At 41.9% G+C, this 144,179-nt stretch overlaps 4 protein-coding genes across 5 annotated transcripts; 2 read left to right on the top strand and 2 right to left on the bottom strand.

The window, feature by feature from the left end:
* Positions 1-28,125: 28,125 nt before the first annotated feature.
* On the bottom strand, positions 28,126-42,155 carry rgra (retinal G protein coupled receptor a). 2 transcript variants are annotated; one of them, XM_041176481.1, is made up of 7 exons: positions 41,971-42,155; positions 41,200-41,356; positions 40,709-40,830; positions 39,382-39,532; positions 32,206-32,323; positions 28,888-29,001; positions 28,126-28,499 (listed from the first exon to the last, which is right to left on the bottom strand). In XM_041176481.1, exons 1-7 carry the CDS (start codon positions 42,047-42,049, stop codon positions 28,356-28,358), a joined length of 885 nt encoding a protein of 294 aa, XP_041032415.1. In that variant the 5' UTR covers positions 42,050-42,155; the 3' UTR covers positions 28,126-28,355. The 2 variants fall into 2 exon arrangements, with proteins under 2 accessions (XP_041032415.1, XP_041032417.1); XM_041176483.1 differs by lacking the exon at positions 41,971-42,155 and adding an exon at positions 41,803-41,896.
* A 4,097-nt stretch (positions 42,156-46,252) lies between these two features.
* On the top strand, positions 46,253-55,179 carry lrit1a (leucine-rich repeat, immunoglobulin-like and transmembrane domains 1a). Its single transcript, XM_041176227.1, has 4 exons — positions 46,253-46,374; positions 47,854-48,326; positions 51,569-51,874; positions 54,095-55,179. The coding sequence occupies exons 1-4, from the start codon at positions 46,253-46,255 to the stop codon at positions 55,177-55,179; spliced, it is 1,986 nt and encodes a 661-aa protein (XP_041032161.1).
* A 6,322-nt stretch (positions 55,180-61,501) lies between these two features.
* lrit2 (leucine-rich repeat, immunoglobulin-like and transmembrane domains 2) lies at positions 61,502-65,854 on the top strand. The gene is made up of 3 exons (XM_041176632.1): positions 61,502-61,545; positions 61,635-62,416; positions 65,064-65,854. The coding sequence occupies exons 2-3, from the start codon at positions 61,648-61,650 to the stop codon at positions 65,852-65,854; spliced, it is 1,560 nt and encodes a 519-aa protein (XP_041032566.1). The 5' UTR covers positions 61,502-61,545; positions 61,635-61,647.
* An 8,066-nt stretch (positions 65,855-73,920) lies between these two features.
* Positions 73,921-127,855, bottom strand: cdhr1a (cadherin-related family member 1a). Its single transcript, XM_041176441.1, has 17 exons — positions 127,781-127,855; positions 126,095-126,190; positions 114,514-114,659; positions 112,366-112,416; positions 110,622-110,711; positions 110,422-110,508; positions 108,620-108,736; positions 108,367-108,510; positions 105,142-105,220; positions 101,007-101,107; positions 97,235-97,438; positions 93,550-93,702; positions 93,291-93,455; positions 89,036-89,103; positions 81,576-81,804; positions 78,041-78,295; positions 73,921-75,608 (listed from the first exon to the last, which is right to left on the bottom strand). The coding sequence occupies exons 1-17, from the start codon at positions 127,839-127,841 to the stop codon at positions 75,048-75,050; spliced, it is 2,607 nt and encodes an 868-aa protein (XP_041032375.1). The 5' UTR covers positions 127,842-127,855; the 3' UTR covers positions 73,921-75,047.
* Between the last annotated feature and the right edge of the window lie 16,324 nt (positions 127,856-144,179).

Raw genomic sequence — 144,179 nt, 5'->3', positions numbered from 1 at the left:
AGGTAGATTGAAACATACAAAACTCCTTCACGCTCCGACTGAAATGGGCTGTCGCTTAATGTGTTGTATCAGTTGGAAGATCCAGGACTAGAAAGTGATCAAAACAACTTCAATCTGACTGATACAACAAAAATCTATACATTTGGGAAATGCACGAGTTTATTTCTAATGATTCGAGCAACAACCACACGGATTAACTTAATAGTCACTCCGGCTATACTACGCGATAGATTTCTGACCCATTACTTTGACATCCGAAATCAGGAGGTTGTGGGTTTAAGTCCCAATGGAAAGACCTGAGCGTAAAATCCAGTGCAGTACTGGCGGGAACGCTGCCTCTTCGGAGGTGCTGCCTCCCCAACCAAAGATGAAGCTGAGTCTTCCCGCTGGGTTGGAGGTAAAAAGATCCCGTGGCACTATTTCAAAAGGAGGGGAGGGAGGGGACACTCTTCCCGGCGTCCTGGTCAATGTTCATCTCTCCACCAACATCACTCATTATCTGGTCGCTGTAGCATTGTGGGATCTTGCAGTCCGAAAATTGGCCGCTGAATTTCAGCGCAGTGACCACACTTCAAAAAGCACTTCACTGGCCGTAGAGGGTTTAGGAACTCCCGAGGTGGTGAAAGTCGCTATATAAATGCACGTTAACCCTTGTACTTTTTGCGGCAGTGCCTGGAAAAATCAGTTTGGCAGAGAGAAAGGATCTGAAACTAACAGGGTAGCTGGCGACGGGATTGAATCAACGGGACACTTTGTATAATGTCAACAGGTTTAGTAATTCCAGCAGCTGGAAGTACCTCTGATCAGCGACTGAAACACACGCAGCTTTGATACACGGGAAAAGCAGGGGCATATTTATATATTGTATAGGTACATGTCTTTGTATTTTTATGTAATTAATTCCCACATGTACAGAGACACAAACATACGCCATCATAAACACAGCAACACGCAGATATGAATCGATACACCCTTTTGGAACCGCTAATACCCGACTAGCAGGCGTGTATACACATGCAGACAGATGCAGACAAATTGCTAATACCACACAAGGGCTGAAGCGCCCGTCCAGTTGCAATCAGCTGAACACTGCCTTTCCAAGTCTAGAAACAGTAATGACCACGGCTGCGTTTTGTTTTCGGGCGTAATTTGCACTCGGCGGTTTGGTGTGCTCAACGTGACTTCAGTTTGTTTTGATTTTCGGATTGACTCAATGTAAAGGACAATCTACTTCAGTTACGCATCAGTTTTAATCAACTATTCTGGCCAATTTACTTTGCAAAATGGACTTCATTGGCACCGCAGCTTGCCAAAAGTGAAGTAGCTTCAGCTTTTGCATTTCTCTGGTCCAGCAAATGACTTCTGGCGTGCGACTCAGATAGGTCAAATAAATGTGCATAAGTAGTATAAATGTTTCTGGCGGTCATTAAATTTGAGCCCTTTTCATTTTCAAAATCGAACATTTAAAAGACTTGGCATTGTGTAAGGCAGGAGATGACTCATAATAAATTAATTTCCTTTTTTTATGTCCAGCCATTGATAACAGGCGATTGAATTATGACAAGGGGTCTATTCGCAAGTGCATTTTAATATCTGTATGTCCTTCTGTGGTAGGAATTGACTCAAGTCTGAGGCAAACAATTGGCAGAAGATCTCATTGTGCAATAAGGTTTAACGTTTCACCTTGGATATGAGGTCTGAGCAGGATTACTTGTCCGTCAATTAAAACAAGTTGGCATTCCTTACACCAAGGACTTGTTATGAAACAACTGAAATTTTTAAAAAAAGTTTTGCTATCACTTTTAAATGGAATTTCAGATACACGTTTGGCAAATTAGTTCAGAGCCTTTCTTTGCATTTTTCCTCCACCTTATTCTGTACTAATACTAAATAAATTTTAGTAATTACTCCACTTTTATAAAGACGTTCATCAGGCAACAGAAATTACCTAATTTACCCAATAAGTAATGGATATTGCCTGTCCTTCGCTAGCGAGGACGATTGTCTTCCATGGGTCTGAGTGGCTGGTGTGGCCTATTCAGGATCTGTAGACTTTATGACATGTAGAGTATTTGTTTTCCTGTGGGATATCTGGTTGTTTGTTATCAGTTTGAGTCATGGCATTTTTTTTACGCTTTTGCTTTTTCTCTTCATGTTATTGTCGTTGGGTCGCAAAATGCTGGAATCCTTCCCATAGGCCCTGCCACCATCTGGTTCAGTCCAAGGAGATGGTCTCCCAGGAGTTGATGTCAATGTTGCATTTCTTCATGTCGCTTTCAGCATATCCTTGAAGAGCTTCTTCTGTCCACCTCTGATGCATCCACCCTGACTAAGCTGGGAGAACAGGACCTGCTTTGGGAGCCTGGTATCTGACATCCAAACTATATGACCAACCCAATGAAGCTGATGGCAGATGATCACAGTGATGCTTGTGGAACCTGCGTGTGAGAGGACACTGATGTTGGTGCATCTGTCCTCCACCTAATATGTAAGATCTTCCACAGGCAGCATTAATGGTATGTCTCCAGCCCCTTGAGTTGCCTCCTGTACATTGTCCATGTTTCAGCTCCACACAGTAAGGTAGGGATCACAACCACATGGTAGACCATGAGCTTGGTTTCAGTTTTGATGTTGCGATCTTCAACATTCACTTCCTCAGGTGGCCAAAGGCTGCAGATTTTGGGCAATGCCAGATTTCTTCATCAATATCACTGTGATAAATCTCTCTCTTATCATAACCCAAGTTAAAAATTATGCTTTGATAAGGCAATTCCTCCTTCATTTCAAGCTTCCTGCAATTCCTACAGTAACATATGTTTTCCCTATTTTATGAACTTATTATACATAGTTTTTTATATTATTTTTCCTCTTTTATTGCATCCAGGATGCAAACAAACACACTACTAAAGGCCCTTCCTCCTTGATTCAGTTTCCTGTGTTGAAATCACATGGTATAGTTTCTACTTAATTTATTTTCCCTGAGATTTCAAAACTATGTAATTCATCTTCACCTTCAATCTTCTCTCCCTCTTAAAATCTTCAGAGGTTTACACTCCAAAGTTCAATTCTTCTATTCATTATTTCCTGATTTGTTGCCAGTGGTGTCCTATAGTTGTTTTATTTAAAGAAATACTATCAGCTCAAGTTCTGAAGGGATACATTTCTGCTTGAGAAAAACAGGCAAGGTACCCATCTTAATCTACATTTCTAACATGCTGGTGGAGTTATGGGAATATATGATTTAGTAATGTGTCACACCTGAAAATGCAATTTTGTTAGTACGAATAAAGAAAGGCAACCACTTGCAATCAACCTCTAATAAACATTTATAATGAGCCATTCAGCTGGAATAAATGCCAAAAAGTTAATTAATGGAACATGGAAAGTGCATTTTTGTGCGCATTGAATCAATATTTTATTTTAAAAGCCCAAGTTAATTGCCCTGTATGCAACAGTGGCTGTTGTAATGGAACCAGGTGAGCAGATTTTAGGTGCAAAGCACTGAGCTAGATATACAAGGTAAAAAGAAAACCAAGAAAAGGGGATAAGATGGGCAAAAAGAGAGTATGAGAATAAATTGGTGGCTAACATAAAAGAGAACCCAAAAGTATTTGGTGATCATATACATCGTGAAATGATCAAAAGAGAATTGGACAAATATTTGAAGGGTAGAGAAGAGGATGCAGCTGGTAAGGAAGTAAAGGAGGAGGCAGTAGCAATCTTGCAGAGGATAAAAATAAAGAAGATGTAGCTATGTAGAGGATGTAGGTCTCAAAGTAGAAAAGTCACCCCCTCTAAATGGGATGTATCCTGGGTTACTATGGAAGTAAGAGTGGGAAAAGCATGGAGCCCATGGCCACAATCATCCAGGCTTTCTTTGGATATGGGGGTGGTTCCAAATGACTGGAGGATTGGAAATGTTATATTTGTTTTTTAAAAAAGGAGATATGGATAAAGCTGGCAACTACAAGCTAGTCAGCCCAATGTCGGTGCTGAGGAAACTTTTAGAGACAATAGTCCAGGACAAAATGAACTGGCATTTGGAAAAGCATGGCTTATAAATGATGGTAGCATAGACTTGTCAAAAGTAAATCATGTTTGACTAACTTGATCATGTTCTTTGATGTAGTAATGAAAATGTAGTTGATGACGATAGCGCAGTTGATGGTATGGATATGGAATTTCACAAGATGTTTAACAAAGTTAAATATTAATATTCAATAGGCTTGTTAGCAAAATTGAAGCCCATGGGGTTTAAAAAAGACACCAGCATAAGACCATAAGACCATAAGACATAGCAGCAGAAATTAGGCCATTCGGCCCATCGAGTCTGCTCCACCATTCAATCATGGCTGATAAGTTTCTCAACCCCATTCTCCTGCCTTCTCCCCATAACCTTTGATCCCCTTACCAATCAAGAACCTATCTATCTCGGTCTTAAATACACTCAATGACCTGGCCTCCACAGCCTTCTGTGGCAATGAATTCCATAGATTCATCACTCTCTGGCTAAAGAAGTTTCTCCTCATCTCTGTTCTAAATGGTCTTCCCCTTACTCTGAGGCTGTGCCCTCGGGTCCTAGTCTCTCCTACTAATGGAAACATCTTCCCCACGTCCACTCTATCCAGGCCTTTCAGTATTCTGCAAGTTTCATTCAGATCCCCCCTCATCCTTCGAAACTCCATCGAGAATAGACCCAGAGTCCTCAAACATTCCTCATATGTTAAGCCTTTCATTCCTGGGATCATTCTCGTGAACCTCCTCTGGACCCTCTCCAGGGCCAGCACATCCTTCCTGAGATACGGGGCCCAAAATTGCTCACAATATTCTAAATGTGGTCTGACCAGAGCCTTATAAAGCCTCAGCAGCACATCCTTGCTTTTATATTCTAGTCCTCTTGAAATAAATGCCAACATTGCATTTGCCTTCCTAACTACCGACTCAACCTGCAAGTTAACCTTAAGAGAATCCTGGACTAGGATTCCCAAGTCCCTTTGCACTCCAGATTTCTGAATTCTCTCCCTATTTAGAAAATAGTCTATGCCTCTATTCTTCCTACCAAAGTGCATGACCTCACACTTCCCCACATTGTATTCCATCTGCCAGTTCTTTGCCTATTCTCTTAACCTGCCTAAATACTCCTGCAGCCTCCCCACCTCCTCAATACTACCTGTCCCTCCACCTATCTTTGCATCATCTGCAAACTTAGCCAAAATGCCCTCAGTTCCTTCATCTAGATCATTAATGTATAAATTGAAAAGTTGTGGTCCCAACACTGACCCCTGTGGAACTCCACTAGTCACCGGCTGCCATCCTGAGAAAGACCCCCTTATCCCCACTTTCTGTCTCCTGCCAGACAGCCAATCTTCTATCCATGCTAGTACCTTGCATCTAACACCATGGGCTCTTATCTTACTGAGCAGCCTCCTGTGCGGCACCTTGTCAAAGGCCTTCTGGAAGTCCAAGTAGATAACATCCATTGGCTCTCCTTTGTCTAACCTTCTCGTTATCTCCTCAAAGAATTCTAACAGATTTGTCAGGCATGACCTCCCCTTGAAACCATGCTGATTTTGCCCTATTTTACCATGCACTTCCAAGTGTTCTGAAATCTTATCCTTAATAATGGACCCTAAAATCTTACCAATGACCGAGGGCAGGCTAATCGGCCTGTAATTTCCCGTCTTTTGCCTCACTCCCTTCTTAAACAGGGTGGTTACATTAGCAATTTTCCAGTGCTCTGGGACCGTCCTTGACTCCAGTGATTCCTGAAAGATCACCACTAATGCCTCCACTATCTCTTCAGCTATCTCCTTCAGAACTCTGGGGTATAATCCATCTGGTCCAGGTGATTTATCCACCTTCAGACCTTTCAGTTTTCCTAGCACCTTCTCCTTGGTAATGGCCACCATACTCACCTCTGCAGAATGGATACAACATTGGCTAAGGGACAGAAAGCGGGGAGCAAGACTAAATTCGTTTTTTTCAAAGTGGAGGAAAGCAAAGAATGATGTTTCTCAAACATTGATATCAGGACCATAGCACTTTTTCATGTATGTTAATGACCAGGACTTGGCATACAGGGCATTATATCAATGTTTGTGGATGATACAAAACTCAGAAATGCGGTAAACAATGAGGAGACTAGTAAAACAGACTTTAGAAGGACATAAACTAGTGAATTGGACAGACACTTAGCAGTTAAACTTTAATGCACAGAAGCATGAAGTGATGTAGGAAGGATGAGGAGGGGCAATGGGACAATTTCAAAGCTGATGCAGAAACAGAGAGACACGTGGGTCTATGTTCACATGTCCTTGAAGGTAGTAGGAAAATTGAGAAAGCAGTTGCAAAAGCATATGGGATCTTTGGCTTTATTAGTGGAGGAATGAAATAAAAAAGCAAAGAAGATTTGTTAAACATTTATAAAATAATGATCAGACTTCAGTTGAAGTATTGTGTTCAATTCTAGACTACGTCACTCTCTCCCCCTATTATTCAATAGTAGCAATATTTGAAGGGAAAAAAAAGTCACAGGGCTATGGGATAAGAGCTGCGGAGTGGGATTAATTGGATTGGTCTATCAAAGAGCCAACAGAGGCACATTGGACAAAATGGTCTTCTTCGGTGCTACGTTACTCTTTGATTCTAAGGCCATTATCTTGGGGATCTTGCAAGAAATCTGGAAGATGTTATGAGACTTATAAACATAACAAGTAAAAGCACAAAGTTAAACCATTGATATGCTTGTAAAAGCAACACAGTAGATTTTTAAAATTAATGCACGGGATGTGGGCTTCGCTGGCTGGGCCAGCATTTATTGCCCATCCCTAAGTGCCCTTGAGAAGGTGGTGGTGAGCTTCCTTCTTGAACCTCTGCAGCCCATGTGGTGTAGGTACGTCCACAGTGCTGTTGGGAAGGGAGTTCCAGGGTTTTGACCCAGCGACAGTGAAGGAACAACGATTTATTTCCAAGTCAGGATGGTGTGATACACAGTAGATGTGTATAAAGATGAAATCTCTTGCTGTCACTTTAATGGGAATGACTGATAGCTGCTTGAAAAGACTGCAGAGAGTACATATGATGGTCTGGAAGGCTGTAGGTTCTGACAAAAGATCATAGACCTGAAACGTTAACACTGTTTTTTCTCTCTCAACATTTGCTGTTGAGTATTTCCAGCATTTACTGCCTTTGGATTTCCAGCATTTCCATATTTTGCTTTTATATTGAGTTTAAACCATCCTTCTTACAGTAAACAGCAACAATATAGTTGTGATAACATTCTCCCATCATTCATGCTGGAACAGAGTTGCCCCCATTGCTAACCATTTAAAATATTAAAGCATCTGTTGCTTGGTATTCTCTCCCCAGTCAGTGCTATATTTAATGGGCCAGTCACGCTACATTAAAGGTGATGTGTAAATGCACATTGTTTTAATTATCTTGAATATTTTGGGTGATTTCTGTGCAAAGCACTTACAGGTGCGTGATATATTAACTGAGTGGAACTAGGTGGTCGTCGCTCCTTTGCCTGAAATGAAATATACGAGCACTTTGGTACAGAGCACAGAAGGAGAAATCAGGAATCAAGCCTTTGTACTTGGTAGATAATTTCCACAGCCTTCTGACCATGACCAAAGGCTTCCAAAACAAGCAACACACTTTTCAAATGGTACAGCAATGAAAATAAATGGCCTGCACAGCTAGCAGCTGTGATGATGGTGTTCACCACTGACCTCGAAGAAAACTGTCCACTAACCTTGGGTAATCATTTGGTGAAAACCTCATGGAAAAATACAGAGATATTTAAGCAATGTAGCTCTCTCTGATCTGAACTGTGTTGGTTTGCATTGTAACAAGTTATAGAATCATAGAAGCTTAGAATGGTTACAGGACAGAAGGAGGCCATTTGACCTTTCATATCCATGTTAGCTCACTGCAAGGGCAACTCACCTAGCCCCACTCTGCCGCCCTTTCCCCGTAGCCCTGTAAATTTTTTCTCTCCTGATAACTATTCAATTATTTTTTGAAGGCTTTGATTGAATCTACCTCCACTGCACTCTAACTCTAGATCCTAATCACTCACTGTGTAAAAAACGTTTTTCCTCATGTTGCCATTGCATCTTTTGCCAAGCATCTTAAATTGATGTCTTCTGGTACATGATCCTTTCCCCAAAGGGAACAGTTTTTCCCTATCCAATCTGTTCAGACCCTTCAAGACCTTGAAAACCCTTATCAAATCTCCTCTTAATCTTCTCTTCTCCAAGGAGAACAGCCCCAGCTTCTCCAATTTATCCATGTAACTATAGTTTCTCATTTCTGGAGCCATTCTCAAGAACCTTTTTTGCACCCATCTCAAATGCCTTCATATCCTTCGTAAGGTGTGGTGCCCAGAACTGGACGCAGTACACCAGTTGAAGCCAAACTAGTGTTTTACACAAGTTTATCATAACTTCCTTTCTTTTTATACTCTATACCCCTATTTATAAAGCCCTGATATCATACGCTTTACCAACCATTTTCTCAACCTGCGATGCCACCTTCAATGATTTCTCCAGGCCCCTTTGCTCCTGCACCTGCTTTAGAATTGTACCCTCTTTTATATTACCTTTCCTTATTCTTCCTACCAAGATTAATAACTTCATCCTTCTCTACATTAAATTTCATCTGCCATTTATCTGCTCACTCCACCAGTCTGTGTCCAAGTCTAACTATTCTCCTAGTCCACAATACTTCAAATTTTTGTGTCTTCTCCTTAAGGTTTTGAAATTTTACCCTGTGCATCTACGTCTAAGTCATTAACGTATAGCTATCAAGAAAAACAGGGGTCCAAACACCAATCCTGGAGAACCCCACTATATAACTTCCTCCAATTCCAAAACAGCTGTTCACCATTACTCTCTGTTTTCTGTCACCCAGCCAATTTCAGCTCCATGCTGCTGTTGTCTGTCTAACTTTGCTGATAAGCCTGTCCTGTGGCACTGTATCGAATCTTTTGAAAGTCCATGTGCACCACATCAACCATATTACCCTCATCAACACACTCTGTTACTGCATCAAAAAAACTCAAGCAAGATAGTTAAACTAGAGTTGCCTTTAAGAAATCCATGCTGGGCTTTCCTTTATTAATCCACATTTGTCCAAGTGACTATTCATTTTGTCCCAAATTTACATTTCTAAAAGCTTTCTCACCACTGAGGTTAAACTGACTGGTCTATACTGTAGTTGCTGGGCTTATGCTTACTCCCTTTTCTGAACAATGGTGTAACCTTTGCAATTCTCCAGTCGTCTGGCACCACCCCAATATTTAAGGAGGATTGGAAAATTATGGCTACTACCTCTACAGTTTCTACCCTTGCTTCTCTCAGTATCCTTGAATGCACCTCATTCTGCCTTGTATTAAATGTCAGAGCACAAGGGTGAGTCAGAAGGAGACACGTCCACAATATCTGACCAAACGGGCAGGAGGGTAAGCCATGTCCTGAAATTCAGCCCGGACATTAAAGAAGGGTTGGTAGTGTTTAAATGACTTCTAAATTTTGAAATAATTTAAAAAAAAAACTTATTTGAACTTTCAAAAACTTTTAAGAACCTGTAACAATTTTTGAAAGTGATAAAAAAAACTAAAGCCAAGATTTTGCCAACAGCGTGTTGTTCCCTAAGCTGTAACTGGAAGAGCCCCTGTTCCACTTTCTTTCTTTTTGCTTTTTCCCACGCAATTAGAATTAAGATTCTAAGTGCCAGTGACACGCATGGAAAACGTGGGGGGAGTCTTTTCATTGGTGAAACCCACTATCAATTGACAATGCTGCAACCATGGGCTGTTAATGAAAGAGCCTCCTGGTAAAACAGGGAGGCTCCATATCACAGCCACAACTTTCTGGCCCAACTACAATACCATTAACGCTTGGCCTAAATAGCCAAGTGGTTATGGTACTGGGTTTGTAACCCTAAGATCAAGAGTTCAAATCTCACAATGGCAAACTATGAAACAATGTAACTGAATAAGAACAGATGGAAATGTGTTTGTACTTGAAAGAGTTACAATACCATTAACATAAGATGTGAGAGCACAAAAGTGGCACAGGTGTTTTTCAAAATTAAATTTCACTTGAAAATGTTTCACTTAATTAATGTGTTCATATTCGTTATTTAGAACCCTAGAACCACAGAAAAATTACATCGCAGAAAGGGACCATTCATTCAGTCAATCACGTCTGTGCCGGCCAGAAAAAGATGAAAAAGAAACTAGCCCCTCATTTTAATCCCACTTTCCAGCACCTGGTCCTTAGCCTTGCAGGTTACAGCACTTCAGATGCAGATCCAGGTACCTTTTAAATGAGTTGAGCATTTCAACCTCAACCATCGATTTAGGCAGTGAATTCCAGACGCCCACTACCCTCTGGGTGAAAAAATTTTTCCTCATGTCCCCTCCAATCCTTCTCCCAATCACCTTAAATCAATGCCCCCTGGTAATTGACCCCTCAGCTAGGGGAAACACGTCTTTAGTGTCTACCCTATCCAGGCCCCTCATAATTTTGTACACCTCAATTAGGCCACTCCTTAGTCTCCTCTGTTCTAAGGCAAACAGCCCCAGCCTATCCAATCTTTCCTCATAGCTGCAATTTTCAAACCCTGGCAACATTCTTGTAAATCTCCTCTGTACTCTCTCCAGAGCAATAATGTCCTTCCTATAATGTGGTGACCAGAACTGTACACAACATTCCAGCTGTGGCCTAACCAGTGTTTTATACCATTCCATCATTACATCCCTGCTTTTGTATTTAATACCTCATCCAATAAAGGAGAGCGTTCCATATGCTTTCTTGACCACCTGATCCACCTGTCTTGCCACCTTCAGGGACCTGTGGACATGCACTCCAAGGCCTCTCACTTCCTCAACCCTTTTCAATATCCTCCTGTTTATTGAATATTCCCTTGCTTTGTTTGCCCTCCCCAATGCATTACCTCACACTTTTCTGGATTGAATTCCATTTTACACTTTTCTTCCTACTCATTGTTGTCAAACCATTGTCATCATTCTGGAGACAACAGCTATCTTCTTCACTATCAACTACATGGCCAATTTTTGTGTCATCTGCAAATTTCCCAGTCATACCTCGCACATTTAAGTCTAAATCATTAATATATACAACAAACAGCAAGGGCCCCAACACTGAGCCCTGTGGAACACCGCTGGAAGCAATTTTCCATTCGCAAAAACATCGATCAACCGTTACCCTTTGTTTCCTGTCACTGAGCCAATTTTGGATCCAACTCACCACCTTCCCATGTATCCCATGGGATCTCACTTTTCTGACCAGTCTGTCATGTGGGACCTTGTCAAATGCCTTACTGAAATCCATGTAGACAACATGAACTGTGCTACCCTCATCAATCCTCCTTGTTACTTCCTCAAAAAATTCTATTAAGTTAGTAAGACATGATCTTCCCCCAACAAAACCATGCACACGATCCCTGATCAACCCATGTGCCTTTCTAAGTGACAGTTTATCCTGTCTCTTAGAATTGATTCCAATAATTTGTTCACCACTTAAGTCAGACTGAGAGGTCTATATGTTTCGGGCCTATCCATGGCACCCTTGTTGAGACCAGCTTAGTCAAAGAGCTAAATGTACGGGCATGCCTCATGGTTGGCATGCATTGATAGTTATAGGGCAGTTAGGGACATTTCTTTTATTGTGGAGGAAACAATTAACGTTGTGTTTTTGCATTCACTCCTTATTGAATGTTCATGAACTGGATTTTACCGAACTCCCCGGCTGCGATTTTGGCAAGGTGGTGGAGGTGCAATATGTCGCCTGCCCAGCTCACCTGGAGTGCCCTGCACTCAGCCAATGCCCTGAGATGGAAACACATTTGGGCCACACTAACACTGCCCTTTAGGCCCCATATTTTCTTAGTTGACTGACTGTCCCCAAGACCATCCCCTTGAGGCTGATCCCACTTCCCTGTTCCAGGCCCCTTACCCCACTCCATAAACCCCCTCACCACTGACTCACCCTTGCCAGACCTGAGCCTCTGTGCAGGAGTCCATTCTCCTAACCCCCCTCTCTTGTGACGGGGAATTGGGCAGCTGCTGACCTTCCACACAACCGCACAAAGCCGACAGACACGTGCCACCTTTAACTGATCGTGAACTGGGTGTCATGAGATTCTCACATGCTGCTGACTTTACCTTGAAGGAAGGATGTAATTGACAAAAGTTTTACGCTAATGAGTATTCATGTCATGCAAATGCATTGCAAGTAGGAACCTGTCAGAGGCTGACGCAATTCTTGAGAAGCCGCAAACACACCATCAAATTTATCTCAGCATCTCAACCCGCCATCAGGAAATTGAAACTTCCCATCCTGCCTAAATAAGTCACCTGACACGCCACTCTCCCACCTTTATAGCCTCCATAAAGTACCACTCCCAACACAATCACAGTAAAATGAATAGTTTCTAAAAAGCCGAGCACTTACTGAGGCAAAAGGTGTCAACACAAAAGAAAGATGAGGAGAGGTGTCACAATTATAGTGATGGGAGGCCTTAAGGCACTGCTCAATGAGATGGGGGTGAGGCTTCGAGGCTTTTCAGGAGTGAGAAGTAAAGGGTACCAAGAATGGTTAGTTAACATTAACACGGTGGTCTGGAAAGAGATGGTAAACACTCTTGAGTGCTAATAGCACCATGGAGCACAGAGGTACTGTCAGGAGAAATGGAATGATTTAACACAATCTGCTACAGCTTGTAGTTATTTAGAGTTTTGTAATGTAAGATTTCTTAAAATATTACTGAGGCAACGAATAATGAAAAGCTTCCTTATGGTTGGTCAGGATTCGATGTAAAGTCAATTGGTCATAAAATTCAATTGCCATCGGAGACAGGGCTCACTAAGTGATTGTAAAGATCTTTTATCTGTGCTTCACAGAGTTGATATGTGTAATTACAGCTAGTGAATCATACATTGTCTTCAAAACACCCAACTAGTCTCTCTCACACCAGCAATGAACCATAAACTTATATTTATTTTCAATGTTCTGGATTCAATCTCACTCTTACAGACCTCAGTGATCAAACTCATGGGGCAGAATTTTACAGCCCTGTTGCAATGGGTGTGGAGCGGTAAAATGTGGTGAGCTGTTCAAAAGTCCACTGATGTTGGCGGGAGTAGAAAATCCCACCAGCGAAAAATTCCACTCATGGTGGGTAATTGAGTTATCCACCATCTACCCTCAGTTCTCGCTCCAGTGGTCTCAGTTACCCCGAGTCCCATCCCGCGGCCTCTGCTTCTGCAGCACCTTGTTCCCTCAGTGCCACTTAGATTCACTGCCACATCTCTCTCACAACACCTCAGCCCACATCACGAGACTATCAGCTGGAGGGGGGGGCAGGGAAGGGAAATCGATTGGTTGGTCAGCAATCACGTTACACACAGAGGGAAATGGTTGGGAGGCCGAGAGATTGCGCTTGCGGGGAAAGAGCGGTTTGAAGTTGTTGCCTGCTGGAAAATTCCAGAGGGATAGGGAGGGAGGGAGGAGGGACTGAAGAAGGAAATTACACAGTGATCCACCCCAGGGCACAGTTAAGTTGCTCATGCTCATTATAAAGTCATATCAGACTTCCATTTTTTGTTGCAATGCCAATGGATATGCCTTGGCTGCAGACCCCAACTCTTGCTGCCCTAGGTGACTGCCTTGTTCCACGGGCCTTGTGTTAACCTCCTCTACAATCTCTGTCCAGGCCAGCTTGGTCAGGCTGTAATCACTCAGGAAGAGCACCTCCTGCCATTCTCTGACAGCCTGGAGGAGAATCTGCAGGGAGGTGTCGCCGATCCCTAGGGCCAGTCCCTGCCTTAACCCTGACTTCTCCAAAGTGACGTGGAAGGAGTTTGAACATGTTTGGGGGGAGGTCTCAGGGGGGAGGGTGGTAGGGCTGTCCCAAGATAACAAAAGTTAATGGGGGGGGGGGGGGGGGGGGAGGAGTGACGGGGGCACTGATGGGGTGCACAGAACAAATGGCTCAGGCTTCTGACAGAAAAGGGGTGGATAAGAAAGTTGGAGCCTTGATGCAGAGCTTCCCGTTTGCCCAGGTAGTTCATTGAGAACCTGCCCAGAATCTCTGAACTGTCACCTGATGGGGGGAGTCTCCAATGGAAACCCACCCCCACCACTTAATAGCACGTGTCTCATGTGCCAACCACTGGCTCTTTCATTTTTTATGTGAAGCACATGTGGGCACCACAGCCTGACACGAAAGTGGAGGTGGCACTGGTGAACCATGGATTAGATTCCGCCCTATGGGAGATTTTAAAGACATTGGACACATTCCTCTCAGGAAGTAGCATTCAGGGCTATTAGACTCTGGACTAACTGTGTTTACCATCAAGTGTGTAGACCATATCTTGCAATGACACAATCTCATCTAAAACTGTTACTGCACAGACGTCGAGGATCACAACGCATTACAATTTACTCTGAAATACATGTCACAAGTAATAATGTAGTTCAATCCTAACTGGCGGCGCATGGTGGTCACTGCCGTAGTTTAGTTGTGACTTCATTGTCTGCCCCACCGTCCACGGGCAGCTCTAAGTGCAAATGCTCAAAGCTCAAAATTAACATTTTTTTCCTCTCCGGATTTAGCAAGGGGTTTAAAAAGTCAACGCGTTTTCCCCGCACGAACGTAAATACATCTCATACAGAGTTCATTAATTGGATAGCAGCAGGCTGGTGAATGTCATAAATCAATTGGTGTCCACTTAAACAAAAAGCTGCCTCAGCCGAATGGAAATAAGGAAGCACAATTAAAAGAATTAACCCTGGTCGATCAGAATGATGCAATGTTACTTAGCCGATGGTTTGTTATTATATTACACGATCAATCTTATTAGTGGAGATTTCTGGAAAACAGAATTAGTCTGTACAGGAGCCTAGTTTACTCATTTCAATGTTACGACCTCACTCTCCTCACTCATCCACCCAACCCCCTAAATTCTTACAGATAAAACATTTCCCTTAATTTCGTTTGCAGTACAGACTCCAGGAAGACGCGATGAGTCGTGACCTTATGTTGCATCAACAAAAATTAACGAGATCTTGAAACAAAGCAACACTGAGAGTCTTGGGTAGATCCAATTAAAACCCCTCGGTTCATAATAATTAAACAACGCACTCGGCCCAGAGATTTCTGTTTGTCTTTAGCTTTGTTCACAGCATGGAAAATCCGGCCCAATTATAAACACATTTCAGTGAAAAAAAGATTCCAACCAGATACATTTCCCACGTGTTGAGATTAGAGATTTAGGTTTTGTTAACTCCACCGGTTTCACCAGAAACAGAGGCAATGCAAAGAGCGAGTCCTATCTTTTGTGATATTTTTGTGAAAAAAGTCGATTTGAATTAAAATCTGCGATACACTGAGGAATATTTCAAGGTTGCCACTTGTTAGGTTCGTTTAGTCATTAGATTGTTAGAAAGTAAATTTAATTTTTTGTATTTTCAGATTACATAAATCACATAGAATTTACAGCACAGAAACAGGCCATTCGATCCAACTGGTTGATACTGGTGTTCATTTTCCATACGAACCTCTTCCCGCTACTTCACCGCTACTTCACCGCAACCTGTCAGCATAGCCCATCTACTCCTTTCTCCCTCATGTGCTTGTCTCGATTTCCCTCAATGAATGAAATGTATTGAATAAAATTAAATATTGGGTATACAATATTAGATGCTGCCCCTCTGGTAACCAATTTTGCTGTGAGACATGCCGCTACAATGTTTTAATAGCATAAACAATTTGCCAAGATATTGAGGGTTTAAGTGAATCCTATTGGTGAAATACTATTGTAGGCAAATAGGTTTCAACTTAAAAAATAATGAACTGCACAATGTGTTTGACATTCGATTGACTGAGTAAAATAAATGATTTATTTACAAAAGTTATTTTAAATAACAATATATTCATGGGCATTAAACTGCGTTATTAGCTTCCGATACAGATTACCCTTTGGTGAATTATGGAAAGATAGGGTTGCAGCTGCATAGACAAGGTTGCAGATTAATTTGGTACCTGGGCGGGTTCAGAACCATGGAGAACGCCAGCCGCTGGACAGCTCCATGAGGTTTGAGCTCCACCAGGTGGTGAATAGAGAGAACTGAAATCTTATTTAGTGACCGCAACGCATCAAGAAATATATTTACATTTCAGTTTGTTATTCTTTGAAATAGTGGTTGGTAACTTAAATGGGAAGAATACTTTGTTTTTTCAGGCCTATTATTTCAATTTCGGACAATAACAAAATTGAACAAAAGTAAAAATAAAATACTGCAGATGTTGAGAATCTGAAATAAAAAATGGAAAATGCTGGAAAAATTCAGCAGGTCTGACAGCATCTGTGGAGAGAGGAATACAGACTCGAAACATTAACTCTGTTTCTCTCTCCACAGATGCTGTCAGACCTGCTGAATTTTTCCAGCACTCTCTGTTTAAATTTAATATTTTTCCAAGTGTCCCAAATTTTGAATAGATTTGGATTTTTCTCAGATTAATTCAAACCTGTAAAATAAGCAAAAATACTACTGAGTCTGGATTAGGCAGATTTAAGAGTGTACCAAGAGTGGATTTACGTGTGCACCATTTACAAGATACACTGCAGAAATTCACCAAAGCCCCTTCGACAATACCTTCCAAACCCATGATTACTACCATCTAGAAGGACAAGGACAGCAGATAGATGGAAATACCACTACCTGGAAGTTCCCCTCCAAGTCACTCATGATCCTGACTTGGAAATATATCGGCTGTTCCTTCACTGCCCCTGGGTCAAAATCCTGGAACTCTCTTCCTAACAGCACTGTGGATGTACCTACACCACATGGACTGCAGCGGCTCAAGAAGGCAGCTCACCACCACCTTCTCAAGGGCACCTAGGCTTGAGCAATAAGTGCTGGCCCAGCCAGCGAAGCCCACATCCCGTGAATGAATTTTAAAAATGTGGACACAATAAGATGTCAATTTTTAACTTTCAAAATCACAAAACCTTATTTTTCTTCATTTTCTCATGGGATGTGAACTTCACTGGTACGGCCAACATCTATTCCCCATTCCTAATTGCCCTTGAGAAGGTGGCAGTGAGCTGCCTTCTTGAACCGCGGCAGTCTATGTGTTGTAGGTACACCCACAGTCCTGTTTGGGAGGGAGTTCCAGGATTTTGACCCAATGACAGTGAAGGAACGGCAGTTATGGTTCCAAGTCAGGATGGTGAGTGGCTTGGAGGGGCACTTGCAGCTGATGCTGTTCCCATTCATCTGCTGCCCTTGTCCTTCTGGGTGGTAGAGGTCACAGGTTTAGATAGCACTATTAAAGGTGCCTTGGTGAGTTGCTGCAGTGAATCTTGTAGATGATGTACACTGCTGCCACTGTGTGTCAATGGTCGAGGGAGTGGATGTTGAAGTTGGCGGATGGGGTGCCAATCAAGCAGGCTGCTTTGTCCTGGGTGGTATCAAGCTTCTTGAGTGTTGTTAGAGCTGCACTCATCCAAGCAAGTGGGGAGTATTCCATCACACTCCAGACTTGTGCTTGTAGAATGTGGGCAGGCTTTGGGGAGTCAGGAGGTGAGTTACTCACCTCAGAATTTCCAACCTCTAAGCTGCTCTTATGGCCACTGTATTTATGTAGGCTGGTCCAGTTCAGTTTCTGGTTTATAGTATCCCCCAGGATGTTGAAAGTGGGGGATTTAGTGCTGGCAATGCCATTGAACATCAAGGGGAGATAGTTAAATCCTCTCTTGTTGGAGATGGTCATTGCCTGGCACTTATGTGGCATGAATGTTACTTGCAACTTATCAGCCCAAACTTGAATGTTGTCCAGGTCTTGCTGCATAAGGACATGGGCTGCTTCAGTATCTAAGGAGTTGTGAATGGTGCTGAACATTGTGTAATCATCAGCAAACATCCCCACTTCTGACCTTATGATGGTGGAAGGTCATTGGTGGAACAGCTGAAGATGGTTGGACCTAGGACACTATCCTGAGGAACAAAATTGTGTATATTATGAATATAACTTTTCTGTGATACATTGTGAATACTTCCCTAGAAATACAACTATAATGATGGCATCATGGAGATGAATAGTCTTATGAGTGTCATCACTAATGACTGTTAGATGTTGGAACTCTTTTAATAGCAAAAATCCTCTTTGCACTTTCTAACCTTTAAAAATTATGACCGTATACTTTATATAAAATAATATCCAGAGAGCTGACCTGAGATTGCTGCCTTATTGAGTAAACTAATAGCCAAGTCTAACCTGTAAAGCCCCTTCTATTCTTTTCAGTCTCATGTCCTCATCTAGCTTCTCCTCAAATATGTCTATACTATTCACCTCAACTGCTCTCTGTAGTAGCAAGATTCTATTTTTATATATAATTTATTATGAAACACAATCCTCTGTGTTAAAATACACAGTAATGGAAGAAAGATCAATAATTCATTGCAATAAATAACAAATTTGTTGGAAGTATGACTTACATTTTCCCCTGGCACAGAGGTGATTTGAGGAAACTATTTTTTAAACACTGTGGCTTGTTGTGGTTTGGAATGCACTGTCTGGAAATAGATTCAATAGGGAATTGGATAAAACCTTTAAGGAAATACATACACAGGGTATTACAGCAAGAGGAGGGGAGTGGGGTTCATTGAATAGTTCTATCAAAGAGCCAGCACGAATATGATGGGCTGATTGTGTGTGTCGTTCTTTGATTCACAGTTCTAGGCAGGAAATTTTATAGTAGCAGAGGAGGCTGGAAGTACAATGCAGTTTATAGATTTTGGCAGTAATGGGAAAGTCAGATTTAAATAATCTAGAGGTGCATGGTGTTGGGTTTGGTAGAACTGAAAAAGCATTGAGGGATTATATAACCCCCACATTGTAAGATGGTAAGAGATAAACATTGAATACACAAACTAAAGACAAAATAATTGATGGTTATTGTGGAAAAGTAGTCCAAGTTGTCTTAATTTGATTTTGAAAATACTGCTGTGATTCCTAAAAAAAAGAAAATAGACTTCCACACATCTTGTTATGACTAATCAGTGACCTACTAAATTGTTTGTTGCAAAGCGTCATATTTCCAATGTGCTGTCAGTGATGATGTAATAAATCTGGCAATAAGTCTTGCATATAGTGGCTACTTTCTTAAAGCATTATACATACACCCTGTCACACTTCAAATGTCACAATTTGGTATAACTGTGAGTGATGCCTCAGACCCACTAGTCTGTACGAAACATTACAAACTAAAGTTAAAAAGGGGAGCTTTATAAGTATAATTAAACCTGGCTATTAAAGACTTGTGAGCACTTAAAGTAATTCATGAAACTGCCATTTATAAAACAGGAGAAAGGTATGAACTAACAAAGGCATTTATGCCTTTCACACAGTAGAGGGCGGGGTTGGTAATTTTTTTGTTATGTGATTCTGTTACAAACCATCCTGTTTCCAGGATGGAATAATTTCTTTGCACAATGTGTTCCATTATTCCTAATGCTCATTTTCTACCCTTCACTGAAAACGGATTATTTTCAATCACTTTATTTCCCCACAGAGTGTGGCTGAGGCAAATAGCATAGATGTATTTAAAGAAGAAGCCAGATAAAGACATGGGGCAAAAACCTTCACTTGGCGGGCGGGCGCACACCCAACCCTCTCGAGCGTGATAGGATGCGCGTTGATATCGGCCGAGCGCGCTGACATCAACGTGCACTCACCTGATAGTTTGGTCAGCAGGCATGTGCCGGGGGGGGTGGGGGGGAGATGAGGTTTCCAAAAGCAAAGAATAATTAAATGATAACTTTAATTTTTCATTAATAACATGTCCCTGCTCATGGGACAGAGTTGCGTGAGGGGATGTTCCATTACTTTAAAAAAAAATTCTTTTATACATCTTCATCTCCCTGAGGCACGGAACTCGTACTCCTACCCCCTCCTGCACGGACAGCGCTCAGCCTCAATTGGCTGGCCAGCGTGGAACCGCGGTGTGGTGCCAATCGTGGGCTTTCTGGCTGCCCCCGCCTGCCAAAGGCAAAAATTCTGCCCGTGAGGGAGAAAGGAATAGGTGGATATGTTGATGGGTGAGAGGAAGATGGATACGATGAGGCTTGTGTGTGGCATAAAAGCTGCTTTAGACCAGTTGGGCAGAAAGTCCTGTTTCTGTGCTGTAGGCTCTGTGTAATTAATTGCTGTCCTTTGGGAACCATGGGTCACAGCTACACAAAATGAAATAAATAAGTGTACAGTAAATTATTTATATGTTACATTATTTAATAGCTTGCTTCCTCTAGCAAGATATTTTGTTCATTTTTGGTTAAAAAGTTGTGAACACAGCATTTAAAAAAAAACTCAACAATCTGAAAAGGGCAATTTAACCTAGAAATACAGGCACTAGCCCAGCTGCAGAAATGACTGCAAGAGGACCATGCGAGATTAATACTCACATCATCAGGACGCGATGGGTGGCGCCAGAGGCTCTAGTTGCGTCCCAAGTGGCTGTGAAAAGGAGAAAGGGAGTGCAGCACAGATGCTGGCATTGGGCTGACAGCATGTTAGGGAGAGAGGAGAGAGAGAGAGACACCCCTCAGTGTCTCCATATAGGTGCTCAAGTAAAACCCGAATTAATGCCCTCCACCTGCATATAAAACCATAGAAAAGTTATGGGGCAGAAAGAGACCACTCAGCCCATCATGTCTATGCCAGCCAGAAAAAGATGAAAAAGAAACTCGCCACTCATTTTCATCCCACTTTCCAGCATCTGGTCCATAGCCTTGCAGGTTACAGTGCTTCAGAAGCAGAGCCAGGTACCTTTTAAATGAGTTGAGCGTTTCAGCCTTAACCACCGATTTAGGCAGTGAATTAAATGATTAAATTAATTTAATATCATTAAACACAATTGATAAATAATTAACACACAAAGGGGCCTGAAGTGGTTGTTTGGTCTTTCGTTTGCACAGGGAATGGGGCTAAAGCCATTTTCAGGCAGGCAACCTGAATGACCTAACCAATTTGGCAGCTCTGCTGGTACAGAGCCTTCAACATCTACCTTTCATTCAGAAAACAGTCTCCATTCAATCCACTTTCTCGGCTTTTGTGTTGATTTAATGGATTTTATTTTCTCAATATATAGTTTTGGTTTTAAAAGTTCCTAATTGCTCAGGGTCTTTAGGGTTGTGTGGATCAATTATCACTATCACGCACTATTCTTTCCAGTCTGTTGCTTGAAGTTGAATCCAGCTCATCTAGATGGAATATAGGTGCCTTTATACTGATCGTTGTTGGGGCCATAAAATGAAATGATTTTAGGGTGGTCTCCATCCAGTTCCTAGTTGATATGATTCCACTGCACACATCATTGTTTATTTGACAATAATTAACATTACAAATAGCAATCTTAGAAAGACTCAAAAGTGGTGGAGAGGGAAATAGAAATTCATTCCGTGCTGCAAGGTTTCTGAGGTTGGGACTGAAGACAGAAGGACTTTTATTCTGCAACCAATCTGTCTCATCGTCCTAACCTGAGGGTTCTTCATAGATGTCTAATATCTCTCTAGCTGGCATTAACTGAGCTTATGCAATTAGACTGCAAAGTAGTAACTGAATTATTCCCTCTGCTCAGGAGGGCTCGGTACCAGAACTGCTTCAAACCTACATCAAAGTGTCTTTGATTAGGTTTTCTAAGCCAGTCAATTTGTAGCTTCACAGGCCCATTTTCATGTTTTAGGTTAACATTGAGGTTTGCAGTTTTGATAATTCACATGCAAAACTAACCTCGAAAGGATTGGAATGGTGCTAATCTTTGCAACTCGGCAGAGAACCACTCACGGCTCCCTCAAACACATTCAACTTACAAAGCTCACCAGTAATGCCAGTGGACATTGCCTCGGAGCGCATTCATACACCACCAATGGAATTATGGAACAGATCCCAAGATTTGATGGCCGTGTTCACACCGGCACCTCCAAAGGCCGATCTCTTCTTGTTGGTGTTCCTATAATGGTGATATTGAGCTGAATGGTGGGCTAATGGTGAATGATGGTGATAGGGCTTTTTAGCTCACCCCTGACCTCTCACTATATTGGTGCCTCTAATTGCTGCAACATTGGTCTAATAACAGCGCAGCAATGTCAATGTGCCAGCTGGGGTCTCATGAATGCCGCACCCAATCACCCACCTCCTTAACCTATGTAAGAAGAGGATAGAGAAAGTAGCTGGAAAGGAAATCGGAAGGAATTAGAGTCAAATTAGAGACCGAAAAAGAAATAAGGCAGCGGGTGGATTAACAGAGAAAAGCAAGACAGAAAAGGAAAGTAAGAATTCTTTTAAAAAGAAGAGGGCATTATCTTTGGGGATTGACAAGTCCCTGAAGGAATAGCAAGGCAAGTTGTGCCAAATCTACCGTAACTCATGGGACAGAATTTTACGCCTCGCGGGCGTATATGCACCTGACCCAAACGAACGTGGAATAGCGTGAGATGACTTCGGGCGAGTGTCCCGACATTATCTCGCACACGAGCAACCTTCAGGTCGGCGGCCGAATGCAGGTGTCGGAGCCGTGCCCACCAACAATTAAAAGGCCATTAAAAAGGCAATTGTTCGCCATTTCACACGTTGCAAAACGGGCAGCCCGCTTTTAACGAAACCTCACCCAAGGGCAGGATAAAAAGGGTCAGCAGCGTTGCCAGTGTGAGTAGTGAGAAGTTTAGGAGATAGTTTGCAGCTGGTTGCTTATTTGAACTTGGCAGCTTCATCTCTGTTCTGAACTTCATTCTTAGCATTTCCAGGCTTCATTTCAGGAATCATTGGTGTCTCCAAGGCACCCGGAGGATTTTGACTGTGTGGACCTTTCCAGGTATCAGGCAGCCTTCCATTACCCTGGTAATGGGGATTGTGGTCTCCGCTGGTGGTATCTCCTCTGAGGAGAAAGAGGGGGGCAGAAGGAGAGGTGTCCCAATGCAGCTTCCAGGGAAGGGCCCTGTGGGAGGAGACGTGCAGGCAGAAGGGGGGCAGGGCCAGCAGGATGTCCAAGGCAGATGGGGCCACAGAAGACACCACTATTCTGCTGCCAGGGTTTACAGACAACGATGCAGCTACCTCAATATGTGCAATGCTGAAGGAGGCTCTGCCTTTCCAGGGAGACAGTGACCTCCATTTGTCAGATGATTGGGCCTGAGATCAGCTCCGACTGTATGGGTGGACACCCCATGTCAGTGGCTCTGACGGTCACAGTGACCCTCAACTTCAATGCCCCCGGCTCTTTCCAGGGGTCAGTGGGGGATCTGTGTGGAGTGTCCCAATCAGCTGTGCACAGTTGCATCAAAGTGGTGACTGATGCTCCGTTCAGGTGGGTAATGACACTTATTCATTTCTGGATGGATGAGGCCAGTCAGGCTGAGCGATCCAGGGGCTTTGCAGCAATTGCTGGGTTCCCCCACATCCAGGGTCAATCGACTGCACACATGTGGCCATCAAGGCACCAGCGGGTCAGCCGGGTGCTTTTGTCAACAGGAAGGGCTTCCACTCCATGGACATGCAGATAGTGTGTGATCACAAGACACAGATTCTGCAAGTCTGTGCAAGGTACCCTGGCAGCTCCCACAACACTTACATCCTCAGACACTCCCAGGTGCCGAGGCTCTTCAGTGCTCCAGCCCGGCTGGATGGATGGCTGCTGAGCGTCCATTAAAAAGGTGGCTTATGACGATTCCCCGCCACCCGAGAACAAAGGCAGAGCAGCGTTACGACACGAGTCAGGTCTCCACAAGGGCGGTGGTAGAGATGACCACAGGTCTTCTCAAGATGTGCTTCTGATGCCTGAACCGTTCAGGGGGAGCACTGCAATACCACCACCCCCACCGCGCACCCCCCCCCCCACCCCCCCAGCCCCCCCCCCCCCCCCCCCACCTCCCCCCCCACCACCCCCCCCAACCTCCCTGGAATGGGTGTCACTGATAGTGGCTGTATGCTGCACTCTTCATAATCTGGCAAAGATATAAATTTTGCTTTTGTCTTAATGGCCTGAGTATGCTTCACTAGTTTGCAGCTGCAGGGTATGCTTGAGGCAGCTCCACAGGCCACAGAGGATGAATCCAGTGGTGAGGAGAACACTGAGGGTGTGGAGGCCTCTGGACTCTTCAGGGAACCAGAGACACCTGGGACATTTTGATCCAACGCTCCTTCAGCTAGGCTGCCAAAGATCAGCTTCAACCGCATACCAGGGCTGCTGCCTCCATCCTGGATGCCTGAAATAACCCTTTCATTTGAACCCAAAGAACACTCAGTGCCTGTGCAATAAAATGTAGAGCCACTCACGTCCAGCATGTGATACTGGCGTACCCTCTAGCTACAAAACAAGTGAAGCATACTCAGGCCATTAAAACAAAAGCAAAATTTATATCATGTTGACGCACACGTCAAATGAACATAACTATATATCATTGTTAATGGGCACACCATAGTAACAAAACATAGCAGAACCGAAGATCACCCGTGAACAGTCCCTCTTGTGCTCACGGTGCCTTAAACTTACATTTGCGAGTGCTAAGCTTGTTGCCCCCCCACACCTTCTCTCGCTGGCAGGGGCATTGGAGACAGCCTGCTGACTCTGCTGTCCTGTTGGCCTTGATGACTTAGCAGTCATCCTCTGGCCAGTGGAGCCTGTGCTGGCCCCGTCAGGAGAGAGCGGCCAGTTCCACTGCTGGCATCTCCCCAGTCACCGCAGCCTCATCGGACGCCATGGTCACAGGCAGAGGGGCGGAAGAGCTGCTGCCGTGATCCAGAGCATCCAGAGAGGAGCCCGCAGAGACAACAAGCAGGTCATGCACCAACGTGAGGTCGCTTTGGACCTCCTGTTCACCATTGAAGGATGGGCAGCTAGCTGGGATACTGGGTGCCTCGCCATCTCTCACACCAGCACTGACCACCTGAGGTCATTACCTGTGTGAGGGCTTGCAAGTCCGAACGCCACCCCAGGAAGCTCTGTTTCTGTCCCTGGACTTTCCTCTCCATGAGAGTTGTCACTCTCTCCATGGCAGAGGCAGTGCACTCGGTCATGAGGGTCAACGCAGTGCTCATGCTCCGTGTGGACTCCTCCACAATGGAGACCATGGCACACATACTGTCATGGATCTCTGCCAGATCCTCCCTTGCATCTTGTTGGACATCCAGCATCTGCTGCCTAATGGACGACTCCAGAGGCTCATCATCTCCCTGTGACTCAGTTTCATCCTGGTCTCCAACAGTCCTCTGACTGCTGGTGCCCTGGGCACTCTCTGCCTCCGTCTGCTCCTCAAGCGAGTATGAAGTACCCTCACCAATGTGCACTGACATTCTTGCTGATGATCTAACGCCCACCGAGGTGCTGGTATCTGCGTTAGTGCTTGGTTCAGAGAGTGGGTATGACGCAGGTGCATTTAAAGCTCTGTGGTCCTCTGGCATCCAGGGTGGCTCTTCGGGGTCCTGCGTTTGAGTCCGAGCTGGAGAATCTTATGGAGAAGAAGGACATGTCATTAGTTTAAGTCATCGCACTGTCATTGTGCATGCCAGGCACCCTGGTGAAACAATGAAGATCTGCATCATGGTGCCATCATCTTTCAATGATCAATGGAGACTCCAGGTTTGAGGTTACCATCAATGATGAGACTACAGAAGAGTGTTTGTACAATCCGACACTCTCACCTCTGTGCAATGCACTCTTAACTTCATCAGAGACACCTGCCTCTTCACGACCGGCTGACCCAGGTGGGTGGCGGCACTCCAGCTCCAAGGTGTCCATTTCATACCTCATGAAAATGAGCAGGTTTGCGGGGCCTCCACCTGTCCATGACCTCTCGATGTTGTTATGGTTTCTCTTCTCCTGAAAGGACAGAGGAGCATTGATTAATCCACTCTCTACCTGCAGCACCATTGCAGCCTGGCCAACCCCACCTGAGGAACACTTTGCAGGGCACATCCTAGTCATGGCCTTTGACCCACAAGGCACTCAGCCCAAGCAGCCAGGGCTCACTCCCTTGGCCAGCTCTGGTGTCAGTGACAGTTGGCGCTCAGACTCTAACACCTCTGAGCTCCACTGGGGGAACGGCCAGACCTTAGCACTTCTCCACACTGATTCATGCCAACTCGGTGCTCACCCTTGCCAAGTGCAGCAGGTCATTAAACTTTTTGCGGCACTCGACCCATGTGCGCCACACATTGTGGCCGCTGACCTTGGCTGCCACCTCCTCCCAGGCTTTTTTGGGCAGGTGGGGTGGCCTCCTCCTGCCATCTCCGGGTATATGAGAGTGTCCCGCCTGACACTGACATCCTCCACGAGGACCGCAAAGCACTCGTCTGAGAAACAGTGGGGAGGGGGGCAGCCAAGTGCCCACCTGACTTGCCCACCCACCTAATGTTTCCAGCTGCTGGTCAGGCCATTGTTCCAGTCTCCTGGACAGACTCCAGAGATTCTCCCCTGGCAGCCTTCAGGAAGCTGCCTTTGCTGGTTTTAAAGCTCCCGCTGGATCGCTTGACAGTCTCCTGCCCCGACCCAGCCCGACTATTCAGAAGACATGTTTCATGCTGGACGGACTTTCATTGACCACCCAGTGTGAAATCGCATTGCGGCCAGGCGTGGATTCCACATCTGCTTCCGCTCCTGCCAACTTGGCATGTCAAGCATAAAACTCAGGCCATGAAGTATAGAACCAGTGGTCCCATCCATTATGATCAGGAACAGTAACAACATAATTCTGAGCCTCAATTCATATTTTCTTATGAAATATTTCAAAGCCCCTTTCATCTGACAAATAGTTCTTATTAAATGTAGTGATGGAAGTGCTAAAGTATTCTGTAGTGCCTGTTATTCCCACAGTTGTAATTTCCACAAATTGCACTGTCAAATTTTAATGCTGTTATGAATTAATATTTTGTTGTTATTAATGTCATGCATGTCTTGAGTTTTCTGATAAAAATGCAATCCTCCTTATCCCTGACATTAATTGTATAATAAGACATTAATAGCATAATTTTTCAACCAAGGTGGGCTAATGAAATTGTGCCAAAAAATCTGTTTTTGAGAAATAAATCCCTATGCTTTGCCCTGCTCCCTTGCACTGACTAACTTAGGGCTGACATTGTGCCAAGGATAAAGAATTACAATGGCTTACCACTACAGTGGGTCATCAAATATCCATTTTACAATCTCAGCAATCAGAATATATTGACGTTAATCCTAGAATATGGAAACAGAATGCCTTTGGCATTCTCTATAACAATGTATAAATCATGTGCATTGTTAAATATTGAGCTCAGAGGTAGACATATATTGGGAGGGTCAGTATGTGTAAGTATATCATCTTAAAAAGAGTCGGGCATTAATATTTATAGTTAAACTTCTAATTGCTCGGAGGTTTATGTAAGTGTTTGAATAATCTTTTCTGAATTCCACCAAAATATCTGACCACTTAGGAATGGGATTTCTGTGAGCTTATAAATGTCTGAAATTAAATCAAATATTAAAGTCTCTTGAGTTGAAATGTTTAAAATGGAAAAGATAAACACTCTGCCAAAACACATGGCATTCAGTTAATGCTATGCCACAAAGGTTACTTAACATTGTGCATTCTGCAGCTTGTCAGAAAAATATACCAAATTAATTGAAAAGGAACTAAGAGCATTCCAAAATAATGTTTACTTTGGTGCAATGCCTCATCCTCATATATCCATAATGTTAAATTTTATTTTTAACAATTTCTCCAACAACAGCTCCATCTTCAGACTGATTTACAATCCTTTTCTAATTTGCACAACTCAGCAGGCTCCATTTTATTCCTGAGCTTGAGTTTTTGAAAATAGTGCTGATATTGTAGTCATGTTCCACATAAACACACTTTCTTAGATGAAAGATCAAATCTACACATGTTGCAAGCTTTACCTTCTTTTTAAACTAAGTTGTGCATTGCTAATTATACATTGCTCCTCTTAAACAAAGAACAAAAGTTCCACAATCTTTTATAAAACAGGTGAAATGCAATACATCAAAGGGACTGAAACAGAAAATAGAATATAGATCATCATCATTTATTTGCAACATACAGAACAGTCATTGTAAATGTTTTAGTAACTTAAGGCTGGGAGTCAAAAGCAGTACGTGCATATTCAAGTGTTACTATAAACTACCAGTACATTCATTCTAACCTCTTGTTTGTACATGGCACAATGTTTCTAGAGTGGAAATAATTTGATATACAAATTGGATCGACAGCTTCTCTTTGCCTTCAGTTCATGTTCCAACAATTGTTCTATAAACAGTTGTATTTTATTTATTTAAATTTTCCATCCATTTCAATGGGTTCCATTTTCTGTCCTGTCAGGAAGGACCAGATCCCTCCTCTGTAGTTTGGGTTCCCTAGAGCATAGACGAAGGCATTGGCTACAGGGGATGTCTTTGCAAGGATTGCAGGAAGCTGCCGAAACAAGGGTAAATGGAAAGTGTATTATAGTGACGTTAGTTTTATAAGTTCATCAAACTGAGTAATTGAAACAGCAAATATCTAGTGATCCCCACGTGAATCAATAATCGCATTTCCACACCTCACCCAAACACAAAACTAATGTATTTTCCAGATTTCTTGTCAATTTTACTGCATCTCTAAACAAATGGCCAACATATAATTCTTTCTGTCTGTCTGTCTGTCTGTCTGTCCGTAATCAGCATAATTGAGAAATAAACTGAAAATCAAAGAAATTGCCCTGGTTTACTCTGAAATAAGTTAGTACGATTTGCATAATGTTAGCCCACCCCCTCCTTGTACAGCCGCCCTTCTCAATATAACACCAGCTATTGTCACTTACCATTCTCAGTTGTGGAGATAAGGCAGTAGCATTTTCAACAACAGCATACAGGCACAACAGGCTATAAGGTCCCCAGCAAATTAGTAGGGTTTTACAAGGCAATCCAGTATTAAACTGAGTGGAAACAAAACAAATGGAGTTACAATGATTCATGTCATGCAATAATTATATCACCACAATGCTAAACCACCAGGTCCCACTGGATTTTTTGTCTATTCTGTGTCTATGATATTCCCCAACCTTCTGATACCTTCTGCCTCTTTATTTATCAGAGATATGCCAATCCAAGCTTACAAAATCCCTACCCTAATCCATTATGCTTGGCTGGCCCTACAGCACTTTTCACTGCTTTAGTTTGCTGGCATTTTATCCTTTACCTACCCTTTAATAGTATTGATTCCTTGCTGGACTATGGTTCCATGAGTGTTAGTTCCTCTCTAGATCAATTTACTGAGCTTCCTAACACCCATCTATGGATTCCCCTAATGGTTCAGCTCGTCTACCTTGTGAGCAGCTAGGCTATACAGACAAGTAGCTCCCAAGTCAGATCTGCATTCAGATGGTTGATCTCAGAACAGTTATCACCAGAGATCTAACAGTTGGTCATGCTGGGCTATGTAGGGCAAAGTTGGCCAGCTCCCCACCTCTGATCATTATCCAATGGGCCCTGCTGGAACTGACCATTCATGCATATTGAGTGATGACAATATGATGACTGGACACATCTGAGATCACCTGCCAAAACTGGGCTATTAAATAGTAATCAGAAGTGAGATGATTTGGCTGATTTATTGTTTCCTTCTTTAGCTTGAGGCCAAAGAAGCGAATTGTAGTGTTCCTACCCTATCGGGTAACTAAACACAGACCAGGTATCAAATTACAGGTTTTCCCAGTCTGTATAGTTTACTTACCTTCTGGTTCAGAGATTTACCTATTCAGCCATGAGATCTATCACACCCTTGATGTTGTTTAAAATCACAATGAGTTTAAATGAGCAAATAAAGAGAAACTGTTTCCAGTGGCTGAAGGGTCACTAACCAGAGGCCATAGATTTAAGGAGATTGGCAAAAGAACCATAGACAACATGAGGAAAAACTGTTTTACAGAACGAATGGTTAGGATTCAGCATGCACTGCCTGATAGGGCGTTGGAAACAAATTCAATAGAAGTTCTCAAAAGGGAATTGGACAAGTATTTGAAAGAGAAAAATTGCATGGATGTGGGGAAGGGATAAGGGAGTGGGCTTTCTAGGTTGCTCTTGGATTAAGCCAATGCAGACTCAATGGGCCTTTTTATGTGCTGTACTTTTTTTTGATTCTATGATATTAGGCAGCTTCCATTTTGCTTTTGAGTGATGAAGGAAGGGTTATTCCAGCATTCTCAGGATCAGTGAAAGAAAGTTCTTCATAAGTAATAGAAATTACAAAACATGTGGTAGCTATTCCTCCTTCTTTCTGTGTTCCTTTTAATTCTTCCTTTGCAAATACTAATCCAACTGGCTTTGACAATGTTCCACATAGCCTTGATAGGCACTTGAAATCAGGCATTTTTTGTTCTAGTAACATCATGAAACAAATTTCTACTAAATTATTTCTCCCTTCTTAATGAGTTTTGCCCTCTTGTTACCTTTTCTCTAACAAGTTGAAGCCAATTTTCACTAGTTAGCACTTTTTGAATACCTCTATTGTATCTCCACTGTTCCAGTAGAAAATGCCCTAATTTTAAGCTTTTCTTCATAACTATTTTCTCATTTTGTGCTATCATTCTATTGAAGATCCACTATACCCATTTCTAAGGAAAATACTGTCAATGGCTTGAGATGTGCACAAAATAGAGTTTCAAATTGAAAGCTGCCCAGTCAAGATGGAGTCAGCAGTTGAACTGAATGCTGGGAAGTAGATAGCAAACAGAAACCATCAAGCCATAGTGTTTTTAGCCAATATTAAGCCATAAATATTCTAGATTAATAGCAACATGAATACTGTGTATGCAAATAGCCATTCCTTAGTGGCATCATTGTGAACATTATGTGGTGCAATGGGTAACGTTCCTGCCTCTGAGCCCAGGGTTTGAGTTCCACCCCAGGACTTGGTGGCAAGGAAGATGTGTTCATAGTGCAAACAACGAGGTTGAATATCAATCTGTAAATCCTTCCAATATACGCCAATGGCAGGCGGTATGAGCAGTAGAGATTCCTGGTCAGCTATGTGATGGGAAGAACATTGGAGCCTGACCATCATTATCCATAGCTCCAGACTACAACATGCATGTAAAAGTACTTGTTGCCACAGCAACTCGGATTCCCTGGGTGATCTGGAGCACACCGCCAGACCACTGGCATCATTAGCCACTTCAAAAATCAGACCCAAGGGAAGTACTTAGGGAGACATCGAATTGTCAAAATCATGTGGATATGCCGGGAGCAAAAACAATACACTAAGTTTCAAAATCCTCAAGAATCCATGTTCCATCAATTTAAAGACAGCCCTAGGGCTCTGGAGTGTTCTGACATCTATTGGAACCCTACCAAATGTTTCAGTCAGACTGTTTAATGAGATGTAGGAGCTTCTTTTTGAAACTAACGTATAAAAATAAAACATGGAATCTCTCCGGGAAATAGTATTAGACATTGTCAGACTGGCATCTATTCTAACCAGTCTCACTTTGCCAATGTAAAAATAGTAACAGAAGCAGTATTTATTTTTGTCTTTCTTAATTCTCTTATCTTCTCTTTGTTTGAAGGATACTCTTTTTGTTTTCTCCAGTCTCTTTCAAGACAGATACTCAAGACAAAGGCCTATCAAGACAGAGAGTAAGATTGTATCAGCATGCCAAAGGCAGAAATTACAGTTGTTTAACTGTACAATTATCTGAGACTAGGAAAGGTGGGAGGCGAGCCGGCTTGATCAGATAGAGCTCTTTTGGAAGGTGGTTAGCCTGATGAAAGATAACCCTCCTCAGAAGGGCTCATCAACATGAGACTCATGAAACTAACATATGTGTTCCAGGGAAGAAAGCAGATTGACTCAGTCACACTGCTCCTGAAGAGTGAACTTATTTTGCTAAGTAACTTTCTCCATTAATAACTGGCTATTCAAATTCAATACATTCCTGTTGCCTCTCTGAGTGAAGCTCACCATGTATTACCACCCCAATTAATTAATTAGAGGCAGTTTTGTGCAGTGAGTTTTAGAACAAAAGTATGGTACAGTAAAATCATGGAGCAGACAAGAAAATCAATATTGATCTGGAAGCGCATTGTTAGGACAATGAAAAGATCAAAGGATTTTCTGTTGCGTTCTTAATAAGATTATTTACCTTGACTTGACCAGTTTTCTTGAATTTATTTGCACACGATTGGTAAGAAGTTACCAAGATGAGAAGTGGGAGGACAAATTCGAATAATGCCATTGGAATGGAGAATAAGACAAAATTTCTGGAACAAAAAAAAATCAAGGTACAGACAATATTATATGTTGGACTCTGATTCATGCTTCATCTAGTAGAATGGACAGTTTTGCAGCACCTGCAGTTTATATTATTTGGTCAGTTTTCTTGTTTGTGAATATCTGCTGAGGGCAATGTGACTTCAAGAACTGTTCTCAAGACCAAATTGAAGACATCTACTCAGGAGTTAATGCTCAAAAAGAACAGGAGACTCTCCTCATTTAAACTAAATGTGCCTTATACTGTTAGTTTAGCATTAGTGTGAAGCAGTTTCTACTTCACATGGCACTACTAAATTGATAATGCAAATCTGGAATCAGGCCTGACCTGGAGTGGTTGTTTCACAGTGGTTCATGGACTCTAAATCCATCACGGTGTCAAACCCGGTTTGTAAGGTTGTCCTGGAGACTGTTGGACCCCCCACCATGACACTTTGTCAACCTACCTGCCCTTTGAAAGCAATGATTTCCCCTTGCTGTTCTAAGGATTTAAATTTGCACCTGTTCCAAGAGAACTTTTCCACCGTACTACAACTTACCTTTATAAAGTGCCTCTAATGTAGAAAGAGATTTTAAGGAGCTTCACGGGTGGAAAATGGAAGTTGAGCCAGAGAAGGAAAGATTAGGTGAGGTGAGCAAAAGCTTGGCTGAATAGATGGTTTGTATGGAGGATCTTATAGGAGGAAGGGGAGATTGAGAAACAGAGAGAGATATCAACATTGTAAGCTTGAGTTTCTGAAGGCACAGCTGCCAATTATGCAGCAAAGTGAGGAAAGAGTAACACACAAGAGGCCAGTGTCAGAGAGATGGAGAGTATGGGGAGTGGTAGAGCTAGAGGAGGCTGCAGCAACAGGATGAGGTGAGGCCTTGGATGAAGTCAAGGATTTTAGATTTAAGATATTGGGAGACAATGTAGATGAGTGAGACAGGCTTGATGGGTCTTAGTCTGGGACATGATACCTGCATCACAGTTTTAAATGGAATAGACAAGGTAACTGCAGATTAATACTTCAAATGGCACCAAGAAACTATGACAAAGGCACATGAAGAGAAATGAGTGAAAAATATATTTCTTTATTCTTTCATGAGATGTGGGTGTCGCTGGCTGGGCTAGTATTTATTGCCCATCGATAATTGCCCTTGAGAAGGTAGCGGTGAGCTGCCTTCTTGAACCACTGCAGTCCATGTGGTATAGGTACACCCACAGAACTGTTAGGAAGGGGATTCCAGGATTTTGACCAGTGACAGTGAAGGAACAGCAATATATTTCCAAGTTGGGATGGTGTGCAGCTTGGAGGGGAACTTTCAGGTAGTGGTGTTCCCATGTATCTGCTGCCCTTGTCCTTCTAGATGGTAGGGGTCGTGGGTTTGGAAGGTGCCGTTGAAGGAGCCTTGGTGAGTTGCTCCAGTGTACCTTGTAGATGGTACACACTGCTGACACTGTGCGTTGGTGATGGAGGGAGTGGATGTTTAAGGTGGTGGATGGGGTGCCAATCAAGCAGGCTACTTCCTCCTGGATAGTGTTGAGTTTCTCGATTGCTGTTGGAGTTGCACTCCTCCAGGCAAGTGGAGAATATTCCATCACACTCCTGACTTGTACCTTGGAGATGGTGGACAGGCTTTGGGGATTCAGGAGGTGAGTTACTCACCACAGAATTCCCAGCCTCTGACCTGCTCTTGTAGCCACATTTAGAATAGATGTTAAGATAACCTACTTTAGTCAGAGAACAATTGGATGCCAGGATGGGAGAATTAGTGTACTGAACAAATACGCTTTGAAGGGCTGAATTACCTTGATTCACTATTGGTTTTTATGTTTTAGTGACAGCGGGATGATCAGACACTGAAAAACTCTAAACACTCATAATATCCAAACACACCCATGGATTAACAGAGCCTGCATTCAGATAAACTTCACTGAATTACACATCACAATGACTCAACATTATAATAAAAAGTTAGTGCACTGAAGAGCAGAAAAGTACAGCAATGAGGACATTTATATATTTAGGCAGTGCTCTCAGCCTAAAGCATGTGACATATTGAGGTTATGGAAGCAGGTTAGCATGCACCAGCAGCCTTTGGCTGAGTTTCAGGTCATACCTCCTTTTATTTTTCTCAAGTCTTTTGTGAAAAAGAAAGCTTAATTTAGTGCAGGCATTAGAGACCATGGTGCAGGATGGCCCACAATGATAAGTGGGGATTACTGACTGTTTTAAGAAAAAGGCCTCCACAAACCAAACTTGATAAACCTCGAGATAAAAATGAAAAACTGCGGATGCTGGAAATCCAAAGCAAAAACAGAATTACCTGGAAAAACTCAGCAGGTCTGGCAGCATCGGCGGAGAAGAAAAGAGTTGACGTTTCGAGTCCTCATGACCCTTCAACAGAACTAGGATGCTGCCAGACCTGCTGAGTTTTTCCAGGTAATTTTGATAAACCTCGTCTGCCTTTAAGGAACATTTCAAATTTCAGAGCATCTGGAAGCCTATGGGATTTTCATGAAATTTGAAACCTTGTACTTCCTGACTAGTATTGCTAAGTACACATCAGGCAAAGTGTAAGCCTCAGCCAGTAACATCTGGTGTTTGAAGTGCTATGGTACTTCAGGCATTAATTGCATTAATGGTCCAATAGGTTGTGCTCATGAGAAGCTAAAACTGCTTCTCTTTGACAATAATTACCTAGTACAATGGGCGGGCGACTATAGTGGTATTAATGGTTTCAGTTTCAGGGTACCACATTTCAAGGGTACATTACTCAGTTGTTACATTGTTATACTAGTAACCCAGAGCAAAATATTGTGTGTAGATGCCCAAAATCTGAAAACAAAATAGAAAATGACCTAAAACGCCATCTCCAGTTTTTCTGTTTTCATTTTAGTAAAATCCAGAGGCCAAGATCATCACCCCAAGAAAATGAGTTAAATTTCACCACCTCAGGCTTTGATCTCAGTTCAAAAAAATCTAAAGATAAAAAGATGATGCCAGCAAAATGACTTCGAAACTGTTAAGATTGTCATTATCAAACTAGTTTTTTTTTAAAATGTCTTTTAAGGATGAAAACCCAGGGGAAGATTTACCCCTCTGGTTTTGAGAGCCCGAATGGGTCAAATGGGGGGGTCAGAAGTCTGCAGTGTTGGGGGAATAGTCACTCATCTGTGATTTTTCCCCAGTTGGCCAATTAATTACTAGGGGGTGGGCTCTTGAAGGCGGAGGGCCAATAGGAGGCTCTCCAGCACTGAATAAGCAACAGGCTTCCTTTTCAGGTAAGGAGAAGAGAGGGCACCTCAAGATGGACTTTTTTTAACTTCAAAACGAAAAATCCCTTTAGCAGCCAGGCCACTGTTGTGTAGCGGGAGCCCTTTGACATGTCAGTCAGCAGCTGTAGCTGAAGTCAGGCAGGCAGGGAGGGCCTCAAACCCGTAAGAAGTGCTGGCCCTTGGGCTGCCGCTGGGTGGATGCCTCTAGGCAGCTGGCCCATTCCCCGACATCTCAGGTGGACCTGGAGACTGACTGGAAAATCCCAGTCTGTAATAGGCCTGTAAAGCAGGGTGTGGTGCTGCCGGAGTGCTGCTCCGATACCTCCAGCTGTTGCAAACGGTTCCAAACACTGGAGCCTGGGGGCTAGGGGAACCTGGGCTCAGGGTTTTAAACTGAGTTTTCTTCATCCACGCTGAACAGCCAGAGCTTGGAGCCTGGCAAACCAACTGAGAAAGAAACCGGAATGTACGGTTCCAGTTTTTTGAAGCTGGTCTTTCAGGTCAATTTCCACTTGTTGCTGGGCTACTACTGAGGAGGTTGGGGGGGTTGGGGGGGTGGTGGTGGTGGGGGGTTGGTGGTGATGGGGGTGGTGGTTGGTGAGTGCGGAAGGACGGGGTTGGAGGGGTGGGTGGTGGTGGAGGGGGGAGTAGGAATTATTATTTGGTTCCATAAATGTCAACTCTACAATGAACTAAATCACAGATGAATTAAATGTTTTCTATAATTATCTCTAAAGTATTGACAGAATTTATGTTTAAAACTTTTTGTTCTGGAAAAGTGCACAGTAAAGACTTGAAATGGAAGACTTTTAGAATGTTTGTCCTTTTAAACACATTTTAAACTACAGATGAGCTATTCCCAGTAGTTAACTATTTTTGAGACAACTGGGCCATTTATTTATTGAGTCATTCTTTTGAATTTGCTCAGACTATTAAACCAAGGAGTAGGAATCTGCAAACATTGCCAGCACTGTCCTCTTCTCAATTTCAATTTGCAATTGGGTGGCACTAGAAAAGAACAGTTACAAAGGGTCCCAAACCGGATAAACTACATGAACAAAAGTCATAACGAAGGACACAAAAAATCGTAGTTCTGAAGTCACTGTCGTTATTAATACAAAGTTTATTAATATAAATCAAACATTATATCAACACTGAAAACAATTCCTGCACCCACTGCCAGGTCTTATCTCATGCTGTGTCATGCTAGGAGGAAATCCCTTTTGCACTTGTTCTGATGTCTTGGCGTTTTGTTGTGCAGCAGTAATGTGTTAATTGAGCAATATCCAAATGGGGGGAGAGCTACAACAATTAGAATGTATAATTGTCCAAAATAAGCATCAAGAGTACAAGTGTCAGCAACCGGGGACCTGAATGCAATTTTCGTTTTTCAAGCAATTAGGGAATATTGATTACCAAAAATATATAGACTACGGTGCCAAGTAACAAACAACTTGTATATGTCCTGAAGGTGGTGGGAGGAAGATGCAGCTACTTAACCTCATGTTTAAACCAGTGTCCTTACACTTCTTGCGCACACTTTTCCCAGGCAATTTTCCACTCTGGTCCAAAAGTTACATGCGCTCTGGGGTTGACCAGAAAAAGTTTTTGTGAGCGTCCTAATTGGTGATGAAGTTTCACAGGGGTGGGGGCGGTTCAGCAGGGCAGAGAAAATGAACCTCACTCCCTACTTTTCAGTATTCCAAATTCTAGAATTTTCCGGGCAACTCTAATCGGATGCATTTTGTTTTTTTATTTAAAAAAATAATTTACTGGACTGAGTATTTAATGACAGAAAGAATAATAACAGTTCAATGGAACTGTTTCACTTTCCCTCCTAATACCACCGTCAAAGCAATGAGTGATAAACATGAAAAGCTTGTTCAGGTAAGGCCTTGTAACAAGAACAAGGATTTACCACTTATGTTTCATGGGTGCTGAGTCCTGTATTAAGGCGGGGAAACTGCACTCACTGTGTAGGGAGGACTGGTTATCATCTTTCATTACTATGGCTCTCTTTGCATTGAAAGTAATCTTTGAGTGCCATATACTGCATTTGTCTGATCACTGAGTGAGTGTTACGTGACTGACTGACTACATGGCCAAAATCAGGCAGTTCTGGAGATCCGTTCAGGCACTTAAGTCCATTCCTGGAACTTGTTTTGGTCAGTCTGATACTGAGATGTTTCCTTTAAGCATGTTATTAAAAGCTTAGCTTAGCCTGGCACTGATTTGCTGTTAACTGTTGCATCTCTCAAACATTTTCCAGTACTGTACTTAGGAAGGTCATGGACCTGAAGCCATTCTGTTTCTCCCTGCACAGATGCTTCCAAACCTGCTGAGGATTTGCAGCATTTTCTGTTTTCTAACATATTCAGAATTGCGGCATCTATTTTGCACTTGTGTTTTTCTTTGTTGTTGGCTCTGGTGTTATTAAGGGTGAAAGTTAGCTCAAAGGGGAACAACACTTTGCACTGATCTTCTTGTACTTTGTTTATTCAGTGAATGATGAATCCTATTATCTGAGGATTCACCATGGGGCTCTTGCTTAGTGACAGTTTCTCAGCCCTAACTCCTGACTGTAAGAGTCATGCCCTATTTTTAAATGCACCCTCCCAGAGGCTGCTCCACAGCCCCAGACCAGTAACCTGGGGAAACTGGTCAAAATCTACCCCCTTCCTCCCTCACCCTGACCATTTCTGCCCCCCTCCACTCCCACCCTTCCTCCACTCTCCTCCCCGCACAAATCCTCCATATACTTCTTCACCTCCCTCCAAATCCTTCCCCTACCCTATTCCTCCCCCTGACTCATTCCTCTCCTGCCCTGCATTCTTTATTTCCCCCCTTCCATGCCCCATTCTCCTTCCTCTATCCCCTCCCCTATTCCCTCCCTCATACCCCCACATTAATTTCCATCTGCCATGTGTCGCCATTCCACCACCCTGTACATATCCTCTTGAAGTTTATCACTATTCTCCTCACAGTTCACAATATTTCTAAATCTTGCATCATCTTCAAATTTTGAAATTGTGGCCAGTAGATCCTGGTTTAGGTTATTAATGTAAATCAAGAAAAGCAGTGGCCCCTCTGTATACTATCCCCCAGTCAGAAGTAAGTAAAGTTTTCTGTAATTCATGTTTTTAATAGGCTTGACTTAAATAATTAAATTGTTTCATAATGAAATTCTAGTATGCTAAAGACTAATGATTCAAAATACCACATGATCCGAAATAAAATGCCGATCGGCTCTCATATTTTTCACTTAAAAAGCATATGTTTTCTTATGTTTGGGGACTCAAATGATTAATATATAAGAAAACAGTGTAATAGTAGATTTAGAAATGATATGGCCAACACATTTTCTTAGAGCTTCTGCACCTCAAAATTTGGCACAACACTCCTGCTTTAAATAGCCTTAATTGGCTAATGTGTGGTTAGCCCTGCCATTCCTCATTCTGTATCTTGGGCAGGATTGGTGCCGGCCGGCAGCATGAAAATCTGTACCTTCCCATTTCCATGCTTCCTCCCCATCAGGGCCTGAAAGTCTAGCCCCTGGTCTCCTTATCTGATCTGGCCTAAACGTGGCCTAAATGCCATATGGCTGACTCTTACCTGCTCTCCAAAGTGGCCTAGCAAACCACTCAGCTCTAGCAAATCATTACAAAGAAGGCATCCCACCACCACTTTCTCAGGGCAGTTAGGGATTGCCAATATAAACGCTGGCCTTGCCAGCGAGAGCCAGATCCTGAGGATGAATTACATATTGTAAAAAAATCACATACACACCTGTCACCAGAGTAGTCCAAAGTGCAGCAAGTTCTCAATGGTTCGTAGTTATATTTACCCCACCCCAACAATGGCATAGTAGCCCAGAATCCAGCAAATCCCCAGACAATCGATAGAACAGTTACTGTACTCCTCCATTGTAGTCTTGACCCTAAAATATAAGTTTAATGCATGGACGTCAATTCATAGATCAATGGTTCTTTGTCTCCAATGTGTGAACATTTAAAATAAACCAACTCACACCATTGAGATTATCAATTAGAATTTTTGTAGTTAATTTACAAAAATATGTTAACTTTAATATCATAGTTTGCTCAATTTTCAAGCCACGGGCCAGCTATTGTCATAATTCAGATACATCAAGGTAAAGTATCAGAGCCCAATGGCTCAGTGACTTTAATCACCCATCAGCTGAGTAACACACCAAAATGGCCCCAGGTTTGATCCCTGATGGGTTAGGTACAGGGAGGTTAGCTAGGATTCTTCTTTTTCTAGCAAAAGTCCATAAGTGAACAGTTTCGGGTTGACCATGATACCTTCCCTGTAATTAAGCGGCTTGCAATGGCTTTACCACCAGGGTTCGCTGGGGAATGTGAACATTGGTAGCTGTGGAGTTAAGAGTCCAGCGATCAATCATCATCCTCGGGCTAAAGGAGGAGAATAGTAGCAATGTAAAAATGAAATCAGCTTTAGTGCTCAGCGGAGTTCAAGAAGGGGATTATTTTCTGCAGCTCCTTACATAACTGAACAGCATTCAGACTGTTAGAAATCCCATTGCTTGTAATATTTTGTTAAGGGAGAAACTAAGTGGAACTTATATTTTCTTGGCTAAAATAAATAAACAGATTATTCAAACAACGATCAGCTTCACAGTGTACTATTGACAGTCTTTCTCTACTCCTTAATTCGCTCACAAAGACTGAATTCTAATGAGGCTCTCGGTGACTGCTGCTTTAAAGGGAAACTGGCCACAACATCAACAGGCTTCAAGTGGATTAGGCATTCTTTGTTCTGCTTCACATTTTCCAGCTTGTTCACATCCCTGACATTCAGATAAATAAACTTGCTTGTTTTCCTGTGATTTCAGTGAGGCACATGAGATGGTTAAGCAAGTCGTCACCTGCAAATGTTTTCTTTACAGTTTGAGGTTTCCCATGCTTTCCTTAATCTAAATTTTTTGGTCAAATGTAATGCCTATTTTTTTAAGTTTCAAAATTTCCAGAGCTTTCCCCCCACAAATTTATTTGGGAAAATGCAAACTGAAAATAATTTAAAGTCAAACATACCCCCATGCTTTGTGTTGAATAGTTAGCTTGAAGTTACTTACTGCTGCAGCTCAGGTGGTATCTGTCCCAGGCAATGGCTGCACATGCATTAATGCTGGCCAGGGATGCTAGAAATCCGTGGAAACCATGAATCTGGCAACCTTCAGATCCATAAGGCCAGTGCCTATGAGAGAAGCAGGCAAGATAAGTATGAATGTCTAGGGAAGATCAAAATTAGATACCCTAAATATATGATAGTCACTAATAAATCCCATTGCAAATTCAGAAGAAATGTACTTGTCCAGGAAGTGGTTAGAATGTGGAACATGCTACCAGTAGCCAGTAATGTGGATGCATTTAAGGGAAAGTTAGATAAACACGAGGAGAAGAAAGGAATAGAAAGTTATGTGAATTGGCTGAGATGAAGTAGGGTGGGAAAAGGCCAGTGTGGAATAACACTGGTATAAACCAGTTGAGCCCAATGACCTTTTTCTGTGTTATATACTATATGTAATTCTTGAAACCAAATTGAAAGATTGATTACCACGTTTACCTTAGAAAGGTTGAGAAAGCAGCTACGAATGCATTCAAGCAAATTCCAGAGTCGGATACAGCCAAGCTGGCTATTAGAAGATTACTTGGTGTCCGGACTTCTTTTATCTTGTAAAAGGACAAAATTGTTATCGCATTCAGGAGTAGTCCAAGGAGAGCTGTGGGGCAGATCAGAGAAATCTGAGAATGGATTCAAATAGCAAAACACAAGATCCTGTTATTCATTCAGACTGGATCACGCAGATGTAGTCACTTTTTTCTTGCGAAGCAGGACCTAATTCAGACTACTGCAGGACATATGCATCTTTAAACCTAACTGAAATCTGAAGAACTGATCCAAACCTTATATCATTCACCAAATGCGGGTTGTTTGCAGCTAAAATATACGTGTCAAGTAGACCCAAACATACACTTCCGAAAATCCCATTGGAGACTTGGGAGTGTCCTCGGCCGCACTCCGTGCTGACACAAAAGTTGTGGAAGGTAAACACCCTTTCTCTCCCGAAACACACAATCACACAGTCATACACACATTACATTGACTTATATAACCCTAAAGTATTCCCACTTGTTTATACGCTCACATGCATATAAATATGCTTACACACATAAATGCTCTGGCGCCTTGCACTGTCTTTGTGAATGAATGGAATATTCATAAATAATAGCGGGAACCGAAGGCAAAAGCAATCGATCGAGTGTACATTTACGTACATCACTTATACTGGCTTCCATGAAACTAAACAATCAGAAATGAACCTACACAACTTACCTTCCAGTAATAGAACGGCCCCCAATGCAAACACTTCCAGGTCACTGAATCCCTCAATTAATGGTTTGGTAGTTGTCATCTTTACACTCTGCTGCGGCAAGAAGCTGATTGTTCTCTTTAACACTGCTTACGAAGAATACAGTCGCTTCTTAAAGGATTATTCAAGCACGGATAGGTGCCAGTCGTTTACGTAACCCTGGGAGAGAGGGGAGGGTTAGCAATCTTGAAGAGTGTCCCATGACTGCAGAGTATACAAGCCCACTAAGTCGTATCTGCATAATTTTAAACACATTCATTAAACTACAACAAGCTCTTTGTGAAGAAGCATAAATTAAAGTTGTTTTGGTGAGGTTTGGAGTTAGCAGCCTATATTCCTATTCAGACTCAGTATTGCTTTTATACACAGGCGTTCTTTGGTAACAACTCAAATTTGCAAATAGTCTTGCCCCATAATGACAAATATCTATAAGCAAGTCTATCTAAAGGATACGCTTAAATGATTAATATTGCTTCACTTGATTAAGATATTCTGTTAGATACAATTGGTTTCGTTCCTGTTATATTATCAATGTTGACAGTTGGTGGAGTTAGTTGGGCTTCCTGCTTCCACTTGCTGAGTGATTTTCCCAAAATGCAAGGTCACACGACACTTTCAATAATGCTACTATTTTACTGTATGACCCCTCTGTCAGGTTTTGCACTAATTTAGCATTTTGTTTGAGGTGTGACACGCCATGGATGAGGAGGCCCCAGATTATCACTGCTACACATTAATTGTAGTATAACTTGGAGCTAAGGCCATGCTATTGTAATATAACTCAGAGCCAAGGCCATGCTAATTGTAGTATTACTCGAAGCTAAGGCCACACTATCATGTTTGTGGATAAAGTTTCAGTACCATTGCACACTGTCCTTGAGCGACTGCAGTGAAGAAGAGACCTTCACCCAACTTCTGGAATGTCAGCCATGACTTAGTTGCTAACACTCCTGCCACTGAGCCAGAAGGTTGTCAGGTGAAGTCCCACTCTAGGCACAATGCAATATTCCCTCCATACTGTCAGGAAGTGCCAGATTAAGTGTTCAGGTCTTTGGGGTAGGACTTGAAACCACATCCTTCTGCCTTAGAAGCAGCCACAGAGCCAGGGCTGACATCTCAGCCTCAGGAGGATACCTCCATCAAAAATTAATGTAAAGCAAGAAAAGGTCAGAGCTAAAATTACAGGTGCTACAATTTAAGGGGCATGATTTGAAAGTTTCACATCACCATTGGAAGTGTTTGGTTCCTTGAGGTGATATTGTTAAATACATACAACAGATTAGTTTGCCAATCTATTCTTCCATGTGTAATAGGACATTACAACTCATTATGCAATCATACTTAACTCTATTATCAGAGGAAATGTAGAGCAATCCAGGCACTTTTGACAAAAGAGGATGAAGAAATTGGATATTGAAGGAAATATAGCATAGACTCCAGTCACAAATTTCATGTCAAGTTAGGATTTCCTTATTAGTGTGTTTAGGTAAAAAAGGATACGCATTTATACATTTAAATAATCTGACCTAATGCTTGTGACTTATCCAATGTTATTGGGAGTTTCCTGTGTATGGTTTGTGATGAATTAATTGTTCTCAGTAATGGCACTAGAACTGGCTGCAACATCCTTGGTTTAGAATATGGATGAATAGCCAGGGTTAATGCTTTTACCCCTTCTGCAACAACGGGTGTGTGGACTTCATGTGAGGACTGGATCAGTCTGTGTTGAGATACTCCCCATTGTCAATATTTACTGTCTGGAATCATATATGAAGAATAGCCATTTATCCAGTTAAGTCTGGAGGGCAACCAGCCAGGAGGAGTCAGTGGCTTAAAGAAAAATGGTGAATGATGAAAAAAATGCTAGAAAAAAATTGACACCTAACTTAATTTTAAAAGCTTAACTATGCTATCATCAGCCCAAACAATGGTTTGATTATTAAAGTGTCACTGCTGTGAGCTCACATAAAAATTATTTGCGTTAAACAAATAATCAGAATGATCATTCTGGGAATATTCATATATTCGTAGCATGTGAATGAGATAATCCATCTACACTATATCTCAGTGAGATCAGATTTTATTAAAATAAGTATGCTTTCCATAAATTGCAAAATAACAGATGGTGAAGGATGTGAACCCATCATTTGGTTGGGATTTTCAGATATGGCTGCGCAATGTGTTAGATTAAGGAAATCATAACTTGAGATGTAATTTGTGACTAGAGTCTGTGCCATACTTATAAAACTGATGCATTCCTTTAACACACTTTATACCAGCTACACTCACAATTAAGTAATGGAAAATGCAGGCTGTTGCTGATCAAAAAAATTCACTAATCATTTTGCAAAGGATGAGATCCAGAGTAAAATCAATAGGCACATGACATAAAGTCAGAAAGGACAAACTAGATTGGAACAAGACTTGTTTTGGAACTAATTGAAGGAGCAAAGAAATTTTAGTGAACAATATGTAGTTATTTTACTGTATTTAGTAGATGTGGTAAGTTGGTGAAAGTAGTTACTTTGGAAGTTAACTAAAGCAAAAAGTAAAATGTGGTTCATAGGAGACAAAACTAAGCTGTTCAAAACAGATGATGATTTGTACTTGGGCATTAGGAACACGCTATTAACATTTGTTGCTTGACACAAAAGTCTAGTTTGTTAAAAAACGATGAGCTTAGTAAAGGATTTCAAGAGGACAAGGGTAGGCTCATAGAATGACCTGATGTGGAAGGTGAAACTTAATGTAAAGAAGTGATGCATATCACTGAAGGAAGACTAAGGAAATAAAGTATACACTCAATGGGAAGATGCTACCATATGTGGAGGATTAGAAAGATCTAGGGATGTAAACAAATAGATGCTGAGACAGCAAGTTACCATAGTTAGAGTTTGGCAGGGCCCACAGAGATGCTTTGTAGCACTTTGATAGGTGTGGGCAAATAGGCAACACTGGTTTCTAATCATGTGGCATGCCCTCTTTCATGCAATTCTATAATGTGGAGGGCTGCTGAAGAACCTTCTAGCAAAGTGGTCACACCTCATTGTGCTGCCACTGTGATTTCCACTGGTGCAGACATCACTGGAAAGAGGAACCTCTTACAAATGTCTGCCTGGTGAGGTTTTCTACTTCTTTGCAATTGTTGAGGTGTAGGTGGGGACAGGAGAGCACAGAGCACCCATCAGAAAGACTGATCTTCTTGGCCTCTTGCTACTTGCCCATTTTTCCTTCAAACAAGTCACCTTGAAGGCTTCCTAGTGGAAAACATTCTTGCCAGTTAAGGCCATTTTTATCTCTCTTATTCATTTTTAGGATGATGTTGTCTCTGGCCAGCATATATTGTCCAGCCCTTGTTGATTTTGAGGCATGTGGCAAAATAAAGGACTTAACTAAGGCTCATGAAAGCCTAATTGCCAGATAGGAACAAAATAGCACTGCAAGAAGGACTTTTAAAAGGCTTTTTAAAATGCACTTACTTTGTGGTGAATTTGCCTTTTAAATGGTCCCCCATTTACACGTACCCCCCGGAGGTCTTTTCCTCCATTAGGTTTTACCTCAAGTATATTACCCAAGCACAGCTTGAGCATTGTGTCACTCTTGGATTGGACTTGTCTGTTGCTGCAGTGAAGGGTATAACAGACTTAAATATGACTAAATGTCAACCATACTGCACACAGCATTTACCTTTGGTTTCATGGAAGTTTAATTGCCTTTGCCTTTTAACAGGTAATGAACAGTGCTCAAAATTAAATATTTGACATTTAATTATTTAATGTATTGCTTTTGTTTCAGTCATAAAATGATATAACACAGAAACAGACCATAGGCTCATCAACTCTACGCTAGCGTTCTGTTCCAACTGGACCACCTAGTCCCATTCTCCTACACAAACACCATAAAATGTTACCCTGCATTAAATCTCATCTATGCATATAAATACTTATGCATTTGAAGAGAAGAAAATAAAGCTGGGACAATTCACACCCTTGCATGTTAGTTCTCTCAGTATATTTCCCTATTGTGCCCAGACTATATGTCATTCTCACGATTGCAGAATGCATAAGCACCTAAGTGAAAATAACTAAAAAGCCCTCCTTAATCCTTTTCTATCCTTTTTATCTCTGGATTCACTGTAGCAGCTGAGGACTTTGGGATTGTGAGCCACAAAGACGAGAGATGCTGCTGAAGTCGAGTTAAGCAGAACAGACCTTCCGATCTCGAGTACTGTGAGGAGCAGAGAAAATGTCACCCAACACCTGGTTGCTTTGCTTTATGTGTTTTGGATGTCTGGCTCTAACATTCTGCTTGTGTCCTTCCCAATGCACCTGCACCTTCCAGAGTCACAGTGATGAACTCAAGGCAAGGTATCTCAGCATTTCAAGTTTGGTCTTAGTTTAGGAGGAACATATCATCTTTTGAAAACTCAGACTGGATATTTATACAGTGGAAATTCTCTTTTCCGATGTTCCACGCATCCATTTATCATCTCCAATGTTCAACTTATTTACTTGCAGTGATTCATTTTGGTTGTGTTCTTTTAATCAATTTTAAGTGACTATCTCTGATGATTTGGTATCTGGGGTAATATCAATGTATATGCATTTTGTACTGTTGTAAATTGTAGAATATCATTGCGTATTTTCGTAAATATTTTACAATGCTGAAAAAGCATTGAAGACAACTTTGCTGTGTTTCAGTTTCCTAAATCCAATGCAGAATATTTAATATTTACCATTGCATTTTGCTTTCTCAATACAATTTTCTTTGCACCTCATCTATATAGCTTTTAGTAAAATAAAACAACATGATAAATATTGAAATAACATTCAGTTCAGGAAATTATTATGCAGTGCTTCTGTTATGATGGAAGGTCAGAAGCCACTCATCCCTAGCTGTTGGCCTCATCCATTAGCTCGTAATGATTAGTTGAGACTTTTCCATCTTATCTGATTAAAAGTAAGGCTCCTTATCCCTTCATTGAGGCACTTGGATTTAGATTGCACGGCCATAGTGCATGTTACTGACAAATGCAGGAGTATGCTTGATGGTAAATGAGAAAATCAAAGAGAAAATAAATAAAATTAAGCTATATTTTTCACTCAGGTGCAGAGATGCAGTAACTCCAATGGAATGTGGTGAAAACTTCATTGGGAGTCGCTCCACTGGCTCCCCATTTGGCTCTGCTGCTTCTGGCATTTTCCACCTGCAGTGACATCAGGTTTATTATAATTACTCCTAAATGACGCAAATAAATGATTCTGCATTACGTTTCCTTTCATTTGTGCCTCAGTAATGCTCGGTGTAAGGGACACCTCTCTACCCCTGGTATTATGTGTTGCTTTGAGCAGTACAGAAGCCACCTGAAAGACAATGAGGCTTTTTGGGCCAAATGTTCTCCAGTTGGTAGTGAAGCCGGAGGCCAAGCAAGACAAAGGCCAGATTTCAGCTAAGGCAGGAGTCAGGGCATTACAATCGGCATCCTGGGTTAGGGAGGGTTAAATCAGCCAGGGGTCTTCTTGTCCACTTCAGCAATGCAAAAATATTGATATGGTGATCAGATGAAGCTTGGATCTGACTTTGCTCTCATGATCCCTGCCCTTCAGAGTAGCATAACATGCTGCCAAGCACTGCCTAGGTCAAAATTTGAGGATAACTATAAGGACATAATACAGAAGAATTGGTAGCATTTACAGACCCTGTTTTCAAGAGAAGAGGGGAGAAAACTCGAGCAACAAACAAGTAGACAAGTGGCCATGTTGCCTTCTCTTATCTTAACAGCATGTTATATTATTTTGCAGCCTGTAGAGAATAATTAAACCAACAAATATGTTCTTCACTTTCAGGACTGTGCTTTGTAATAACCCAGAAATGACCCTGATTCCAAGCCACATTCCGGCTCAAACTTTAAAGCTGGTGATTGAGAAAACATTAATCAGACAAGTTTCCATGCAAGCCTTTTCTTCTGTCTCCAGTCTGGAATGCCTTTGGCTGTCCTGTAACTCCATCAGCAGCTTCAATGGGGAGAGTTTGCAAGGCCTAATTGCACTGAGGGAACTTCGATTGGATGGCAATGCTCTTTCAACTTTTCCATGGGAAGCCCTTTCCTATTTGCCACAACTCTGGCTCCTTGATTTACATGGTAACATCCTTCGATCATTCCCCAACAAAGCAGCCACTTATTTCAGAAACATCACCTACCTGGATTTATCAGATAACAGGCTGACTACGCTGTCATCCAAAGTGATCTCAACATGGCTGACTGTTCCAAAGGCAGCCAATACAACTTCATCAACCTACAGTCCAAAACGTATCATAGGTAGGCATAAAGAAAGCTCACTTCTATTGTCTGGTAGAATAATTTGTACACAAACCCATCAATGTCTTTCTATTCTAATGAGAAGTAGATCTTTAGCTGAATAATTGATGATTAGTTTCTTGTTAAGTTAACAGTTTTGGAGAAAGTGTCATATATAACAGAAATTTGCTATTCTCCTGCTACACACTTTGTTCACATTTTTCAGCATAGCAAGTGTCTGTCTGACATATGGCCACCTCAACTTAGTTACTTTGAATCACTTGACTTTAGCCTGTCACGGTTAAAGTCACAGAAACTCAAAAATGTTACAGTGCAGAAGGAGGCCATTCAGCCCATTGTTTCTGCACCAAATGATTCGCTTATTGTCATTTGCCTGCCTTCTGCCATAACCCTATGCATTCTTCCATTTTAGATAACAGTCTAATTCCCTTTTGAATGCTTCAATAGAACATTTTCCACCACATTCTTAGGCAGTGCATTCAAGACCCTAACCACTCACTGCCTGATGAAGTTTTTCCTCATGATGCTTTTGCTTCTTTTACCAATTATTTTAAATCTGCGCCCTATCTATTATGTCCAGACCCCTCATGATTTTGTAAACCTCTATCAAATCTCCTCTCAGCTTTCTTTTCTCCAAAGAAAACAGTCCTAACTTCTCAAATCTATCTTCATAACAGAAGTTCCTCACCCTTGGAGCCATTCTTGTGAATCTTTTCTGCACTCTCTCCAATACCTTCGCACGCTTCATAATGTGCAGCACCCAGAACTGGACACAATATGGCAGCTGAGGCCAAATTAGTGTCCTATACAAATTCAACATAGCCTCTTGTTCCACGCCCCTATTAATAAAGCCTAGGCTACGGTATGCTTTATTAACCCATCTCTCAACATGTCCTACCACCTTCAATGATTTATACACATATACAACCAGGTCCCTCTGCTCCTGCAACCCCCATCTCCCCTGCCCACCACCACCCTTGTGTCTTTTATTGTATATTGTCTCTCCATGTTCTTCCTACCAAAATGAATCTCTTCACGTTCCTCTGCATTGAAATTCATCTGCCACCTGTCTTCCCATTCCACCAACTAGTTCTTGTCCTTGTGAAGTTCTACACTATCATCCTCACAGTTCACAATGCTACCAAGTTTCATATCATCCACAAGTCTTGAAATTGTGGCCTGTACATCAAGGTCCAGTTCATTAATATATATCAGAAAAAGCAAAGGTCCCAACACTGACCCCTGGGAAACTCCACTGTAAACCCTCCTCAAGCCCAAAAATCATCCATTACCCATTACTCTCTGTTTCCTGTCACTCAGCCAACTTCATTTCCATTTTACTACTGTCCTTTTTATTCCATGAATTATAAATTTGCTCACAAATCTGTTGTGTGGCACTGTCTCAAAAGCCTTTTGTAAGTCCATGTACACCACATCACCTGCATTCCCCTCATCATACGTCTCTGTTATCTCTTCAAAAACTTCAGTTTGGTTAATCACCATTTTCCCTTAATAAATCCATGCTGGTTTTCCTAATTAACCCAAATTTATCCATATGACCATTCATTTTGTCCTGAATTATTATTTCCCCACTACTGACTGGCCTGTAGTTGCTGGGCTTATCTTTACACCTTTTTTTGAATAAGGGTGTAACATTTGCAATTCTCCAGTCCTCTGGAACCATCCCTGCCTTTAAGGACGACTGAAAAATTATGGCCAATGCCTCCGCAATTTCCACTCTCATCTCTGTCAGTAAACTTGGATGCATTTCATCTGATCCTGGTGCCTTGTCCTCTTTAAGTGTAGGCAGCCTGTCCAATACCTTCTCCTTATCAAGTCATATTGTAATGTCAACAACTAAACACAAATGGGCAGAGTTTTGCCATTGGCGAGCAGGGGGCGAGGCCCGCTTGCCGACGCATAAAATGATGCGGGATGACGTTGGGTGGAACCCCTGACTTCATCCCACCCCATTTAAATTTTCAGGAAGGCCGGGGGCGCAGCAAAATCAGTTGCGTACCTGCCAACCTGTCAATGGCCAATTGAGGCCATTGACAGGATCACTTAAACAATTAAAGGGCCTGCCCGTCCAACCTTAAGGCTGGCAGGCAGGCCAGGAGCCCCGGTGGGCAATAGAAGAAACATGAAACCTCAACCAGCGGTGGGATGAGGTTTCATGCAGGGTTTTAAAAAGTTTAATAAAGTTATCGCGTAAATTATGAACATGTCCCAACTCATGTCACATGAGGGGGCCATGTTAGGGAATTTATTTTTCTCTATTTTTAATCTTTTTCAAAGTGGAAGCGATCTCCCTGAGGCTGCGCTTATCCTCAGGGAGATGTGCTTTCTTTTGTGCGCAAGCGAGAAAGAGCGCACTCTCGTATTTGGGGATTTCCCCCCCCCCCACCACCCCCGAGGGCCTTAATTGGCCCGCCCATGTAAAATGGTGGCGGGGCCCACTTCTCTAGCGGGTATTGGCTGCCCGCCCGTCAGAGGTTGGGTCAGGCCCACCAGGCAGAAAATTCTGCCCAATGTGTTTTCAAACATCGGGTTGTATTTTCGTGCAGCATTTTGGTTTCATCACTTATATAGTTCTGCTGTATTTAAGAATAGATGCTGCTAAATGCATATAGAGGTCACTTTTACTTTTTTCTTAATCATCTTAGAATTCAGGGTTGTGCAACTTCCTTCTCAGGAATATCCTTCTATTGTGTTATACAGGGTGTAGAATATTTTATCCAACAGACCAGAAAAGCCATAGGTTTAATATATCGCATGTGCTCATTTCGCCATTTTCAGGTGGTGTGGCAATGGGGACACTACAACTGGGCTTGGCATTCCTGGTGTGGCAAATATCAGGCAGGGTTACTGTTTAAGACTTGTCCCTGCTCCTAATCACTGTCCAGTGCTGGAAAATACATATCTGCATGTCAGATGAGGATATGATGGTAGTTGGCTGTGATGTGCTCCAGAGTATGGCTCACTGCCTGGTGACTGGTTGGTCTCTTGGACTACCAAGATCTATGGAACCATACCCTAAGCCAATAGCTCACATCAAAACTTCAGAAAAGACCTGGAAACTGGGGTCTGGGGGCTGAATCCAGAATTAAAGGGTGTGTATGGAGTATATCTTAAATACATATGTTCTAAAATGGAAGAAATTATATCCAACAGTTCAGATCTATGACATTTTTGTAATTCTTTCATCTCAACAAAATATGCAAACATGTTCCCTTCAACAGGACTACACAACAATCCTTGGAAATGCGACTGCAGATTGTCAGAACTAGTTCATTTTGTTAAGATGCACAATCCAACTACAACATTGATGGACCCTGGATTAATGTGCTCTGGGCCAGAAAATCTCTCGGGATCTCTATTCAGCAGCATAGAGCTAAAAAAGTGCCAGAGTCCAACTATTCATGCTGCAGAAGCTAAAGTGACCAGAGTCACGGGGAGCTCTGTCTCACTGCATTGTGTGGCTACAGGAGTTCCCATCCCTGACATCAGCTGGAGTAGACTGGATAATATCCTGCTGAATGGAACAGGTAGGTGTCTGGGCACTGAAGACAAATTAAGTCATTTTCTAACTGGTTACAGCATACTTAAGAAACATTAGGCTCCAATATGCAGTAGTTGTTATTTACATACACTGAGGAGGTCAACATATCTACTGAGTAAATACAGATCAAGAACAGATCTTATGAACTATATGGGCAATGTGACTGTGACTACAAGGGAATAATCTAATTGTAGGTTGTGATTTAAAACATTCAAGTTTGCTCATGTAGTTCAACAATTTATGATCACCTGAATAAAACACTGTCTTATCACCACACCCAGTTATCCATCAAGTGTTGCATAATCCATGTGTTTTACATGTCCATAAATATTGCTTTACTTCAAACATTTATGTCTAAGTACTGCTGAGACACATGCGTTTACTTCTAGCATTCCTAATAGGCTTTTCCTTTCCATAAAACTTTGATTTTTCTTGGATTAACCCAATTAAACAGGATTAAGGTTTGTAATTTAGCGTAGGAAGAGGAGTAAGGCATTCAACCCCTCGAGCATGTTCTGCCATTTAATTAGGTCATGACTGAATTGCAGCTCAAATCGATTACCCTCTTGGTTCAGTAACTCGTATTTTCCTTGCCTAAAAATCTTATCGGTAGATTGCCCGCTATAATTTACCCATAATAGTTTATGAAACACACGCGCAGAGTTTTGCCCTTAGTGTGCGGGATTGGGCGGAGCCAGTCCGAAGGCAATTTTACGTTGGCAGGCCAATTAAGGCCCACTCAGCGTGAAAGATGAGTGGGAGTGCGAGCAGGGCGAACGCGAACTTCCCGCATGCGCACAAGTGCGCACTACACAATCTCCCTGAGGCAGAGAGCTGTCTCAGGGAGATGAACTGATTTTTAAAAAAAGAAATGAAAGATTTTATAAATGTTTGAAACATGTCCCCTCACGCGACTCTGTCACATGAACAGGGACATGTTATTAATGAAAAAATAAAGTTTTCATTTGATTTTTATTTGCTTTTGGAAACATCATCCCTCCCGCCCGTGGATGAGGTTTCCAAAAAAGTGCAACGGCCGCTCGGCCTTTTCGTCTGCCTGCCAACCGTAAGGTTGGATGGGCAGCGAAAAATTTCTTTTAATTAATTTTTTTAATGGCCTTAATAGGCCTTTTAATTGTCGGTGGGCGCGCTGTCAACTGTGGTGTGCCCCCGCCAAATGAAATATCACGCAAGTGAACGATAGCGTCGGGACACAAGCTCAACGTCATTGCGTGTCATTTCTCATTCGGTTGGGTCGGGAACACATCTGCCCGCCCGCCCACTGAGCTAAAAATTTTACCTGCAAGTTGTGACAAAAGATCAAGGCCTTGAAATCCTGTTGTGCAATACAATGTACAGTGAAGTGAAATACATCTGTCTGTTATTTTTAGCTGCCTGCTTGACCTGCCTTTTTAAGACCACTGTTCAAGAACTCCTTATCGGAACGTGGTCTTAGGAGGTAAATCTAAATAATTGTACCTTCTTGAAAATTTCCGAGGTCAATTAAAGAACCATTGTCCTTTGTATTTTTAGGCATCAAATCGGAAGAACTGTCATGAAATGTGTGTCTTTTTCTCTCTTTCTTTAAGATTGTTTTGTATCTGTAAGGGAGAGTCACAAGGTTTGTTGACAGTTTCGACATACAGAACTGATAGATGAGGAAGAACAGTAGGCACATTTGAATGGCTTTAACTTTAACTAAAAAAAAACCTCACTGTTCTAGTAACTCCTATACTTTTATTTATTTGTTCATCGGATGTGGGCTTTGTTGGCTAGGCCAACATTTATTGCCCATCCCTAAATGCCCTTGAGAAGGTGTAGGTGTTCTGCCTTCTTGAACTACTGTAGACCATGCGGTGAAGGTACACTCACAGTGCTGTTAGACCCTCAACAGTGAAAGAAAGGTGTTATATTTTCAAGCCAGGGTGATGTGTGGTTTGGACGGGAACTTGCATGTGGTGATACTCCCCTTCATCTGCTGCCCTTGTCCTTCTAGGTGGTAGAGGTTGCGAGTTTGGAATGTGCAGTCAAAGGAGCCTTGGTGAGTTGCTGTAGTGCATCTTGTAGTTGGTACACACTGCTCTCACTGTGTGTCAATGGTGGAGGGAGTGAATGTTTAAGGTGGTGGATAGGGGTGGTAATCAAGCAGGCTGCTTTGTCCTATCGCAAATATTATCTGGTATGTTGCATTCATTGTGTTTTACAGTGATTCTGGACAATTCTGACGAGAGATTGAAGTGGTCTACATTCAGTCTATCAGCTGCATCCTATCAGGATTCTGGTAAATATTTGTGCAGAGCCAATAATTTGGTGGGTACAACAGATGCTTCGATATCCCTTCTTGTGGTGAACTCTGCCATTGCTTTGGTACCAATCAAAAGCACATTCAAAAGAATGTGCATCAGAAAAATGAGGAATCAAAATACTGCAGCATACAATCAGAAGCTGATGGCCAGGTATGCAAGTACCACAGTATCACCAAAAGAGTCACCAAAGAGATCCTATGCTGTAGGTAGGACAGATTACTCTCTCGTGCGTAATCATCAGATTAAGCCAAATGAAGATGCAGCAGAGACCGTTTTGCAGACTATGAATCCTTCTGAAGTTAGTGGCTTATTGGAAAAGCGAAGCGCCAATGATCCCAATAATATTACATTTAGTCCTTCTTCAATACAGCCGGAACCAGACTGTCTGGTCAGAAGTGTGAGAGTTATAGGGGGTACCTATCATAGTGTTTCTCTGGCTTGGAGATCCCCAAAGGCTACAAATATCACCATTTTTAGTATTCTATATACTATTTTTGGCGAAAGGGACATGCGTAGAATCAATGTGGGTCCTGGAAAGACCAAAATCACCATTGATGGATTAATGCCACAGACCAAATATATAGTTTGCATTTGTGTGAAAGGACTCGTGCCCAGGAAAGAGCAGTGTGTGATTTTCTCCACAGATGAGGTGGCTCATGCGAGTGGGACACAAAAACTAATTAATGTGGTGGTGATCACAGTGGCCTGCGTGATTGTGGTCCCTCTCACCCTCATTGTCTGCGGTGGGGCCTTGAAGAGGCGCTGCAGAAAGTTCCTGATCAAGCCCCCAGAAGAGGGCTTCCAAAATGACTCATATGTTACATTTGAAAGCCTGTCAACAGGGCCCAAGCCCAGTGGCACTGAAGGGGAGTACCTGACCTGCCACAACAAAGATGAGTCGAATAGACTTCTGTCACCAAGGTCCAGTTTAGATTCTGAAGAAGCAACAAATAATGAAGCTCAACAGAATGAATATTTCTGCTGATTGACCCATATCCATTTGGATCAATCAAACCTGTTCATCAAACTGGTAATATATTTAGAAAAAAAAGTAAGGTCCCCAGCATTTCTCCTGAAAATCTAACATATAGGCCAGACCAATCTGACCACCATACTCCAGCACCTCAGTACAACCAATATGTTTGGAGAATGTTTAAGGCAACAAACCATGTTCCTGGACTCTTCGTGAATAGGGTTGCCAACTGTGAATTGTTAATTGTACTTCTAGAGGTTTTTCACATGATTTTCCCTATGCTTCAGCCATTATTTGGCCAACACATCCATCCTTGTGACGTACTGCCACGCAATGCAATTAGAGAGCAAAAAGACTCATTACCCAATTGGACGATGCTTGACTGTCAGCCAAACAGCCTTTTCTTTTCCCAATTTTTAATATTTCTATATCTGGTAAAGAGAAATGTTTAAAGAAAATGACAAAGTAAAACAATCTCTTTTAATGTCCCAATGATTTTTCTCCAGGGTCACACACAGCAGTGTTCAGGAGATTGATCTTCAATTCCTGGAGACTCCAGGCCAATCCTGGAAGGTTGGCAACACTATTCATAGAGGCAAAATATTTTCAAAGAAATTTTCAGAATCGTGTACCAGTTAGTATTATGACCTCTTTCACCATGGGCTGTGGAAATGTACAACTATAAATCTCATACCACAACACAGTCTGTATTTTGAGTTATTATTTTAAGATCAACAAGGATGTAATCTCCAGGACATCACTGTAGGAGTTCCCCAGGATAGTGTCCTAGGCCCAACCATCTTCAGTTGCTTTATTAATGACCTTCTTCCATCATTAGGTCCAAAGTGGGGATGTTTGCTGATGATTGCACAATGTTCAGCACCATTTGTAACTCCCCAGATACTGAAGTGATCCACAACCTGGACAATATCCAGGCTTGGGCTGACGAGTGGAAAGTAACATTTGCACCACACAAGTGCCAGGCAATGACCATCTCCAACAAGAGAGTATCTAACCATTGCCCCTTGACGTTCAATAGCATTACCATCACTGAATCCCCCACTATCTACATCCTGGGGGTTACCATTGAACTGAAACTGAACTGGACTAGCCATATAAATACTGTGACTACAAGAACAGGTCATAGGCTCAGAATCCTGTAGTGAGTAACTCTTTTCCTGACTCTTCAAAACCTGTCCACCATCTACAAGGCACAAGGCAGGAGTATGATAGAATACTCCCCACTTGTCTGGATGAGTGCAGCTCCCACAACACTCAGGAAGCTTGACATCATCCAGGACAAAGCAGCCTGCTTGATTGGCACCACATCCACAAACATTCACTCCCTCCACCACCGATGCACAGTAACAGCAGTGGGTACCATCTACAAGATGCACTGCAGGAATTCACCAAGGCTCCTTAGACAGCACCTTCCAAACCCACGGCCACTGCCATCTAGAAGGACAAGGGCAGCAGATAGCTGGGAACACCACCCCTGGAAGTTCCCCTCCAAGTCACTCACCACCCTGACTTGGAAATAGATCGTTGTTCCTTTGCTGTTGCTGGGTCAAAATCCTGGAACTCCCTTCCTAACAGAACTGTCCATGTACCTATGCTACTTGGACTGCAGTGGTTCAAGAAGGCAACTCAGCACCACCTTCTCAAGGGCAATTAGGGATGGGCAATAAATGCTGGACCAGCCAGCAAAGCCCACATCCCATGAATGAATACAAAAAAGGAAATGAAACACTTTCCATTTCAGGTTCCTAATGTCAATATCGTGCATTTCCAGTCATATACAGCACAGCCAGAAGCAGAGCAGAGCTCCTTCCAATCTTCTCCAACACTGTGCCTCAACCCTACCTGCACCGTGTTTTTTTTTCATTTTCCACACCAACCATCCTTGGACCCGCCTGAATAATATTTCTGACCAATCATGGGCTGGACTGAGCCAAATCACATTATGACCTTTACACTCAACAGACAAAAGATGCACTATCAACCCATCATCAAGGTTGGATTTGAACTCAGTGGTGAAAGGCCAATCTCTAATCTGTTGCTTCTCTGTTAATCTCTACTTTTATTAATTGCTCAGTTTGGATGTCTTTTTGTATTCAGTGGGAAATAAGTTCCTTCCACATCTTTCAAAAAATAGATCTCATCTTTTCTTCATCATTTTTTGTATCATGTTATGATGATGTTTCTCTGTCAATCCCCCATGTCTTGCTCCCCAAGAGTGACAAACACTTTATGTAACAACATGGTCAGCATAAGTTATTTGTACTTTTGTTGGATGGCACTTGTGTATTTTACTTATGTTATGAATCTCTGAGAATACAACAATTAGCTCTGTGGGTGTTTTTCTACCAGTATTTATTGTTTCTCTTTTGTGCTGTCACCTAGAGTTTAGTGCTGTCCCGAAGAAAAGAAGCATTTTGATGATGCGTTTTGCAATTGGCTCAGGACTTTTGAACATTCGTCACTGAGCCAACACACACACATATCATCTCTTCAATAAATGTTCGAATACCAGCAGTATCTGAAAGCAATGTTCCTCGTGATCGAAATTTTATGCTCATTTATTACCTTGCGAAAAATGGTGATGATGGTCTTCAGGCAACTTTGTGCAGAACTATTGCCCGTTTGGCTAAAGCATTAATTGAGCTATTTATCATCTGCAGATCCAGCTAATTTAAACCATGCTACATGCTACATCATGGTACAAGGAGTTCTGTATCCTGAAGTCAGACTCAAACAGTATCTTACACTTTGAGAGCAGACTAAAGTCAGCATAATTGGAGCATTTTTTAATGTACTTAGAAACAGATGAACATAGGAACAGGAGGGAGCCATTAAGCCCCTTGAGCCTGTCCTGTCATTCAGTGAGATCATGGCTGATCTATGATCTAACTCTATATACCCACCTACATCCCTTAATACCTTTGGTTAACATAAATCTATCAATCTCAGTTATAAAATTAGCCATTGATCTAGCATTGATTGCCATTTGGGAAACAGAGTAAAACAGATCCTTTCTGTGTAGAAGTTTTCCTGAATTTCACCCTTGTCAGGATTTGCTCTGATTTTTAAACAATGCCCCCTATTCCTCAACTCCCCAACCAGCTGAAATAGTTTCTCAATCTCTTCTATCCTGTTCCCCTTAATGTCTTGAAAAGTTCAATTAAACTGCCCCTTAACCTTTGAAATACCAGGAAATGCAACCCAATAATAATGTATGACAAATTGTATCAGGTGATATGTGTGCATTAATATATGTTGAGGCATGGTGAAATTGGACCAAGTCAAGCATTCTACATGACCAAAAGGATAGAACACAACCAGTAACTGTGGTAGTCATTTCCAGAAGATCAGAGAGAGAGAGACAGAGTGGCTTTCACCAGACCCTACCCAGCTGGGTGATAGTCAAATATAGTGAAACAAAAAATTATACTAACACATCACACTGGGCTTTTACCTCTTTCTGTGGATCATGAAGCAGAATTGATAGTTCTCATTGACAAACCTGGACTATCACTGCAGGCACTCCCAATTGAAGAAAGAGACATATTGTTACCTATAGAAGCTACACTGTAAGTAAAGCTTATAAAAGATTATACCAAATTCCACTAGCTAGCTGTAAGCTTCCCTAGCTTTTTTGTATGCATGGAACTCAAGATAATCAGGATTTAAATTTGTTCCTTGGTTCTATTTCTACAACCTTCCCTATGAATAGTTACATTTTCAACTTCATACAAGCTAGGGAGTTTATTTTCAAAGAAGTTGAATATAGGGTAATATTTTATTTTATGAAAGGAACTATTATGAACAATGATAGATGTACCTGTGTATTGCAAAATATTCAGCAGTGCTAGATCCAGAATTCTGAAAGCAGCAAATCAATTTTAGGAATGCTGGCTGAACATATTGTGAAATCATGCCTGCACTCTGCTCAATGCATTTCCCCATCATTCCCCTCTTTCTAAGTTACCCACAACCTTGAGGTTGTGTAGCAGTCTTTCATGTGGGACTTTTCCAAGACTTTTCTGCAGGCTGCCTTTTATTACCATGTCAGTGGAATATAAATCTGAGGCTATCATGCTGAACTTTCTAGTGCTTTTGTAAGGTCACACACTGAATACTTCACTTGGATAAAACAAGGGGGCAAAGTCAAGTGGTGCAGAGAGGAGCAATGTGGCTGATCCCAAGTGCCAGACGACTGAGCCAAAGAGAGACTATAGAATTTGATCCCTTAAGCCTAAAAAAGAAATGAATAAGAGTAGACCTAATAGATGTATATAAATGGCATGGAATGGAATATACAATTAATTCTAAGTAATATTACAAATTGAATCAAGAATGTAGGACAAACAGACATGGGTACAACTGGTACATAAAACTCAACCTCAGAACAATTCCACCAAGTACTTCTTCACATAAAGAGCGATCAATACCTGGAATTGTAGTGTAGTAGAGCCAAAACTTCTAGAGTATTCAAAAGGCATTTAGATGTTTAATGATGGTGGCTGGGAGTGGTGCGGGGGGTGGGGGAATTGTTGGGAGGAGGGGTGGGAGGAAGATTTTAGTTTTCTAAAGATGGATGAGCCAGAAGAGCCAAATGACTGCCTTCATTCTTGTGATGCAACATCATCAAAAACTGATTAATTATACCATGCTGTTAGTGGGATATTCTGCAGTGCTGAACATTTCAAAGCAAATCAATATGCGTTGTGTTTTGAGACATTTTTAAGAGACATGATAAGGTTACTATGCAAATCTTTCTTTACATTAAAGATTCAGAATTCATATTGGCCTGTGAGTTTGGGTCCCCATCAAAATGAGACATATTAGCTCTAGAGACTGATACAATTTTGTAATTTTCACACCTAGACAAACATTTCAAGTTCAAATCTAGATTGGGTCAAATGCAGAATGATCATTCCTATCTCTCCCTGCACCATACAGTATCAGAGAAAAACAATTGAAAGTGCACCAGTTGAGATTTCTATTTCTCACATCGGTCCCCTCACTTCTTTGAAATTGCCACTTTAATGTAAAATTAAACTTTTGAGTTCTGGATTAATGCCCCAGGGCATGGATTTGACTGCTCAACTAAGTTATGAATCCAGTGTGGTTTCATAGTCAATGTGCCAAGTTCTCCAGAGGAGTTTTCACTGGAGGGAGCTATCTCACCTGTAAATGATAAAGAGCTGGCAGTTTCTCCTCCTTGCTCTCTAATCAGTATCCGGGCTTGTGCACTGCTTTCCTAAATAGGACAATCCTTCCATTTCCACGTGTTGTTCCACACTATGTCTCACAATGGGAATACAGGTGGAGGTAAAAGCGTGAGACAACTTCTGGAGAGGCCTGACACTACCCTTAATGCGTGTGGAAGTCAGATTGGGAGCCAGCTTCCTAGTTTTTTTATTGGCACTTAAATGCCTATGCGCAATGAACTGCGGGGAATGTAGGGGCATGAAGTCCAGACATGTACGGACTCGAGGCACTAACCTCTTTAAAATCACTGGTTAAAGTGGACGTTACAATAGTACACCACAGGGGTACTTCATTTTGGCTGTAAAGAGCTTTGAGATCTCCTGAAGCTGTGAAAGGCGCCATACGATTGCGAATCTTTCCTTTCGTTACCGTTCGGCACGAATTCCTAAATATTTTCCAAGAAGAGCTGATCTTGCAGATTTTAAACTGAAATCAATATTTTGTACAGTTAGCCACAGGGACTTTTAGTTTGCCTCTCGTTCAAACCAAGTAAGAACAGGTAAGATAAGATCAGATGTAGAAATCATCACCTGTCCACAGAGAGGAGGAAATTAGGGGCATTTATCTGGAAGAGGGTTGTCTATAAAGTGTATTTAAAAAACTGAGAGAGGCAAATAGATGCGGCTTTAAAGTTAAATTTAAACAGCATGTATTTATCATATTTACTTTAGTTTAAAACTTACATGTTGGAATTAATTTCGTTTATAAATTGCTCCTTTTAATAGAGATTCCCTGTTCGATTTAAATACATACTAATATGTTTCACGCAAATATGTAATACTTGTATATATTTAATCGAATTGATTCGAATCGAATTCGGGTGAAGTGGTTTCTCTGTAGAATGAGTCGGATCTTACACTATCTTCTCCGACACATCTTGCCTCCGGCCGAGTCCAAGGTTACGTCAAATAAGATTACTGTTAATGAGATTCGATATAATCTCAATTGTGGACTCGTCTGGTGCGAAGACAAGCGCCTTGCCTACATTTAAGGAAACATGGGCATAATTTGGAATATTTTCTGCCTTCTTCTCGTCTGTGGTGCTAAACGAACAGTTGCATCCTGTGTGCCAGAATGTTCTTGCAGGAATGAAAGCTTTGGAAGGTAAGGGTCAGGTTTCCATTGTTATTTCAACACTATTACGTGAAATTTGTGGATAGATATTTTAAAATAAGGATGGTTTTGTTTTACAGAAGTTTGATTTGCATGTCTTCCTCTTTGCGAAGAATACCTGAGAATATCCCACTCGATGTCAAAAAGGTCAGAATAGAAAATTCCCACCTGGAAGAATTACCTCGCGGTGCATTCCCCATAGCCCGTGCCTTGGAATACCTGTGGCTGAATTTTAATTCTATCACACTCATGCATGCGAAGAGTCTGCAACATTTGCACAGTCTAGCCGAGTTGCGACTGCAGGGGAACAAACTGCGTTCAGTACCATGGACAGCTTTCCAGGATTGCCCGGCTTTGAAAATTTTGGATCTGAAGCGCAATAGGCTGGATGTTCTTCCCGAGCATTCCCTGAGGTATCTCACCAACTTGACCTACTTGGACATATCCTTCAACCAGCTTACAGTGATTTCTCCAGATGTGTTCTTAAATTGGCCGGTCTATCAGAGAACACTGCAGCATGAGGGACAGGAGCAAAGTATCCCCAACGCTGTGCTGGCCCTCCATGATAATCCATGGCTCTGTGACTGCCGCCTTAAAGGTTTTGCACACTTCGTCAAAACCATCAGCCCTCCTGTTATTCTGATGAATTCTTACCTATCCTGTTCAGGCCCCGATTCCAGGGCGGGGAAATTTTTCTACGAAGTGGAACTGAAAAGTTGTTTTAAACCCACAGCAACGGCTGAGAACACAAACATTAGTGTTCCGTTTGGACAGAAGGTACATTTGTCCTGTGAGGCTAAAGGGAGTCCTACCCCTAAAGTATGGTGGACAAATGGTGTGAAGATCATTCGGAAATTTAATGGTATGGACAATAAGCTATTGTTACTATCTGAAAGTTAGCCATTTTTTTAGCAATTAAATATGTATTCTGGAAAATGAAAGTTTACAAACTTATTATGAGACGGATTTGCGTCTAACACAGTTACAAACTTATTATGGGATGGATTTGAGTCTAACAGGAGTTTAATTCACAAAGCAAAAGATGATGCATCACGTGATGCATACAGGAATTACATGATGGTTATTTACATACTTTAAATTACAAAATTTTGCGTATAGTTGCACTTCCTGCAAATATCATGTTTACTTCCTGTTACACTTTCCCTGTCCCATGTTGTTGATGATAACCATATCATTGTAAAACAGTAGACCTACAACTCAGCACGAGGAAATCTCTGAGATCTGCATATGTATGAATGCACATTTCATAAAAGACATCATTGCAAACTGTTATTTCTGAGTCAGCAGTAGGCTACTTGATAGAAATTTATAGAGACTGATTAGTCAACAACTTTATTAGCAGTGTATCACGTGACTACCAGGATGGTAGAAGGTGAACTAGATAGGCTTTAGACTTAGTTCTTCTAGCAATTCCTCTGTCCCCTAAACCATAACTTGATTTGTCAGAACGTGCAGTTCACTATTCAGTAGTTTTACTGCTCTGATCTCAGACTCCACTGTATTGTTGCACCAATGATATCACGAATCGGTAATGTTCTAACTGGTCCAGTTGCCCGCAGCAATGTAATACTTCGTGAAGGAAACTGAAAAAAGTATAACTTACTAGCACCAAGTGCTGAAGGAATGGATTGTAAATTCTACTGTTCTTTAACTTCTTTGGATTCAATTTCCCATCATGCCAGTGAACCTTATTCTTTTCCTCTCGGAAAAATCGGGTGAGATTTTGTACCATCACTTTTGTGTCACTGCAACGTGATCTCAATTGCACAAGAACAGCAATTTCACCATTTCACTTGGGATTCAGAATTCCTTCGAATTTCTGAGCACAGTTAAAATGAGAGTTGTGAGATCAGCTCTAGTATTTAGTCATGTCCCATATGGGCTTTTTACCTGATGTAGTTCATTCTAACCCAGGGCATTTGTAACAAATATTGTAACAAATACAAAGCAGTGATGCCTTTCACCATCACAGACCACCCTAAAGCACTTTACTGCCAATTAACTAATTTTGAAGTGTAGTCATCGTTGAAATGTAGAAAATGCTGTGCCCAATTTACACAAAGCAAGCTCCCACAAATGGCAATCTGAAAATGACTGTTTTAATCATGTTGACAATGACCAGGACCATGAGGGATAACTCCCCTGCTCTTGTCAACATAGTACCAATGGAACTTTTACATGAGGGGGCAAACAGGATCTCGGTTTAATATCTTATCTGACAGTGCAACATTCTCTCAGTGCAGCACTGTATTGGAATTCCAGTCTAAATTTTTGTGCTCAAGTCTCTGAAGTGGGTCTTGAACCTCACTTAGAGGCAAGAATGCTACCAATTAAGCCATAGTAGATACGCTTCAATGGATGTCCTAATCAACTAAGTAATGAGTCAAATAAAACTTATTTTAAAAGAACGCAAAGCAGAAAAAGACAATTCATTTCACCCATCTCACTCTGTTAAATTCCTGTACTTGAATTGACTATAATTCATCTCCTTCCTCTACTTATTGCTGAATCATGAAATAAAATGTTTATTATTTACTTAATCTGAGCAATTAACCATACCCAGACAAATGTCAGTACAAAAGAAGGCAGGGAGAATCGGAGGAATGATCACATACATAGGCAAGAGCAGTATTGGTAGAAGCCCTGTGTTTCTTTTATATTTGTTTGGGGAATTTGCATGACACTGGTAAGGTCATATTTATTGTCCATCTGCTATTGCCCTTAAACATTGGTGGTCCTTCTTGATGCAGCAGAATTGCTCCTACTTCCCGGAGCAAAGGAGGAAAAGAAATGTATGTTGTAAATGGCCCAACTGAAGTGCATTTTGAGTCTCAGCACAATTTTATATCTCTAATTGGCACCATTTTCTCATCTGTCCCAGAGAGGCTGAGCAGATGACATTGGAAGTATGGAATAGGAATGTTACAATAATGCAGCAGTAACAATTTTCTAAGACTAAGCTATCACTCACTGTACTGAAGCACCAATGTTTCTGGTCCATGCCAGCCATGAACTTGAAATGATTCAGTCATGGAATGGATGCAAAACAGATAAGATGTTCACTTTTGTAGAACTGTCATCCATGCCTTCAACAATACAGTCATGCATAGAACAAAATGTCTAAAATTGATAAAATGGTCACTGGGAAAATGCATTGGTGTCATGTAATGTTCTATTCTGAGCTATTTATTAAAAGAGCCATTTTAGTTACCCTGAGCAAATAGACATCCTGATTGGGAAATAAATAAAAAGATGGTTCTCCTGAAGGAAGCAATCTTATTCTGGTTTAGCTGAAGCTTTTGGGAGGGGAAAAGACTGGTCATATGGATAAACTTAAAGCAGCTACAGCTGCGACCTTTGTTATTGTCCTTTGTGCTTATGGCGGGAGTCTTGGCAATAGTATATAGTCTATATAAAATAAAGTGTGAATTTTGCATTATTAATTATGGAAATTAAACAAGTAAAACAAATCTTTACATTAATTACAGTGTCTTTCACAAATATTAATGAAGAAACGGTGAAGTCGGAACTAGTGATTCCTTCAGTCCACAGGACAGATGAAGGGAGTTACATGTGTATTACTACTAACTACCTTGGAAACTCATCTGTGCGGATCCTGGTGAAAGTTTTAACTTCGGAATTTTTACCTACTGTATCGTCCTTCGAAGAGGAGAATGTTTATATAGATGTTAGGATTGCGAAGCAGACGGTATACGGCATAACCCTGGAGTGGTATGCAGCAACTCAGAATCCTGCTGAGACCTGGTACACCCTGCACTTTGGGAAATTTGAAGATGCTAAAAAGGAAATGATTTACATTGGACCAGGAGTAAATACTTACTCAGTTAACGATCTGTTTCCGGCAACAAAGTACCAGGTGTGTGTGACACTGAGGAACCAGCTTCCGAAAAGAGGTCAATGCGTTATATTTGTTACAGGCAGTGATATCAGTGAAATGGAGCAAAGAGAGAAACTCATTCACATTATAGTCATTGTGTGCGCGATGGTTTTGGCAGTCCCGGCTGGGATGTACGCTTGTACGACAGAGACCCGTTTCAGCTGCTTTGACAAATGCGGCAAGTTCTGTCGAAAACAAAGGCGGGGAGAGAAAGCACTGAAAACAGGGACACGGGATGTCACATTTGACAGCCTGCAGACAGGCAGCGATGTTGAACTTTGTAACAGAGACTCCAACGAAGACAGGAGAAGACGTAAAAAATCAGATGACAAAGCCCACAAGGTCAAGACAGAGCACAAGAATAGTGATGAATTGTATTAGGCAAAAGCCAATATTAGCTTGTTTTAGTTAAAACTTATTTATCCACCAATGAATATTTTATAATTAGGGCTGAATGCCCTGACTATATTGCACATCTGTTGACAATATGGCACAGTAATTGTGGTCTGTGTTAAAGCTCACCCATCTGTTACTGCTATTTATAGATACACTCTTGACATTCAGATTAATAGCCATTAACAAGCAGAGCAAAAACCTTGTACATGCAAGCTGATTTCCTGTATCACTGTACACGAGGAATTACAAGCAAGTGTTGTCTTCTGATGAACTGGGGCTAGAGGGGGGATACAATTTGACCAGGGCACGTGGACATAATTTAGTCTCACTTTAAAGTTTAGATTTAATATTATTTATAAATGGTGACAATCACAACAAGTTGGAAAGCAGAGAAGTAGATTTAGTTGAGGGCTGAGTTTTCTGCAATACAGGCTGAGAAGCGGGGAGACATAGAGCTAATGGGCCATGACTGGTAGGAGAATGTAGTTATAATGTAATAGATTTACATAGACAATTTCAATTATAAGCATGGGCATAGAAATTCATAATGGAATGAATGCAGATGTATGTTTTTTTACAATATTTCTAGATATATTCATTATACATTATTTATTTCTTATCAAGAAATTTACTTTCTTACTGTCGTTAGATTCTCTTAGCTCTATTTTGCTTTTTGCTACAAAGGACAAATGTGGCTAAAATAAATTTTAATTCAAAACTTTAATCTCTTATTTTTCCTACTCAATGTAAAACATTCAGGAAGATGAGACTGTGCTGAATATTGTATGTTGTTCAGGAGTGTCCTGTAAAATAACTAGCAAAAAGAAGTTGACAATGGCATAGCTTGCAAACTTTCATAATTGTTATTAAAGACAACCAGGACTTGAAAAACATTTTTAAAGTTACTCATTACATCCTGAATGGAATTATTTTCATCAACCCAATTTTTGATTAGGTTAAACTAATCCTAAGAATTAAATCAACCACTGACATGAATTCCACCAAAGGAAGAAATGTTCCAGCCAGCAAAGGTACAATACAGCTGAGAAACAAACTATGAAGAGTCGGAGATGGAGCATGTAAGTATAGCACAACAAAGGACAATAAAGGGATTGAAATGAATCACTGGTCACCCAAATATCAAAAATAGAAAACAGTCAAGATGGTGAAATCACTGTTTGTTTTGTTAAGAAAGTAAAGATGATGGAATTGGTGAACCTATGTTCTTCTGGGATCAAAATGAGAAAGCAGTCAAGATAAATGAATCTTAAGCCAAAAAAGCAAGACAAGTGAACAGGTTGCTCTTTCAGGAAGCTGATAAAGATGGGTGAAAGCTCAGTCTGTTTGGTTTATCAGCATTGAGGTAATCAAGATGCACAAATTTGTGTTTTACAATAATTCAAAAAGTATGACATACTAATTTGTTTTAAGGTGGAGTTATAAGGATGTGACTGAGATGGAATAACGTTGTTCATTTAGGACAAGTTGGAAAAAATGTGAAGAGAGATATATATAAAGTAGGTGGAAGCCACATTTTATGCAAATATGAATGAGTTATGCATAGAGTCTTATTTAATTGGTTAAAAATAATAAGAGGAAAATAAGGACTACAAACAAGATAGGAAGCACTGGAGTGTCTGATTACAACAGTGCAAGAGATTGTTATTGCATATATCACTGTATTAACAGCTTAGTGCACAATATAAATTAAAAACACAATATCAGTAATGTGAAAAAGCATAAAAATATGATGTAAAGAATGAATATATTTAATCATTTTCTATGACCATTTAAAAAGTAACATGTGTGGAGCTTGAAATAGACTCAATACATGTATCAATTATACTCAATCTACTTCTACAGCCCTAAACACTCTCAAATGTAAAAAAAGCCTCAAAGAAATACCTTGACTCAGTAACTCAGATGCCTACCTATTATCCGTCCAAAATTAAAAGCCACCCTTATGTTTTGTATCTTTAAATATTTAGGAAATATGGAAATAATTTTAAAGCAGATCATTAATATCTGGCTTTTCTTTTGCTGAGGAATTGGCTATTTGAGTTTGTTCAATTTTTGTAGTGCAATCAACCCAATGAAATTACATAGAATTTTACAGCATAGAAACAGGCCATGCAGCCCAACTGGTTTGTGCTGCTGTTTAGGCTCCACATGTAACTCCTCCAAATTTATTCTATCTAACCCTATCAACATATTATAGAATCATTGAATTCACTTGTGTGGCAAATTAAAATTGTTTTTGGCCAAGTTTTGCTGACTTTTGTGTCCAATTAAGGGGATAGAGAGGGAGAGAGAGAACTTGTAAAGGAAGGATACTAAGTGCTGAAACACAGTTAGGAATATCCATTAAAAATAGCCACATTCATCCCAGAAGGTTTGAATATCGAATTGTACATTTGACAGTAGCTCCTGGGGAGAAGACCATTAGCCCAGTGTTACCCTGTCAGTGGCTGGATAATAATTTTACTCCCAGCAGCAACAGCCAAACAAAGAGACAACCTGCAGCCATTCAAATTTTCTTAATTTCCAAAATTGCAGTCATTTTGTTGGTCATTCTAAAATTACACGGAATACTCATATAAAAGAATATAATGTAAACACATAATCATTTGAATTAATAAAATGAAATGAATTGCATATCTAAAGATGGAAGCTCTTGAGTGAGTTTATCAAGTATTTAGCCAAATACAGCAGAAAGGACTTACACTGAATTTTGTTCTGAAATAGCTGATCCCATTATAACTTCTACCAACATTTTTGTTATGGGGTAGAATTGGCTGTAGTTCCTCCACCTGATCACAATACACAAATTTCTGATCTAAATGCATGTGTTTGGACTTCATGGTCAGACTTGGTTGTGATGCCTGCAGCAGTGGAATAGTTGAGCAGTCCTCTTCATGACGGCTTTACAAGCAAGATTAGATAGTCTGTGGAACCATGCACCTGTGACAAATCAACTCCTTCAGGAGATAAGAGGGAAATAATTGACATGCAAAAAACATAAATTCATACACAAATACAGAAGTAATACTTCATAAACGAGGAAGAGAAAGAAGTCAATGTGTCAATAAAACAAATTTAAGTACTAATAGAACCCTAAAATATTAAACTAAGAATAAAACACAAATAAAAATAATTTTAAAATCACTGTGCTGCCAAAACCTTGTTGTATTTAAAGGGATGTAGTTTTCTCTGGACAAATGAGAATGCTTTCCTTTGGAAAAATTTGACAAAAATTGATGTTTAAAATATCAACAGTTCTGTCATGAAATTTAGATTTTTATAAAATTCTGTAGATAGTATAAATGCAGTCTGACTAAAATCAATATCCATCAAAGGGAAGATAATGGATTTATATAAGACCGTATTGAAATAAAAGGACACAGAAGCAGCTTACACAGCCTCATCTCACTGATCCAACATCAAATGAAATATAGGTTACATCCGGATTAAGGTTCTCCATAGTGCGCTTCTGCCATTTGTTCCAGGTTTGTGTCCTAAGGATACACTGATTGAAGCATTTTAATATAGCATGAGCCAGTTAACAAGTATCCTGTTATGAATTATAACATTTATTTGAAGGTAAGATTTGCTCAACACAATGCCAGCCCTCATACTGATTTTAGGTTTATAATAAGTTTATACGTAAGTTGTTATATCTCGTGTAAACTGTATAGACTGCACTAGGTCTGATACATTGCAGATTAAAAGATGCACATACTTTAAAACAAATGAAGAATACCTGCTGATTGTTTTGTATAAGATCTTGTGATTATGTTATAGCAGATTCTCTAACAGAAATAGAGGGCAGAATCATCCCAGATTTGCACTAAGTGCGGTAGCAGGCAGGTAAAATGATGTCTTACTTGTCAGCCGCAATGGTGGGTTTTCACACTATATCGTCCTAAACCCGCCACATTATTTATGCATTCCTGGGAAACATGCCATTTCCATGGCAGGCAGGCTCCAATTCGCTTGTCACGCCGTCACCTCGCTGCTTCATCACGCCAGGCATCACATTTAATGTACAGCCCCATTCAGTGCTTCCAGGTCAGGACTGCAGCAAAGAAGACATGGGCCCAAAAGGCAAGAAAACTGCAACCCTTGAGTGCCCTTTGGATGCCGTGAAGACCCGCTGTGATGTCCTCTACCCCCACGCTGGCTACCGGAAGGGCAGCAACATTACACAATGGTTTGGTAAGCGATGGCAGGGTGATCAGTGCCAATGCTGCACAGAAGAGGTTGGCCATCCAATGCAGATAGAGGATGAATGATCTCACCTGTGCAGCCAGGTAATGGTGACCATTTCATTACTCTAAACTCACACACTCAAGCCCATCACACATTCACTGGCATCTCACTCACTGCCAGTTCAAGAGACATCACTGCCCATTCTCATACACATACCCTCACATGTCCATCTGGCCTCATCTCCTCTGGAGACTGCCTCCTCAGTCCTCACCATCTTGAGGCCACTTACACAGATCAACATGTGCCTCCACACACACCCTGAGTACCCTCCTTCCCCAGTACAGCCCTCATCAAGCAGCCTCTTCCCTTGCCTGAGGCTCTTTCTCCCCCTTCATCAAGGAAGCCTTAGTCCTGCAGCCATTGAAAAGCCACCCACATACGGCTGATCTGTTAGGTAGAGACCTGTCGGGAGGCTCCCTAAAAGTGTTGTCTGTGAAGCCTGGTGAAGCCCAGTGTAAATACCAAACTTTAGCCTGCTTTACTTACACCTCAAGGTAGATTTTCAAGCCAGTTCTTTATGTGGTATGCAGAGGATTTAACACTATTACACAATGATGCAGAAATGACAAGCATCTGCATTTATGCAACAACAATGGGAACTTGCACTTACATAGTGCCTTTGATGTAGTAAAACATTCCAAAGTACTTCACAGGAAGATAATTGAACAAAATTTGATACCAAGCCACATAGAAGAAATTAGGGCAGATAACCATAAGCTTGGTCAATGAGCTAGGCCTTAAGAGGCATCTTACAGAAGAAGAGAGAGGTGGAACCCGAGAGGTTGAAGGAGGGAATTCCAAAACTTAAGGCCATTACATGCAGAAAACGTAGACACTTTGCAAAGGCTCTAGGATAAGCCAAAGAAGGAGAGGCCATGAGGGGTGACCAAGAACTTAAACAAACAGATCTATTTTATGGAGATCCACAAATGGGGAGATGTGGCGTGGCAGAGATGATTCCAAAAAGTAGGATCTAGACGGTTAGATGAGACAAAGGGAAGAGGGGATGTATCAGAGGCTGGAGACAGATGTAGGGACCCTCGGCGAATGGGGAGAGGTGGGATTGTAGGGTTGGAAGTGGTTATGGTGATAAGGTTGGAAAGGACATGGAGAGATTTAAAAGACAAATAGCAGAAAAAAAAACCTTTGCGATGAAATCAATCAGGGTCTCGATGAGATTGCAGTGCTGTTTTCCCAATTCCTTCTTTTTTGCAATTATGAGGTGAACCCTGTCACATTAACCACAATGTACATATGTGTAGAAAAGTTGATAATAAATAGATTTGGAATTATGGGTCCACCTTCTGCTAAAGTGAACAGAGTTAATCTTCAGGATGTTAAATAGAAATTAATCTGCTCCTGTCAGTCTGCTGGAATAGGTAGAGATTAGTGGAATGAAAGCCTTCCTTCCTGCTGCCTGTAAAAGTCTGAAAGGGAATGATTATGGAGTCTCAACTTTTCTTATTAATATGAGGCAATGGGGTAAAGCTGCTAGTAACAGGGTATAAATAACATGACAGCAAAGGTAACTGGTGTGTTGCAATTATGCCTGTCAAGTAATAGGCGATTCTGTAGAATGCTTTTGGATGATTGAATTAAAATAGGTCAAATGGCCTCCCTCATCTATAATTATCTTGTGAACCTACAAACTTAAGATCAGAGACACAGGTCCTAAAAGTCAGGGACAAAGAGCCCAAATTCAAGGTAAATTTATTCTGCATTGGGAGCTACAAATATCCAAATAACCTAGTATTATGTAAAAGCAGAATATTACGATGCTGTAAAGCTGAAATGAAAATAGAAAATGCTGGAAATACTCGGCAGGTCTGGCAGCATCTGTGGAGATAGAAACAGGGTTAACATTTCAGGTTGATGACCTGGTTGTCAGTCTGAAATATTAACTCTGTTTATCTCACTCCAGATGCTGCTTGACCAGCTGAGTATTGCTAGAATTTTCTGTTTTTATTTAATAATATTACTTACATATTTCTAATGAGTTTAATGCATTGGTTAGACTTCCAAAGGCCAAATACCTAGAGGGAAATTAAATTTTGAATGTGTTTCATCTATATTTTCACTATTCTCAATCAGAGGGACTAACACCATATATATCTGTTGGTACATAGGTTAAGCCTTAAAAATGGGTAGCGTCAAAATACAATCTAGTGTTTAACCATTCTGCTGAAAATAAATATCTTAAGGAAATTCCATATTTTCTTTACCCTATCTCCTGCAACCCCACTACCTCTTGCTGCCACTAAAATCAGTCATAAACATCATAACGTTTGGGAATTCACCAGTAAAGTCATGACAGTATGGTAGGACTGAAGCTGACTTGTAGAGTTAGAGTGTCCCAGTGTAATGTGCACAGTCAGGTGGTATGGCAACATGTAATCTCTTCAGAGGGACCTTGACCATTGGCTAGCAGGAATTCAGCACCCATTGCTCCCATGATTTATGTTACGCCTGGCTGAATGAGATATTGGGTGCAGGGAGTGAAGCTGTGTTTCATTTTCAGCACTAACAACCTTCATCTTGACACCTGCAAAATACACCCCAAAATTTCTTTCAGGTAAGTTGAGTTTATCACGTGGTTCTACATTCTGCAGCCAGCCAATTGGAGTATGAAGGTTCTAAAGTAAAACTGTAACTAACATTCAGCTGAAACAAATATGTGCATTACCACATTGACTGCAGCATTTCAAGAAGGTGGATCTCTACCACCTTCTCAGGAGCAATTAGGGATTGGCAATAAATGCTGGCCTAGCCAGCAACGCCCACATCTCATGAAATAATAAAAAAAATATAGTCATTGCCACATTAGAATTCACAAATATGCAAACTTTATTTATCAAAACAATGTGAAATACAAATCAGCATGTTTAACATTGGGAACAATATAAGTGATGTGATCACAACAATTATACTAAACTCAATTGTACATCCCACTGCTATTCTCTCAATTTCTCAGTTTCGTTGCCCATGACTTTTGGTAATGGCTTCAACTAGCTAGAGAGGGAGGGAGTTCGACTGAGATCTATATATCTGCCACTGAAGCATGTCTGAGGCGAACTGGTTATGCATGTCTATCATCATTCCAATTTCAAGAAGAGACAAAAACATTAATCCATCTGTTGGCCACTGGTTGAGTCTAAAATCTAGTCCTTTACCATCTCCCCCAACACTGATTGTGGATAAGCCAGAAAGTAACAATCTCTTTAAATATTAATTTCTCCTCCTTTGCCCTTTCATTCTACCCATACTGGCTACTGGATAAAGGATTAAAAATAATTTCCCCCATCCTAATACCAACATTTTTCAGATGGTGCTACACTTAACCACATGGGCATAAACCACGAAATCTACCTAATCTATAGCAGACAGATTCAAGTGACAATTTGGGCTGGAAAGTATGCTCCGTTATAGTTACATAATCAACTTGGCCATGAAATTACTCCATAGATGAAAATGGAGTGTCTGGCATGTTAGTGATAAACTTTTCCTTCTCCTTTTTAATGAACACATTAATCTTTTACTATGCCTCCATTAAAATAGAAGGGATTTCATATGAGCACATAAAACATTTGTATATCAGTATCTCACAGCATAAAATTAAATTAAATAAAAACAGAAAATTCTGAAAAATTCAGCAGATCTGGCAGCATCTGTGGAGAGAGAAACATAGTTTACATTTAGAGTCCAGTATGACTCTGTATGAAGAAGAGTCATACTGGATTGGAAACATTAACTCTGTTTCTCTCTCCACAGATGCTGCCAGACCTGCTGAGTATTTCCAGCATTTTCTATTTTTATTTCAGATTTTCAGCATCTGCAGTATTTTGCTTTTATAAGACTAAGGTGTTTGCTTTGAACTAATCTACCGTGAAAATTTTATTCTGACAAACAAGAGAAACATAGGAATCTTTAGCCTCATTAAGTACCTGCCCCACCATTCAATGAGATCATGGTTGATCTACAACCTTATTCCATATACCCACCTACATCCCATGCCCCTTAATACATCACGCAATATCAATATTTCACTTTCTTCATGTTGCGTGGTCAGTAACATAGAATATGGTAAAGTATGTTTTTGCAAAATGTACCTATAAAAAACTACATTGCACCATCAGACATTATATTAATATTACCAATTTGAGGTAGGTCTCAGTAATTGAAACACAGTTTGATATTGCATATCTTTTTCAGCCCAAAAGCATTTTAATCCTTTTTCATTAAGAACGAACTGGAATATTTTCCTTGCGTATTCTCCAGCAGGGGGATTCATTTGCTTTTAGTAGCTTTAACAGAATAGATTGCTTTTCATCAAAACGTAGGTTACTGCGATATTACTTCAAATGTTGCTGTCTGTTTTTAATCGTGACATTGAATTGATCTGTGAAAATTACTGGAAATAAAGGTCAATATTTGGGGTTGAAAAGTAAGGGATTGTCTGATGTGTAAGTCACTGCGGTGGTAATGCAGCTAGGAAGTACACTCACTCACTACTGACTCAACTTCACTTTACTGACTAATCTGGACTTGCCAGTATTCCCTTCCCTCTCCCTTTGCCATTCTCTTCTCTCAGGCTCCCAATCTCCCACTCACTAACTTTGCATTAGTTGTGGCAGCATGTAAAATAGTCAGCATATTTTAAAATTTGAATTTCCTTTTCTGTGGAAAGCTGCAGTAACCAATGTTTCAGTATGTGCATCATTTTTAGATGGATAGTAGAGGATGTCATCTGATAGTTAGGTGTGCTTATACTCATATGGTAATATCAAGATGTTGTGCCTTTATAACCTGTGGAACCTTTGAACTTTGCACAATGTTTCTGACATGATTAGAAACCATCCATCTAATATTGCAATCACATCGTGCACTTTATTTTTTAGTAACAAATAATTTTTCATAAGTACAATTTAGAAGCATCTTCATTCATTTTCTTTTCCAGGCGTTGTTTCAGCTCTGATACCAGGGCACTGTTGATATTCGACATCTTGCTTTTTGACTGTTGACGGATATGATTCTTGGGACTGAGCGATCCTGACACTGTAGGCAGACTCCAATCTGGCTTGTTGAGACTGACCGGGAGCATAGGTATTTGAGGAGGAGGCAAAGGTGCACATGGCAATGCCAGTGGAAGTGGTGGCTGATTATTTTCAGTGCTCATGTTTTGAAAATGGTGGTTGGCTTCAGAAACCATGAAACCAGTTGTTTTTTTGGCAGATTTCTTACTTTGGAACCATCCAGATTTGCGGGTCTTCGATTTATGGCGTGGCCTTTTCTTTATGATACGCCTCACTGGGCCAATTCTATTGGACTTTTTGTTCCGCCAAAACATGATTGTCGAAATTAAGATTGTAAGAATCACGAAAAAACAAACTATCCCTGCTACTACACCTAGGGCTTTCATGGGATTATCTTTAGATTGCAACAAAAAGTCTGCCATATGCCCTTTGCCTGAGGTCTGTAAAAGAGTACAAAGAAAACAATTGATTTAGCCCATGGGACTAGGTTCTTCATTTGTACAACACATATGTACCATTCATTAGATATTCTGTTTTGGATATAATTTTCTCAAGTGTACAAAAGCCACACTTGTTCTTTCTTCCCTAGAGCAGCATGAATCATACTCAACCAATGTGTTTTTAATCAGTCTATGGTGTGGTGCCAAATTCAATAGTCTGGGAATTAAGTTTATCTCCAGTTCTCAACTAAAACAGCCTCCAGTCCACAAGATGTTCAGCTAGTGTGTAGATTAATTCACTCATTGTTTCTTTTGTGCATTTTAAAAGTATTTTTGCCTTCTTATTTTTAAATCCGTTTAGATTATCCAGCTGAGTTTTGTTTTTATTCATTCATGGGATGTGGGCGTCGCTGGCTAGGTCAGCATTTATTGCCCATCCCTAGTTGCCCTCGAGAAGATGGTGTTAAGCTGCCTTCTTGAACCCCTGCAGTGTCAGAGAAACAACCTGCTCCTTGGCCTCTTACCAAAGCCAGCTTTAAGTCAGTCGTTAGAGACATGGGTAAGCCATCCAGGATGGCTCACGGTGTGAGGAGACACCTGTCTCAAATCGGATGATGAGCAGGATTAAAGCTTTCCATATGGGGAAACCATGGTGCAAATTGAGAAGATTGCTACATAGCATTTGGAGAATCAATGCTGCTTTCTGCCATGCCACCTGGTATACACCCGGTGCAGGATACATGGGCAGTAATCATCACAATGCAAAGTCCTAGAATTCCACCCATCAAACGTCAATGCTTTCCATTGGCTTTTGTACTCTTGCAAAAGATCATTACTCTGAGTGATTCCACTGCATGGAAAGCCAAAGTCCATCACATTTCCATTTATTACTTCTGTACTCTTTTACAGACCTGCACAGTATGAGTAGGGGTAGAGGAAATAAAAGTATATTTTGTGTCTCCTCTGACATATTGAGGATATGTGGAAGTACAGTCCTGCACCAGCAAAGACAGGGCACTAATCAGCCACTTTTCTTTGTGTGGTTCTCTTGACAATCTTTCGGAGCTTGCTGCGTGGATGTATTCTGGATCTTTTCACAGCTTTCCAGAACATCGAACCAGATATAATTACTGTTAGGGAAACGATGAAGGTGACCATGCTCACACAAATCCTAAATATTCGCCATGGCTGGTTTCTTAGGCCCAAAATATAAGAGTTTAGCCTTGATTTAATCTGGAAGTGTTAAAACATTGGATTTCAGTGACAAAGATCCAAGTGTTTGGTCAAACTGGTGTACCGAGATCAATTTGTACAACTGTGTGATAGTCAGCTGTTAAGCCATCCTGATACTTTTGTTTTAAAGCAATCTGGTTAACCTTACAGCCGTAGAATAAAATCAGCAAAGTACCAGATAAAAGGTTTCTCTTTGGTTTCTAGCTTAACGTCATTTGCTTAAAGTTTGGATTAAGAACCCAAGGTTAAAAGTTGGTTTAAAAGGTTATTGTCTGGTTTTAATATTTACCCCAATGAGTCTGAGATCAGGGGTTTCTGCTTGTGTGCTTGCTAGCCCAGACTTGCCTCCCATTCACTGGCAAGTGCAGAAGAGGAAAAATATGGCCTATGAGGAGAACTTCCAGCTACTTACAAACACTAAACAGTTCAGTTTACAAAACTGCCTTCAAAGTGCTTAAGATTCCATCTATAAAGGTATAAATTTCACCCAATTTGATGAACATCTCTTTAATTCTATACTGACAATTTTTATTTATTTTAATTTGCTGTATAGTATGGAACTAAATGCAAACCATGACTGCTTATTATGAATAGTTAATAAAAAGAAAGACTTGCACTTATATAGCGCCTATCATGAACAAAGTACTTCACAGCCAATGAAGTACTTTTGAAGTCACTGTTGTAATGCAGGAAATTAATAAATGATGGGAATCATATATCTCCATGATGGAATGACATTCTTTATAGTAATATGTTTTTTGGCCTGACCAATATCTAAGTATTTCACATTGTCTTCTCATGTGAATTTGGAGGCAAACTTAGCACTGGGGCCTTCCTGCAGAACTGTTTTGGTTTACACTTGGAGGAGAAAATGGTGGCTTCATCTTTGAGTCACAGGTAGCCTCAGTCTAAACTCAACCTTTCCCTGGCATGAGAGCAGGAAATAAAACTTCCTTGCTCTTTCCACCTAATTTTACCATGTTGAAACCCAGAATGAGCACACGTTGCAGAAGAAGACACCCTTAAATCAGCATTGTCACTGCAAAGGGAGCACATGAGATACCATAATATTGAGTCACACCATGTCATATCTGCAAAATTTGAGGCAGACGTTCTGTTATCTTGAATTACTGAATAGCATTTTAATTTTTGCATTCTTGCATAATTTACATGGACACCCTCAGGGGACATTTACTTACCTCCTCTGTAATATCGATCCTCACAACAGCTGTCGTGCTGAAAGAAGGAGAGCCTCTGTCTTTAGCTTGCACCACCAGTGACCACTGACATTCTTTGCTTCTGGTGATGTTGTGAATAACCTCCAGAGATTTGATGTAGGACTTCAGCACAATCTCCCCTGTGGCTTGATCAATGTCAAAAACGTTTGCAGGATCTGCTTGCATTATCGAGTAATCGACAACATTGTTCGGCTCTTCTGCATCTTCATCTTTGGCCTGCATTAAAAGTTTGATACATGTGATGCAATTCATCAGATCACTCCAAAAACTCACATGAAGTGCATGAAGTTGGCACGACTTGTTACATAACTGAACTGCAAATCTTTTTCATCTGTGCAGTTTGGCAAAACAATTCCCCTCTCTTTTGCTACTTGGCAATTTTAATAAGATTCAAATAAGGCAGCAGTTATCTCAGCTCCTGTAACTGCCACTCAGCAATGGGACAATTTGCCATGGAGCCTACTGGAAGGCACCATCTTCTCGTGCTATTGTTTTCATTCAATCTAGGCAGCTTGAAAGCACAGATGTGCTAAGGGGACCTTTGTTTTATGGAGGTAGGACCAGAACGTATTTAAATCAAATACCATGACCTGTTCTCAGTTTGGCAATTCTGTGGGTTTTTTTGCTCGGTAATGGCATCCTGTCCTTGAAACCCTCATCCACACTTTCACAACATAGTGGTTTGATTTCTCGAGCATGGTCCTTGGTGGTCTCACGGACTATACATAAATTATTAAGAACACAGCCACCATATTGTACGCCATGCTAAACTCCAAACACTATTGCTCCTGTCATGACTGAATTCCACTGGTTGTTACATCCACCAGCACATAACATTTTAAATCTTTCCTCTTGTTTTCAATTCACTTTATGGACTCACTCCAAATCCAATGTCATGGATCTGCACCTCCAACTGTGCTCTACAATATGTGTTCCCTTTCTAATCTTTGTGCCAGAACTTCCAGCTATAATGCCCTTGCACAACCCCACCCTCTTTCTACGTTTCTTCATCTTCTAATTTCTTTCTGTTCTCAAATCTGCTTTAAAACCTCTCTCTCACTGTAAAACCTCTCTCCTTTTCATTCAATAAAACCGCTCTCACAGTAAAGTCTCTCTCTTACGGTGAAACCTCTTTCTCCCAGTAAAACCTCCCTCTCTCTCTTTCAGTAAAACCTCTCTCTCTCTCTCTCTCAGTAAAACCTCTCTCTCTCTCTGTAAAACCGCTCTCTCTCTCTCTCAGTAAAACCTCTCTCTCTCTCTCTCAGTAAAACCTCTCTCTCTCTCTCTCTCAGTAAAACCTCTCTCTCTCTCTCTCTCAGTAAAACCTCTCTCTCTCTCTCTCTCAGTAAAACCTCTCTCTCTCTCTCAGTAAAACCTCTCTCTCTCTCTCAGTAAAACCTCTCTCTCTCTCAGTAAAACCTCTCTCTCTCTCTCAGTAAAATCTCTCTCTCTCTCTCAGTAAAACCTCTCTCTCTCTCAGTAAAACCTCCCTCTCTCTCTCTCTCTCAGTAAAACCTCTCTCTCTCTCTCTCTCTCTCTCAGTAAAACCTCTCTCTCTCAGTAAAACCTCTCTCTCTCTCAGTGAAACCTCTCTCTCTCTCTCAGTAAAACCTCTCTCTCTCTCTCAGTAAAACCTCTCTCTCTCTCAGTAAAACCTCTCTCTCTCTCAGTAAAACCTCTCTCTCTCTCAGTAAAACCTCTCTCTCTCAGTAAAACCTCTCTCTCTCTCAGTAAAACCCCCCTCTCTCTCTCAGTAAAACCTCTCTCTCTCTCTCTCTCAGTAAAACCATTCTCTCTCTCTCAGTAAAACCTCCCTCTCTCTCTCAGTAAAACCTCCCTCTCTCTCTCAGTAAAACCTCCCTCTCTCTCTCTCTCAGTAAAACCTCTCTCTCTCTCTCTCAGTAAAACCTCTCTCTCTCTCTCTCAGTAAAACCGCTCTCTCTCTCTCTCAGTAAAACCTCCCTCTCTCTCTCTCTCTCAGTAAAACCTCTCTCTCTCTCTCAGTAAAACCTCTCTCTCTCTCTCTCAGTAAAACCTCTCTCTCTCTCTCTCTCTCTCAGTAAAACCTCTCTCTCTCTCTCTCTCTCAGTAAAACCTCTCTCTCTCTCAGTAAAACCTCTCTCTCTCTCTCTCAGTAAAACCTCTCTCTCTCTCAGTAAAACCTCTCTCTCTCTCAGTAAAATCTCTCTCTCTCTCTCAGTAAAATCTCTCTCTCTCTCTCAGTAAAACCTCCCTCTCTCTCTCTCAGTAAAACCTCCCTCTCTCTCTCTCTCTCAGTAAAACCTCTCTCTCTCTCTCTCTCTCTCTCAGTAAAACGTCTCTCTCTCAGTAAAACCTCTCTCTCTCTCTCAGTAAAACCTCTCTCACTCAGTAAAACCTTTCTCTCTCTCAGTAAAACCTCTCTCTCTCTCTCAGTAAAACCTCTCTCTCTCAGTAAAACCTCTCTCTCTCTCAGTAAAACCTCTCTCTCTCTCAGTAAAACCTCTCTCTCTCTCTCAGTAAAACCTCTCTCTCTCTCTCAGTAAAACCTCTCTCTCTCTCTCTCAGTAAAACCTCTCTCTCTCTCAGTAAAACCTCTCTCTCTCTCAGTAAAACCTCTCTCTCTCTCTCCCACAGTAAAACCTCTCTCTCTCTCTCCCACAGTAAAACCTCTCTCTCTTTCACAGGAAAACCTCTCTCTCTTTCACAGGAAAACCTCTCTCACACAGGAAAACCTCTCTCTCTCTCTCGCACAGGAAAACCTCTCTCTCTCTCGCACAGGAAAACCTCTCTCTCTCTCACACTGTAAAACCTCTCTCTCTCTCGCACTGTAAAACCTCTCTCTCTCACAGTAAAACCTCTTTCTCAGTAAAACCTCTCTCTCTGCCTCTCTCAGTAAAACCTCTCACTCTCTCTCAGTAAACCCTCTTTCTATTTCTCCCTCAGTAAAATCTCTTTCTCAGTACTCTGAACGTTCTCCCTCACCTCCTGATTGGTGCAATCTAATCTTCCGAAATGCATGTTGAGATCTCAATGTGCAACATCATTGTCTTGCCAACACCAATGATGTTGAGCTCCTGGTCTGGTAGACCACATTCTAGAAACTATTCACAGATGCCATTTTTAACAATAAACGTCCTACTTTTAGAAATGATTGTATATTGTACTGACACACCGTATTGTGGATGTGCAATCAAGGCAGGTGTGTGATTTGCCCCCACGTTCCTCACATTATGTGCCTCTGTACTGGCCACAGGAGGTGGGAGACAGAAGTATGTGGGGAATCTCCCTTTAAATTTTCCATTATTCTGGCTGAGGTTATAAACACACTAGTATGGCTGCAAGTCCTGAGCCCATCATTCTGTAATACTGTGTTTTGGTGCCAGGCAAATCTTTTTAAACTGAAATTTTAATTGAGAAAATGTAATCTCTGCAAACTTTGATCTTATTCATCTACTCACATATCTGTACATTAGGAGGCAATAATATGTTACATTCTTTAGATCCTATATCTTACCTCAATTTTTACAGGTGATCCAATGATCATAACCTTCTCCAAAATGTTCTTGTTAAATTCTGGGTAGTGGTCGTTTATATCTAGAACTGTTACAAAGACTTCAGCCAAACTGTGCTTCCCATCCCCATCATCAGCTTTAATGTAAAAGTTGTATTTAGGCTGTACTTCAGCATCCAGCACTGCCCAGGGCTGAGTGTATATAATCCCAGTAGTGGGGTGAATCAGAAATCTGAAAAATAAGAAGTTAATAAAATAAGAGGCCAGTCTATAAGTACACACTAACAATAAAATGTACTACATATCCACCTTGTCATGTTGTTTTGATAAAACCACAAGTTTATTGCAGTTAACACACTGTTACTTTGGTGTTAGCCCTCTCCTATTCCTCATCTACATGCTGCCCCTTGGGGACATCAGCCAAGACACAGCATTAATTTTCATATTTATGCTAACAACACCCAGCTCTACCTTGCCACCTCTCTCAACTCCTCCACTGGTGCTAACTTGGACTGGATGAGCAGAAATTTCCTTTAATTAAGTATTGGGAAGACTGAAGCCATTCCTATTATAACAGGTCTATCCTTCCTGGCAAGAGTTTGAGGTTAAGCCAGTCTGTTTGCAAACTTGGTGTCACATTTGATTCCAGGATAAGCTTCTGGCCTTATATTCACGCCATCACTAAGACTGCCTACTTCCACCTCCGTAACATTGTCTGACTTCGCCCATCTCAGCTCACCCCATTCAAGCGTTCACTACCTCTGGGCTTATCTATTCCAATGGACTTCTGGCTGATGTCCCACATTCTACACCTTCAGTAAGCTTGAGATCATTCAAAACTATGCCTGTTATCTTAATTCACAGAAGTCCTGTTCCCTATCACCTCAGGCATGTTGACCCACATTGGCCCCCAATCAAGCAACACCTTGATTTTAAATTTCTCATCCTTATTTTCGAAGCCTACCATAGCCTCACTCCTCCTTATCTCTGTAACCTCCTCCAGTCGCACAACTATCCTAGATAACCTGCTCCTCTAATCCTGGCCTCTTGTCATTCCCAATTTTAATTGTACCACCATTGGTGTCAATGCCTTCAATTGCCTAGGTACCATGCTCTGGAACATCCTCTCTAAACCTCTCCACCTTTCTACCTCACTGTTCTCAAAAGACACTCCTATCTCCTTCAACCAAGTTTTTGGTCGTCTGACATAATAACTTCTTATGTGGCTAGGTTTAATAGTAAAAACAGAAAATGCTAGAAAAACTCAGCAGGTCTGACAGCGTCCATGGAGAGAGGAACAGAGTTAACATTTCGAGTCCGTATGACTCTTCTTCAAGTCCAATATGACTCTTCTGCCAAAGAAAAGCCATATTTGACTCGAAACGCTAACTCTGTTTTACCAGCATTTTCTGTTTTTATTTCAGATCTCCAGCATCTGCAGTATTTTGCTTTTATTCCAGTTTAAAATTAACCTGATTTTTAAATAAACATTTATGGATGTTTTAAAAGCATCGCTTTTTTTTTCAGGTAACACATTTGAATGGCAAACTGCAGCGGTTCAAGAAAGCAGCTCGCCACAACCTCATGGGCAAATAGGCATGGGCAACAAATACTAGCCGAGTCAGTGAAGGCCACATCCTGTAAAAATGGATTAAAAACGTCTCCTAAAGATATCAACATCTTTGTTTCAGCAGCAAAATAGATTGTTTGTAAAGAATGACATTATTGCCCTGTTAATTTAACTTAAGCATTTTTATTGAGAAGTTATCTTTCTGGTATATTCATCGGTGCAGCCAATCCATGTCAAAGCACCTCAACCCTTGCAAGGAGTATATAGACCTGGAGCTGCTTGAAGCTGGATAACGTTCTTTATATAAAAGGGTCTTATTTTTTCCATTGACTGGAACTACAGTTTTGACATTCAAATGGACATGGTGACTAGAGATAGGAAAAGGACAGATACCAGAGAATATGTAATCTGACTAATGAAACTGTAAGAAGGAATTTTATGGGCCCTCCCGCCGGTGGGATTTTCCGGTCCCACCGAAGTCAATGGACTTCCGAACAGCTCGCCGCATTTTCCAGCCCTGCCCTCTGCTGCAACGAGGTCATAAAATTCCGCCCGTAGTCTTGTCATTCAGTGGATTGAAGAATAATTATTTTTATAGTATCCGTTGAAAAGTCAGGTAAATTTTTGAAAAAGGCAAAGAAAACCGAATGCTGGGAACTCAAAACCAAACCAAACAAAATGTACTGGAAGTGAAAAGTGGATGCATTGTATTTGAAAGGAAAGTTTTCATTCGGCCTTTATCAAGTGAAGATAGGTGCAGAGTTAGGCATTTCAGCCCTTCAAGCCATTCTGCCCCTCAAGCCATTCAATCAGCTCATGGCTGATCTGTAACTCAGCTCCATTCACCTTTGATACATATCCCTTGATATCCTTACTTAACAGACTTCAATTCACACAGCATCTGTGGCCTTTTAGGGGGAAGAGAGGTATAGATTTCCATGACCCTTTGAGAATCACTCCTGCAGAGCTTAGAATCAATCTATCTTTTTAATTTCTTTCCAGATTTAATTTCCACTCTATGCTGAGTTCTCAATCTTGGGTGATAACATTTGGGATAACAGGACTCCTTTGGAGTTTCCATTTAGGGGTGAGCATAATGTTACACCTACCAACCTTCAATGTCCAGGCTCATACATGAACAATGGCTGCTTGAGCAGAGTTCTAGTGTGCAGTTACTGATGGTGTAACCATTCCCCCACCAGAGAGCCAGTGACTTCAGAAAAATAGGAGAAGAGGATAGGGCAAAACACTCGTTTTGGAACCATTTCCATTGCAGTATCAGCCAGTTCCTGGGTGGCCCTTTAGTTCTCACTTCCCCTCTGAGTTGTGTCCTCTGATTGTTTAGCTTGTTGACATGCCACAGTTTTTAGTTTATATCCATTACAATGAACTTTGGTTCAAGCGCATCCTCCTCTCCCCTCCTTATGACATTACCCATTAGTATAGTTCCAGAGGTAGCTGTTAAACTCCAGTGTCTAATTCCAGTGTTCACTATCCACTCTGAGTCTGAATCATGTGCGGTAGTATATTATTCCAATGTGAGTCTTGAACTTAACTTTTCGTTCTTCCAAAATAGATGCTGTCTAGCACTCAGAAGCAGGAAGCTAAATTAATCCCACCCCCAAACCCAAAGGTGAGAGAGCCGATTTCAACTCAGACTGAATTTGGGAATTTATTGATCTCTCTATGGCTTAGAGACAGAAGGTGTTGAAATTCGAAGGGATTCTTCCTTTTCAGTCCCCCCCCCCCGATAGCTCTGACAAAAAACAGCTGAAACCTCCAACAAAGCAGTAAGTGAGTGGAAGAACCCACAGAGACTTTACCCTGATTGTGTAGACAGTTAAGAAAGGAAATAAGGATCAAACTAAATGTGTACATCATAGAATCATAGAATGATTACAGCTCAGAAGGAAGCCATTTGGCCCTTCCTATCTATGCCAGCTCTCCGCAAGAGCAACTTCCCTAGTCCCACTCCCCATTCCCCCTAGCCCTATTCGAGTTTAGAGTATTACTTAATGGTCTTGGTATCTGCTAAGATATTATTTGGAAAAATTTTGTATACTCAGTTTTTAATTTATAAGAAAAAGAGTTATATGATTCTGGGGAGGCAGTGGTGTAGCAGCAATGTCATTAGACTAGTACTCCAGAGACCCAGGCTAATGCTCTGGAGACATGGGTTCAATTCCCAAAACCACAGCTATCGGTGGAATCTGAATTCAATCAATAAAATCTGCAATTGAAAGTGAGTCTCAGTAATGGTGGCCATGAAAGAATCACCGATTGTTGCAAAAATCCATCTGATTCACTAATGTCCTTTAAGGAAGGAAATCTGCCATCCTTACCTGGTTTGGCCTACATGTGACTCCAGACCCACAGTTACGGGGTTGACTCTTAACTGCCCTCTGAAATGGCCTAACAAGCTACTCAGTTCAAGGGCAATTAGGGATGGGCAACAAATGCTGACTTTGCCAGCAATGCCCGCATCCCATGAAAGAATAAACAAAATGAAGTATTTCATTTTCATTTCATTTCATTTAGACATTCCTTTGTAAAGCCTTCAACCATGTGTTTCAGCAAGTAATGACCTATTTGACATGTTTATTTATCCAAACCCTACCAGCTGACAAGAATATCCATCCTGAGCCAATTAAAAAGTTTAAGAAGCAATTTACTGTGATAATTAACAAGTAAACACTTAACCACTGGGATAATGAAACACACAATTCCTTGTACACTTTGTAAAACATTATGCTAACCATACATTCTTGAGAAGCTTGCCTTACATCAAGTACAGGGCACAACTGGGGAAGAGGCACTAAACCATAGCACCCTGAAATGATAGTGTTGGATGATCGAGTACAAATATTTAAGATGTTTGATTGAAATTCCTCTTGTTGCTATTTTAATGGAGCTGTCAAACAGCTTAAGACAATTGAGTTCACAAAGTAGGCGAGAGAGGAATTTCAGTTAAATGCAGTCTAAGAAATCCCCAGCTTGATTGCAGTGTCAATAAAAATGCTTCTGGAGACATCATAATGAATATAGTTATGGTAATTTTGAGATTGTGTTCCATCCTACATTCACACCAGCAGCTACAACTGTAACATATAAGTGAATTTTGAAGGTGGACTTGCTATTGTGGAGTGCACCATAAAAATAATTCCTTATTTTGAATACACTATAACACCTATCTCCAGTCTTATTGTGTTGGTCACTTGATGACTATGATACAGGAGAACGTACAATGGGATGTCCTGTGTACTTAGAGTTATCAATGCTCCAGGACTGTCCTGGGATGTCCAAAAATTAAAGATTAATCACCAGGAGATGGCTGCGAGCAACTCAGAAGAAAGGAAAAAAGTGTTTTTTTTTAAATTTCTTTGAATGCTTTAATTTATTAATTAGAAAAATATTTGAAATTGGAAAATAGGCTGTTTGACAGTCAAAAATCTTCCAGTTGGTTAATGAATTACCTGTGTTCTGATTGGTGAGGGAAGGTGGTAAACTCCATGGATGGCCATTTTAGGAAACGTGGTCAGAGTCAAGAGGTCCTGTGGTAAAATCTCCAGGAAAACTCTCAAACCGAGTTGGCAAGCTTACGCTCACCTGTACCAATGAATTGTCCAAAAGCTTTGCCGGTGAGCACTATATCCCCCGGGATTTTCCAGCCCCGTTGTGGTGAGACCCACCACAGGAGGTTCGGCAGCCCAGACAAATGTCCAAGAACTTTCGGCGGGACCAGGCGATCCCAGCATCAGGTGAGGCTGGAAAATCCCGCCCATTAAATGGAAAATAATTTAAATATTTTGTGGTTCTTAACTACAATTGAGGAGGGAGGAACAATTCATCTGTGCATTATGTATAATTAAATCGTAAACACATTTAAAAAGAATGGCCTTAAAATTTCTGGATCCCTGCCCCACCCCTGACGGAGCAAGACCTTTGGACTGTTAGCTGCTCAGGATCTGGTTCCATTCCTAAATCTGCTGAAGATATTTGGGACCACCACTGAACCCATGCCAGCTGTCTGTGAGGTGTGGCTTTGCAGGGCTTAAGGTGGGCTTGCTGGCCCAAGTTTCCCTGTGAGGGTTGCGAGGAATATCTGGACATCCCCCCCGCCACTTCCCAAACCTAAGGCAAGATTTTACATTTTTCGCGGGCGAGCGAGCGCCTGACCCGATCGGGCCTGATGAGGTCAGGCGAGCATCCCGACAACATTGCACGCTCGCAATGGAACAGGACGTCAATTGGATGGAAACACACTGGATTTTGGATCCCACCGCCGCCCCCCCCCCGCCCAAGCCCAAAATTTTTTCTCTGGTAAGTGACCCACTCCAATCATACCCAGTCCTACTGCAGTAATTTTGGGCCCCGTCTGATAAGATTCAGTAAAGCTTCCCTTATTGGTGGGAAAGGGGGAAGTGGAGCCAGAATTATTGCTGTAATCATGATGTTGCATAAAAAAGTGATGCATTTTTATATAATTTATCTCAGACTTGGAAATAAATGAGAGAAAACAGACCCTTATGCAGGAAGCCAGTGCAGCTACTTAAACCCAACCAAAATTCATGCAATTTGACCTTTGTTCAACTAGATTTTGGGCAGGATTTTTTGGCCCTGGCAGGAATCGTTACTGGCGGGACCGTAAAATTTGGAGAGCAGCCAAAACTTCGATGACTTTGGGCCGGAATTTCCGGTCCTGCCGCTTGTTTATAATCGCAATGATCGCACTACTCAAACCTCCAGCTACTCCGCACAGGAGTCGGCAGCGTGATCCCCGACAGTTAAGAGGTCTATTAGGGCCCTTAGCCAATTAATGAAAAGTTATTTTCCGCTGCCCGGCCAACATTATGGTTGGCGGCTGGGCGAATTGGTCAGGCAGCCTTTGGATCTCTTAGGAAACTTCATCCACTGGTGGGATGAGGTTTCCACAATTAGATAAAAAAATAATAAAAATGTTGCGACATAATTTTTATTCTGCTAAATGTTCCTGCGATGGGACATGTTTTCACATTTTCAGAATCTTTATTTTTGATTTTAATATTCTTCAGCTCCCTGAGGCAGCTCTCTGCCTTCAGGAAGCTGTCAGTGCATGCTCCCCTGCGTAAGAGCACACTTCGGCGCTCGCCCTCCTCTCTCCCCCAACCCCGCCAGCGCTGAGCTTCCCAGCACGCCTCTCGCGTTAATTGGCCAGCCAGTGTGAGAGCGCGGGCGGCAGAGCGTTTCCTGGCCACTCCCAGGCTTGCAGCCACACCTGCCCAACGATCCCAAAATCCTGCCCCTAGTTCCAGATGTAGGGAGAGTGGATGAAATACTCACATGATCCCTCTGATCAAAATCTGGAACAGGACGTCAATTGGATGGAAACACACTGGATTTTAGATCCCACCGCACCACCCCTCCCCAACCCCAAAATTTTTTCTCTGGTAAGTGACCCACTCCAATCATACCCAGTCCTACTGCAGTAATTTTGGGCCCTGTCTGATAAGATTCAGTAAAGCTTCCCTAATTGGTGGGAAAGGGGGAAGTGGAGCCAGAATTATTGCTCTAATCATGATGTTGCATAAAAAAGTGATGCATTTTTATATAATTTATCTCAGACTTGGAAATAAATGAGAGAAAACAGACCCTTATGCAGGAAGCCAGTGCAGCTACTTAAACCCAACCAAAATTCATGCAATTTGACCTTTGTTTAACTAGATTTTGGGCAGGATTTTTTGGCCCTGGCAGGAATTGTTACTGGCGGGACCGTAAAATTTGGAGAGCAGCCAAAACTTCGATGACTTTGGGCCGGAATTTCCGGTCCCGCCGCTTGTTTATAATCGCAATGATTGCACTACTCAAACCTCCAGCTACTCCTTGGAATGAAAAGAAAATCAACAATATTACTTACAGATCAGCCCCTGTTCCATATATCGAATACTTGACTTCTCCCCACATTTCTGAGTCAGCATCATTTGCCTATGAAGATAATCAAAGTCTAGAATAATGGCAAGGCAGGAGTTATTTGTATTATAATCTATTTGATAATTATTGACTAGCCTGCTGCAAAATAATGAATAAAAATGCAACTGGCAGTCACTTGATGCCATACATCATTTGGTGCTGTGGCTTTACCATCTATTTCACCCCTCCACATTCCATTGGTTTGGTTTGTAACATTCAGAACAGTAACTAAGAGCACTCGTGTGCATTGGGCTTACTTTGAGAATATATCTACTAACATAAAAGGGAACATGATGTAATGAGTGAGAGAGGGGATTTGTACTAAAGTGGGACCACTTCAAGAACTTGTAACTAGTTGTTACCCCACTAGTCTAACCCCAATGGTCTAACCCCAATAGTCTAACAACCCCATGGGTCATGAGTTCAAATTCCACCAGAAGCATTTGAGGCCAAGCACTGGAGGATGACAATTATACCTGAACAATAACTAAAGATCTCTGGAAGAAAATGCAGACCTTTGAAATGTGGATGCTAAGACATATACTAAAAATTCCATACACAGACCATAAGACAAATGAAGAGGTGCTTGAAATTGCAAGAACAAAAAGAACTCTAAAAAGTCACATCCAGAAAGGAAAAGGTCAGTATTTCAGCCATGTGAACAGAACTGAAAAGCTACAGAGATCTTCTCGAGGGCAAAGTGAAGGGCAGCAGAAAGAGGGGTCAGCCTGGGTGTAGTCGGATGAGGGGTTCCTGGGGTTGTGTTTGGATCTGCAAGTTCTCACACAGGCACCGACCTCAGATGGTGAGTGCCAGTGTGGGAGATGGATGGGGCACCCAGTATCCCAGCTCAGTACCCATCCATCAATGGTGAGCAGGGAGGTCCAGAGCGACCTCACGTTGGCACACGAGTTGCTTGCTGTCTCTACGGGCTCCTCTCAGGGAGCTCTGGATGACGGCAGCAGCTCCTCCACCCCTCCGCCAGTGACCGTTGCATCTGATGAGGCTGCGGTGACTGGGGAGATGCCAGCCGCAGCACTGGCCGCTCCCTCCCAGGCGGAGCCAGCACAGGCTCCACTGGCCAGAGGACGACCACCAAGGTCATCAAGTTCACAGGTGATTTTCTGTTCGTTTATGTTTGGTTTATATGTCTGCTGGTGTGGACATCAATGCCAGTAATGGTAATGTTATTATGCTTTCAATGTGACAATAACATTAAATTTACTCTGGTTCTGATGGCCTGAGTAAGCTTCATCTTTTCACTTTCTAATGTAGGGTACGCCGGTGTGTAATGATGGACGTGAGTGGCTCGATATTTTATTGCACAGGCATTGAGTGGACTTTGGATGCAAATGAAAGGGTCATTTCAGACACCCAGGATGAAGGCAGCAGCTCTAGAGTGAGGTGGAAGCAGATCTTTGGTAGCCTAGTTGAAGGAGCGTTGGATCAAGGCATCCCTGTTGTCCCTGCCTCCCTGGAGGTTAGAAAGGTCTGCCTCTATACCCTTAGCATTCTCCTCACCATGCTCCTCTTCTAATTCACCACTAGATTCATCAGCTGTGTAGCTCTGTCAAGATCCTCTTCCTCCAGTGGCTTCCCACTTGCCAGTGCCAGATTGTGGAGAGCGCAGCTTGCAACCACTATCAGTGACACAGGATCTGGGGAGTATTGCAGTGCTCCCCCTTATAGTCCAGGCATCGGAAGCGCATCTTGAGAAGACTTATGGTCCTCTCTACCAATGCCCTCACGGAGGCCTGACTCATATTGTAATGCTGCTCCGCCTCTGTTCTTGGGTGGCGGAGAGCCATCCTGAGCCACCTCTTCAATGGGTAGCCCTTGTCACCCAGCAGCCATCCATCCAGTTGAGCTAGAGCACTGAAAAGCCTCGGCATCTGGAGTGCCTCAGGATGTAAATGTCATGGGAGCTGCCAGGGCACCTTGTGCAGACTTGCAGAATCGGCATCCTATGGTCACACGCTATCTGCACATTAATGGAGTGGAATCCCTTCCTGTTGACAAAAGGCACCCAGCTGACCCTTGATGGCCACATGTGTGCAGTCAATTGCACCCTGGACATGGGGAAACCCAGCAATCACTGCAAAGCCTCTGGCTCGCTCAGCCTGACTGGCCTCATCCATACGGTAAAGAATAACGGTCAGTTCCTGCCTGGGCAGAGCTTCTGTCACCAGCTTGACACAACTGTGGACAGCTGATTGGGAGACTCCACACAGATCACCCACTGAGCCCTGGAAAGATCCGGGGGCATAGAAGTTGAGGGCCACTGTGACCTTCAGAGACACTGGCATGGGGTGTCCGCCCACACAGTTGGAGCTGATCTCAGGCCCAATCATCTGACAGATGGAGGTCACTGTCTCCCTTGAGAGGTGGAGCCTCCTTCAGCATTGCACCTTGGACATTTTGGGGTATTTGCATCACCGCCTGTAAACCCTGGCAGCAGGATAGTGGCGTCTTCTGCAGCCCCTTCCGGCTTGGACTTCCTGGTGACCCTTTGTCCTTTGTGCCTGCGTCTCTCCTCCCACAGGTCCCTCCCCTGGAGGTTGCGTTGGTACATGTGGCCTCCTCTCCCTTTTGCCCCTCTCTTCCTCTTCAGAGGAGGTGCCACCATTGGAGACGACAATGGCCACTTAGGTGCTTGAAGGGCACTTGATTCGACTGGACTTCTCTCATGGAACTGATGGGCAATTCCCTCCATTTCTCTAATGGGTGGATGAGATCCCTGTTAGCTGAACAAAATCTAGGACATGATGGCAAATACCATTCCTGGAGCCATTTTGAGGAGACACAGTTATGAAAATAAACAAGGAAACCAAATTTAATTTCAATTAGAATTGATGGAAGGCTACCGAGTGTCATTAGACTGCTTAAGTATTCAGGGTAACACAATGGATTCCCAACCCTGTCTTCAACTGACATCCACTTTGGGAGAGCAGCTATTGGATAGGAGTTGGGAGTTGCAACTCTGGCCTACTTCCCCCTCCCTTTGAGCTTTGCAAACAGTCATGTCCTGGCTGAGGTCTGATAACTCACCACACACTGGCTTCATAGGCTGATGAAGCAGGACCAGAGATGGGCAGGTTTTGCGCCACTGGTCAATATGTTGGTTTGCCGACATCATCCCACCCCTGAGCCATTTTCGAGAATTGAGGTAGTTAAGCGGGCCTAATTAGGCCCCTCTCCCACGCCGACTGGAATTTTGCAAGTCTGAAAGTGAATCCCATACAGCAGCCGACAGGCGGGGAATTAGAGGAGGCAACCTCGAAGAGGGAGATGAGAGGGTGGATGGGGGTGGGGCAGTGCTTACCCCACTTGGGCCCCTCCTAGGGTTGCCAACCCGTCAGGATTGGCCTGGAGTCTCCATGAATTGAAGATCAATCTCCAGGACACTGCTGTGTGCAACCCTGGAGATAAGTCATTGGGGCATTAAAAAAGATTGGTTTTTTTATCATTTTCTTTGAACATTTCTTTTTACCAGATATAAAAATGCTGAAAATGGGGGTGGAAAAGGGGCTGCTTGGCCAACAGTCAAGCATCATACAATTGGGTAATGAGCCTATTTCGCAATTGGCGTAGGAAGGCCATTTGTCACAAGGATGGATGCGTTGGCCAACTAATGGCTGGGCTTGGAGGCAAGTCATGTGATGAAACCTCCAGGAATACATTTAATCACAGTTGGCAACCCTAGACCCTCCCCACCGTCACCATTGGGCCACAGGTGCAGACCACCCCAGTGGAAGGATTGCCCTTGCAACTTCATGGCAGGTGTGGCCTTTTTTAAAATCAAATTTAATTTACCTGGTTTTCAGGGGGTGTCTCCATTGTGAGACTCTCTCGGTTATCAGCAGGATGGCACCTCCCTCCCTCTCCCATTGGCCCTCCAGTCTTGGAAGCCCACCAATGGCATCCTTAATTGGATGGTGAGTGCGCCCTCTGGCCACTAATTGGCCAGCTTGTCATAAGTTGGTGTTGGGTGACCATTCCCAACACGTCATGGTCTCAGGACACACATTTGTTCCTGACATTGCAGTCCCAGCTCCAAACGGAAAATCCAACCCTGGGTGACAAACCTGGGACAGGCTGATCCAAAAGGTCCATTCACAGTTTGCCTTTACCAACCCCAGCCACCAGGGGAGCTACTCAAATGAAACATTCACAAGATCAGCACATAAATATCCTCAACTTACGGTAACACATATAACAGGAGAGCCCCCGGGGGAGTTTTCAGGAATCCGTGCAACGTAGAATTCGGAAGTGAATTTAGGAATATTGTCATTGGTGTCCACTAGTTGAATGATGATGTCAGCTGTGGAACTAAACTTCTCTGGAGTGTCCGATTCAATAGCAAGGAGCTAGAGGGAAGTAATAGCACATTTACTGAAGCTGCAAAATCTCCGTAAAAAAACAAATTTGACAAAATCCACTCAGATCCCACATCTTACATACCTTAAAATTAAACACTTGAAATGTTTCATAGTCAATGGCAGCCGAGTTCTCCACTATTATTGTGATTTGTGCTTCATTGAGGACGGTTTGGGGAATAACTCGGAATATACCTTCAGGGCCCTCTAGCCTGAGATTAAATTGTGCATTTGTTCCCTGAAACAAAAACAAAACTTTGTTAGGAATTCGTTCATTAACGCCAGTACGTTAAGGGATTCCTGTTCTCAGGAACATGTTTGGAGAATCTTTTCTTCCACTGTTATTTGGGATGGAAGGAAATCCTGAAGATCCCTGCACAATTTTCAGAATAGCGTAGTGTTGGTGCCATGGTACATTTTGACATGGTTCACACCATTGTAGACAAATGAAAATGATCTAACAAAATTGTTTTGTTTGAACAGCTTGCCCTTTTAGTATTTGACACAGAGGTTTTCACTGAGTACTCTGACATTTTTTTTATATATCTAAAACCAGGTTTACTCATCATCTGAATTTAACTCAGTCAACAAACGTCAGTGTGGCAAATCCAAGCCAAAAACCTATTAACTATTGAATTGGTTTGATGAATCAGAGAGGTATATCCTTACCACATGTCTGTCAGACAGCCCCAGTCTTCCACCAGAATGTCAAGGCTAATTAGGACACACAAATACCACAAGGCCATCTGGACGCCTTGGTACCAATTGAGCAGGCAGTGCACATTCTATTACCATAGGATTGTACACTCACTCCCAAACCCATTGGGTTACCAGTTATGCATAAACCCTCTGAAATTAGTTGCCTTCAATGGAAGACCACAGTATATTTGTTTTAATATAGTCTGTACTTACTAAAGTGTATAATTAAAGATAGAATGACTGAAAACCTTGAAAACTTTGAGATGACCGGAGAGAGCCAATATTAATTTGTAAAGAATAGGTCATGCCTGACAAACCTAATTGAATTTCTTTGAAGTGGATAGGGGAATGTCTGTGAATGTTATTTATCTGGAAAGCATTCAATAAGGTCTCTCATTAAAAAAAAACTGTGAGTTAAAGTTGAAACTCATAGAATTGAAGACAAGTTATTGACTTGGCTATGAAATTAACTGAGTGGCAGGAGGCAGAGAGTAGGGATCATGGGCAGGTACTCTAACTGGATGGATGTGACGAATGGTATCTCACAGGGATCCGTGCTGGGCTCTCAACAATTCACTATATTTATTAACAACATGCTTTATGGAATGGAAAACCACATTCAAATTTACTGATGACACAAAGATAGGCAGCATTTTAGGCATGTGTAGATAAAAGCATAACATTAGAAAGAGATATTAATAGATTAAATGAATGGGTCAGACTGTGGCAAATGGATTTTAATATGGACAAATGTCAGATCATCCATTTGGAACTAAAAAGGATAGAAAAATACATACTTTCTGAATAGTTGTTTGGTAGCACAGAACTTGAATACTGCTGAAAAGAAACATTTTGCTGAAGCTTTTTGTCTTGCACTCATCAGGGCAATCGCAAGAATGTCAATGTGGACAAATGCTTGGCAGTTAACTGTCAGTTACTGTTAACTGGTGCAATCTCCGTGGCAATGCCTCTACCAATCAGAGTCCACTTATCAACCAATCAGCACTATTTTCTCATACATTGTTGCTTCCTCTGACATTGGTATTTTTGCAATTGTCCTGATGAGTACAAGACAAAAAGCTTCAACAAAATGTCTTTTTTCAGCAATATTTACTGAAAAGTGAAAAAACTAGAAACAGTGGAAGTCCAAAGTGACTTAGGTGTCCATACACATGGGATTATTAAAATGTGATGGACAAGTACGGAAAATAATCAGAAAGACTAATTGAATGCTGGCTTTTATATAAAGAGGATGAGAAAACAAGAAGGTAGGTGTTATGCTACAGCCCTGGTTAGACCATACCTGGAATAGTGTGTGTTCAGTTCTGGGCACCACACCTTTGGAAGGAAGGATATATATGTCTTGGAGGAAGTACAGCATAGATTTATCAGAATGATGCCTAGACTCCAAAGGTTACATCACGAGGAGAGATTACACAAACCAGGGTTGCAGTGAAAATTTGGATTTTATTTATTTAGAGCCCCACATTACAGCAATCAGTTAATTATATTAATCATTGCAAATGTTTTGTATCCATTTCTTGGTGGTATTCCCTGGAATTTCAAAGGTTGAGGGGTGTTTCGATTGAAGTTTCCAAGATATTAAGAGGAACTGATAGGGTAAATACTGTTTATGCTGGCTGGGTAGTGTAAGGCTGGGGGCCATAGCCTAAACAATAGAACCAGGCTTGCAGGAATGGTTAGGAAACCCTTCCAAACACCAAGAGTTGTACAAGTTCGAAACTCTCTTCCACAAACGGCAATTGATGCTAGATCAACTATTATTTTTAAACCTGAAATACCATGCCTCAGCAAAGAATACTCTGGCAAGAGCAAGAAATGGGTACAAAACATTCGCAATGATTCATGTAATCAACTGGTTGATATAAATAAAAACCAAAAAAACTCCGCTGCAAATATGTTTAACACTGCTGAGTTTTAATGGAATTGTTCATTTTAAATCTGAAACCACCAGGCCTCAACATAAATTAATGTACACCCACCACCTGATACAATTTGTCATACTTTAATATTGGGTGCTTTCCTGGTATTTCGAACTTTAAGAGGCAGTTTAATTGAAGTTTTCAAGATATTAAAGGGGATCGGGATAGAGAGTTTGAGAAACTATTTCTGCTGCTTGGGGAGTTGAGGAATAGGGGGCATTGACTAAAAATTAGAGTGAGTCCTGTCATGAGTGAAATTCAGAAAAATTTCTACACAGAAAGGATAGCAGAAGTTTGGAACTCTGTTTCACAAATAGCAATTAATGCCAGATCAATGGCTAATTTTAAATCAGAGATTGATAGATTTGTGTTAACCAAAAGCTGTTAAGGGATATGGGACAAAGGTTGGTGTATGGTTAGGTCACAGATCAGCCATGATCTCACTGAATAGCTGAACAGGCTCGATGGCCTAAATGGGCTTCTCCTGGTTCCCATGTTCCTAAGTATGTTTCGTTTGGCTTTCATGTAATCTTAAAAACATACAGTCATAAATGTCCATTGCAAATTTTCACATTGTTAATTACAACAGAGAAACTGATAGCAAAAAGCTGGAATACTAGTGCAGCAAGATACTTTACTCCAAAGCACTTGCACCCTGCTATATTTTAAAGGGACGTACCATCCCAAAACTGAAAGGGTACATTTTTGCCAAAATTAAGATATTTGCAAAGAAATGATCCAGTACATATTGGATGCTCCTAGTGTCCAATTTAATTTAGGTCTGTCGAACAGCAACCCATGTAATCCAAGTACATCAGCAGAGAATACGCTGGTAAGAGCAAGAAATGGGTACAAAACATTCACAATGATTCATGTAATCAACTGGCTGATATAAATAAAAACCAAAACTCCACTGCAGATATGTTTTGAGTGGCAGAGGTTGTAAAGAATGTTTTAAACCAGTAGATGGCAATACATTTATGAAATAACTTCAAAGAGGTGCTGACAGAGACTACTTTACAGTTCCATCTGAATTTATAAAATGGAATTCTCATCCAAAATGTTGCCTTCTCTAATTTAATCTGTGATACATCCTGTATACTTCGAGTATAAAACAAGTAGACAAACCTGATCAGAGTCATTTACTGTTATTTTCAGTCCACGCAGGATCTCTCCTTCTGGGGGATGTTCTTGCATTGTGATCTCAAATTGTGACTGTGGACCATTTTCACCATAAAAGGTGGGGTGATGATTGTTGAGATCCACCACTTGGATTGTTACCATAGCTGTCATAAACACGAGTATGTCAACATCCGGATTAATTTCTGAGGCCTTGGACAAAACAAAACACAAAGTCTCTGTGAGTTGTGTCTGTACTGTCACGTTTCACTTTTTTGCATCATTTGGAATACATGGTGTGAACTCATGAATGGGATGTGGACTTCGCTGCCTAGGCCAGCATTTATTGCCCATCCCTAATTGCCCTTGAGAAGGTGGTGGTGAGTTGTCTCCTTGAACCACTGCAGTCCCTGAGGTGTTGGTACACCCACAGTGCTGTTAGGGAGGGAATTCCAGGATTTTGACCCAGCGACAGTGAAGGAACAGTGATATAGTTACAAGTCAGGATCTTAAGTGGCTCAGAGGGGAATGTCTAGGTGGTGGTGTTCCCATGTGTCTGCTGCCCTTGTCCTTCTAGAAGGTAGTGGTCATGGGTTTGGAAGGTGCTGTCTAAGGAGCCTTGGTGAATTCCTACAGTGCGTTTTGCAGACGGTACACACTGCTGCTACTGTGCATCGGTGCTGGAGGGAGTGAATGTTTGTGGATGGGGTGCCAATCAAGCTTGTCCTGGATGGTGTCAAGCTTCTTGAGTGTTGTTGGAGCTGCATTCATCCTGTGAAGTAGGTAGTATTCCATCACACTCCTGACTTGTGCCTTGTAGATGGTGGACAAGCTTTGGGGAGTCAGGAGGTGAGTAAATCGTCGGAGGATTCCTAGCCTCTGACCTTCTCTTGTAGTAACGGTGTGAAGGCACATGGCTCAGGACTACCAGTGCATTGCACTGTGGAATGGGTTGATGTGGCTCCATAGTGTGGCCACCACTCATCGAGTTCATCACTTCAGCTGCTTTTCTGTGGAAGGCCCAAGTGAAGTCAGGACATTTCTCCATTAGAAAAATTACTCTGAACTGCGCTGAGGTAACAGGCAAGATCAGAGTATCCTTGAAGGTGTCTACAACCTTGGTTAGTTATAGTATAATGTGGGGAGACACAATTCAGGAAGAATTTAATCTTTTTTCCCTCTAAAAATAATGTGACTCTAAGAAGATTGAAGCCTATATTGCAACACTCATTTCCATCCCTTTAACGATTATCTTTTGCATGGGACATTAAACCCTGTTGATGGTGGAGATAAAATATCCCCTGACACTATTTCAAAGAAGAACAGAGGAGTCCTGCGGGGTGTCCTGGCCAATATTTATTCCTCAAGTAATATCACTAAAACAGATTATCTGGTCACTATCACGGTTTGCTGTGCAGAATTTCTGCCATGTTTCTTACTACAGTGACTACACTCCAAAAAGTGCTTAATTGGCTGTAAAGCACTTTGGGACATACTGAGGTTGTGAAAGGTTATATAAAGGCCAGTCTTTCTTTCTACACCTCTTAATCTTTGCACAGGTTTCCAGCTGAGAGCAGTGGCCTTTTCAATCTTCAGCCAATACCATCCAGGGGGTGGGGAGATGGGGAGAAGGTGTACAATGATGATCCACTCACTACACCTGCTTCTCTCCTTTGGGAAAATCTGCCTTCTCTGCTTGAAACCTCAAACCTGTTGGGGAATCACAAGGCTGGTACCTTGTTCTACTGCTCCACGGGCCAGTGTGTTTAACCATCAGCGGACTTCCCTCTCTCTTTACAAAGAACTCAGTCACTAATATTGGTGAGTTACTTTAGTTTTATTTTTATGCAATTATCATAACTTAGATTCTTTAATTATTCTACATCACCTTAGCAAGGTTTCTTCACTAATATCATAGCCTGAATTTTATGGCGCCCATCCAGGCACCTGGTACTCCCAACATCATCAAGCCACATCATAGATGGATAGATGCGCCCGAATATCTGCAGCCCACCCAATGTCAAAGGGCCAACTGAGCCAATTAAAAGGCCAGTGCACTGCAGTTTTGAGAGGCTCATACATTTTTACCGTCAGTGCAAGTGTAAAAGGGGCAGGCAGGGATCGCACATTTTACACTTTCTACATCCAGGCAAGGATATAAGGCTCAGAAGAAATGGATGAGTGAGGAGGTAGGAGTACATATGTTATTTGGAAACCTGGGCAGTCCTGTTTCATCCAGTGAACCATCCTGCTCATTTCGTTTATAAGCAAGTTCTTATGTAAGTTAGGACAATCAATTTAAGATTGTCAGTCGGGTTTGCAGTGTGGCATATTTGTGTGTACTGGAAGCTAAATATATTAATACACAAGGCCCTGTTCTTTGCAGACAGAAAGAACATGTACATTCATTGCACTTGTTTTAGCTAAACAAAATAAGTGACAGCCTTTCACTGACTCATTCCTCAGAGCAATGCCTTGACCAATCAGGATCAAGCCGCCTGGTTTAAAGTTCGAATAATGCTTGGCAGTTAACTGTCTGTCACCATCAGTAGTGTATTCCCCATGGCAATGCCACTTACCAACCAATCATCACTCTCTTCACATACAGTATAAATTTGTTGTTTTCCCCTTATATTGATATTCTTGCAAGTGTCCTGATGAGTGCAAGACAGAAAGCTTAGATGTCTCTTTTTTCAGTAAGACTCAAGTGCTGTACTAACAAACGCCTTTAAGTTAGGAAGTATAAATCCTTATACAGGCTTTTTCAGACTGGCCACATCATCATAAAGGTAGAACCTCTGCAAAGCAGAAGGTGAAAAATGGGCATTGTCATTTCAGGTGGAGGCACTTCCTCTTATGAGGAGGAGAGGGCAACAAGGGATGTAGAGGCCTCCTCTTGCTGTCACACTGCACCATATCTCCTGGCAATCACTCACTGCCTGGTTGAATGCCTACAGGCAGTCAGAGAGGCATGGGGGTGCTTGGCTGCCGGCATTTCCAAGCCGTCGTTCATGGCTTACATCTCTAGATGACATTGCACTATTCCTTGGCCACTTTCCTTCGTCTTTCATTCTGGGGGGAAACATTTAAATTCCAAGGTTCACAGCACTCTCTCCCAGAATTTCACAGCGCTAACTTCACTTCTTTCTTGCGCTTTTAAACCCCCCGCCGGCAGCTGATTCAATTGAGGCACCCGGCCTGTTCCCCCCACCAACCACTTCCCAGCCCTGGCAGTGCTGGCTCTCTCAGAAGGTGGGTTTCATGCTGGCAATTGGCCAGCCATCGCATGATTGCTGCCGGCTGCCGGTCTTGGGCGGGAACGGAGTTCACATCCGCTTCCAGGCCTGCCGATAGCCTGTGCAGGCCAAGGGGAAAAGTCAGGTCTAAACACTTGTTATATTTTTAAGATAAATTCAATTTTCATTTCACTTCACTTAACTTCGTTTGAACATTAAGACACACATACTTAATACATTTGTCTGAAATGTTAAACATCGGCACATAAATGAGGGGTTCATTCCATGTTGAGGCACACTCTGTATGGAGAGCGTGCAAAAAATGATGGGCCCCATCACTCTCGAATTCTTGCGTTTGGTCATTTAAATGGACAGCAAATCCTGCACTGGAAAAGCCTACTCATGCAATCAGCTCAATAATGCCTTCATATCTCTATTAAAATAGTGACACAAAACATTTCATAGAAGCACATATTACAGGTATTCATACACCTGTATTTATAATGTAGCTCCAGTGTTAAAATTTCAGGCTTCTTACGACCTACCTGAATTAGAAGTTTGTAAACATCCTTCTTGAGATGTTCTGTAGTTTGCAGAAGAGTAATGGCTCCACTTGTGCTATTTATGTCAAAAGATCCATCATTTCCTATTTATAAATTGCAAGGCATTGATAAATGTGAACAGTACTCACATAATACTTATATTTTGTAAGCCCTGTTTTACCCAGCTAATTACACAAATTGAAATTTAATCTGATTGCCACCCTCAGAGCCTTCAAGTGTGACATTTAATCAAGGGCATTTCACTTTCAGCAGCAAGAAAGCTGCTTGTACCACCTGCACACAATCTGTTCAGGGAGTCAACTCGTTCCACAATTCCATGTTTTTATTTCCCTTTTTCTGGCTGAACCACGAGGGGTGAAAAAAGAGACTGAGTAAGAAGGGAAGTTGCGGCCAAGCTGTGAGATTGACTGAATACCTGAGGACCTAATGCAAGCCCCTGATTTGGACGTTCGCAGGGACTGAGTGTTTAACCACTGCATTTACCATTTGAGGACCCAGGACTAGGAATCATGGCTCAGACCAAGTGGGAAATTCCATACCCTCCAAAGGCTTGCATTTATTTAGTACTTTCACAGCCACCAAATGTCTCAAAGCATTCCACGGCCAATAAAGCACTTTTGAAGTGTAGTCACTGTTGTAATATAGTAAACACAGCAGCCAATTTGTACACTGCAAGCTGCCACAAACAGCAATGTGATAAGGACCTGGTACTCTGTATTTTTGGTGCCGGCTGAGAGATAAAACTTAGCCATGACACCAGGGATAACTGCCCCTGGTCTTCTTCAAATTCATGCTATGGGATCTTTTACATCTACCTGAGCAGGCAGGTGTGGCCTCACTTGAGCATCTCATCCAAAAAAATGGCGCCTTTGACAGTGCTGCTCTCCTTCAGTGCTGCACTGGAGAATCAGCCTCGATTCCTGTGAGCCCTGGGGTAGCATTTTCCGGTCAGTGAGCAGGGGTGGGGCCCGCTTGCCGACGCATAAAATGACGCGGGGTGACATAGGGCGTGCGTCCTGACATCACCGCGCATCATTTAGATTTTCAGTTTGGCGGGCGCGCAGCCAAATCAGCTGCAAGCCCGCCAAACTGTCAACGGCCTATTATGTCCATTAATGAACTTAATGGGCCTGCCCATCCAACCTGGCGGGCAGGCAAAGAGGCCAGGCAGCCTTCAGATAATGCACGAAACCTCATCCACGGGCAGGATGAGGTTTCATGTGAGATTTAAAATTTCACAAAAAGTTTTTAATAAAAGTAATGTGACAGTTTCACATGAGGGGACATGTCCATAAATTTTTTTTCCGCCTTTAATTAGGTTTTTAAAAGTAACACTTTGCAGCACTTTGCCTCAGGGAGATCTGTGCACTCTCTCACACGCACGCTTGAAAAAGCGCACTCCCGGCTCAGGGAATACCACCCCCAGCCCGCACAGGGAACGCATAGCGCTTCCGGGTGGATGTCACGCTGGGTGGGCCTTAATTGGCCTGCCCATGTAAAACGGTGGCGCCCAGCCCCCACCCACCGACTGGGGGGGCACCGATCAGGAACCCGCCCGCTCGTGCCTGCTCCCACACAACTCCACCCCTCCCCCCAATGGGGGGAAAATACTGCCCCTGGAGTGGAACTGTGACCCAGCACCTTGTGACTTAGAGACAAGAGTGCTACCAGCTGAGCCACAGTTAATGCTCTTTTTTTAAAAAAAGGGTTATGTTAAAATATAAGGAGAAATTAGGGAAAAAAATGGGATGGAGAGATTAGAAAAGGAAGGGAGAAGAGGAGAAATTCAAATAGAAAGAAGTAGCGAGAATCTTTCACACCACACTGGAGCTTGAATGCCTGCTCCAATTTCACTGGAGTATGTTAATGAGTGTTGCATTTATTGCTCATTAATACTGTTGTATTATTGATGAAATCAGAGCTCCATGCATTCATTAAACACATGCCCATATGCTTGCTGATCTCCCACTGCTGCACTCTTTACTTAAGGATTGGTTGCATTCCATAAAATGTTTTCACCATTCACCAAGGCAAGACCTGCTCACAGGCAGTTCCAGTCTAACCTGCTACTGATTTAATAACAAACAGAACTTTGTTGGTCTGGTGGTGGGTGGAGATCAGATTTCACGTCCAGGAATATCACAACTGTGACAAGTAAAATGTGGGCCACTGCTACAGTTCATTGCTGAGATTCCATCCCATAGATCAGGGACACCCCAGATTTATGTCTTCATGGGCCACATGGGTGAGCCGCATGGAGTGTTGGCTGGCCATTTATAAGGGAAAATTCAGCACAGCCAAACTTCTGGAGTGAACAACACTAGGTAGGAACACAAGAGCAAGATAGGGAGATAACACAATAATTATGATTCTTCAACTCCTACTTCACTGAAATCGGCCCCTAATACCTAGATTCAGGTTTCTGTTTAATTTTCAAATATCTCAGCTTGGTGTTATCACAGAGTTTGGTGCTCAGGTTTAGGATTTATGCATCAGTAAGACAAAGTACCAACAGTACTTCCCAAGCATCCAAACCCACAAAGTTCAAACAGGATAAATCAGTAATTAAAAAATATTAGCGTCAATAAGACTAAGCTGTCTAGGTTTGAATGGCCAGGTTACTAGGGCTTGGGGACCACACAGCCTGCAGTTCAAATATATCTTAAATAGGCTATTTATTATTTAGCCTATTTCGATCCCTTCCCCCCACCCCACCCCCACTAGGGTTATCTGTACCTTTATTATCACATTCCTTAGATAATATCACCAGCTTCAGCATCTCTTTGTCCTTTTGTCTATGACATCTTTTGGTTATCCCCACCTATCACTATCCAGCTCTACTTGTCCCACCCCCCCTTAAAACAGCTTATATTTCACCTCTTTTCTATTTTTCCTTAGTTCTGTTGAAGAGTCATACGGACTCGAAACGTTAACTGTGTTCCTCTCTACAGATGCTGTCAGACCTGCTAAGTTTTTCCAGGTATTTTCGTTTTTGTTTTAGATTTCCAGCATCCGCAGTCTTTTGCTTTTATCTTAAATAGGCATTGGTATCTCTCATGCCCTGTGAACATTTGTCATAACTTTTAAAATATTAAGTTTACTCAGTGTGGAATTTTTGGAACTGACTTTTCTTTTAAAATGGACAATACGTGTTGCAAATGATGGCCACCGAATGTCACCTGACCTGATCTATGAATTTAAAAGCTGTCATCCTGTCTCATAAGGACATATGGATCCATTCCAAACTAAGAGGTGTCAACCACCCATACCCTGAGATCATCCAAAAAAAATTGCTGAATTGAATGGGTCTTTCTGAAACAAAGACAGTGATTGTCTCAAGACCCCTCAGGGTGCATATCTTCAAATAATAAACCAGGTTGTGGCTAATCAACCTAAGACCAACACCATATTCAGAAAAGGTAATTGTGAGAAGCCACGTGGTAGGAGCCATATTGGTCTCCCTTTTAATCTTTAAATGCTGTCTGTAGAAAGACAGTAGCAGCAGCAGAAAGTGCAGCAACATCTATGCCTTAAGAACTGGAGACTGTAACATCACAAGGTCTCCGAAGCAGTTCCTTTTCAGGCCTACCGACACAGCAAACTAACCTCCTGGTATGAGACTTCGAGCAACTAACTTTGTAACCTGCAGAAAGTCCATCTCTTCAGGACAATCCCAAAAACCACTTTGGCACATGACTCTGGCTGTTGAACTTATCTAAACTGCTCTTCAGGAATGGAGATACCTTTTCTATCAGGCCTGCAATGCATGTTTTTATAAATCTGGACAATCACGTGTATTATGAACAATTCCTTTTGTTTATAACATGTAAAAGTGCACTATTCTCTTTAACTGTATTTTCCTTGAGTGTGTTTATGTGTGTGACTGTGAGAGTGCTGTAGTGTTAGATTTTGGGGTGTGCACGTGAATAAACGATCCTCTTTATTCAAACTCATGAAAAGCTTGCTGCTGGTTATTCAAATTGTCCACACACTATGGGGTCAAGAAACACACACATCTTCCTTTCAAAAGCTTTCTGATTATGTACAGTACTGGGAGGGAAACAGGGATTCAGTTGTTCTCTCTCACCCTGTCCATAACAGGTGTAATTTTACTTACCATGTGTAATCGTGTAATGGATTGGATTGGGATTCCCAAGATCTCCATCATATGCCATCACGCTAAATATTTCTGAACCCTAAAAAGGAAGTAAAAATGCTGTTTGTATAAAGCTTCAAAATGGATTTTGACCTGCATTATTGACTTGTTTCTTTTTCCTGTAATTTTTGATTATTTCATTCAATTTAATTTCTGTGGATTTCCTGCTCACCAATGACATTTTGTCCATGTCACTAAATATCAGCCACATGGGCAGGCTCTTTAGGTCAGCGAGCGGGGTGCAGGGCCCGCTCGCCGATGTGTAAAGTGACGCGAAACTCCCAATGTTGCCACTCGTCATTTCAATTCTCAGGTCGGCAGGGGCCCAGCCGAGGCAGCTTTGTGCCCGCAGACCTGTCAATGGCCTATTGAGGCCATTAATAAAATAATTTAGGCCATTGACAGGGCTACCCATCATACTCAGGGTTGACGGGCAGACCAGGAGCCCTGGCGGGCTTAAGAAAAAGCATGAAACCTCATCCACGGGCGGGATGAGGTTTCATGGGGGTTTTTTAAAATATTTAATAAAGGTTTGAGTTAAAGTGATGGACATGTCCCAACTCAAGCGACCGTGTCACATGAGGGAACATGTCAGGGAAATTTATCTTCATAGTTTTAATTCTGAGCCGATCTCCCTGAGCACTTTGCCTCAGGGAGGTCAGTGCACTCTTTCGGCTGAGGGAATCCCACCCCCACCCGCACAGGGAGCACATAGCACTTTCTGGTTGAAGTCACACTGGGCGGGTCTTAATTGGCCCGCCCATTTAAAATGGCGGTGCGCCCCTGATTGGTGGTGCCGATCGGAGGCGTGCCTGCCCGCGCTCACTCCTGCACTTCCCCCCTAACCGGTGGGGGGAAAATTGTTCCCCATGGAGTCTTGTCTAGAAATGCTACTCTCCTTTCAGCACCTGTTAACAATGGCACTCACAGGTACAAACTTATATCCTCCTGCCATAGTTCAGTCCACAAGTCATAGCTAGCACACCATCCTAAGCATCGATCTTTTCCAAGTCTATGACTATTTCCCTTTAAACTTTGTATGAAGCAGAGCCAATAAATTCCTCTACAGAGTTGTTGCTAGGTTATCTATTGTTTGTGCTTCTTTGAATTAAGCTTTATAAAACAGCAGAAAATTTGACTTGCCACTTTTTGACCTGCTACTTAACCAAAACAACCATGTAGGTGTTAGCCACGGCTCAACAACAGCAGTGTCACCTCTGGAGCAGAAGGTTGTGGGTTCAGGTCTGATTTTAGAGGCTTAAGCATAATCTATCCTGATGCCTCAACGTAATACTTAGGGGGTGTTGTCTTTCAGATGAGATGTTAAACCAAAGTCTGCCCACTGGTGCAGGGGCTACATCTATCTGAAAGTCAAATTAGAGGAAAGAGCAATAAGGGACAGAAGTAATAATATTCTGGGACTAGCTTTTTCTGGGAGACATATATGCAATTGTAATAATGCTACAGCAGTAAAGCCACTACCCAGCAGCATCACTGCTGTAATGTTGAGAGATTCTTGTGTTCCACAGTGTTTGAAGCAAAGGGTTAAAAATGGCTATGGCAGATGTCACAGAAAGCTTGATACATGTGTTACTCCATGGGAAAGAATTTTCTCCCCACCGGGTGAGCCAGTCGGGAGCGGGTGTCGGGAGCGGGTGTCGGGAGCGGGTGTGGGCAGGTGCAGAGCTAATCACCACCCGCAGTCGGCTACGCCCTGCTATTTTATGTGGGCAGGCCAATTAAGGCCCACCCAGCATGGCGCGTACCTGGAAGTGCTGAGCGCTACCTGTGTGGGCGGGGGGAGGAGGGCGAGTCAGGGCCTGCGCTCTTTTGTGCATGTGCGAGAAAGAGCGCAGAAATCTCCCTGAGGCACAGAGCTGTTTCAGGAAGATTAATTTCATAATGAAACATTGAAAAAAAAGAAAAAAGAAAATTATTCAGACATGTCCCCTCATGTGACAGTGTCACATGAACTGGGGCATGCTTACGAATGTTCATGAGAATTTTTATTGAATTTATAAAACCTTCATGAAACCTCATCCCGCCCATGGATGAGGTTTCACGAGAAATGCGAAGGCCGCCTGGGCTCTTCGCCTGCCCGACAACCTTAAGGTTGGACGGGCAGCCCTGTTCAATTGGTTAATTAGATTACTAACGACCTTAATAGGCCTTTGACATTTTGGTGGGTGAACAGCCGACTCCGGTGTGCACCCGGCAAACTAAAGATTGGAATGACACACGGTGACTTCGGGACACACGCCCAACGTCACTGCATGTCATTTTACATGTCAGCATGTGGGGCCCACCCCTGCTCACCAACCAGAAGGTTTTGTCCCATGTGTTTGGATAAACTCTAGTTATTTATTACTGTGCATTCTTAGTTATTCACTACTATTCACTCTGTTTTTCATGAACCTGTGAGAATGCAGAAAATGGCTGTTATCTGATGCACATGCATGGTTTGCATAGGAACAGGAGGAGGCCAGTCAGCCCCTAAAGCTTATTCCACCATCCAATTAGGTCACGGCAGATCTGTATTTTAACTCTTATCTAAGCACCTTGGTCCCATGACCCTTAATGCCCTTGCCTAACAAAAATCGATCAATCTCCACTTATGAAATTTTTAACTGGCCTAGATTCATCAGATTTTTGGAGAAGTGTTATGTTCCTTCTGTTGAGTCACTTTGCTCAGTGAACACAGTTGCACGCCTACCTACTGGTGAGTGAGTTGGTAAACAATATCTGCAGACGCAGAGACCAATGTAAGATGAAGCACCTGCTGTTTTTTAACACAAGTAACAGAGCACTAACACAACATGTGCTTCTTCAACCAGACCTATTCTAAATTACTGATTATCATTGTAGCCCATGCTACATAGCAATAGGGTAATACGGTCACATGATCAATCTGCTCACATTCTCTTAAAGGTGCATTGCACCTCAAATGACCACAAGAAGAGAGTTTCATATTTCCACCACTAATTGCCCAAGTCATGAAAGTAATTATTGATTGTTAAATTCCTTACTTCATCCTCAGTTGAAACTGAACTTTGTCTTACCTAGACTTTGCATTTTTTATACAAGTAAATCAGCCATCTCAACTGAGACCTGAGCATGTGACTGTCAAATGTATTGATATCCACTTACAATAATGAATATGTGAATGGAGCACAATCTGCTACTTACGGGATCTGTGTTTTCATACACATATCCAAAATACGGTCTGCCAGAAAATACAGGAGGGGTGTCCTGAATATCCATGACATTGATTGTAACAGTGGTTGTAGAAGAGCAAATTTGATACTTTCCTCTCAGCTTCCCGCCTCCATCCTAAGAAACGTAAAAACAAATTTTAGCATTTCTTATAGAAACAACAGACTCAATCACCATGTTCCCCCCGCCCCTTCCCAAAATATGTGCTATAAAACTGTCAATTTACCTTGGCTATCACAGTAACAAAATGAGCCCTGGACTTCTCAAAATCCAGAGTTGCACTTGGCTTTATTCGAAGGTCCCCATTGTATCGATCCATTGAAAATTTGCTTTTACCCATATTCTGGAAGAGATGAAGCAAAAGGAGCATCAAATCAGGGATGAAAATATTCTTTCATGGGATGTGGGCACCTCTGACAAGGCCAGCATTTGTTGCCTATTCCTATTGCCCTTGAACTGAATAGCTTGCTGGGCCATCTCAGAGGGTAGATAAGCAACAACCACATTATTGTGAGTCTGGAGTTACATGTAGGTCAGACCAGGTAAGGATAGCAGGTTTCCTTCCCTAGAGGGCATTAGAGAACCAGATGAGTTTTCACAACAAAAAATGATAGTTTCATGGTCATCTTTACTGATAATAATTCCTGATTTTATTAATTGAATATAGTTGCTATGCTGGGATTTGAACCCATGCACCCAGAGCAATATCCTAGGCCTCTGAATTACTAGTCTAGTAACATTACCACAATCTCCCTCTAAGATGTCAAACAAAATCTAAACAGTAAAAATCTACTGAGTAATGAAGCAGAAAGTGATTTTTTTAAATGAAAAATCTAAGTTCTTACCTAAAAATTTAAAAATAGATAATTATAATTACTCTTGAAAGATTGGGGTAAACAGAAGAGTAATTTTAATGTTTGCCGGTAGTATAAGATTACCAAAAATGGGTCAGCCACCTATTACACATCTATTCTAAGTTTACTTTTCACTGTAGTCAACAGAAGATCCCACATTTACATTATCGGCAAAAATTAAAATAACTCCCAGCTTCTTCTAGTCATCAGCACATGGAAATTCATTTATAACCCTGAACTTTATGGCCTGGGAGGAAAGTCTGATTTAACCACTCAGTAATTTCCCTTGCTTTACGATCATCTCAGGATGGGTCCTTACATTCCTTTAAATCTTCTCATACTTCCAGCTGTATTGGATTAATTTACTGCTAAATTAGGTGACTTATTCATTACCCTTCAGATGTCCAGGGTGTATTAGGCTGTCCCTATAATAAGTGGTAGTTATATCTATAGATTATTCCAAAACAAAAAGAGCACAATCTTTGGATGACTCACTGAGCATGACAATTGTATGGTGCGGTCCTGAGTCATACTGACTAGGAAGTCTCAGTTTCTATCTTTGCTTAGTGCTGATCTCAGTTGGAGCAGGGACCGGGTGCTCCAACTGGCCTCAGTATCTCCGAGTGGGGTATAGGAAAAATTCAGCCAGGGTTTCTTTTTATATACGACTGCCGGCTCGGGAGAGTGTCGATCTCAGTTATCATGGTCAATCCCCTCTTGAATCAGAGACACCTACTATCCAGGCTTGCCTGTGAAGAATCTGAAGGAATTATTAATAGGCTGTCCAATCATTATATAGAATATGGGTATGATGAAGGGTTACAAACATAACGTAGCTCAAGATAAATTTGTTAGAGCCATTATCATGTGTACATATTTCAGTATCTGACTGCTTTAGTACACAATTAGCCTGTGAATGTCTGTTGCTCTCTCTAAAGAAGCTTTGAATATTTCACAGCCTAAATGTGCCCTTTTGAATTCTCACAGCTATTGATTGCTATGTCAAGTCACAATATCATAACTACAAAAACATAAATGTGATCTCTTTAGCTCTATTTTGCTAAATCATGGTATTTATGTGTAAAAGGGTTGCATTCCCTCTTTGATTTCTTTTGTGAGCAGTGTGAGGATGTTTTCATAATAAGTCAAAAATTGTGCATTCGATAAAGAATACCTGTAGAAAGTAGGTGACACTGCCTCCAGATCCATTGTCTTTGTCTACTGCATGCACCTTGAATATGCTGGTACCTGAAGGTGTGTTCTAGCAGACCCCAGTCCAAGAAAAAAACATTAGTCAACAGAAGCTTTGCATTGAATATTTTTTAATTTGCAATTAAGTGATTAGGGAAATTACATGTCTTAAAAAAATCCTACCTCAGGCACAGTAATGACATAGGGTGTATTAATGAATTGCGGGCTCTCATCATTGGCATCTGTTACAAGTATTCGAACCTTTTCAACAACCTGTAATCACAAAAGGCTTACTAACTATAATTCTTCACTGAAAAGATTTTGCAGACCTGTATACATGTTACCCAAAATCCCATTTAGAAGCATCACAGAAGAAAATCATAACATGAACTCTCTGCGTCACAGATGCTAAAAGCAATAATTGAAAATATTTTCCCTTGAGAATAATTTTGACAGGAAGCCCTCTAGTGATGACACTGAAACAGAATGCCCACCCTGAATGTGCCTGAATTGTTTTGTTCTGTGAAATAACACTATATTACATTGTTCTCAGGTAAGAATCCTCAGTACAAAGCAGGTACTTCGAGATAAAATAGAACTACACTGCAGAAGGATTTCTCAAATCGGCTCATAAACTGAACGTATTTGAATGATTTTGATAATCCAAGTTTCTATACTGGCTTGTTCCTAGCTATGGTCTTTCAAAGAAACTCTAAAAAACCACAACGTTGCTCCTAACCAATGTTAAATGTCACAAATCATTGAGACCCCTGCCAAAAGCCATATCATTAAGAAATATGTAGCCACTGTGCTTTTAGAATGCTTTTATTTTTGCTTAGCAAAGGAGATAGTAGACTCTGTGATTCAAAATGGTTGCTATTTTGTTTTTTGTTTGCTTGTAAAGAGTATTATCCTCTTCCAGTGCTTACGTATGTGCCTTCCATCTGTGCAAACCAGGAAGATTAGAATCCAGAAAGCTAGCAGTGGAAAAGCCTCTGATGAGATTACTGGGGCCCTGTATTTAATACAGACTGTTGCCTTTTCAAACCACGTGAATGGGTGATAGAAATTGTTAACTGTTTCTCTGGTTTAAATGCCTGTTAAACATAGCTTTGCCTCATTCCAACTCCAGCTGCTTCATGAGCACCTGTACCTCCTCTTACACAATGTCCACTTCAACAACCCCTTCCCCATGCACTTAACATTCTCTTTTGGCCTCACTCTCACAGTGAAATAGAGAGATGTGGCAGAAAATGGAAATCATTTCCTAGCATTCTGCAGCTTTCCTATGAGTGAAAGGCAATGAGAGAGTGACTGCCAAAATAGAGGCCCTGATATGAAGCAGATGGTTAGATGTAGATAAAAACAGAAAGTGCTGGAAAAGCTCAGCAGGTCTGGCAGCATCTGTGGAGGGTGAAACAGAGTTAATGTTTCGAGTCTGTATGACTCTTCTTCAGACCTGAAGAGTAATACAGACTCAAAACGTTAACTCTGTTTCACCCTCTACAGATGCTGCCAGACGTGCTGAGCTTTTCCAGCACTTCCTGTTTTCATTTCGGATTTCTAGCATCCGCAGTATTTTGCATTTATTTTAGGGTTGGATGCAGATATTGAGTTGGAGATAGGACTGCAGGTGGCTATGGAGTTGTGTAAGTAGGGATTGAAGCAATCACATTTAAGACGAGCAGAATATTAAAAGAGGAAATGAAAAGCACTGGGATCTGTTAAAATAAATATTTGGCCATCAACAGCTTCATTCAGCTGAGGGTTACCTGCTGACAATTGCTTTTGGTAATGTTTCAATGAAAAAACACTATATCTGCAGCTATTAGGATCCCCGTTTAAAATTATTTTACTCGCTTTATGGACAATGTCTCGGACCAAAGCTTAAGTACAAGATTCTTTGTAATGTCTAAGGAAGTCTTACTTTATTCACACTGTCAGAAATGCTGACTAGTACTTCAACTTCACCTTCATCCTGCAAAGTAAAAGAAACACAGTTACATATCATTGAATAAAAAATAATGGTTGATCTTCCAAAAGCACCTTCTCAGGATGGAACCTCAACCAGCAGGACCATACTTCTGGGATATCACCCCCTTGATATGAAGACCATATCCGTGATCTTGAAACAGGTGCTTCTGTTTGGGGATTGTGCATTCTGTTATGACCAGGTGAGAAGGGGTGAACTGGCTCCCCTCTATTCAACCTCCTTGGTTGGTCACAACAAAGCTTTAAGTTTCTTTTTCGTGAGGATATGCCTTTCCCGAATCCAGATGTATTTAACTATTTAAGCTGTGAGCCATAAGGAACCAGTCAAACAAGGCTTTCTTGAGTCAAAGGAAGAGCAAATTTATTCATCACTAAACCCGAGGGAAAAAAGTAATAAAAACGTGACGACACAGACAGAGGTATCAGAAATAAGGGAAGTTAGGGTCTAATAAAAACAGTTAAAAGAATGTCTGTGATGTGTAGGTTTTTAAACAGTGTGGCCAATTTGGATTAGCTGGTTTCATGGATGCGGTCAGATGTAAAAGGTATTGCAATTATTACAAGACCTCGGTTCGCTGGTAGATTTCTAGTAAAGTTGGCTTCCGAACCAGGGAGAGAGAGAACTACTTTCAGCCTGTCAGTTCTGTTGGAGTCTTTTTTGACACCTCTCTGCAGCAGATGAAGCCTGGCCTGAAACACTTCATCCACTACACACACACGCACGCACACACACTCACATGCGCACACACGCACACACATGCACGCACACACACACATGCGCACATACGCACGCACACACGTGCACACACACACACATGCGCACACGCACACGCACACACGCGCGCACACACACTTGCACACACACGTGCACACACGCGCACACACACACGCGCGCACACACATACAAGACACACAAAACATGGATTTTAAGGATAGGATAAAACAGTTCATTAACACCAATCCGGAGTGCAGGATTCGATGGATTGATTTCGATCGATGTCTTGATGTGAGTGTCTGTTGCTATCACAGTTGAATAGCTGGCATTATGTGTGCCAGCTAAGAGATGTGGGTTTTAGGCTTGCAGCAGTGCTAACGGTGTGAGGATGTATTGGAGCATATGACTTCAGATTGATAGAGCTTTCAGGTAGCTGAGTGATGGGGATGTGGTGATTTGAGCAATGCTTAATTGAGACAAGTAGTGCAGTTGGTAAAAAAAAACATGGTATTTGCAGATGCATCCATTGACCTTGCCTGCTGGTGTGAGTTTATTAAACTTCTTGAAGTTCTGCATTCAGATCCTGGGGCTCGGTTCCTGGCACTGGTCTGGACGAATATCTGGGCTGCCTCTCTCCGCCTTTCCACCTCCTCCACCAAGGCCTCTAGTGCAGCATTTGAAAACCTTAAAGTCGGTGTATCCCATGTTGTACCATTCTTCAATGTTTACCAGATCAGAGTCAATACTTGAATGAATGCCAGCACTTACACTAGCCACAATGCACTCTGCTTTAAGAAGTGCAAGCCAGTTTTAAGAGGTGCTAGCCACTCAGGATATTTACCTCCTGCTGATGCATCCCAACATCAGTGCTGTTGGCACAGGCTGGACACTGAAATCATTGAATTGAGTAGGCATCAATACGGCATTGCAATCAATGGGCAGGGGGTAATTTCATATCTTGATCCCCATGCCCATCTTCTGAGCTATTGAATTTAACCCCTATATGGCAAATTCAGCAAGTGGTGTTTTTGTTAGTTGGAGGTGAGGGCTGTACACACTGATACTCTGACCCAGGCTCCCATCCAGTGAGGCCCTGCCCTGGGAGCACAAAATTTACCATTATTATCATTTTAAAAGGAATTGGATAAGTATATTAAAAAGGGCATTGGAGAGTATGGAAAAAGAACAGGGAAATGGAATTCAGATAGAACATTGTCAAAAAGCTAGCAACAGCACAGATGTGATGGGCTGAATGGTCTCCTTCTATGTTGCAATTTCTACGAATCCTTGAATCTATGATAACAATCGGTGTCTACTAGCGTTGAATTGAAACATTTGATCATAAAACAAAACAGCAAAAGGCCTCACCTCTCTGTCCAGCTCCTCCACCAAAGTGACATTTCCTGTTTGTGGATCCACTACAAAATAGCGTTTTGCTCCAGGTTCAAAGGTCATGTCATAAGTGACTGCATTTCCCTCTGGGTCTGTGCCATTTAAAGTGTACAGATGTGATCCTAGGGAAAAAGGTAGAGTTTATTCCAGCAGAATAATATTTTGGAACTCAATTTCCAATTGGGGTGTGTTAATTCAGAGTTAAGCTTTAGTCCTTTGTTTAACATGTGTGAAGGAACAAATGTGTTTAGTCAGTGCACTTGATAGGGCTTGGTGCGTTATAGATAATGAGAAGCCAATCATAATACACCTACAAGAAAGTGGTTGACTTTAAGCACTTTGTAAAATAATTGCAAGATGAGGCAATTGGGAGTTGCAAAATTGACCATGTAGTGTTACATTCTTAACTGTAACCCATACTCCCATATTGGAAGCTTCCATGGAGTCCCATGATGTTATCCTTTAAGAATAATGCACTGTGCAACAATGCAGCTATGCAGCATGCAAATTTGCGTGCAGCACCCTCCATTATCTGAAGCAGGTACCAGCTAGGTGTCATGCCCAGTAAAGGCATATGTCATATTCGGAACTTTAAACATGGACTGTATTCAGTATAAAATTTTCTGGGACGGTCTCCTCTTTTAAAAATGGGCATTAAAAGGCTGATAAGATGGCTGCCGAGGATCAGATGACTTTTGCAATTTCTGCACAGACTCAGAAGAAACCTCTGGAAAATTCCTAATTGAATGACCATGGGTGTTTGTGGAATCCACACCTCCTATTTTTGTGGACTTATCCAAAACTCAACATCAATGGACTCCCAGGCCCAGTGTCTCTGAGCTTGATACTTACAAAGTGAGCTGCAGAAATCACTTCATCATAAGTAGGTGTGAATGGCCACCTCCCATTCCCCATTGTGTAGCAATGCTTTCTAGCTTCAAATCATTCCAGGTGCACAGTAGAAGAATTGATCTAGTTGTCACATTACTGAAACTGACTACAGGGTGTGCATCCCGACATCATTGTGCGTCATCTCAATATTTTGTTCGGTGGGTGCACACTGGAGGCAGTTGCACGCCCATGGAAATGTCAACAGCCTATAAAGAACGCTGACTGTCCAAACCTAATGTTGGCGGGCAGGCAAAGAGCCCAAGCTGCCTTTGTGCTTTTCAGGAAACCTCATCCACGGGAGGGATGAGGTTTCCTGAAGCTTTTATAAACTAAATAAATAAAGTTTTTAAACTTCACAAACATGTCCCAGTTCATGTGACACTGTCACATGGGGGGACATGTTTAAATAAATTTTTACTTTATTAATCTACTTTATTATAATCTGTTCAATCTCCCTGAGGCAGCTCCGTGCCTCAGGGAGATTGCTGCGTTCTTTCGCGCACATGCACAAAGAGTGCAGGCCCCGACTCTCCTCCTTCCCCCACCTGCACAGGTAGCTACTGGCCACCCGTTACGCTAGGCAGGCCTTAATTGGCCCACCCGCATAAAATGGCAGCACACAGCCGATTGTGGGCAGTGATCAGCTCCGTGCCCGCCCTAGCCCAGCCTGCCCGCCATAGGGAAAATTCTCCCCAGAGTTTCAGGCAAGAAAGGAGAAATGGGAAAGGTAGGAGAGAAGGGAAAAGGAGGAAGGAGAGAGAGAATTCTGGGAGAAAGAGATAAAGAAAGAGAGAAAGAGAATGAGAAGGACAAAATTCCAGCCGAAAAAGCTTGAGAAGGAATTGCAAGCACAAAGGGAAACTGAAATGAGACAGATTGAATTGGCTAGGGGAAAATGGTCTTCATGTAGTGGAGAAACAGTTGGCAATTCAAATGAGTCTGGTTCAGAGACAAGCTTTGATTTCTCAATTAGTACCAAAATTTGATGAAAATGTCACAGAAGCATTCTTCATAGCCTCTGAGAAGCTTGCAGATAGATTAAAGTGGCCTGGAGAAATTTGGACTCTCTTGATGCGGGGCCAGTTAACAGATAAAGCCCACAGGGTTGCAGGGAGCTTGTCAAACTACAAGAAAATCAAAAATGCTATCCTGACTGCTAATGAGTTAGTGCTGGAAGCATTCTGCAAGAAATATCAGCACTCTTGTAGAAAGCCCACTCAAACTTTTCTCCAATTCGAAAGCATTAAACAACCATTTGACAGATGGATGCAAGCACTCAAAATTTACCATACTTACGAAGGATTAAGAGAAGTAATTCTGTTAGGGGAGTTCAAAAAACGACCTCCCATACAGCCTTAAAACTAACATAGAAAAACAAAGTGTTTCAAAAACCATCGTAGCAGCCCTCGACGAATTAACCCATAAACTTTTAACTCAAAATAAATTTGAATCTGGTAACTCTCAAGCTAGGAGGAGATAGGGTGCATATAGATGGAGCAAGAATGGGCTCAAGAGGAAAGGAGATCAGGGAGGAAAAAAACATCAGTCCCCAACATTTAAAAGAAGGATCCAAGATGGTAAACCAGCAGGGGCATGCCCAAGGGTACTTTCAGTGTGGAAAGCCTGGACACAAGGGAGAATTGTTGGCATCCCAAATAACCAACAGGGGGCAGTGTCTGCAGCCATGAGGGTAATAAAACTATGCTCAAATGTAGAAGGGGAGGAAGAGGATATCTACCAGGACTTTTATATGGAGGGAAAAATGACTCCTTTTGTAATTCAGGCACCAGGAAAATATATAACCATCTTCATGGTCACTGGTTGCTTCCAAACACTACTAGTAGCAAAAGTGACGGAGATGCCACCCGAAATCAGAACAAATATCACAGTATTAGCAAAAGGGCTTACTGGCAAATGCTTGAAGGCTCCCTTAGTTAAAATTTACCTGCAAAGTAAGTTGGTCACTGGTGTAGTGATGGTCGGGGTTATTCCAAGTTTAGCAAAGCAGGGGGTTGACCTATTGTTGGGCAATGATTTAGCTGGATGTCAGCTCTTGTGCTCAGAGGGCCCAGAGCAGTCCACAGAGCCTGGGAAACTGCAAATTCTGTTCAGCTGCAGAGGGCAGAGGAAATCCCCAAAATCCTACAGGGGGCGGTAGGGTCAGTAAAGATTACAGAAGCTAAAGGAAAGCCAATAGAATCTAAAGAGACCAAAATGAAACCAGTAGAGTTTAAAGAGGCCAGGACAGGGCCAGAGGAAAGCAAAGGGGTTAGGATAAAAGTCACAGAAGTTGAAGAGAATGTAACAGGGATATGATTAACAGACACCTTCTTCCAAGATTTATATAGGGATAAGGAAAGTTCCCAAATAGGCAAGCGGAGAACGAAGGGAACACCTCACTTAGTCAAAGTGCCTTAAGTGAGTGCAGTGGATGCTGGACAGCCATCTGAGGACAGTAGTGTCCTGGAGGAGATGGGACGGACTGGGGGGCGGGGGGGGTGGGGGGTGGGGGTGGGGAACCCATCCTGAGGTAAAGGAAGAAGGGAAGTTAATATACCCTAAGATGAACAGCACTTGTGAAAACCACAGGGAAGATACAAGTGAAGTCAGTGTGGAATTGCCAACTGGGGAATCAACTGGTCAGGTTCTAAATTGAAAGCTAATTAAACCCAGCAATTCAGCTTCAGAATTCAATAAAGACAAAGTGCAGGAGGAGAACCCAGATGCCTCAAGGGCCTTACATACAGTTTAGCCCCCATTATCACGCTAGAAATAAGGATTATTAATGTGCCAGAGCCTGAACTGTCTAATTCATTGGTTGTGGAAACGACAGTTGTGGTGTTCATGACTTTACAGGCAACACAACGATGCAGTCAGAGAAATTTGCATAGTCCAAGCCCTAGAACAAAAGGGACATCTCCTCGGCTGCCTGTAAAATTTGATCCCTTCCAGGGCTCCAGGGTTGAACTTGAATTTCCACTAACCCCAAAGCTCACCAAAAGTCACATGTCTGTTGGTATTATAATTCCAAAGCCCTATTAACAGACGTTAATGAAAATTCAAACCCTCTGGACAACACATAACTGAGATTTGTAAAGGGGGAAAAGGGGTGAAGGGCATTAGATCCCTTGTCACAAACCCACTGTCAATAATTAACAAAGAGAACTGCAGAAACCAGTTCATCATAAGCAAGAGCGAATTGTCACTATCCATTCCCCACTGTGTAGCAATGGCTTTTAACTTTAAATCATTCTGGGTGCACAATAGAATAGACCATGTGGTCACATTACCAAAACTAGCTACAGATAACAAATCGTAATACCCCAAAACCAGGGAGAAACCAGTCAGTCTGCAAACAACACAGCAAGAAACAGCGGTAGCAACAAAAGCAGCAACACCTATGTCTTAAAACTGAACACTGCAACATTGTAAGGTCTCCAAGCCTATTCCTTTCTAAGTCCACCAATATAGAAAACTGACTTCCTGGTAATAAGATTAAAAGAAACTAATTTTTTGTGACCTGCTGTAAATCCATCTATTTGAGGGAGTATTGACTTTTATATTTGACTTTGATTATTAAATTCACCGATCTACACTTCAAGAATGGAAAAGAATTCTTTCTCCACCAGGCCTTCACTGAGATGAGCCAAGCACGTGACTTACAAACTATTACCTTGTTTGTAATTTGTTGAAGTGCACTATCGTCTTTAACTGTATTTCTCCTCAAGTGTATTTATGCATAAATGATGAGTGAGTGATGTAGCATGAGATTTTTGGGTTGAATGTATGAATAAATAATCCTCTTTATTTAAGCCCTTGAAAACCACGCTGCTTGTTATCGAAATTGACCGTACACTTGGGTTATGAAATACTCACAGATTCCTTTTCAAAAAACACTCAGATTATGGACAGTGAGGGAAGGGAACAGGGGTTTCAGGTTTCTCTCAGTCCTGTCCGTAACACAGGACACAGACCTTAGGAGGGTTTTAATTCATTTGAAGAAGGAAGATAATGTGAGTAGCTGACATTCAATAAGGGTAGAGTGGAGATGATGGTTGAGAAATTGTTGAAATCCATCATTCTATTCAGTTATTTCATAATTCTGACTCCATGAGGCCAGTAATGTAATGGAAAACATGTCCTGAACATGAACTGGTGAACAAATTACTCATGTCATTGCATAACATGAGGTAACCTGTCTGTGAGGAAATTACCAGAGGTGAGGTGAGGAGAAATTTTTATGCAGTGAGTTATGGTGATCTGGAATGCACTGCCCAAAACTGTGGTGGAAGCTTTTTCAATAACTTTCAAGAAGGAATTGGATAATTACTTGAATGGAAAATATTTGCAGAGCTATGGGAAAGGGCAGGAGAGTGGGATTAATCAGATAGCTCTTTCAAAGAGCCAGCACAGCACAAGGGGTTGAACGGCCTCTTTCTGTGTCCTATCATTCAATGATTCAATGACCATACAAACATACGAATTAGGAGTAGGGGTGGACCACATGGCCCATCAAGCCTGCTCCACTATTCAATAAGATCATGGCTGATCTGAATGTAACCTCAACCCCACATTCCTGCCTACATCCCGATAACCTCCCACTCCCTTGTTAATCAAGAATCTCTCTAGGTCTGCCTTAAAAATATTCAAAGACTCTGCTTTTGAGGCAGAGAGTTCCAAAGACTCAACTCTCTGAGAGAAAACATTTTTCCTCATCTCTGTCTTAAATGAGCAACCCCTTATTTTTAAACAGTGACCCCCTAGTTCTAGATTCTCCCACAAGAGGAAACATCCTCTCCACATCCACCCTGTCTAGACCCCTCAGGGTTCAATTAAGTCACCTCTTGCTCTTCTAAATTCCACTGGATACAAGCCTAACCTGCCCAGACTTTCCTTATAAGACAACCCAACCATTCCTGGTATTAGTCTAGTAAACCTTCTCTGAACTATTTATAATGCATTTACATCTATCTTTAATATAAGGAGACCAGTACTGTACGCAATACTCCAGATGTGGTCTCACTAATGCCCCATAGAACTGAAGCAAACCTCCCTACTTTTGTAATCAATTCCCCTCACAATAATGATAACATTCTATTAGCTTTCCTAATTACCTGCTGTACCTGCATACTAACCTTTTGTGATTCATGCACTAGGATGCCAGATCCCTCTAAATCTCAGAGCTCTGCAATCTCCAACCATTTAGATAATAAGCTTCCTTTTTACTCTTCCTGCTAAAATGAACAATTTCAGATTTGCCCACATTATACTGCATTTGCAAGGTCTTTGCCCACTCATTTAATCTATCTATGTCACTTTCTAGCTTCCTTACATCCTCTTCACAATTTATTTTCCTACCCATCTTTACGCCATCAGAAAATTTAGCCACAATTCCTTCAGTCCCTTCATCCGAGTCATTTATAAAAATGTAAACAGTTGAGGCCCCAGCACTGATCCCTGTCGCACACATCACATCCTGCCAACCAGAAAAAAGATCCATTTATGCCATCTCTCTGCTTCCTGTGAGCAAACCAATCTTCTATCCATGCCAATATGTTACCCCCTACACCATGAGCTTTTATTTCCCGCAATAACCTTTGATGTGGCACTTTAATCAAATGCCTCTTGAAATCTAAGTTCAGTACATTCACCAGGAAGAATAAAAAGGAAGCTTATTATCTAAATGGTCGGAGATTGCAGAACTCTGAGATTCAGAGGGATCTGGCATCCTAGTGCATGAATCATAAAAGGTTAGTCTTTATCCACAGCACATGTGACTCCTTCAAAGAAATCCAATAAATTGGTTAAACATGATTCCCCTTTGGCAAAACCATGTTTACTCTGCCTGATTGCCTTGATTTTTTTCTAAGTGCCCTGCTATAACATCTTTAGTAATAGCTTCTAACATTTTCCCTATGACAGATGTTAGGCTAACTGGCCTATAGTTTCCTGCTTTCTGTCTCCATCCCTTTCTGAATGAAGGAGTTATATTTGCTATTTTCCAGTCTAATGGAACATTCCCTGAATCTAGGGAATTTTGGAAAATTAAAACCAGCGCATCAACTAGCCACTTCTTTCAAGACCTTAGGGTGAAGTCCATCAGAACCTGGGGATTTGTCAGCTTGCAGCCCCAACAATTTGCTCAATACCACTTCCCTGTGATTGTAATTCTCCCGAGTTCCTTCCTCCCTCCTGCTTCCTGATTGATAGCTATTTCCAGGATGTTACTTGTGTCCTCTATAGCGAAGACCGAAGCAAAATATCTGCTTAATTCGTCCGCCATCTCCTTACTTTCCTTTTTCAATTTCCCAGAGGCACTCTCTATAGGACCAATGCTCACTTTGTTAACTCTTTTCTTATTTAAACATCTATAGAAACTCTTACTATCCGTCTTTATAATACCAGCTAGCTCTGTCTCTAATTTTTCATCCTGACTAATCTTGTTGTCATTTTTTGCTGTTCTTTATATTCTTTCCAATCTTCTGACCTGCCACCTGTCTTTGCATAATTATATGCTCTTTCTTTAAGTTTGACACTGCCTTTAACATTTTTAGTTAACCACAGATGGCAGGTCCTCCCCTTAGATTTTTTCTTTCTCATTGGAATGTATATATTCCGCGTATTCTGAAATATCCCTTTAAATGTCTGCACTGAACTTCTATTGACATATCCCTTAACATCATTTGCCACTTCACTTTAGCTAACTCTGCTTTCATGCCCTCATAATTGCCCTTATTTAAGTATAAAATACCAGTCCTGGATACACTCGTTTCTCCCTCAAAATGAATGTAAAATTCAATCATTTTATGATCGCTGCTACCTAGGGGTACCTTCACTAGGAAGTTATCAGTTAAGCCTATCTCGTTGCTCAATACCAGGGCCTGAATATTCGGGTCGGCTTGCGGGGGTGGGGCCCACTCGCCAATGCGTAAATGACGCATGATGACATCAGGCATGCATCCCGACGTCACCGTGTGTCATTCAGATTTTCAGTTCGGAGGGCACACACTCGAATCGACTGCACACCAGCCAAACTGTCAAAGGCCTATTAAGGCCATATAAGCATCAATTAAAACACTTGACAGAGCTGCCCTTAAGGTTGGCAGGGGAGCAGGGGAAGAGCTCAGGCGGCCTTGGCATTTATCATGGAACCTTCATCCAGGGGCGGGATGAGGTTTCATGAAGGTATTTAAAGTTTTATTAAATTTTTTAAGAACATTCATAGATATGTCCCAGCTCATGTGACGGAACATGTCTTGATTTTTTATTCTTCTTTACTAAAATTTTCAGGACTTCAACTAATCTCCCTGAGGGGCAGCTCTGTGCATGAAAGAGCGCACTCCCCGACTCAGGCAACACCCCCCCACCCCTCCCCCCCACACTTCTGGGCACACGTCACGCTGGGCGGCACTTAATTGGCCCGCCCACGTGAAATGGCAGTGCCCAGCCAATCTGGGGCACCAATCGGCTGGGTGCCCATCGGCGCCCGCCCCCACACACCCCCCACCGACAGGGAGAAAATTCTCCCCCAGGTCTAGTATAGCCTGCTCTCTGGCTGGCTCCAGAATGTGCTGTTCTAAGAAACTATCCCCAAAACATTCTGTGAACTCTTCATTTACGCTACCTTTGCCCATCTGATTTTTCAAGTCTATATGCAGATTAAAACCCCATGTTTATTGCTGTACCTTTCTGGCAATCTCCCATTATCTATTTTTTTTATACTCTGTCCTACTGTGTAGTTACAATTAGTGGGCCTGTGCACCACTCCCACAAGTGACTTCTTATCTTTATCATTCCTCATCTCAACCCAAACTGCTTCTACTTCCTGGTTTCCTGAACCTAGATCATCCCTCTCCAATGTGCTAACACATCATTAATTAACAGAGCCACCCTCCACCTTTACCTAGCTTCCTGTCCTCCCTAAATGTCATGTACCCTTCAATATTCAGGTCCCAATCTATGTCATCCTGCAGCCATGTCTCTGTAATTTTTATCAAAATGTATTTATTTATTTCTATTTGGGCTATCAGTTCATCTGTTTTGTTTTGAATGCTACGTGCATTTAAATACAGAGCCTTTAGTTTTGTCCTTTTATTATTTTTATAGCATCTAGCCTTATCTGCTGATTTACTCTTAGAATTGCACTTTCTGGCCCTCCCTGTCACAGACTGTTTATCATTTCCCACATTAATACCCGTCTCTCTTGTCTGGTCTCTAATCTTTGGTTTACACATCTTCCCAAATTTGATCCCTTGCCCCTACTTTTCAAATTTAAACCCTCTCTACTTCCTAGTTAGGTGGCTGACGAGGACACTAGCCCCAGAACACTAGCCCCAGAACGCTTCAGGCGTAGACCATCCCAACAGTATAGATCCCGCTTTCCCCAATACCGGTGCCAGTGCCCCACAAACTGCAACCCACTTCTCCCACACCAGTCTTTGAGCCATGCATTCAATTCTCTAATCTTATTTGTTCTGTGCCAATTTGCATGTGGCTCAGATAATAATTCAGAAATTATTACCTTTGAGGTTCTGCTTCTTAATTTGGTTCCAGCTTGTCATACTGACTATGCAGAGCCTCCTTCCTCATCCTGCCTATGTCACTGGTAACCACATGGATCACAACCACTGGATCCTCCCACTCCCACTCCCACTACAAGCTCCTTTCCAGTCTTGAACAGATGCCCTGAACCCTGGCACCAGGCAGGCAATAAAGCCATCAGGACTCTTGCTTTTTGCTACAGAGAACAGTGTCAGTACCCTTTAATATACTGTCCCCTATAACCACTATATTCCTTTTTACTTCCCCCATTTTGACGGCTTCCTGTACCACAGTGCCATGGTCAGTTTGCTCATCCACCCTGCAGCCCCCACTCTCATTCAAACAAGCTGAGAGAACCTCAAACCTATTGGACAATTGCAGAGGTTCTCACTCCTGCATTCCTGTCCTCCTGGTCCCCTTACCTACCTCACTCACAATCACACCCTCCTGTCCCTGGCCACTGACCAAACAGAAGACCCTATCCTAAGTGGTGTGACTGCCTCCTGGTATAAAGCATCCAGGCAACTTTCTCCATCCCTGATGTGTCATAGTGTCTGCAGCTCAGCCTCCAGCTCAATGACGCTGAGCCGAAGTTCCTCAAGCCGCAAACACTTACTGTGGATGTGTTTGCCCTGGATCAGTGTTATCTAAGTGCTCCCATATGCTGCAGCATTGACACATCACCTGTCCTGCCATCCTTAATTTGTTTTAAATAATTACTTAATTATATTAATCACTTATCTAATGTTGTTTTCTGATATACTTGATTAACTTTACCACTAAATTGTATACTATTTAAACCTTAGGGATAGAATAGAACTTATCTAATTACCAGATTCTCACCAGCAGCTAGCTCCTTTCCCTGTAGTACAGCAAGAACCAATTTCTATGGGATGAGAAAGATAGAAATAGGAAACAAACAATTCCTTCTGCAAACTCCCCTCCCACCAAACTCTAAGTCTTCACTCAGTTGGTCAGCTACACTCCATTTGCCAAGGCTGCACTAAAGAACCTTGGATTTATAGTAAACTGAACTGGGGCTACAGTAACCAGATTCAACCAATTAGCTAATTAACTACTCAGCTCCTACAGCTGAGAGTGAGTTTACCCTGTCTAAACTGCAAGAAGGAAAGAACTTTGCTGACTTACACAATACTTTCCAGTTACTGCTAATTACAGACTAGATTAGATTTTAAGAGCAAAATTTATGAACAAAATTAACACTTAAAACTCCCCCTCACCAAACTCCAAAGTCTCATTCAGTTATTCAGCTGCACTCCATTTGAAGGGTAGAAAAATCTACTGTGGAGTTGGGCATTGTAATGCACCAAGAGCTCTCCATTCTCCTAGTTGCCATTGAGCAGGAAAAACTGTGGCTGGACTTGTTCATGATTCAGAGCACCCAAATTTGGTGGGCTGAGATTTGCATGACTGGTCATATCCTAGATGAATGCTTACCCACTGACAGTACCTTGTGCCTGGGCAATGGAGCAGGAACCCAAACTGATCTGAGAGACCTGCAGCACTGGGATTGGTTGCTGACCTTGGAACCTTCTGGCTGCTGCAAATCAGTGTCCAAAACATGCAAGCCCGTCAATTATAAGAAAATAAAGTGTAAACATGGTCATCATGAGATCATACATAAATTCTGTGCTCTAAGCACACTAGAGATTTCAAACTGAGAGAGTGTGGGCTAATAATCCTGCCACTTACTACCTGAGTGCAACTCTGGCAGTCCCCGTTGAAAATGTGCATGACACTCTCAATGTGGAACCTTTGTTGCAAGCGGGAGGGATCAGAGAATAGGCCACAGAGGTCAGTGCACTTACTTCTGGGACAGAATTTTACAGCAGCGGGATTTTACATTCGCACTGAAGTCAATGAGGTTTAGAATGTCTCGCCGCATTTTACAGCCCAGTCTCCGCTGAAACGGGGGCTGTAAAATTCTGCCCCTGATTTCCCAAGGTCTATCATAATATCCAGAAAATTGGGAGTGTTGTTGGTCAGGAATGTTCACATCTGTGTGCAATTCTACATATCATGCTCTTGTCAATGAAGATCTGTACTGGGAACCAGCTTTACAACATTTACATTTGAATCTCAAAGAAGTGTCTCTAACACATACCTATAGGCGTGTCCTCAGGAATGCTCAACATAGCCATGTTTCCATTGGTGCTGTCTGGCGCATTGTCATAGAAGTAAGGAGCGTAGTCTGCTTGAACTGAGGGGAAATTTAATTCCATGTTAACCATTTGCTTGCCCAAGACTTTTAAATCATCAAACAAGATGTAAATGTTAGGGACTCTGGAGGTCACTTAACACAATCTTCTCATTCAAAATGATGATTCTAAATTATTTACAAATACTGTACCAAGATCTAAAGGCTACTGATTTCATTCAAAAGCAACAAGTCCAACAAGCAACAAAAGCAATCACATCTCTCTAGACTGACATTTTTACAAAATGGAAGGATTTAGCATGATCTGGACATGTGGACACTAACCGGGAATTTGTTTTAAAAGGTCATAAGTTCACCTTGGAACTGTAAACAAGTAGGCCTCTTCCAAAAAATGACCTGACCTTTATGGTACTTGAGAAGAGTTGTTTGTTTGTGTTGAACTGCAAAGCACTTTAATTAATGAAAAGTTGGGAAACAAAAAGTCAATTTCATGGCAGAGGAAAAAAACTTAAGTTGTGAACCTGTTTGTTTTGAAGGCCGTCTTGTTGGAGAGCAGGCTGAAGAAAGAAGGCTAGCTTGACAGGCTCCTTCTCTCTACCTTGTCTAAAATTGTGTGTGGCTATCAACCTGTAGCCAGAGAATCCTCATCTGATTGTAACCAGTCTGCATTTGGACCTGCAAAGCTGAGACAAGTGGTGAGAACATCCAGGCGTCCACCAGGACCAGTGGCCTGTCTTCACATGAGAGAAATCCAGGTCAACAGCGTCGAGACCCTATGGACTTTATCCTTTATTTCATAATGCCCATCCTCCAAAAGCTATCTCTGCAGAGGGACTCTATCTGTTTGTCCTTTGTTTGTCTGTGTTTGTGTGTGTGCTGGGGGAATTCTTTAGGAAGAGATAGATAGTTATACTTCCTGTTTACAGTTGTGTGTTAACCAGTACTTGCAACTTGTTAAAAGAAGTTTTTTAAATAAATTAATCATTCTGGGTTTTTGAAAGAAGCCTGGTCAGAGTCTCTTTTCTTCTGGGTACTAGAGGTATAGGTACACAATTGGCCATTTTGGTGAGAAAATTAAACATTTAAATTAATGGTACAACCTGCAGAGTAGTGGATCTTGATAGTTTGCACACTCCTCCCATCCCAGTCATAACACAAGGACAATATGGCGAAAATGTCTATATATAGAAGCAGTAGCTAATGGAGTCAGTGTAATCACAATTAAACTCATTAATTGTGCTGAATTTGTTATTTTAAATAATTTTTCTTCTAAGTTCTTAGAAATTTATAGCCAAGTATTTACTGACTGAAATGGTGAATGGAGACATAGTAAGGAAACAAAACAAATTGGTGAGATGTCACAAACATGCCCAATGGTCAGGCAACATTAAATATGGTCACAAAGTATCCACTAAAAAGTCACCTACCAGCTTCCAAAGGCTAAACCACATTCAGCGTTAAATGTCAAAATAATTAAGTCAAAGAAATTGATACTATTATTCGAAATGAACATTTGGATGGTGCAGTCCCTAATGTACATGATAATTACACTGAGGATCACAGGGGATTATGCAACTTTGATCATTCTGATTCAGTCTTCATTTTTAATATATATGGATAAAATGTACTTACATAGAGAGATGTATGTCACAGCGAGAAGAATGCATTGGTAGCAAATCTCTACATGCTTCATTATAGCAAAGCAACAGAGTTAATTTTTCTTAAAGTAATATTGATGTTATTCCAGGGGGAGCATTCTGACAGCCCGCAAGCAAAAGCTGGCGCAGGACAGAAGGAGCAGTAGCTAAGATTTTAATCTCATGACTCATTGTTCTGAGCAGACTCGAAGCTGCTTTCTTAGATAAATCCTTCATGCAACTGACAACAGATTTAATTCTGCCATTTATGTGATTGGGAATCCTTGCCCTTTCCAAAATAAGTCCCCCAAAATGTTTGGGGTCACTACAATAACTTCACCCATTTTGGTAAGATTACAGGACATTGCTGGATTTTCATGATCCATCCTAAAAGCAAACAATACAAAATGATGATTAAATGAGCAATAACAGAAACATTTCTTATTATGTGAAGATTAGGTTTCTTGTAATGACACAGTAGTTGGTAAAGGCTGAGTTGTTTAAGTCCCAGATGGAAACTTGAAACAACTGTCATAATCTATATTTTCAATTGGTAAGTTTGAGATGCAGCTCTAAATTCAGGAATAAGACCACTGAGCCTCAAGAGGTTTTTATATATAAAACTAACTTAAACATTTATTAATTTACAACAAATTAAACACATGCACATGTCTACAAATTACTACTATAATAACTTTTAAATAAATCCCCAAATTAATCGCTCCCAGGTAAATATCCACCAAGGCAACAGTAACCCATAGACTTTAAACAGATACCAGGCAAAGCACATTTGACCTTATGAATTCAAAATGCGGTTCCTTGCAAGTTGGTTTCTTTGCAAACACAATTGTAGGCTTACAGGCTGGTTAGATTTTAACTGCCTCTGCCTTACACACACAAACTCCTTTCTGTTTATACCTATCTTTCCTTTGAATGTAAATTTTCCATTGTATCACCAGGCTTTTAACGTTACATCTAACGATAATATCCTTTCATTCCACCAATTTTATTAGTAAGCTGAAAAAAACACACTGCTTGGTGTCTTCTAGCTAGGTACAAGACTTTACTCCCACTCTTGAATGCTTTATTCAACAAATGCAAATTTACACTTTACCTTCTACCCCCCCTTACGTTTAGCTAATTAACATTTCAAATTTACTATACATCAATCTTCATTGAAAAAGAAGCAAAGACTAAAATAAAATTCCACAAAACCTGTGCATGGAACAAAGTGGAAAATTTGAACACAAAAACACAAATATCTAATGGTTTGAAAATTAATCTCCAAATCAGAACAATTTTTCTTGTAAAAATAGTGCATCTATGGTCCGGTAGTGATTTTCACTAGATCCATTTTTGGTACCTAAAACAATGCCTGAACACCTCTTGGCAATTTATAGGGGGTTGGTGACCACCTATCTGCCATATTTTGGTACAATGACAACAAAGAATTTGCATTTATATAGCATCTTTCAGATTCTCAAGATGTCACAAAAGTACTTCACAGCCAAAGAATTTTTTTGAACTATACTCACTGTTGCTTTGCAGGCAAAATGTGATGGCCAACCTGGGCACAACAAGGTGTCAGAAACAGCAGATGAGGAAAATGGCTGGATAATCTGTTGCAGTGATGCTCAACTGAGGGTTAAATGTTGGCCAGGACATCGGGCAAACTCCCCTATGCTTCTTTGAATATTGGAAACTTTTATGCTCACCGGAACAAGCAAGTAAGGACTCAGTTTAACATTTCGTCAGTATGATGGATCAGACATTCAACTGAGATTTAGTTGAAGTCAAGGTGATGAGGCTCTCACTTCTTGATGGTGATACTCTCAAAGATTTTGTTTTAGAAAACTGCATTGCACTCCATAGAATGTCACTCAATTTCTTCCAGCTTATAAATTATTTCCATTGGACTTTCTGAACGGTGTGAGACTATTCTAAAATTATTTTCACATTCCATCAATTAAGAATTGAGAATCCCAGCAGTCAATAAGCCCAATAACACAAAAAAATTTGAATAGAGGAAAGAGAAACCATAATTTATGTCAGAATTACAGCAGGATTAGAACAATCAAATGGCCTGGCCAATCTTGTCAGACAGTGTTTTGCATCCCCAGGAGCAATCCTCAAAACAGTTTCTCACCGGATAAACTAAAATCACATTGGTTTTCAATGTTTCAATCTAGGAAAAGAAACAAGAAATTATCATATTAGTTCCAATCTTAGTTTCGCCTCCGCCTTATGAATTTCCTCCTCTTGTTGAGATGTATATGGTAACTTGTGCATTGATGCTGAAGATGTGGGCAAGCTTCTCAATGGCCAGGATCTTTAGGTCGGCAAGCGGGGTGTGGTGGAGGGGTGGGGGGGGGGGGGCGCTCGCTGATGCATAAAATGACACGGGATGACATTGGGCGGAACTCCCGACATCACCCCGCGTCATTTCAATTTTCAGGTCAGCGGGGGCGCAGCCAAAACAGCTGTGCACCCACCAACCTGTCAACGGCCTATTGAGGCCATTTAATAAGTAATTGACATAATTAATGGACCTGGCTGTCCAACCTTAAGGTTGACGGGCAGGCCAGGAGCCCTGGCGGGCTTCAGAAAAGGCATGAAATCTCATCCACGGGCGGGATGAGGTTTCATAAGGGTTTTAAAAAATTTAATAAAGATTAGAGTTAAAGTGATGGACATGTCCTAACTCATGTGACAGTGTCACATGAGGGGATATGTCAGGGAAATTTTGTTTTTGTTCCTTCACCATTTTTAAATGGGGAGCCAATCTCCCTGAGGCAGCACTTAGCCTCAGGGAGATGAGTGCGCTCTTTCGTGCGCATGAGCACATAGCACTTCCTGGTGGATGTCATGCTGGGTGGGATTTAATTGGCCCACCCACGTAAGATGGCGGCACACCCCCCAATCGGGGGCACTGATCAGAGGCGCACCTGCCTGCACCCGCTCCTGCACCTCCCCCCAAGAAGGAGAGGGATGATGCAGACATTCTAGCTAAAGAGGAGGAGTGTGAACTATTAGATGAAATAAGCATATGAGAGAGGAAGTACTGGAGGGACTGGCATCATTGAAGGTGGATAAATCACCAGGGCCAGATAGATTGAATCCCACGCTCCCACACTGTTGAAGGAAGCCAGGGAGATAATAGTGGAGGCTCTGAGGATTATTTTCCAATCCTCACTAGATACAGGCAAGGTCCCAGAGGATTGGAGGTCTGCAAATGTTGTATCAATATTTAAAAAGGGTGTGAGGGATAGGGCAGAAAATTATAGGCTGGTCAGTCTGACTTCGGTGGTGGGAAAATTATTAGAAACAATTCTGAGAGACAGGATAAAGTATCACTTAGAAAGGCACAGATCAATCAGGGATAGTCAACATGGTTTTGTTCGTGGAAGATCGTGTCTTACTAACTTAATAGAATTTTTTGAGGAAGTAGCAACGAGGATTGATGAGGGTAGCACAGTAGATGTTGTCTACATGGATTTCAGTAAGGCATTTGGCAAGGTCCCACAAGCAGACTGGTCAGGAAAGTGAGATCTCACGAGATACAGGGGAAGCTGGTAGGTTGGATCCAATATTGGCTCAATGACAGGAAACAAAGGGTAATGGTTGATGGATATTCTTGTGAATGGAAAATGGTTTCCAGTGGTGTTCCACAGGGCTCAGTGTTGGGGCCCTTGCTGTTTGTTGTATATATTAATGATTTAGACTTAAATGTGGGAGACATGATTAGGGAATTTGTAAATGACATAAAAATTGGCCATGTAGTTGATAATGAAGAGGATAGTTGTTGACTCAAGAATGATATCAATGGTTTAGTTGAGTGGGTGGAGAAGTGGCAAATGGAATTCAATCCAGAAAAGTGTGAGATAATGCATTCGGGGAGGGCAAACAAAGCAAAGGAATACTCAGTAAACGGGAAGTTATTAAGAGAGGTTGAGGAAGTGAGAGGCCTTGGAGTGCATGTCCACCTGTCCATGAAGGAGGCAGGACAGGTGGATAAGGTGGTCAAGAAAGCATATGGAACGCTCTCCTTTATTGAATGAGGTATTGAATACAAAAGCAGGGATGTAATGATGGAATGGTATAAAACACTGGTTAGGCCACAGCTAGAATTTTGTGTACAGTTCTGGTCATCATATTATAAGAAGGACATAATTGCTCTGGAGAGAGTACAGAGGAGATTTACAAGAATGTTGCCAGGGCCGGAAAATTGCAGCTGCGAGGAGAGGTTGGACAGGCTGGGAACAGAGGAGGCTAAGAGTTGACCTAATTGAGGTGTACAAAAATATGAGGGGCTTGGATAGGGTAGACATTAAAGACTTGTTTTCCCTAGCTGGGGGGTCAATTACCAGGGGGCAGAGGTTTAAGGTGGAAGGATTAGAGGGGACATGAGGAAAAACCTTTCACCCAGAGGGTGGTGGGCGTCTGGAATTCACTGCTTAAGTTGGTGGTTGAGGCTGAAACACTCAATTCATTTAAAAAGATCAGTGGACCTCCATCTGAAGTGCTGTAACCTGCAAGACTACAGACCAATAGTGCTGGAAAGTGGGATTGAAATGAGCCGCTAGTTTCTTTTTTCTCTTTTTGGCTGACGCATAAAGAATGGCCTCTTTCTGCACTGTAACCTTTCTATGATTCTAAATGTTAAATCCTTGCTGGGGTACAGTTCCTAAGGCTAGAACCATTCTTCAATACTTTGCCCAAATCACCATTACTCACTAACAAATCATGACGATGAGGTGTATGATCACAAGGAAGCATAGACAACCACAAGTGACCAATCACTTGAAGCAAAAGTCACTTGATTACAGTCAGTGAGGTGTGGAGGGCACTGATTTTCCAGTGAAAGTTAACAGTTGCCTATGTAAACAGGCACTAGTCAAGTAGAAGCATTTCAGCTTGTAAGTATTTTGCTCCTGGAATCCAAGTGCTTTTTTTTTTTGTTCATTCATGGGATGTGGGCGTCACTGGCTAGGCCAGCATTCACTGCCCACTCCTATTTGCCCTTGAGAAGGAAAACCTGAGGAAGACCTAAAGACCTTTCAATATTTACCCTTTTTAGAAACACGTGTTGCCCTCAGTTGATCCTGTTCAGTCACTCAGCACCAGTTGAACCAGTTTAGATTGCACCTTGGGATGTTATTGGTACTACATAAATGCAAGTTGTTGCTTTTGGGACCTCAGAATTCCACCATTTGCAACTGATACAGAAGTTAAGTGTGACAGGAATGTTGGAAATAGTTGGAAATAATGGATGTACTTCATACATTAATTGCTCAGCATTTTTCACTAAACTGCATCAAGTCTAAGTATGTCACATCTGAATACATCAACACCTTCCCTCAACACCCAACCCACATATCCTCATCTTCTCCAGTGTAATACACTCAGCTAGTGATGACTCACTTGGCTTTTCAAACCCGCATTGCCATTTTAAATCTAAACCTGGATGTTTCTGTCAGGGAACAAGATGACTGAATTTCTCCTGAGAATGAAAACCATCAGAATGTAGCAGTGATGGACCTACTGGCTGTAAATGATGCAGGATGTAAGGAAAGAGGAAACCATTAGGCATCATTGTGAATAATACGGTAGTCAGATCTTGCAGTAAACAGCCCTGCAGGTTGAATATAAAGGAAACTTTGATTTATACCCAACCTTTGTTGATTTTAAATTGTTCTTTCTATAGCGACAAATGCAGAGGCAACAATTGGTTATGACAGTTACTCAAAACCTCCAAGATAACCTCATAGAGTCTAGCTAAAATCTTTAAAATACTCTTAATTAATTATGGTACAATGTGTCTCATTTTAAAATACCAGAAACACTCTCACTAGTAGTTTGACTTGAAATTGGGTTATGATCAATTAACCATGCAAATCCATCACAATTAAAGAGATTTTATTTTTGCTTTGAGTTCTAAAATGATTCATTTGCATAATATGATGTGTCACGTTAAAGAGAAATCAAATGTGCCAATGCTCGATTTTTATTCCACATTATACCAACGTGCTATGCTATCCCTATAAAATTTCAGCATAGAGGGGGCAGAAATCCTGCCACTCAAGAGCTGCAAGCCAATTGGAGGCCAGCAGCGCTCCATTGTCCGCAACACCTCTGGGAATGGTGGCTGCTGTTGGTAATGCACCAAGGGTGAGGCCTAAGATCGCCGAGGGACCCGGGCCACAGGTGAGTGAGGGATGGATGTCGCTGGGAGGGGTTTGGTGGGGGAGAGGGTGCTTGGAAGAAACGGGGGGGCAGGGGGTGGGGGGAGGTAGGCGGGGTGGCTCTCAGCAGGACCCCCTCCCTTCCTGATGCCGGATGCCTCGATTGGGCACTGAATGCTTTTAAATGAAGGACATCCTGTTGGAGACTGCAAGCAAACCCGGTAGGGTTTATGGTACCTAAAAGGGCTTGCTTGTTGGTCTCCCCACAGGGCGTGTCCCTTTCCTGCAGCTGATTGAATATTAGTGGTGGTGGAAATGAGGCCTTAAGTGAGCATTAATTGCATACTTGAGAGCCTCAATTAGTGTCCGGAGCAAAGGCCATCCATGCCCCAGACTTAATCAGGTGGAGTCAGGAAAGTGGTGGGATATCCACCCCTCACCCTCCTGCCCTATCAAATGGCAACTCCCCACCCACTTCTAGTCCCTCGAGTGGGGCATTAAATTCTGCATATCAGGGCAATGGCCTTTCATGAGAGCAGAATTTTAAGGATTGCCAGGCACAATGTAATAATTTGTAAGTGATTCCTGGGACAGTATCAGGATCAATAACGGGCCTCGGTAAGGGGGTTCCAGCCCCCACTGAAACTTTTGTTCTGGCTCTTGATGAGAACAGTATATTTGAATAATGTTTAATTAATCTGGTAACAAATTTGGATTGTGTCCAGAGACTTAATTCAGTTCACCTTTGGATGACATTGGCGATGACGTGAAATTGCGCGCAGGCGAGCGCTTTCAGAAAGCTCCCTGAAGGCAGAGAGAGAGCTGAAGACCCAAAAGCCAGGAAATAAAGTTTTTAAAATCAGGATAAAAGTGTCCAAACATCACAATCAGGCACCTGAACACATAGATTATAAAAATGCTGTCCACAGATTTCTATTATTATTTTATTCTATAACGAAAACCTCATCCCGCCCTTGGGTGAAGTAAGGAGAGCCCTCCCAACCCGGTAGGACGTGTGCAGTTAGCTGCAGACCACCCCAGCAGCTCCAGGGATGTTTCATGAAAAATGTAAAGGCCGCCTGGCCGATTTGCCTGTCTGCCAACCATAAGGTTGGACGGGTTGCGTAAAATGACAGACAATTGCACCATTTGTTGTTTAGCTTAAACCAGCCAATAAGGTAGCAGTTTTTGTTTGAAACCATTTGCTTTTTAAGTTATTTTTATGGCACAGATCAACCAAATCTGCGTATCAGTTAAATCCAGGACCATCCTTTTGCTTCTGCTTGCTCACCAGTATCTTAAAAGCCTTGTTGTTCAAGGCTCACAATTTTAAAATCAAAATCCTTGCAAATAAATTAATAATTTAAATGAAAACTGCACAACTTGTGAATTAATATATTTAAGGTTTGTCTATTAAGTAGCATGTGGGGCATAACTTGCTGGGGATTCGAAATTTGTCTCCTATATTTTTCAGCTAGCATTAACATCGAATGTTCTCAGGTCAGTCATAATAAATGTTATGGAGGCAGAAATTGTGAGGCTTCATTAAGTGCAAGTGTGCCAAAATTTCATCCAATCGCCCATAAAAACTATAAATCTCTGGCCTTGAAAAATGCTATTTTGTGCTCTAAATTTATAGTCACAAAGAATTAGATTTAGACCTCAGCAAAATAATACTGATCACAAGTTTAAATGCCCACGTAAAAATTACAGGACATTATCAGGGCCTACAAGCTGTTGTGCCTTTATTTCCATATAGAAATACCTAAACCATTATAGAAGACTTCTTGTAATAAATGGACCAACTCTGTATGAAGCACAATTACTATTTATAATGACTTCAAAGAGAATTGCAGACTTATGATTTTGGAATGTTAGTTCCTGTTAATCTATTCTTTAAAGTGATTCTCAGCAGTAGGATCTTTCTTACTGATATTTCAAGACCTGGGGTGGAATCGTCCCAGATTTGCACTAAGTGAAGTAGCAGGTGGGTAACACAACTGAGCAGTGCTCAGTGCCAATGCTGCACAGAAGAGGTTGGCCATCCAATGCAGATACAGAATGAATGATCTCATCTATGCAGCCAGGGTATGGCAACCACCTCATCACGCTAAACTCACACACTCAAGCCCTTCACACATTCACTGGCATCTCACTCACTGCCAGCTCAAGGGACGGCACCACCCATTCTCACACACATACCCTTACATGTCCATCTGGCTTCATCTCCTCTGGAGACTGCTTCCTCAGCCCTCACCATCTTGAGGCCACTTGCATGTACCCCCTGACACACCCTGGGATAACCTCCTTCTTCAGTACAGCCCTCATCCTGCAGCCTCTTCCCTTGCCTGGGGCCACTTCTCCCCCTTCCCCAAGCAAGACCTTGCCCTGCAGCCATTGAAAAGCCACCCACATAGGCTGATCTGGTAAGTAGAAACCTATCTGTGAGGCCCCCCTAAAAGTAATGTGGTGCTGTCTGTGAAGCCTGGCACTGATGACTGCGAGTGCTGACCGAAGCAAGGTCGCCAAACAAGCCTTGAAGTCCTGAGCGAAGTGCAGCCCACCAGGCTGACCTCCAAGTGACATCAGATCCACAGAATAGTGGTTGTCTGTCCTCTGAAATGCCGAGGAAGCCAATCAGTTCAAGGGCAATTAGGGATAGGCAACAAACGCTGGTGTTGCCTGTGATACCCACAATCCCATGAAAGTATAAAGAAAACAAACTCCTATCCTTGTGAAATTGATCGAAGATTTTCTGCATAATTCATGACATTACTGTTTTCATCTTAATTGCAATTGAAATCATGATCGCAATTTTAGTTTTAAAAAATTGCTACTTATTACTGTGTCAGTTCTCTGCTTATTGTAATACCTGGCGACAATGTAAACATGGCTGCTACACTCTTGTGTCTGTTCTCAGGCGTAAATAGGTGGTCAGATTTTGGGATTCTTTGATCATTTTCCCATGGAGAGGATTTGGGAAAAAAAATTGTGTTCTTTACGTGAAGCTTGGAAAAATGCAAATGAGCTAGATTTTGAAATTAGCTGCTCAACTTGCAAAATGGCATCTCCCAATTTAAATCATGAATTTTCAATGTTTTTAAATTGGAATTAATTTTCCATTGTTGATCATTGCCATCTAATTCATACAGTTTTTTTTGTACAATGGGACCACTCTGAATTTATTGCAAAAATATTACTGAATTCATTGTTGCCTTGAGTGAACCAAAGATCCCATGTAAAACATTTGGTGAAATTTAATGCTGTCTGATTATTACAGCTCAAACAATTTTAGATGTCATTTTTTCTTTCGCAGAGAGAAATACAGCAGAGGGCAGCCATTTTCCCTAGATAGCTACTGTTTCTATGGAAACCTCCAGCCAGATTGGATTGGAATCAGTTGTTCTAATGATTCATGCAATTATTATTAATGGGAACAAATGGTAGGTGTGTTCTATTGAAGAGAAAGTTAGATGAGTTTAAAAGTGATTTGCGGCTATCCTTGAAAGGAAAATTTGGAAAATCCATTCATTATGGTGATGTCTTGGACAAGAGACACTAATTACTTTTAAAGTCAAACAGATTGCATTCTTGCATTTTCCTATCAATCTTAACAGCACAACTTCACTGGGCAGAATTTTGCCCTTGATGGGAGGGTGGGCCTGACCGACTTGGCAGTGAGTGGCCAGCCAATCGCTGCCACCGAAACAGGCCCTGCCGCCATTTTATGTGGGCGGGCCAATTAAGGCCCACCCAGCGTGTCACTCGACGGGGAGCGCAAAGTGCTGCCTCAGGAAGATCGCTGAAAGGCTGTCAAACATTAAAAATAGAAAAATAAAAAAATCATTAACATGTCCCACTCATGTGAAAATGTCACACGAGATGGGACATGTTAATGAAATACGCAAAAACTTTATTACACTTTTTTAATTCCGATATCAAACCTCATCCCGCCACTGGGTGAGGTTTGTAAAAAAATCCCTTACCCGCCTGCCCATTGGGCCTGTGCGCCAAGCCGAAGTTCACACAGGCCCCTCAAAATCCTGGTCCACTGGTGACTTAAGGGCCTTAACAAGGCCTTTAATTAATGGTGGGCGTGCGTCCCACTGCATAGCGCGCCCGCCGACCTAAACATCGCGATGCCGCATGCTGACATCGGGACACTCGTGCGATATCAGCGTGCGGCATTTTAAGCGCTGATGTGCGGGCCAGATTGACAGACTGACCTACAGCCTAGTTTGTGACTAGGAGGCTACAGGTGGTGGCCCTTGGGGACAGTCTGCAGCATTCAGGAGGGGGCAAGGCTGAAGATTGGAGCTTGAAGAGGGCAGAGGCAATTGGAAGTGGGAATGGCCAAAGTTTGAGACTTCCGGAGGCAGAGAATTTTTTTCTTCTTTAATGGGATGTGAGCGTCGCTGGCAAGACCAGCTTCTGTTGCCCATCCCTAATTGTCATAGAGAAGGTAATGGTGAGCCGCCTTTCTGAACCGCTGCAGTCCATATGTTGTAGGTACCCCTCACGGTACTTTAGGGAAGGAGTCCCAGGATTTTGACCCAGAGACATTGAAGGAATGGTGATATAGTTCCAAGTCAGGATGTTGCATGGTTTGGAGGGGAACTTGCAGGTAGTGGTGTTCCCATGTGCCTGCTGCTCTTGTCCTTCTAAGTGGTAGAGGTCCCGGGTTTGGAAGGTTCTGTCAAAGGAGGCAATTTCAAAGCTTGGAGATGAAGAGGTAATTGAAAGGGAGGGAGGGCTGGAAAAGGGTAAAAGAGGCAACCGGGAAGGAGGGAGGCAGGAGGTTGTTCCATGGGGTTGTGGGGGGTGATGTTCTGTGATTGCAGTAGGAGGGAGACAGAAGCAGAGGGAAGGTAGAAAGTTTCCTTTGGCAATTTGGAAGCGGAATTGAAAGTGAGATTGAAAATGAAAGTGGAGCCGGCAGCTCCCAATTCCTTTTCACTGCTGAGCTTCCCAAGCCCTGGAAGCCCACACAGCAACTATTAAATTTAAATCAAAGTCCCAATTACACTTTGACTCTTGATTTAAAGATGTGTATGAAGTGTCCCACCCTTCCCCAACGGGACACTGACATGCCGCTGGGAAAATGGCGTATATGACGGGTTGGGGGTCACACTCCTCAACTTTTCATTTTAACCCCCAACTTGACCAGACCCTCTCCCCCTTGTCATTGGGTGGGGAAGCTTAACATTGAGGACCATGGGCTGGATTTTCATGGAGTCAGGGAAGCCTCTGTAGAGGGGTGAAAAAGATTTCAAGATTCTTGACCCCACTCTCAGGGTTTATGATTTTCAGCACGGCCGTTTAAGGGTGCAGGCTGGTTTGGGTTGCGAGCCCACACCCTGTACTCCCAGCCTGGCCAGCTCCATTGCAGGGATAGGCATGTCCTAGACTCTGCAATTTTCATGGAACCGGGCCAGATTTTCAAAGAGTCGTCGTTCATGGCACCTCAGAGGTGAACCATAGCCTGAATGAGGGAACATTTTGAAAGGTCAATTCAAAATGTCTTATCCATGCCAAACTATGCCCCCCACCCACCCATCCCCAATGGTCCCACATATCCTTAATGCCAAGCTATGCCCCTCCACCCACAGCCCCATGGTGCCTCATACCCTCCATGCCAAATTAAGCCCCTGCACCCCCCCTCCCATAATGAGGCTTGGTTGAGAGGCCAATATCCATTGGTGTGCTAAGACACCTGAGACCCAGAGAAAACACTGCCTGATTGGTAGTTCTGGTTATCTGATCTCTTCTGTCAACTTCACAATGTTTATTTACTCACCATAAAGAGGTTTCAACCGCTTGCAGTTTCTGGATGAATGACGCTTTTATTTGGCTGCAGTGAAGGCAATTTTTATGAATGAATCACTTCTTTTTTAAAGCTTTTTTTTAAACACATCTCAGTGTCACTCTAGGGTTTATTGGTTCTATACAGAGTGTATAGTGGGTGAACGGGAATATAAGTGCCATAGCTTGTCATGGATTGTATGACAGGCCATGAGGGTTTGTGGAGAGCATGAGGTAGCATGGATGGGGCATGAGGTTGAGGGGTGTGAGGGGTGAGGGCTAGAGACCCTTATCATTTTTATTATAACTGGGATGAAGTGCCAAAGCACCAAGGCGGGCCTTTTAAACAGTCCACCTCCACTCTCAGCAGCCCCTGTGGTTGCTTCTGAACTCATTCCAGGGGAGGCAGGCCTGACTCCTGTTATCACCACCACTAACCCCATCCCCCAGAACTAAAGCCCTGCCTTAACAGGCACTTTCTTCTGAGGTGGCGTGCTGAGGGGGAAATTTCCTGACTCCCACTATCCACCTCGAGGATGAAAATCCAGCCCCTTGTGTTGCATTTTTATCAACTGATGCAAAAACCTTTTTTTAAAAATCATTTTATAATGCCATTTCACAATATTCTGAGTGTCTTACCAAAGATCTCTATGTGATTCAAAGTGCAATGCCTTATGTTAACTCATATCTCAAGGCGCAGCATCCTGAAATGCAGATTATTCACTTCTAACCGTAGTCATGTAGTCATCTGCTGGACATTCCACAGAAGATAGTGTGCCATGGGCACTGTGGAGGCCTGTTTCCAACTCAACCTGGGTAATGGAGTAGGTAGAGAGAGAGATAGAAAACTACATCTTAAAAAAGGGAGACTATTGAGCCAAAAGTAAATTGATTTGAATCCACCAGTGACTACATTTTCAAAGCATTTCATTGGTGATAAATTTCTCTGGAATTTCCTGAGGTTGTGAAGGGTCGCATATAAATGCGAGACTTTCTTTCACTTGTATTTCTCCTATTACTTTTCTAATCTCCTGCTTTCTTGTCAGCCTTGGCTCAATAATGATGCTTCTCACCTCAGAAACAGAAGGTTATGGGGTCAAGCACCATTTTAGAGACTTGGGGCTTGATTTTAACGCACACCGGTTACCGATATCACGGAAGTTGGTTGGTTTTTTGCCTGCTCAACGACAGCATGAAGCCTAGGTGATTTCAACCACAGGTCACCATCAACATGGTGCTGACCCCTGGAAAAATCCAGCAGCCCATGGGTGCCAGCCAACACTTGGGTAATTACGTGGAAGGGGACCCAGGAAGGGCCTCATAGGAGTAAAGTCGGTAGTCCAAGGGAACAAGACACCTGGAGATAGCGAGAATAGCTATGAGATTGATCCTTAGCGTTCAAGGATTGAGTCATAAGAAAAACATGGCTTTTTGGGCTCAAACGAAGGTAATTGAGGGCTGAACACACACATGAGAGTAAATGTTATAGAAAATGTACACCTGGAGCACTGCTTCCAATTAAATCATGACATAGGGTCAACCTAGTAAAGGAAAGAAAAAAAGAATTTTCATTTATATAGCTCCTTTTGTGAACTCAGGATGTCAACGTGCCTCACAGCCAATGGGGTACTTTTGAAATTTAATCACGGTTGTAGTGTGAGGAAATGTGGCAGCCAGTTGTGTACAGCAAGTTCCCACAAAGAGCAATGAGATAAATTACCTGAAAATCTGTTCTAGTGCTGTTGGTTGAGGATAATGGTTAACCAGGTCACTGGGGAGAACTCCTTTGTTCTTTAGCAAGTGCCATGGAATTTTGTCCATCTGTCTGCGAGGGCAATGGCGTCACAGCCAAAGGATGTCATCTTCTACATGGCAGCACTCCCTCAGTGGTCCACTGAAATATCAGCCTAGATGATGTACGCAAATTCCTGGGATTGATCGTGAACTCATGATCTTTCTAAATTAGAAAAGAGAAAGGTACCACTGAGCCACGGCTGACATCAAAGACAAATTTAGGAATGACATCAGGAAGAATACAAGAGATCAACTTCCAAGCTCGACTTGTGGGGCAAAAGCTCCAGAATCCTTTAAGAAACAGTTGGATGCTGTAGTGGGGTAACTAGCTGGATGAAAGCAAATGGGCCAACTCGACTTCCCCATCTGCATTCTAATCTTGTGAACTATACAAAGAAACCTATATCAAGAGCAGTATTCAAAAATGTTACCAAAAAGTATATGAAGATGCTCCTTTTCCTTTTGATTGACATTTTCCAGTTCTCTACACAATTCCATAGTTTGAATCCTACATTAATCACAAATCATTGGTTCTATTGACATGATTCACAGGCACAAACCAGCCAAAGCCATTGGAGTTATTGTAGTTTTCTTTGTTGTAGGTTCAGAGATCCATTATCCATTACCCAACTTCTAGACCACCTTGTATTTCATGTTTAATGGACTACCTCATTCTTTGGTGCTTCTGCATTGCCCAGTTATTAGTGCTTTAAGATTTTTCCCACCTGCATGTAACCAGCACTCTGGTAGGCTGAACAACACTTAAATAAACAATGGATGCACAGCAACTTAGCAAATCAGAATGGCTGAGAGTGATGATGTCAATCCTAATCACTAAACTTGAAACATACAGGAAAGTGGAAGTGACTGAACTACGTACAGCTAATATCTTTACATAGGGATTTTAACACTTCACTGTTGGGTAAGATAGAATTTGATTTTTAAGTGTATTCTGGATAAGCATCTGTGACTCCATCAAAACCCAACAATGTTTGTGCTTCTTATTTAAGGTTTTAAAATTCTCATCCTTGTTTCCAAATCTCTCACCACCTCTTCCTACCTTCTCTATCCCTATGGCTCTCGGAGATCCCTGCACATCCAACTCTGGCCGCTTGTGCACCCACAGTTTTCATTGTTCCACCATTGGCTGCTGTGCCTTCAGCTGCCTCAGTCTCTGAAATTCAGTCCCTAAGCCTCTGCCTCTCTACCCCGCTCTGTCTTTCAAGACACCATAAAAACCTATAACTGCCACCAAGCTCTTAGTCATCTCTTAATATCTCCTTACATGGCTTGACGTTAAATTTCATTTGAGAGCACTCCTTTGAAATACCTTAGGACATTTTTATTGTGTTAAAGGCACTATATAAATGTGAGTTGTTGCTGTTTTTGAATATAGCTTGTTTGCTCTTTAATGGGCCATTTTATACCCAACATCACACACAATAATTCTAACTTCCTTCATCTATAAATCCAACAATCACCTTTACTGTAAGGGTTACTATGTGTTTATCTGTGACATCTGTTATTTGTAGTTAAGGGTATCCCAATAGAAGACTTCCACTGGAACGTGGTGGAGCAGGGAGGTGGAACTAGCGGTTCATAGTCTATCTCTGTACCTTCAACTCGGAAATGGAGTAGACATTGAGGTGGATAGTACTGACTTCAAGAGGACATAGACAAACTGGTGAAATAGGCAGACACATGCCAGATGAAACTTATTGCAGAGAAGTGTGAAGTGATATATATTGATAGCAAGAATGTGAAGAGGCAATTAGAGCTGAATGGTACAATTTTAAAAGGGGTGGGGGGGTGTTCAGGAACTGAGAGACCTGGGATTGTAAGTACGTAAATATTTGAAGATAGCAAGACAAGTTAGGAATGCTGTTAAAAAGCAGAAGGGATCCCTGAATTTATTAGTAGAGGGTTGAGTAAAAAAGCAAGCAGGTTATGTGAAACCTCTATAAAATGCTCATAGGCCTCAATGTGTTCAATTCTGGGTTCCACACTTGGCCTTGGAGAGGGTGCAGAATAGTTCCAGTTGAGGGATTACAACTGTGTATAATATAAACAAAATGGTACAATTTTAAAGGATTTTGATAAGAGTATATAGTGTTTTCAGTGGCAGAAGAGTTGGTAACCAGAGGACACGATTTCAGGTGATTGGCAAAAGAAGCAGAGGCGACATGAGGAAACATTTATTTACACAGCGAGCTATTGTGATCTGGAAAGCGCTGTTTGAAAGAGCGATGGAAACAGACTCAACAGTAGCATTAAAAAGAGAAATAGATAAACACTTTAGTGAAAAAAGTGTTCAGGTATTTGGAAAAAGAGCAGGGAAGTTGGACTGATTATTTAGCTCTACCTAAGAGGCAGCACAAAAACAATGGGCCAAATGGCCTCCTTCTGCGCAATGTCATTCTATAAATATATGATAAGCCTGATAGTAAGGCTTGTGACCATTAATCTGGGAGGAGAATCTTACAACTTGTGGGAGGGCTAAAAAAGTAATTAAGAAAGTCCAAGGTGCTGGGCACCTGCTCCCCTCCTGACCTTATACAGTCTCAAACATTGGCAAAGCTTCAAGGTGTTGATTATTCTAGCCTGAACAAAATATTA

The sequence above is a fragment of the Carcharodon carcharias genome, chromosome 28 (genome assembly GCF_017639515.1).
Source record: "Carcharodon carcharias isolate sCarCar2 chromosome 28, sCarCar2.pri, whole genome shotgun sequence".
In the NCBI taxonomy this organism is placed as follows: domain Eukaryota; kingdom Metazoa; phylum Chordata; class Chondrichthyes; order Lamniformes; family Lamnidae; genus Carcharodon; species Carcharodon carcharias.
The sequence above is the reverse complement of the archived record's forward strand: the minus strand, read 5'-3'. Positions and strand labels throughout refer to the sequence as shown.

Coding starts and splice junctions, on each gene's coding strand:
- lrit2 (XM_041176632.1), top strand. CDS start 61,648: ATGTCTTCCTCTTTGCGAAGAATACCTGAGAATATCCCACTCGATGTC. Junction 62,417..65,063: donor GATCATTCGGAAATTTAATG/GTATGGACAATA, acceptor CATTAATTACAG/TGTCTTTCACAAATATTAAT.
- lrit1a (XM_041176227.1), top strand. CDS start 46,253: ATGTCACCCAACACCTGGTTGCTTTGCTTTATGTGTTTTGGATGTCTG. Junction 48,327..51,568: donor CAGTCCAAAACGTATCATAG/GTAGGCATAAAG, acceptor TCCCTTCAACAG/GACTACACAACAATCCTTGG. Junction 51,875..54,094: donor TATCCTGCTGAATGGAACAG/GTAGGTGTCTGG, acceptor TGTGTTTTACAG/TGATTCTGGACAATTCTGAC.
- cdhr1a (XM_041176441.1), bottom strand. CDS start 127,841: ATGAAGCATGTAGAGATTTGCTACCAATGCATTCTTCTCGCTGTGACA. Junction 108,511..108,619: donor TTGTTACTGTGATAGCCAAG/GTAAATTGACAG, acceptor TACGTTTCTTAG/GATGGAGGCGGGAAGCTGAG. Junction 97,439..101,006: donor TTTACAAACTTCTAATTCAG/GTAGGTCGTAAG, acceptor GTTTTGTCCAAG/GCCTCAGAAATTAATCCGGA.
- rgra (XM_041176481.1), bottom strand. CDS start 42,049: ATGACAACTACCAAACCATTAATTGAGGGATTCAGTGACCTGGAAGTG. Junction 39,533..40,708: donor ATACCACCTGAGCTGCAGCA/GTAAGTAACTTC, acceptor CTTATATTTTAG/GGTCAAGACTACAATGGAGG. Junction 32,324..39,381: donor TTGGACTACTCTGGTGACAG/GTGTGTATGTGA, acceptor TTTTTGTTCCAG/AAATTTTGTCTTATTCTCCA.